The sequence below is a fragment of the Fistularia commersonii genome, chromosome 12 (assembly GCF_037954325.1).
Source record: "Fistularia commersonii isolate RoL2024-O1a breed Wild chromosome 12, RoL_Fcom_v1.0, whole genome shotgun sequence".
Taxonomy (NCBI): Eukaryota; Metazoa; Chordata; class Actinopteri; order Syngnathiformes; family Fistulariidae; genus Fistularia; species Fistularia commersonii.
Genome location: NC_141295.1, coordinates 6,116,213 through 6,248,102, shown reverse-complemented (window position 1 = coordinate 6,248,102; position 131,890 = coordinate 6,116,213). Strand labels below are relative to the sequence as shown.

General features: G+C 48.8%; 22 protein-coding genes, 1 long non-coding RNA gene and 6 other non-coding genes across 33 annotated transcripts in view; 17 read left to right on the top strand and 12 right to left on the bottom strand.

The window, feature by feature from the left end:
• acaa1 (acetyl-CoA acyltransferase 1) overlaps window positions 1-1,860 on the top strand; it is a 2,734-nt gene extending 874 nt beyond the window's left edge. The window contains exons 4-11 of the mRNA XM_086156670.1: window positions 61-140; window positions 236-278; window positions 350-448; window positions 538-618; window positions 693-883; window positions 957-1,136; window positions 1,210-1,411; window positions 1,503-1,860. Coding sequence (XP_086012796.1) covers window positions 61-140; window positions 236-278; window positions 350-448; window positions 538-618; window positions 693-883; window positions 957-1,136; window positions 1,210-1,411; window positions 1,503-1,590 — 964 coding nt within the window. The 3' untranslated portion in view covers window positions 1,591-1,860. The remainder of the gene's footprint in view (window positions 1-60; window positions 141-235; window positions 279-349; window positions 449-537; window positions 619-692; window positions 884-956; window positions 1,137-1,209; window positions 1,412-1,502) is intronic.
• Window positions 1,861-1,863: 3 nt separating this feature from the next.
• esf1 (ESF1 nucleolar pre-rRNA processing protein) lies at window positions 1,864-5,507 on the bottom strand. Of its 4 annotated transcripts, none has more exons than XM_086156663.1 (14): window positions 5,440-5,507; window positions 4,708-5,005; window positions 4,438-4,634; window positions 4,254-4,367; window positions 4,072-4,181; window positions 3,856-4,008; window positions 3,668-3,782; window positions 3,420-3,585; window positions 3,139-3,336; window positions 2,922-3,046; window positions 2,744-2,840; window positions 2,504-2,595; window positions 2,288-2,431; window positions 1,864-2,208 (listed from the first exon to the last, which is right to left on the bottom strand). In XM_086156663.1, the coding sequence occupies exons 1-14, from the start codon at window positions 5,503-5,505 to the stop codon at window positions 1,918-1,920; spliced, it is 2,166 nt and encodes a 721-aa protein (XP_086012789.1). In that variant the 5' UTR covers window positions 5,506-5,507; the 3' UTR covers window positions 1,864-1,917. The 4 variants fall into 4 exon arrangements, with proteins under 4 accessions (XP_086012789.1, XP_086012790.1, XP_086012791.1 ...); XM_086156664.1 differs by having other exon boundaries at window positions 2,744-2,837; XM_086156665.1 differs by having other exon boundaries at window positions 5,134-5,461.
• A 1,610-nt stretch (window positions 5,508-7,117) lies between these two features.
• Window positions 7,118-9,267, top strand: ndufaf5 (NADH:ubiquinone oxidoreductase complex assembly factor 5). The gene is made up of 11 exons (XM_086156671.1): window positions 7,118-7,318; window positions 7,446-7,486; window positions 7,564-7,627; window positions 7,708-7,755; window positions 7,823-7,926; window positions 8,008-8,047; window positions 8,137-8,334; window positions 8,414-8,474; window positions 8,577-8,660; window positions 8,770-8,852; window positions 8,960-9,267. The coding sequence occupies exons 1-11, from the start codon at window positions 7,118-7,120 to the stop codon at window positions 9,023-9,025; spliced, it is 990 nt and encodes a 329-aa protein (XP_086012797.1). The 3' UTR covers window positions 9,026-9,267.
• Window positions 9,268-9,326: 59 nt separating this feature from the next.
• LOC147228589 (uncharacterized) lies at window positions 9,327-10,411 on the top strand. Its single transcript, XM_086156672.1, has 2 exons — window positions 9,327-9,467; window positions 9,668-10,411. Exons 1-2 carry the CDS (start codon window positions 9,431-9,433, stop codon window positions 10,249-10,251), a joined length of 621 nt encoding a protein of 206 aa, XP_086012798.1. The 5' UTR covers window positions 9,327-9,430; the 3' UTR covers window positions 10,252-10,411.
• Window positions 10,412-10,417: 6 nt separating this feature from the next.
• On the bottom strand, window positions 10,418-13,570 carry LOC147228588 (dynein regulatory complex subunit 4-like). The gene is made up of 11 exons (XM_086156669.1): window positions 13,432-13,570; window positions 12,979-13,095; window positions 12,501-12,698; window positions 12,195-12,401; window positions 12,062-12,116; window positions 11,781-11,986; window positions 11,362-11,529; window positions 11,135-11,221; window positions 10,869-11,066; window positions 10,687-10,752; window positions 10,418-10,608 (listed from the first exon to the last, which is right to left on the bottom strand). Exons 1-11 carry the CDS (start codon window positions 13,432-13,434, stop codon window positions 10,528-10,530), a joined length of 1,386 nt encoding a protein of 461 aa, XP_086012795.1. The 5' UTR covers window positions 13,435-13,570; the 3' UTR covers window positions 10,418-10,527.
• A 1,501-nt stretch (window positions 13,571-15,071) lies between these two features.
• Window positions 15,072-16,389, top strand: LOC147228587 (histone H4). The gene has a single exon (XM_086156089.1). It carries the CDS (start codon window positions 15,174-15,176, stop codon window positions 15,483-15,485), a length of 312 nt encoding a protein of 103 aa, XP_086012215.1. The 5' UTR covers window positions 15,072-15,173; the 3' UTR covers window positions 15,486-16,389.
• A 13-nt stretch (window positions 16,390-16,402) lies between these two features.
• Window positions 16,403-17,095, top strand: LOC147228586 (histone H2B 1/2-like). The gene has a single exon (XM_086156088.1). It carries the CDS (start codon window positions 16,606-16,608, stop codon window positions 16,978-16,980), a length of 375 nt encoding a protein of 124 aa, XP_086012214.1. The 5' UTR covers window positions 16,403-16,605; the 3' UTR covers window positions 16,981-17,095.
• Window positions 17,096-20,445: 3,350 nt separating this feature from the next.
• On the top strand, window positions 20,446-21,079 carry LOC147228585 (uncharacterized). Its single transcript, XR_015106934.1, has 3 exons — window positions 20,446-20,757; window positions 20,824-20,927; window positions 21,008-21,079. It is a non-coding gene; the product is annotated as an uncharacterized LOC147228585 (long non-coding RNA).
• A 200-nt stretch (window positions 21,080-21,279) lies between these two features.
• LOC147228584 (complement C3-like) lies at window positions 21,280-36,629 on the top strand. The gene is made up of 41 exons (XM_086156146.1): window positions 21,280-21,290; window positions 21,643-21,910; window positions 22,301-22,466; window positions 22,594-22,664; window positions 23,387-23,478; window positions 23,698-23,780; window positions 23,891-23,981; window positions 24,104-24,206; window positions 24,370-24,484; window positions 24,741-24,856; window positions 25,075-25,218; window positions 25,660-25,875; window positions 25,950-26,150; window positions 26,754-26,909; window positions 27,043-27,172; window positions 27,261-27,329; window positions 27,533-27,754; window positions 28,056-28,281; window positions 28,579-28,664; window positions 28,794-28,933; window positions 29,481-29,690; window positions 29,775-29,835; window positions 31,141-31,224; window positions 31,331-31,534; window positions 31,701-31,776; window positions 31,977-32,139; window positions 32,542-32,649; window positions 32,734-32,890; window positions 33,016-33,179; window positions 33,905-34,069; window positions 34,181-34,240; window positions 34,345-34,435; window positions 34,530-34,581; window positions 34,726-34,813; window positions 34,931-35,020; window positions 35,213-35,318; window positions 35,440-35,529; window positions 35,624-35,707; window positions 35,898-35,978; window positions 36,053-36,200; window positions 36,311-36,629. The coding sequence occupies exons 1-41, from the start codon at window positions 21,280-21,282 to the stop codon at window positions 36,453-36,455; spliced, it is 5,133 nt and encodes a 1,710-aa protein (XP_086012272.1). The 3' UTR covers window positions 36,456-36,629.
• Window positions 36,630-37,460: 831 nt separating this feature from the next.
• LOC147228583 (histone H3) lies at window positions 37,461-37,871 on the top strand. Its single transcript, XM_086156201.1, has one exon. The coding sequence runs from the start codon at window positions 37,461-37,463 to the stop codon at window positions 37,869-37,871; it is 411 nt and encodes a 136-aa protein (XP_086012327.1).
• A 547-nt stretch (window positions 37,872-38,418) lies between these two features.
• LOC147228582 (histone H2A-like) lies at window positions 38,419-38,944 on the top strand. Its single transcript, XM_086156661.1, has one exon. It carries the CDS (start codon window positions 38,435-38,437, stop codon window positions 38,816-38,818), a length of 384 nt encoding a protein of 127 aa, XP_086012787.1. The 5' UTR covers window positions 38,419-38,434; the 3' UTR covers window positions 38,819-38,944.
• Window positions 38,945-39,816: 872 nt separating this feature from the next.
• Window positions 39,817-40,332, top strand: LOC147228581 (histone H2B 1/2-like). Its single transcript, XM_086156662.1, has one exon. The coding sequence runs from the start codon at window positions 39,823-39,825 to the stop codon at window positions 40,195-40,197; it is 375 nt and encodes a 124-aa protein (XP_086012788.1). The 5' UTR covers window positions 39,817-39,822; the 3' UTR covers window positions 40,198-40,332.
• A 2,769-nt stretch (window positions 40,333-43,101) lies between these two features.
• Window positions 43,102-61,048, bottom strand: c3b.1 (complement component c3b, tandem duplicate 1). Its single transcript, XM_086156658.1, has 43 exons — window positions 60,952-61,048; window positions 60,801-60,839; window positions 60,629-60,673; window positions 59,071-59,260; window positions 58,642-58,807; window positions 58,392-58,462; window positions 58,200-58,291; window positions 58,009-58,091; window positions 57,831-57,921; window positions 57,606-57,708; window positions 57,120-57,234; window positions 56,748-56,863; window positions 56,127-56,270; window positions 55,503-55,718; window positions 55,234-55,434; window positions 54,890-55,045; window positions 54,641-54,770; window positions 53,456-53,524; window positions 52,521-52,811; window positions 51,676-51,925; window positions 51,168-51,253; window positions 50,908-51,047; window positions 48,950-49,159; window positions 48,805-48,865; window positions 48,416-48,499; window positions 48,037-48,240; window positions 47,782-47,857; window positions 47,076-47,238; window positions 46,891-46,998; window positions 46,651-46,807; window positions 46,228-46,391; window positions 45,705-45,860; window positions 45,540-45,599; window positions 45,345-45,435; window positions 45,200-45,251; window positions 44,968-45,055; window positions 44,760-44,849; window positions 44,462-44,567; window positions 44,251-44,340; window positions 44,073-44,156; window positions 43,921-44,001; window positions 43,699-43,846; window positions 43,102-43,608 (listed from the first exon to the last, which is right to left on the bottom strand). Exons 1-43 carry the CDS (start codon window positions 61,029-61,031, stop codon window positions 43,464-43,466), a joined length of 5,292 nt encoding a protein of 1,763 aa, XP_086012784.1. The 5' UTR covers window positions 61,032-61,048; the 3' UTR covers window positions 43,102-43,463.
• Window positions 61,049-61,954: 906 nt separating this feature from the next.
• On the top strand, window positions 61,955-62,027 carry trnav-cac (transfer RNA valine (anticodon CAC)). Its single transcript has one exon. It is a non-coding gene; the product is annotated as a tRNA-Val (tRNA).
• A 710-nt stretch (window positions 62,028-62,737) lies between these two features.
• LOC147228578 (histone H3) lies at window positions 62,738-63,148 on the top strand. Its single transcript, XM_086156659.1, has one exon. It carries the CDS (start codon window positions 62,738-62,740, stop codon window positions 63,146-63,148), a length of 411 nt encoding a protein of 136 aa, XP_086012785.1.
• LOC147228577 (histone H2A-like) lies at window positions 63,009-65,555 on the top strand. The gene is made up of 2 exons (XM_086156660.1): window positions 63,009-63,088; window positions 63,965-65,555. The coding sequence occupies exon 2, from the start codon at window positions 63,978-63,980 to the stop codon at window positions 64,359-64,361; it is 384 nt and encodes a 127-aa protein (XP_086012786.1). The 5' UTR covers window positions 63,009-63,088; window positions 63,965-63,977; the 3' UTR covers window positions 64,362-65,555.
• Window positions 65,556-66,470: 915 nt separating this feature from the next.
• LOC147228576 (histone H2B 1/2-like) lies at window positions 66,471-67,611 on the bottom strand. The gene has a single exon (XM_086156085.1). The coding sequence runs from the start codon at window positions 67,574-67,576 to the stop codon at window positions 67,202-67,204; it is 375 nt and encodes a 124-aa protein (XP_086012211.1). The 5' UTR covers window positions 67,577-67,611; the 3' UTR covers window positions 66,471-67,201.
• Window positions 67,612-67,785: 174 nt separating this feature from the next.
• LOC147228575 (histone H4) lies at window positions 67,786-68,604 on the bottom strand. Its single transcript, XM_086156087.1, has one exon. It carries the CDS (start codon window positions 68,595-68,597, stop codon window positions 68,286-68,288), a length of 312 nt encoding a protein of 103 aa, XP_086012213.1. The 5' UTR covers window positions 68,598-68,604; the 3' UTR covers window positions 67,786-68,285.
• A 1,741-nt stretch (window positions 68,605-70,345) lies between these two features.
• On the bottom strand, window positions 70,346-70,417 carry trnad-guc (transfer RNA aspartic acid (anticodon GUC)). Its single transcript has one exon. It is a non-coding gene; the product is annotated as a tRNA-Asp (tRNA).
• Window positions 70,418-70,631: 214 nt separating this feature from the next.
• Window positions 70,632-70,704, top strand: trnav-aac (transfer RNA valine (anticodon AAC)). Its single transcript has one exon. It is a non-coding gene; the product is annotated as a tRNA-Val (tRNA).
• A 1,475-nt stretch (window positions 70,705-72,179) lies between these two features.
• On the bottom strand, window positions 72,180-74,223 carry wdr83os (WD repeat domain 83 opposite strand). Its single transcript, XM_086156153.1, has 4 exons — window positions 74,071-74,223; window positions 73,637-73,742; window positions 72,967-73,064; window positions 72,180-72,368 (listed from the first exon to the last, which is right to left on the bottom strand). Exons 1-4 carry the CDS (start codon window positions 74,118-74,120, stop codon window positions 72,302-72,304), a joined length of 321 nt encoding a protein of 106 aa, XP_086012279.1. The 5' UTR covers window positions 74,121-74,223; the 3' UTR covers window positions 72,180-72,301.
• A 128-nt stretch (window positions 74,224-74,351) lies between these two features.
• On the top strand, window positions 74,352-79,596 carry wdr83 (WD repeat domain containing 83). Of its 2 annotated transcripts, none has more exons than XM_086156121.1 (10): window positions 74,352-74,399; window positions 74,622-74,732; window positions 74,940-75,060; window positions 75,646-75,751; window positions 75,828-75,876; window positions 76,602-76,728; window positions 76,811-76,878; window positions 77,638-77,746; window positions 77,919-78,033; window positions 79,177-79,596. In XM_086156121.1, exons 2-10 carry the CDS (start codon window positions 74,630-74,632, stop codon window positions 79,321-79,323), a joined length of 945 nt encoding a protein of 314 aa, XP_086012247.1. In that variant the 5' UTR covers window positions 74,352-74,399; window positions 74,622-74,629; the 3' UTR covers window positions 79,324-79,596. The 2 variants fall into 2 exon arrangements, with proteins under 2 accessions (XP_086012247.1, XP_086012246.1); XM_086156120.1 differs by having other exon boundaries at window positions 74,352-74,496.
• Window positions 79,597-79,776: 180 nt separating this feature from the next.
• LOC147228570 (persephin) lies at window positions 79,777-80,372 on the bottom strand. The gene is made up of 2 exons (XM_086156145.1): window positions 80,309-80,372; window positions 79,777-80,189 (listed from the first exon to the last, which is right to left on the bottom strand). Exons 1-2 carry the CDS (start codon window positions 80,370-80,372, stop codon window positions 79,777-79,779), a joined length of 477 nt encoding a protein of 158 aa, XP_086012271.1.
• A 2,866-nt stretch (window positions 80,373-83,238) lies between these two features.
• On the top strand, window positions 83,239-83,741 carry LOC147228569 (histone H2B-like). Its single transcript, XM_086156138.1, has one exon. It carries the CDS (start codon window positions 83,242-83,244, stop codon window positions 83,614-83,616), a length of 375 nt encoding a protein of 124 aa, XP_086012264.1. The 5' UTR covers window positions 83,239-83,241; the 3' UTR covers window positions 83,617-83,741.
• Window positions 83,742-84,653: 912 nt separating this feature from the next.
• On the top strand, window positions 84,654-85,778 carry LOC147228568 (histone H4). The gene has a single exon (XM_086156254.1). It carries the CDS (start codon window positions 84,913-84,915, stop codon window positions 85,222-85,224), a length of 312 nt encoding a protein of 103 aa, XP_086012380.1. The 5' UTR covers window positions 84,654-84,912; the 3' UTR covers window positions 85,225-85,778.
• Window positions 85,779-90,837: 5,059 nt separating this feature from the next.
• Window positions 90,838-90,910, bottom strand: trnav-cac (transfer RNA valine (anticodon CAC)). Its single transcript has one exon. It is a non-coding gene; the product is annotated as a tRNA-Val (tRNA).
• A 5,373-nt stretch (window positions 90,911-96,283) lies between these two features.
• Window positions 96,284-96,356, bottom strand: trnav-uac (transfer RNA valine (anticodon UAC)). Its single transcript has one exon. It is a non-coding gene; the product is annotated as a tRNA-Val (tRNA).
• A 12,586-nt stretch (window positions 96,357-108,942) lies between these two features.
• On the bottom strand, window positions 108,943-109,015 carry trnav-aac (transfer RNA valine (anticodon AAC)). Its single transcript has one exon. It is a non-coding gene; the product is annotated as a tRNA-Val (tRNA).
• A 14,438-nt stretch (window positions 109,016-123,453) lies between these two features.
• On the bottom strand, window positions 123,454-126,915 carry LOC147228564 (pregnancy-specific beta-1-glycoprotein 9-like). The gene is made up of 8 exons (XM_086156144.1): window positions 126,861-126,915; window positions 125,937-126,296; window positions 125,169-125,519; window positions 124,700-124,927; window positions 124,294-124,554; window positions 123,781-124,038; window positions 123,580-123,664; window positions 123,454-123,496 (listed from the first exon to the last, which is right to left on the bottom strand). The coding sequence occupies exons 1-8, from the start codon at window positions 126,913-126,915 to the stop codon at window positions 123,454-123,456; spliced, it is 1,641 nt and encodes a 546-aa protein (XP_086012270.1).
• Window positions 126,916-131,890: the final 4,975 nt, after the last annotated feature.

Below are 131,890 nucleotides of genomic sequence, written 5' to 3'. Positions count from 1 at the left end.
TGCTCCTCCACCTTCTCACCTGAGGTTTCACCTGACCTTTGTCCCCACCTCCTTCTGCAGCGGCTTTCCAGAGACGGTCCCGGTCTACACCGTCAACCGCCAGTGTTCTTCTGGCCTGCAGGCTCTTCTCAACATCGCAGGTGAGCAGGAGACCAGGAGACCAGGAGACCATCTCCAGGAACGTGCAGGAGGAACCAAGAGTGACCAGTCATGTCTTTCCATCTCTCATCTGCAGGAGCGATTAGGAGCAACTCCATCGACCTGGGCCTCGCCTGCGGGTCAGTGAACGCACCACACACACTAACACACACACACACACACACTGAGCGCTGTGAATGTGTGTGTGCAGGGTGGAGAGCATGTCTTTGAGGGCCGTTGGAGATCCAGGAGATCTGAGCTCCAGGGTGACCGAGTGTGAGAAGGCCAGGGACTGTCTGATCCCCATGGGGTGAGGCTCCGCCCACGCCGACCTTTGACCCCCAGCTTGAAGAACACGTTCATGTCCGGTATGTGTGTGTGTGTGTGTGTGTGTTGCAGCATCACCTCGGAGAAGGTGGCTGAGAGGTTCGGCATCTCCAGGGAGAAGCAGGACGCGTTCGCCCTGAGCTCGCAGCAGAAGTCAGTCACATGACCGCCCTCGTTCGACCCCTGACCTCCACGTGACCTCCACGTGACCTCCATGTGCTCCTCAGAGCCGCTCGGGCTCAGGCCTCGGGCCTGTTCGACCAGGAGATCGTCCCCGTGGCCACCCGCCTGCTGGACGCCGACGGCGGCGAGCGTCAGCTGACGGTCGCCAGGGACGACGGGATCCGCGCGGGGACGACGCTGGAGGGCCTGTCCAAGCTGCGTCCGGCCTTCACGCCAGACGGCAGCACCACGGCCGGTGAGGAGCTCGTCCTCGCCGCCTTCGCGTCACCCGCCGGTCCGTCGCCGTGACGATGTTGTTTGTCCGCCAGGAAACTCCAGCCAGGTGAGCGACGGCGCGGCGGCGGTGCTGCTAGCTCGCCGCTCGGCGGCGGAGGCCCGGGGCCTGCCGGTGCTCGGCGTGCTGAGGGCCGGCGCCGTGGTGGGCGTCCCTCCGGACATCATGGGCGTGGGACCCGCCGCCGCCATCCCCGCCGCCCTGGAGCGAGCCGGTAGGTAACCGCGGTAACCGGCGAAGCCGACCTCGGGGTCGGGCGAGTGACCTCCGGCCGCGTCCCCCCGCAGGGCTGACGGTGTCCGACGTGGACGTGTTCGAGATCAACGAGGCCTTCGCCAGCCAGGCGGCCTTCTGCGTGGAGGAGCTGGGGATCCCCGCGGAGAAGGTCAACCCCAACGGCGGCGCCATCGCGCTGGGACACCCGCTCGGCTGCACCGGCGCGCGGCAGGTGGTCACGCTGCTGCACGAGCTGCGGCGCCGGGGGAAGAGGTGGGTCTCCGTCACCGCGCCGCCGCCGTCGCTTCCCGTCGGGGTCGAGGGAAGGTCAGGCTGACCTTCTGGCGTTGGCGGTCGTCCGCAGGGGGTACGGCGTGGTGTCCATGTGCGTCGGGACGGGGATGGGCGCCGCCGCCGTCTTCGAGTACCCCGGGCCCAAGAGTCCACTCTGACGGGCGCCAGAAGCTCCGCCTGCAGGATGACGTGAAGGTCCACCTTCTGACATGGACGCCGCCTCCTGGTCATGTGATCTCAGCTCTTAACACACACACACACCTGGTCGCTCCTGATTGGCTGTAGGTCAGAGGTGAAATGAGGCCCGCATGGGTTTAGTTTCCCCCGGTTGCTGTCTGACAGGCAGCCAATCAGTGCCTCCGCGACTTCCATCCCGGTTAGAACACGGCAGAATCTGCCGGAAGCTCGAATAAAGAAGTGGAATCCAAGCCCCTTTTTAATGACGGTGTATTTCTGTACAAAAAGTCTGTGCGCGCGCCGAAGGTCTACTGGACCTTCTGCTTCTTCCGGCTCTGGAACTGCTCCGTCTTGCTCTTGATGGACTTCACCAGCAGGGCCAGACTCGGGTCCGTGGCCTTCCGGGCCTCCGAGAAGGCCTCGGGGGGCGGGGCCTGGGCGGCGGCGCCCTCCCGCTCCTCCCGCTCCTCCCGCCGCCGCCGCTTCTCGGCCAGGATGTTGTCGGTGGCCCGGGTCTTCTTGAAGCTCGGGTGTGACGGGTCCAGGTTGAAGAGGTGGGACGTGAACATGGCCTGGAAACGAGGGTCTTTGACGTCCACCTGCGGGCGGACACACCGAGCGGGGTTGGTTACCATCGCCATGACAACGGTCGAGCGGCGTTTCCCCGGCGACGGTGACCTGGAAGTGGTCGTCCTGCGGCCGCTGGCCCGCCTTCTGCAGCTGCTTCCTCCTCCTGCGGCTCAGGTTCTGCTGCTCCACGATCTGCTCGTAGTTGAAGTGCTGCTGCTCGGAGTCGTCCTCCAGCAGGAGAGCCATCTCAGCCTACACACACATTTTTAAAGCATAAAACACACACATACAGGCGTGCTCACACACTCCTCCGTGACCTCTGACCTTCTGTCTATTCAGCTCCTCCTCCTCCTCCTCTGTTGGCTGCACCTCCTCTTTCTTCTTCTTCTTCTTCTGCTTCGGTTTCTGCTTCACGTCTGCAGGAGGTCAAACATCACGTTCACCTGATGGAGCAGCTGGTTGTCGCCATGGAGACCATCCGGGCTGGACCTTGGACCTCCATCCCCTGAGGTCCTGGTCTGTGAAGGACCTTCTGACCCCCCGGCAGACCAGGACCGGACGTACCTGCGGAGGCCGTCTCCTCGGTGAAGAAGGGGTCGCTCAGGTCCACGTCTGGAGGAAGCTCATCGTCGCTGAGCTGCTCGCCGCCGCCGCCGCTCTGCTGGGAACAAGGGTCGGATTAGCAATGCTAAGCTAACCCGGTCCAGAATGCCTTTGGCCCGTGTGCTTCTGCCACTCCCACCTTCTTCTGGGCCTTCTTGTGCTTCTTCTTCTCCTTCTTCTTCTGCAAGAACTCCTCCCAGGGCGTCAGCGCTTCCTTGGCCTGCAGCTTCTTCTTCACCAGCTGCTCCGTGGTCTCCTTCAGGCCTGCAACACCACAGGGTTCCACACTTTGAGGACCTTCTCCTCTTTGCTCTCGACGTCCGAAGGGCTGAAAGCTGGAGCCTCCTGCTCTTCACCTGGGACCCAGGTGACCTCCATCTCCATGTCCTTGTCCTCCTGCTTCTCCTTGTCCTGGAGGCCTCGCAGCAGCTCCCGGTACTTGGAGATCTTCCCCTCGCTCTTCTTCTTCTTCTTCTTCTGCCGCGTCTCCTCCTCCTCCTCCTCGTCCCCGGGCTTCGTCTCCACCTCGGCAACCGGATCTGGCTTCTGGGTTTCTTTGGTGCACATCATCACGCGGATCCAGATCAGCGCACGGTGGAGAACACGGAGAACCTTCTACGCCGACGCCGGCTCCCACCTTCTGCCGGGTCCCCGAGGCCTCCGGCCTCCTGCTCCTCGTCCTCGTCCTCGCTGGAGGAGGCCAGGTAGGCGTTGAAGTCCATGTCCAGGAGCTCGTTCTTGTCGAACCTCCTGCTGAGGGCGGTCACGCGCTCGTGGTCCGTCTCGTCCCAGGTCAGCTGCACCTGGAGGTCGGGGAGGATGCGGACGTCACGCGGCTCTGCGGGGGGTCAGGAGAACATCTCCCCACGGCCCTGGACCTCCTACCTTGGAGGTGGTGTTGGCGGAGGAGGTGAAGACCTTGGGGGCGTAGGCTTCCAGGTTGACGTCGGTCGCGGCGTCCTTGGGCTCCTCGTCGAAGGTCTCGCCGTCCGGGATGAACCTGGAGGCGGAGGTCGCGTGGAGGTCAGAGGTCGGCGTGGAGATCCGACCCCGGCGAGGACGGCGGCGCCTACCGGAGGTCCAGGACGGAGCAGCTGGTCTCGTACTCGTAGCCGTCGCACTCCTGGTAGATCTTGGCGGCGGTGGAGGCGGAGTCGCACTCCACCACCGCGTAGAAATACTTCAGACGCTTGAACTGGTAGTCGCGCATCTTCTCCCTGTAGACCCTGTGGACACCAACCGTCAGAACCTGGTCCCGGCGTCCACCTGGTCGGTTCCTCGGACCTCACCGCTCCTCCTCCGTGTCCTCGTCCGAGTCTTCGGGCAGGACCTTCAGCTCCGGAGGTCCTCGCGTCTCCTCCGCCCGCAGACGCTCCTTCCCGAACTCCGAGGGGAAGATCTGGACGGGGAGGAGGTTCTGGTGAGCTCTCCGAGGTCCAGGGACGGCGGGATCTTCTCGGAAAGCCGCTACCTTAACGGAGAGGACGGCGCCGCCGTTCTGCGTGAAGGAGTTGAGCAGAGCCAGGAGGTCGCGGGCCTTCAGGCGGTCCCAGTCCATGTTGCAGACGGCCAGACGCGAGGAGGTCTGAGGACACAGGAGGACGCCGTGAGCGGAGGACCGGCGGGCGAGACGGCGGCCGCGGACGGCGCCGCACCTCCTCGCTCCGCGGGGCGTCCTTGCAGAGCTCGCCCCAGTCGTGCTGGATCTCCTCCTCCTCCCGCCGCAGGACGGCGTCCACGTCGTCCTCGTCTTCGTCCGAGCTGGTCTCCACGTTGCCCTTCCCGCGGGCCAGGTCCGGCTCGCTGTCGCTGTCGCTGTCCTCGTCCTCGGAGCTCCTCCCGGCCTCTTCGTCTGCGGGGAAAAGGTCTCGGATCAGATCCCGGAGGTTCCTCCGGAAGGTCCTCCTGCAGGAGCATCTCCTCACCTTCATCCACGACCTTCACCCCGAAGTCTCCTCCTCCTTCCTGGTCCTCCTGGTCCTCCTCGGACTCAGAGAGCTGGTAGAAGCGCCTCAGGTCCTCGGAGGAGGTCTGGTGGACGGGTCGTCCTCGCTTGTCCACCGTGTACTTCACCTTGAAGCGCTGCTCGGTGAACATGGAGCGGAAGCGCTGGTCGATGGTGACCTTGCGCTGGTTCTCCGGCATCTCCCAGAAGCGGGGGTCCTTCTGCACCCGCAGGAAGCGCTCATCTTCGGACGACATCTCGGAGGTCCGCGGTCCACCCTGCGGGACGAGGATCCACACGATCACAAATACTCGAATACAACAAGTAACTTGAGTAACGGCGGCCGGAGGTTCGTCGGGTCCAGAGATGGAGCTCCTCCCCGGGGACTGCGAGCCCGACGTATTACCTGCTGTTTCGTCCTAAAACACCGATTCCCGCTGTCGTTACTTTTACTCTATTACTTTCAGACGCAGAACAGAGGCGCGCAGCTTCAGCGGGGCCGGTTTTAACGGGTGTTCGCGGTTCCTCGGGCGTGATTTCAGGAGTTCCGCCAGGCTCCGGCGCGCCATGTTGGGAAACAAAATGTCCGCCGGTCCAACATGGCGGCCTCTTGGCGGGAAGCCGCGCGGGCGGCTGGAGCGCACGCGTGCTCGAGTCGGACCCGCGACCCGGGATCGAACGTTCGGACGGAGCTCGCGACCACCGGACTCACCCGCAAGCTCGCGACGCCGCTCGGATCCACGTGCTTTCCCGCCATGCACCGCTCGAGTGACGTCATGTGTTTTGGTACGGAAGGCGAGAGGGACAAACTGAACGAAACGCGCTTTTCATTTCAATTTTGGTTTGATAATAGTGCACACAAAGACGATTTATGCTTGTTTTGAACAGTCATGTATGGTTGTTTGGGCCCACTTATGAAATTTAATTGAGTCACACTTTGTGTAGTCCATGTTTTTTCATTGTTTTTTTTATTGAACGTAAATAGTATAAACAGATGTACATATGCAGTGTGTGCGTGTGTGTGTACGTATGTGTACATTTTTGTCTTAAAAAAAAAAAAACTAACCCCAGCTTACTGTTCTGTATATTTCCTGTGCATCTTGTATTTGGAAGTGTTATTTGCTGTGCTTATGTCCTCTATTGTAAGTCGCTTTGGATAAAAGCATCTGCCACATGTAATGTAATGTAATGTACAAACAAACATGGCAAGGTAGAATCGAGTGTCAATGAATCAACCGGGGATGAGGAAGCAGAGGATGTATGGACATTCGTTCTGTACGTAATCATGTTTTTTCATTGTTTATGAACACCTTCACCGCTGAATAAAATCCCCTTTTATACCACCGAGGAGCTCCACTGAACGCCACAGGAGGTCTTTCCTACCTGACGCTATCAGACTTTTTAATTCCTCTCCTTTCAGCCACCGGGAATCTCAAAATCTTTGTACTTAAGACCTTAAGACACTTGACCTCTTACTTTGACACTTTATAGTTTTGTTTGTATTTCTTATTCTCACCCCTTTTTTATACTGTTTATACAATTTCCTACTATTATTCCATATTATTGTGAAGTATAATAACATTTTATTTTGGAACTCTGATAATATGGTAATAAAAAAGTAAAACAAAACAAAATGAAAAACTATTTATGCACTTCAGAAGCGGAAGGCAGTGAGAACAATTTTTATTTTGAAAAAATGTCTAATATTTTTGTGTATGTTTATTAACATAGAAAATTTTAGTTATACTCATCATACAGGACTGTCTCAGAAAATTTGGATATTGTGTCAAAGTTCTCTATCTTCTGTAATGCAATTACAAAAATTTCATACATTCTGGATTCATTACAAATAAACTGAAATATTGTATTGTGATATTATAAACTATAATATTGTCTTTTATTATTCTAATATTGCTGATTATGGCTTACATTTTATGAAAACTCAAATATCCTATCTCAAAATATTATAATATCATGAAATAGTAATTTTTGTTTTTCTTAATTGGATTACAGAAGATAAATAACTTTATCACAATATTCAAATTTTCTGAGACAGTCCTGAATGCCTGTCTGGTTTTGTATATATGTATTTGTTGTGTATGTAGATTTGTTCATAAAAACAAAAACAATTCATATGTATGGCAGCATAGAAAGTTATAGTTGTACTCATTATTATTTGTATATCGATTTGTTAAGTTAAAAAATAATAATGATAATAAATGACGGTCGGTGCGGGCGGGCGCCATCTTTGTAGTTCCACTTATGACCGCTAGGTGTATTTTGGCGCTGTTTCTTTTACAGCTTCCTGGTTCCGGGGTCAACAAAGCAGCGTGACCCGGAAGTGAATGCGCAGATCCTCCCTGAAGCTAATCCCTGTGTTTACCGGCGGGATGAGCTGCGGACTTTGCTACAGGGTCCTCCGGGCGGCCCGGACCCCTTCGTACGCCCGGCTCCGGGCCGGGCCGCGCCGGGGTTTGTCGGCGGCGGAGCGGGGCGGCATGAACGTCTTCGACCGCAGCATGAAGAGGAAGCAGAAGAACTGGGCCGCGGCCCGGGAGGACTGCCACCATTACGACTACCTGCGGCAGGAGGTGAGCTGGAAGTCACACCATAACGGCGTCCACCGAGGGCCGAAAGAAGCCACGTAGCGTTAAATAAAGGTCCGAGAGGGTGCAGATGATGGACAGTTTAGCGGGGAAACCCTGTGTTTGCCTGCAGGTCGGAGGCCGGCTGGCGGACCGGGTCTACGACATCGCCAGGTGAGCTTCTCCTCGGTTCCTTGGTGTCCTTGAGCCTGCAGATGGTTCACAGGAGATGATCTCCTTCTCCTTCTCAGGACGTTTCCTCTGGCTCTGGACGTCAGCGGGGGCAAAGGTCATATCGCCGAGCACCTGAGCAAGGTGAGTGCGCTCCCGTTATTCATTGTTCAAATGAAAAGCATCAGATGGAGAGTGGATGATGTTTTGCTGCGTCCCCTCAGGAGGTGGTGGAGCGTCTGATCCTGACGGAGACGTCCGTGGAGACCCTGGTGAGTCCTGCTCGGAGACGTGTTCCGGTTTGAAAGCCGAGGTTCCTCCTGTGATTTCGAACCGCAGAAGCGCCGCCGGACGTCGGAGATCCCCACGGACGTCCTCCTGGCCGACGAGGAGTTCCTGCCCTTCAGAGAGAACACCTTCGACCTGGTGGTGAGCAGCCTGAGGTGATCCACCACCCTCACTGACTTGTAAACGGGGTTGAACGTCCAGCGGGTGAATGTCTGACGGTTCCTGTCTCCTCTCAGCCTGCACTGGGTCAACGACCTGCCCGGGGCCTTCAGAGAGGTGAGCAGAACCCGGGGGACGTTTTCTGGAGACCTCGATCCTCAAAACGAAAGCCTCGTTTCCACGGTGACCCGTGTGTTTGACTGCAGATCCACAACGTGCTGAAGCCGGACGGCGTCTTCATCGGCGCCATGTTGGGCGGGGAGACGCTGTACGAGCTGCGCTGTTCGCTGCAGCTGGCCGAGACCGAGCGGGAGGGCGGCTTCTCGCCGCGCGTTTCTCCGTACACCGCCGTCACCGACCTGGGGAACCTTCTGGGCCGCGCCGGCTTCAACATGCTCACTGTGGTCAGTCGCCATCCCATCATAATCGGCCGGCTCCGCCCACCACCTCCTTAACCCGACGTTTGAATTTCTCCTGCGTCAGGATGTGGATGAAGTTCAGGTTCATTACCCCGGAATCATGGAACTCATGACCGACCTGCAAGGTAGGACCTACCTAGCCTAGCATGCGCACCAGCTAGCTGCTTTTCCTGATGTGTGTGTGTGTGTGTGTGTGTGTGTGTGTGTGTGTGCGTGTGCGCACGCAGGGATGGGGGAGAGTAACTGCGCTTGGAACCGCCGCTCCCTCCTTCACAGAGACTCCCTGCTGGCAGCCGGCGCCATTTATAAAGGTACAGCACGCCGCCGTTACCTCTGTGGGAAGGCGGTCGGAGGAAAGGGTGTAAGTGTGTGTGTGTGTGTGTGTGTGTGTGTGTGTGTGTGTGTGTGTGTGTGTTGCAGAAATGTATGGCAGCGAGGACGGCTCCATCCCCGCCACCTTCCAGGTCCTCCATCTGATTGGCTGGAAGCCCCACGAGTCACAGGTGAGGGGGAGATTCCTGCAGCACCTGGGACTGACCAGCAGAGGACGCTGACGTGTGTGTGTGTGTGTGTGTGTGTGTGTGTGTGTGTGTGTGTGTGTGTCTTCCAGATCAAGCCAGCGAAGCGAGGTTCGGCCACCGTGTCGTTTGGAGACTTATCGAAGATCGGCCGGTGACTTGGCGGGCGGAGCAGAGATGGTTCGGTCCAAAGCGGCGGCGGCCCGGAGCCGCACAGGAAGTCCTTTTTCAAATAACCTCGAATGTAAATAGCGCCCGAGTCTGTGGCTCCGCCCACTTCCCACCTGTCCACTGCAGCAGAGGTGACCCTGAGATGACCTTCAGATGGGTAGAAGGATCGGGTGTCTCCTCTCTGTCCTCCTCTGGAAAAGAGAAATAAAAATGGTCTCGTTGACGTAAAGACAGACGTGGTTCCTTTTTCGCTGGAAGGATCTGTCAGACTTCCGGAAGGTTCTGCTCAGCGAGTCCTGGGATAAACTCCTCCCCGCGGGGTCATGTGACCCTCTGACTTCCCGCCGGTCAGGCGCGCCTCCCGCCTCAGACGCCCCGACCTCTTGAAGAAGATGCTGCTCCTCCCAGCTCTTCTGCTCCTCGGGATCGGTGAGGAGCCGCCGCCGTCTTAGACGTTTTAACCACGGTGACTCAGCTTCCCGTTTGGGTATTTTTAAGCTCCTCTGACGCACCGTTTCCGTGGCGAATGTTGAGTTCTGAGCTTTGCAGCCACGGGATCCGGCGAGCGTCTCCAGGTCTGGAGCTTCTCGCCGCTTCCAGTGTGGTTGACCTGCTGGTCTCTCCTCCAGCAGGGGGTCTGGAGGTGGTGGAGATGGAGCCCGGCGCCGTCGCCATTCTCCCCTGCCATCACGCCGAGGGGGACGTGACCTGGAGCCGCTACCTCGGCGGGAAGATGGTGATCCTGCTCACGGTGAAGAACGGCGAGGAGCGGCGTGATGACAAGCGCTTTGGTTTCTGCCTCGCCAACAAGTCGCTGGTGATCACCAACGTCAATGACGTCGACTCCTGCGTGTACTTCTGCAACGGCCACAAGACCGTCTACCTGCGGGTGGGAAGCCGCGACGCTCCACCGGGAGGCACCACTCCGGGTTCTCATCCCTACGGAGGCCGGAAGGAGCCGCTGCCCTTGGTCGCCATGGCGCCGGCGCTGGGCGGGGGGCTCTGCGGGGCGGCGCTGCTGCTTCTGACCGGCGTCACCGCTTGGATTTTCTGCGCAAAAAGGGCGAGAAGCAGGAACCAGGAGGAGGGCGTGGTCTACGAGGAGATCAGCATCTACGAGGCCGTGGCGAGCGGCCCGGACGCCGCCGCCAGCGAGGCCCACACCGTTTACTCCCTCGTTCAGACTCCGTCCACCAATCGGCTCTCGGCGTGAGAGTCAGCCGCCATGACGGAAGGACGGGGAGGTGGCGCTCTCCACCCGGTGAGTACCTGTGGGGGCGGAGCTTGCGGAGAACCTGACGGAACATTCGGCATGCAGAGCTGTAACCAATAGCAACTGCTTCAACCCATTAAAGGGATTCAACCAATCAGAAGCCGGGTTCTCCAGAAGATCTCATTTATTAGCTGAGGGGGCGGAGTCAGACGCAGGGGGCGGAGTCCTGCAAACTAAACGCTCCAAATGAAATGTGAGCGGCGCGGCGGCGCCCGTTCAGGCGCTGGCGGGCGGGGCAGCGGGGGTCAGGGTGTCTCCTCCGAGGGGGGAGAAGCTCTGCTGCAGCTTCTGGAAGTCCTGAACACAAACATCTCTGAGATCCACCAAGTTACCCCAACATGTTTGAATGGGTTTCCGTGGAAACGGCGAACTGACCTCGCAGTCCCGGGCGAGCAGGTCCTGCAGGGCGGCGACGCGCCGTTGTTTCTCCTCCAGGATTCCCTTCACAACATCAGACAGTCGGTCAGCACGACACCAGGGGGCGGAGCTACGAGCGACGAACGTGACATCACATCCTGGAGATCGGTCCGGAACAGGAAGCGGATCTACTCCGGTACCTCCAGCCGCATCCCGGCGTCCCGCTGGAGGTCGGCGGTGGCGAGCGCGGCGCACAGCTGACTGTCCTTCCTCTCCAGGGCTTCTGTCAGGGCGGCCATCTTCCTCTCCAGCAGCATCTCCTTCATCGCGCTCCTCTGCCTCACGTCCTGGATGGCCTCCATCTGCCTCCTCAGCAGCTCGTCCCGTTCCTTCTCCACCTGACGCGCAAACGGCGGTCAGCGATCGGGCGCGCGGCGTGCAGTGGCCAGGAAGGGGCGGGGCTTACCTTCTGGAAGGCCTGCAGCAGCAACTCGCGCTCCGTCTCCTGATCCCTCAGCTGCCGCTCCAGAGCCTTCGCCCGGGCGGCGCTCGCCTGTCAGACGGCATTCGGGGAAAAACGTGTCCCGTTATTGACGTGCACCTTCTGAGGAGAGTCCCTATTGATAACCTTCAAAATAAGAGTTTCTTTTCAAAGGTGAGTCAGTGGGATTGAGGGTGAAGGGCGAGGCCGACCTCCCGCTGGGCCTTGGCCTCCCTCTGCTCCTCCTGACGTCTGAGGAGCTCCGGAAGCTTCTGCTCCGCCTCCTGCAGCGACGCCTGCAGACGCTGGTTCTCCTGACGGGCGTCTGACAAACACCTGTCGCTCAGGGAGCACTGATTCTTCACCTCCACCAGCTCCTCCTACACACACACACACACACAGAGGTTGGCATTCAAAACTTAACTTCCCAGGTGAGTTTATGATATAAAATAACTTGTAATTGTTCCACCTTATGAAGAGGTGTGTGTGTGTGTGTGTGTTCTGCCTATTATCTGACAGGTTTGGCAGTAGGTGTAGTTATATTGTTAGAATATAACAAAATAAAGGTCACATTGGCCGTTCCCCCTCTGAAACCCAGGAGAACCTGGGGCCGGGACGTCCGTCCTCTGACCTTCAGGAGCTTCTGGTCGGCCAGCAGTTTGTTCTGCGCTGCAGAATAGTATTCCTCTGCGCTCCTGAAGGCCTTCTGGTGGTCCACCGTCAGCGCGTCCATCCTCCGCCTCATGCGGGCCTCCAGCTCGCCCAGCTCCGCGTCCGTCTTCCTCTTCTCCGCCTCCCTCATCTTCATCGCCCTCCGGTGAAACTTCATCTCCATTTCTTTCGAGACAGACTTGTTTTTACCTTCCCGTCAGGACGGCTCCTCTTCCCGTCGGACTCCGGAGGAGATCTCACCTCTGACCCTCCGGTCGAAGCGGCCGCTGAGCTCCATCAGCTCCACCTGGTGTCTCTGCAGAGAGGAGCGGGCTGAAAGCAGGACCTCTTCATCACCGCCAGCAGGAGAAGAGACATGCAGAGCTTTGCTCACCAGCTTCAGCTCCTTGATGGAGTCGTGGTTGTGGAGCTGCGTCTCCCTCAGAGCCCCCTGCAGGCCGCGGGTCTCCTCGCGCAGCTCCAGCTCCGACTCGCCGTTCTGCTTCTGGATCAAGGAGGACCAGACGACGCCGTCCGTCTTCAGCTGGGAGACGGCGGCGTGCTGCTCCGCCAGGACATGCTTCAGCTTCTGCTTGTACACCTGGACGCCAGCGGTCCACAACATGGTGAGAAGGTGACAGAGGACAGCGTTAGCCCTGCAGGCTGGAGATCTGCTTCCATTGCAGACTGGACAGCTCACAGATATCTCCACGCGGTGGCGCTCCTCAGCCTCCTCCCTCTCCCTGCCTCTGTTCCTCAGCTCGGCCTCCGTCTCCTCCAGCTTCCTCTTGCTGATTTCCCAGAAGGCCTGGATCTTGTCGCGCTCCAGCTGGAAGAAGCTCCTCTCCTCGCGCTCCCGGTCCAGCTCCTCCCTCAACCGCAGGATGTGCTCCTCCAGCTGTCGGCGCAGACACAGGGAAAGTCTGAATGGTGGATCACTTTAGATCTGGACAAATGGCGTGGTGAGCAGGAAGTTCAGAAATAGGTCAAACACCACCCCAGAGCATCAAACTCATCTGCTTATGAAACCATCTGCAAAACTAATCCGTGAGAAACCCATTCACAGATACATTCATGCTGAGTTGGATTCGTGTAACGTAACGTCCTAAAGCAAACATCAGCAGCAGACAGATGATAGGACCTCAGACCCGCTCCAGACCCTGCCTGGTACCTCCTACCTGCTCCTTGGACATCTCCTCCGTGGAGAGGCCGTCCACCAGCGAGGACGACTTCCCCTTCCCGGCCTTCTTGCCCCGGGTCGAGGCCCTTCTCGTCCCCGAGCCGGACTTGGGAGGCTGGACAGAAAGAAGGGAGCGTTCAGCGGGTCCGAGCGGGGCGGCTAGCCGGAGGCTACGCTAGCAGGAGGCTAAGCTAACGGGAAGCAAAACTAGCAGGAGGCTTCAGTAGAAGGGCTGTAAGCTAATAAAAGGCTAAGCTAACGGGAAGCAAAGCTAGCAGGGGGCTACGATAGAAGGGAGACAAGCTAATCGGAGGCGAAGCTAGCAGGATGCTAAAGTAGCAGGGGGAAATGCTACTAGGCTAAGCTAGCGGGGCTCTGTGTGAACACATCCGGGAGGAAGCAGGGGAACGCGGAGGTTTCCGACCGCAGTCGAACCGAGTCTTTCACGCACCATGTCGGCGAGCCGTGGATCCGTTCAGACGCGGGGGATCATGCGGAGTCCACCGGACCCCCCTTGGACGGCGCCGGTGTTGGACACGGAACCATGGCAACGCGGTCACATGTCCGCGCAGAGGCCGACCCCCGTTCAAATAAATCTTTATTAGGTGCGGGTCAAGTTGACAAACGCGGGACGGTGGATGGAGGTTTCCTTGAACACATGCAAAAAGAAAAAAATGTCTCATTCTACCCCGACACTATGTGTGGGTAGATGCTACGTGTTCGCTGATGAAGCAATAGGAGAAGATATTTTGGCTTCAAACAGTATTCACTCAGCAGTCAAAATAAAGTACACAGAACACTGGATCTGATCTTCTATCCCCTGGCAGGCAGCAAAGAGAGCCACTTCCCCAAGGCTGACAGGCTATGATTCCCTGACACAGTGTTTTTATAATACAAAGAGTGAAATGGCAAGTTGTAGGTATCTAAAGAGCCCACAGTACCTACTTGTTTGTCTTTGTTTATCATCTATGGAGTTGTTCTTCGTTTCTCTACAAGGTCAAGTATGACAGTTTATGACATGCAATGCATGTTCTTTTATCTGTATTATCTGTATTTTATCTGCACTGTATTCTGCTGCCCGAGCACATAATGTTGTTTTGGTTGAGGACACATTGTTCTGCTGACACACTCCCGCTCTTATGACCTCTCCACGCACTTAATAAGGCTTTAGTAATTTTGGCTTCATGAATATTATTGGAATAATTTGTTGATAACTAATAGCATGTGGATAATGAACGAGCATGACTGTAAAGCTGTACAAAACAAACACGGGAATAATCGCACACATCCAGGCCCGCGTAAAGGACAAAGGCTTTTGAAAGCGAGCCTAATCTTATCATCTTACACCTTAGAGAAAAAAAATTCACCCACTTACTGTGATTGCAATAACTTAAACTGTAATAATTTATCTGTATATATGTTCATAACTGTGCAATATATCATATCCTGTCCTGTCAAAGCTCAGATGTCAGATGTCCTGTCAGAGCTCTTTCAGTCATAGACTGATACCACCAAGGATCTCCACTGAACGCCACAGGAGGTCTTTCCTACCTGAGGCTATCAGACTTTTTAATTCCCCCTACCGCAGCCGCAGGGGATCTTCTGGTTACAGTTAACAGTTAGGAAAATTCATATTTCATTGTATTTCTTATTCTTCCTCCTATACTATTATCTATTACTGTTATGTTTTTTTACTTGAAACTCTGGCACAACAATTTCCTTCGGGATAAATAAAGTTGTTCTCATCTCATCTCATATCATAACAGCTACACGTACGATATTTTTTCATACACTTGTGCACTCCTTATCTTTCACTAGTTACTTAAGACACTATAATTGATCCTTATTTCGTATTCCACATTTTCTCTTATTTTTTTACTGTATATACAATTTTCTACTCTTATTTATTATTGTTACATTTTTCATGTAACTCTGGCACTACAATTTCCTTCGGAATAAGTAAAATTATTCTTATTCTTATTCTTATTCTTATTCTTATTCTTATTCTTATTCTAACTAGGATCCCGACTTGGACTAGTTTCTTCTTTCGCCTTGTTGGTTTCCGGCCGCCGTCGAAGCTCCGCCCCGCTTAAGCCCCGCCCCTGTCTTCTTATACGTCCGCGAGTAACACATAATAAGGGTAAACCGGCGCTAGCTTTGTATACATTCTGTTTATCTACTTCATCAGCAACCATGAGCGGCAGAGGAAAGGGAGGCAAAGGACTTGGTAAAGGAGGCGCAAAGCGGCACCGGAAAGTCCTCCGCGACAACATCCAGGGCATTACCAAGCCCGCCATTCGCCGCCTGGCCCGCCGCGGAGGAGTCAAGCGTATCTCCGGCTTGATCTACGAGGAGACCCGCGGGGTTCTCAAAGTGTTCCTGGAGAACGTAATCCGCGACGCCGTCACCTACACCGAGCACGCCAAGAGGAAGACGGTGACCGCCATGGACGTGGTGTACGCGCTCAAGAGGCAAGGCCGCACTCTGTACGGCTTCGGAGGCTAAGCGCGTCCCGGGACGGATACGCTAACAACGGCTCTTTTAAGAGCCACCACTACCCGATAGAGAGCTGCATATCTCACAAATACATGTGTTTCTGGTTCCTATTATGAATAAGGGGACTTATTACGGATGAACAGAGAGAACACTTAACCGCTATTATTACTCCGGATTTCTTCGATCATAGACAATCCATCATGACTTGAACTGAATACTTACTTACCCTGTAGCATCAAGTATCTATTTGTAGATTATATTGTCTGCTGAGACTGTTCTCAAGCGAAGGAGAAACCTTTTTTGAGGCCTTACCTTTCAATATTTTACCTAAATTTCATCAGTTGAATACAAAAAAAACACTGAATAAAAGGGCTTCTTGAGCCTCCATTTTGCTCTTCAGTGGAACGTTTCTATGGAAACTCCCGCCTTTGAGGAGAGAAGTTCAGCAATCACCTGACCAGCTCAGCCAATCAGAAAGCAGCTCTTCCATACCTATTAAAATGTTTATAGTAAAGTTTGACTTCCTGTCCGACCGCATTCATTATGATCGTGGTTGGAAGTTTTAATAACCATTTTAGTTTATTGTAAATTATATTTATTTTCTTGTATTCATTTTGTTTCTTTCTACTTCTTTCTTTTGATCTTTTTTGATCTACTCTCGCTGTTGCATTGCAGTGACATGATATTGCTTCAAAGGAAATCCCCTTATGTCATCTAGATATTATACCTATATGTTTTAATACAGTCAAGTTTGTTGTGAGTTAAAGCAACCATTTCTATTGTATCGTAAATTACTCAATGTTTTTTTCTTTCTTTTTTGTTCTGCTCTTACTGTTACATTTGCGGTGACGTTATTTTTATTCAAAAAGGAAATCCCCTTATGTCAACTCAATATTTTACTTTAATACTTACATACGGTTGTTTGTTTTGTTTTATAAAAAACAAATCGTCCCGGTTGCCGCCAACCTGCTTCACCATGGAAACTCCCGCCTCTGCAGAGAACGCATCATAGTCAGCTGACCAGCTAAGCCAATCACAAAGCGGAGCCAACACAGTCTTATTTGCATGGAAACGTATAAATACGGCTGCTTCACACTGAGTCCGTCACTCGACAGAGGAAGAAGCGATCATGCCTGAACCCGCCAAGCCTGCGCCCAAGAAGGGCTCCAAGAAAGCCGTCACCAAGACCGCCGGCAAGAGCAGCAAGAAGAGGAGGAGACCCAGGAAGGAGAGCTACGCCATCTACGTGTACAAGGTGCTGAAGCAGGTCCACCCCGACACCGGCATCTCGTCCAAGGCCATGAGCATCATGAACTCGTTCGTCAACGACATCTTCGAGCGCATCGCCTCCGAGGCGTCCCGCCTGGCGCACTACAACAAGCGCTCCACCATCACCTCCAGGGAGATCCAGACCGCCGTGCGCCTCCTGCTGCCCGGAGAGCTGGCCAAGCACGCCGTGTCCGAGGGCACCAAGGCCGTCACCAAGTACACCAGCTCCAAGTAGATCTACCCTCCTGTGGACGAAACCAACACAACGGCTCTTTTCAGAGCCACCCACTTCCTCTGAGAGCACGTCCTCATGCATGCGTCCATCTGCAGAATTTCTATCTTAAAATGTAATAAACTGTTGGGAACATCTCCCTTGATGAAATTAACTGATACTATCAGAGTATCAGTTAATTAGTATAGTTAAATTGGGGCTTGATTCCTGAGAGAGAGAGGGAGGGATAAGTGTTAAACATGCAATTGGTATATTAGTATAAAATGACTTGATTAGGAATAGCTATTATTTACCACGCAAGTAGAGCCTGTAATAACAGTTCCTGCTCAATTCCAGGTATCAAAAACAAACTAATCCACTGCTCCCCTAAGCCACACCCACATCATTTCTGCACCCCCCAAAATCACTAAACAAGCATTAACATAAACCCCAACGTTCACGATCTCAGCAGCGAGCTGGTAGGATGTGATGTTTTGCAAAATGTCAAATTTGTTTAAGAAATCACTGAGAGGTCCTTTAGCTGGCAGGACTGCAGAAGTCTACTTTGAAATCCACTGGACTCCGGCTGATTCCCCTCAACATGCAAACATCATATGCAATATAATTTCTAGACTTATTGTCATTTAATTTCTGTTTTTACTGGGACATGCGATTATTAACAACCTTTTATGGGAATCCCGGCTAGCTTCATCCAGTCACGTTACATGCTAATGTGTTAGCTAGCGGTTCAGTCAGCTATAAGAACCCATGCTACATTACAAGCTAGCAAACAGTTAACGAAGAAGCTAAATGCGTACCGGGTAAGCATTCTGACACAAAGTAACAACGGTAAAAAGCTAACAAACTAAACTAGCAGATTGTTAACTTAAAAGGTGAAATTTAGTGCTAGTCAGGTACCTCTTTTGACTTAACGGCGAAGCTAAAGGGCCCCGTCGAATGCTAGCTAAGGAAGCTAACAACTCCGTTGACCTCGCATCGAAGCTAAGTGCTACTAAGCTAAGCTAACAGTCCGATGTAGCCAGGGTAACGAGCGGATCCCCAATGAGTTTGCTAATTTGCTAATTTGAAAATCAGGTTTTTATGTTTATCTCTCCAGTTCGTTGTTCTAAATGAGCGTCTTTCTGTTAACAGCGGCGGAGTCAAGACTCCGTTCCGCCTCCGGCGCCATCTTTAAAACCCACCTCCGCTCTCTGATCGGTTCCTAGCAGGACACTGCTGCGGGATTTAGAGTCAGTCTCTTCGTCTTTGCAGATTTAGAGACACATCTGCAGAAAAACGGGGCTTTTAGTCGAAATCTGGGGATTGTGGAAGTCCGGCCGACGGCTCTGCGGCTGCAGAGGGATCGCGTCTCGCAGAGCGGCCGCCAGATGGAGCCACAGGACCGGCCGACCGCAGCTTGCAGGTTCTTCCACTCAAACATGACATTCGGCGTGAATTTAAATCATTTCAGACTTTGGCATGAATTTAGATCATTCTTACAGCAATCGTGTTGCGGACAGCGCCGCCGCCCTTGCTTCCCCTTTGCAGTCGGGGCTCTGCAGGCGTCACAGAAAAGGTCATGCGTGTTGATTGACAGGTTCCTGTGAAGAAACATCTTCCTTCTGCCGGCGAGGGTGAAGCTGTGATGTCCCGCGGGGGAAGCCTCCCCTCTGTCATCAACACCGAGCCGCTTCTGTCGAGTCCATAGCTCCGCGGGTCGCCGCGGGTAAAAGGCGCTGTTTTCTTCACAACTATTCGCAAAGGACACGCGATCGCCCGACCACGACCAGTGATGACGTGGACCCGCCGGGGGTTGTGATAATCCCGATCCTAACCTGTATAAAGGCCTCCCCCCGGTGCGGCGGGTCGTCAGCCCACTTCTTCCCGCGCGCGCCGGGATCTGAACGAGCCGAAACACCGAACGAGCGGAAGATGAACTCCAAGAAGGGGAAGGAGCAGGTGCTGCAGGAGCGGGCGGTTCAAGCCGTCTACTTCCTGCAGGCGTCGGAGCAGAGGAAGCGGCGCGGCGCGGAGGTGGACAAATCCAAGAAGACGCTGATCTTCCACGACAGGAGCGCGGTGACGTCCACGGTGAAAAGCCGGGAGCTCCAGAGGGGAGGCGAGCAGCAGCAGCAGCAGCAGCAGGACGCCAAGAAGGAGAACCTCCACCTCAAGTCTCTCCTGGAGCGCGAGCGGCGACTCAGCGACCAGCTCAACCGGCACAACGCCGAGCTGAGGAGCAAACTGAAGACGGAGGCGACGGGACACGGCGCCCTGAAGAGAGAGGCCTCCAAGATGCAGAGGGAGCTGCTCCTGGCGGAGGAGGACCGCAAACACCTTCTCAAGCTGGTGACGGAGAGCGAAGAGAAGATCGCCGCTCTGCGGGAAGAAAACAAGGCCCTCAGGCGACGCGGGCGGACGGACGACGAGACGGAGACGAAGGCGGACGGAGAGTTTTTCGGCGGGTGCGATTTGCCCCGCGGGAGGAAACACAAGACGGCGGAGAGGATGGACTGCAAGGGGGAGAACGTCCATCCGCCGGAGGAGCGGGCGGCTCGGGACGCCGACGTCTGGAGAGCCGCCCAGAGGGAGACCAAGCTCCGCTACGAGCTGGACAAGCTCAAGAAGGTGCTGGTGACCTGCGAGGGCAGAAGCACGGGAGCGTCGACGGCGGAGAAGACCAGGACGCCTCTGCAGCTCCACAGGGACGTGGAGGAGACGCTCACCAAAGTCATCCTGCAGCTCAGGTCCGTCCTGGTGAAGGACAGGCACCACGGCGGCGAGCTGAAGACCAGGCTCGGCACGGAGGAGCCCCTGAAGAAGGAGAACCTCCTGCTGCGCTCTCTTCTGATGAAGGAGAAGGTTCTCACCGAGCAGCTCAGATCTGACAACACGGAGCTGAAGAAGAAGACGGAGACGGACTTTGCCGAGGAAGCCGCCAAGGAGGAGAACCTCTACCTCCAGTCCCTCCTGGTGAAGGAACGGTGTCTGAGCGAGCAGCTCAACTGCAAGGTGGGCGAGCTGAAGAAGAAGCTGGAGGCCGAGTTGAGAGGCCAGAGTTTGGCCGAGGAGGCGGCCAAGAAGGACAACCTCCACTTCGCCTCCCTTCTGGAGAAGGAGCGGCGGCTCGGCGAGCAGCTCCGGTGCGACGTGGCCGGGCTGAAGAAGAGGCTGGAGGGCGAAGTCCAGGGACGGGGCGCCGCGCAGGAGGCGCTGAAGAAGGAGAACGTTCGCCTCAAGTCTCTCCTGCAGCACATCCGCCACCTGAGTCAAATCAGCTGCAGCGCCGTCCGCAAGGTGCAGACGGAGGTGCAGCTGCGCAGCGTTCTGAAGAGGGAGCTGACGGCGCCGCCGGACGAGCGGCGCCGCCGGCAGGAGGTGCTGCAAACCAACCAGGTGATCAGCCAGAGGAAGCAGATGCAGTTCGAGGTGAAGGTGTGACGGGAGGTCACGCGGCGTCCTTTCGGCGGGTCGGCCCGTCGCCAGAGGGTTAGGAAACACCCGGAGTCCAGCGCTGCGCAAACAATTGTGAAATGCGGGTTTTGCTGTGGTTGGCAAAGACCCGTGGGCTCCGATCCAACGCCCATCTGGGGTTGTGAAACCCTGTAAAGTTCTGGTTCGGGGTCCGCAAACCGCTGCGCGAGGAGGCTCCACCGCAACCCTTTCAGTCAATAATAAAATTGATTTCGACCAGGCGTGTGTTTATATCCTGATTGGCAAAGGTTACCGCGGACGACGACGAAAACCACGGAGGTCCTCCGCCCACCTGCGCGCTCGATGGCAGGGCTTCAGCCCACGCAGGTAGGGTTTGTTTACACTCGTCCTCCTGAAGCTGTGAGATATAAAAGCAGCCGTCGGCTCCTGCAGAGACCACAGAGGTTCATACGTGACATGAACATGTGGAAGCTGCAGAGCGTGGTGCTGCTCCTGGCCTTCAGCCGGGCCGGCGGACAGCCCGGCATCCCCCCAGGGTGAGTTTCTTCATCTCCAGATTGCTCTCGTCTGAAGCCCTCAGTGGAAGCTGACGGCAGCTCTCCGTCTGTCCTCGCAGCCTCCCGTTGGATCCCAGAATCCCCGCCCTCGGGACGCCTCCCAGGTTGGTGGTCGACCGGTAGAGGAGTGTGTGAGCGTCTTACAGAGGAGCGTCCTACAGAGAGACAACCGTTCAGCTTCATTCATGAAATTCAAGTTGTCGTTCACATGTTGAGGGGACTGAAGAGAGCAGACAGGAGTCAGGGAGAAGGTGAAGGTAAAGGTGGCAAAGGCCAAACTAAGGGCATGTGATGACTTGTATGCTTGGTTGGAAAGTGAGGAGGTAGAGAAATGGGAAGGAGGTACAGCAGGCGCGGGTGATTCAGGATGGAGGGAAATGTATTGACAGATGCTTGAAGAGTGATGGGAAGATGGAAGGAGTACTTTGAAGAGCTGATGAATGTGGACAATAAAAGAGGCAAGGGTAGAAGAGGTGACTTGTAGACCACAAGGTAGCAGAGATTAGTCAAAGTGAAGTGAGGAAGGCATTGAAGAGGATGGGTCTAGAGTTTCTGACTAGATGATCCAACAGTATCTCGGAGAGTGTAAAGATGCCTGAGGAACGGAGAAGAAGATCCGTTAATCCTTCAATGTTTGCAGCAAGATGTTGTAGATCTTTGATTCATCTGTGTCTCCAGTGTCATGTTTCTGCAGCTGTGTGTTGGTGGAGCAGCATCAGAACCAGAGACTCCCACAGACTAGACAGGTGAAACTCCCATCTGACCCCAGCAGGTTCATCCTGGTGGCTCCAGACCTGCTGAGGACCGACACCCTGGAGAACATCTACCTGCATGTGGACGGTGCCTCGCACTCCATTGACGTCTCCATCTCCATCATGGACGTCACCAAAACCAGGATGCTGCTGAGGGACTCGGTCCAACTCGGCCCGCAAAACAACTTCCACTTCCTGAAGCCCATCCAGGTGACGCCCCGGCCCATGGGAGAGTGTGAACATCTGCTTGTTTTTAAGGCCAAACGGAACCCAGCTGAGAAGAAGGACCTTCATTTGTCTTCTGGGTCTTCAGACAAAGTCTTTACTTGTTACTCACGAACATATTCAGGGTTCTCTTGTGAGAGCAGAAGCTGATGATCGATGGCGTCCACGTGCCACTACAATCACATGGTGGCTTTGAGAAGATCCAAAGTGGAATCCATCGTCCGCGGTGACTCTGCGTGCGACAGACGCGACTGTAAACCCTTCAAGATCCGAAGTGACGGGACAGGAATGGACATGAACGTGGATTCATGTCTGACCTCCAGCTGCCGCCTTGGTTCCTCCTGGTTCTGAACGCTTCTGTCCGGTTCTCCACAGCTTCCCTCAGAACCCCTGAATCGTGATGAGAAAGAGGCCAAGCATGTCTACCTGATGGTGAACTTCGGAGGAGAGCACACCCTGGAGAGGAAGCTGTTGGTGACTTTCCACTCGGGCTACATCTTCATCCAGACGGACAAACCCATCTACAACCCTGGAGAAGATGGTGAGCGATAAGTGACCAGAGCGGCCTGGCTCCCGGCTGGGTTGGATGCGGTTACCCAGGCAACGCGTCACATCCCATTTTCCACCATCTTTTCTCACGTTGTGTCTTTCTCCATCTTTCTTCTCAGTTCGGCTCAGGGCCTTTCTGTCGTCTCCATCGTTTCACGCCATGGACAGCAACGTCTCCGTGGAGTTCAAGGTCAGCAAAGATCGATCTGTCTTTTTGGGCGGCTGGGTCCCATTCCTGGCTACCCCTCTTTGATTGTCCAAGTGTCCCTGGGCAAGACACTGAACCCCCCAGTCGATTCCGAAGGTCTGGTTGATCTGTTGATTAGACTGTCTGCCCCCTTGACATGTATGTTTCTGTTCCTCTTGTAGTCTATTTTGGCAGCACACATGTAAGTCACACAAGTGTCCTGTAGCTTGGCTTGTTGGCCTTCAAAGGAGTACATGGAGGAAAAGTGCATTAGCAAAAAGCAAACATTTGCACCAGTTTTAGGAGCAACAAGCTTGTCGATCTGCATTAAACAAGAAAAAGGCGACTCCTGCAGATAAATATGACGGCAACAAGAATGCCCTTGACATCACTAACAGCATTGTAGTAAACTCTCAGAAAATGCCCTGCTTCAATCAACTCACTTCATAGCTAACTTTTTAACCCACAATCCTTGAGTATCATAAGTCAAGAAAAAGTCAGTCAACCAAAGTGGGCATACGATGAGGTCGGGCTGCAAAATGAGTCTGGGCTGGAAGATGATATTTGACCCGTCTCCTGAAAACATGGTCTTCAAAAGAATATTCAAGAGACAGAAGTATAAATGGATGAAACATGGAAGGAGTGAAGAGAGAGGGAGCTTACTGGAGTGTCCAGGGTCTGATTCTGATCTGTGGCTCCTCTGCTGGTGATGGTGTTGTCAACAGAACCCAGAAGGAGTGGTGGTGAAGCAGAGCATCGGGAGCAGAGCTCCTGGTGGCGTCTTCAGAGACACCTTTTCTCTTCAGGACATCGCCAGGTAGGATCCTCTGTGGACCACACCGGGGAATCTCGAGTTTGACGAGAACTTCCAATTGGCCGATGTTATCTGACTCAGCTGGGCCGTTGGGGCTGTTTCCGTTGCGTGGGGAGTACGTTTGGCTATGACCTGGAGCTGAGAGCTTGGCTCCAAAGTAGACTCCAACACGTCCATCTGTGAGATCAGGGTTTGAAGATGTCCTGTGTTTGCACCCGACAGCGAAGGAACCTGGACTGTGGTTGCCAGGTTCGACCACTGGAAGCAGAACAAGTTCACCTCCAAGTTCCAGGTGAAGAAATACGGTGGGTCTCCTTGAAAGGCGAGCTGGTGACATCATCAGCCGTCTCCGTCCCTGTGGCTGAAGCACCACACTTCTTCAGAGCTTTTACTTTTGGGGCACGTTCCGTTTCAGTGCTTCCTGCTTTCAACGTGACCCTGACTCCCAGGAAGTCCTTCTTGGACGTTAACAATGACAACGAGCTGGTGGTGGAGATCTCGGCCAGGTTAGATCCGTCAAACGCAGAGAAGAGCTCTGGATATATTTGAAGGGCCCGACGTTGAGGAGCAACGAGGCTCAGACACTTTTGGCCGGAGGGGAAAGACGAGGTTGGAACGAATGTTTCAGGTACCTGTACGGGGAGCCGGTCCAGGGGACGGCCTACGTGATGTTTGGGCTGAAGATCAACAACGAGATGAAGAGGCTGCCTTTGGTGAAGCAGGTGTCAGAGGTGAGTCACCTTTCCAGCCCAGAATGTTCTCAGTCATGGAGCAACGCTGTCATGAAGCCTCAGGGAGACCCTTTGAATCTACATTACAATGCAACTTCAAGTCTTCTGTTTGTTCCCCTCACCTTTGTGGTGTGTTCCTGCTCTCCTTCTGGCTCTCCTGCAGCTGGATGGTGGAGTCGTCAAGCTGACCATGGACGAGATCAAGAGAACGTATCCCAACATCAAGTCTCTGGTGGGCAGCTCTATCTACGTCAAAGCGTCTGTCCTCACCAAGACAGGTGAGCCTCTTCCCGACAGGAAACAGGAAACCAGACCTTCTGTCTGCAGGGACCATCTGAAACGTTCAATAAGTCTCGTAACACAGAATGAAAACCAGAAACCACGTCTGCTCGTCCTGTGCCGATGTGCGACGAGCAACCTTCAGCCGACGCTGACTTGAGATATGACAAGAAACAAAGCGGTTGTTATGACCAGTTCAAAGTGCACGTCAGAAGGTTGCATCCATTCATCGAAGGTGTCTCTTCCCCCGTGAAGGAAGTGATCTGGTGGAAGCTGAAAGAACAGGCATACATATCGTGGATTCTCCGTACGTCCTGTCCTTCAAAGACACACCACAGTACTTCAAGCCTGGACTTCCTTTTGACTTCACCGTAAGCATCACATTTTTTTAACCAATGTTCTTTTTCAGTTGACTAAATGTGGAGTCCCTCAGGGGTCGATACTGGGAACTGTACCCCGATACTGGGGTCAGACACTGACCTTGTACTCCACCACTTCTTTTTCTCATGTTGTTTTGACACCCAGCTCATCCTCTGCTTCCTGTTAGTTGATAAAATAACCCAGAGAATTTCTCCCTGAATCTGACCAGATCCAGGTGAGTCACCATGATGGTTCCCCTGCCAGGAACGTCCAGGTGAAGGTGAGCCATCTTCAGGACCCGCTGTTGGTCTCAGATGGATCTACAAGAGGCGCCGTCAACATGCCGTCCGTTGGCTACATGCATATCCTTACTGTTAGTATGAACTAAACATCCTGTCACTCACGAGCACCCTTACACCTGAAACCAAAACCCATCTCAAGAATCGATAAGCTTTATTGTCAATGTACAGTGTCCCATACACTGAAATTATTGTTTTGCTCTGAGCCATTAGCTACAGAGGACAGTGCGAAGGTGACTTCTGAGAGAAGAAGCTAAAACCTGTTAGTGAAGTGAAACTTCTCAAGGTGGTCCAGAGTCTTCATCGTATGCATACACAAGGACCGAGCAGTACAACTCCATTCATGAAACAGGGCTTTTTGCTTCTTCTGCCCAGACAATGACTTAATCCACACAATACTACAGTATCACTGCATCACCCCTTACTTGTATGACTCCGCCCTCCATGTTGTCCTGGTACCATCCTGTAGCTACTTGACTGTGTGGAACCCTGATGTATCTGGTTTGGTTCACCAGGCGGAGACGGTCCAGCCCGGCCTCAAACCGGGGCAGCAGGCTAAAAAGACCCATCGCATTTCACCCTACACCCCGCAAGGCACAGGATTCCCCATCTTCCTTTACATCTCTGTGGGAACCAACAACGTGTCCGTCGGGGATAGGCTCTCCCTGAAAATGATCTTGTCAACAGCACAGGACTCTTACAGAGCGACCATAGGACACATCACCTACCTGGTAAGACGGACACGCCAGCAACAGGAGAAAGGCGAAGGAAAGGATGGAGGTATGACTTCCCTTTGCTCTCTCAGGTCGTCAACAAAGGGAAAATCATCCAGGCCGATCGCATCGTCCCCAGCGGTAAGCCGGTCACCAGCGTGGAGCTGACGGTCACCCCGGAGATGATGCCGTCTTTCCGTGTGGTGGCCATTTACAGCATGCCCTGGAACAGCGGCCAAGAGTTGGCGGCCGACTCCATCTGGGTGGACGTGGCCGATTCCTGTGTCGGAGATGTGAGTAGTCGACAGGAAGCGTTGAAACTGAGAATAACGGCGTGAGTGTTACTCGGTTGAGGTTCATACCACCGTGACAAATCACGTTGCTGCTCCTGGCCTTCTCTTTGACCACACTATAAACCAGAAGACGGGGGTCAAAACGATGTCCATTCAATTATGGAGAAGCCTTCATATCTTTCCAAGAACTAGCTGCTTTAGGTCTCACCAACTCGGGAATAACCTTCAGCCTTTCTTTGTTTACAATCAGCATGTTGGATCTTCAGCCTGATATTCAGGATCTTCTCTGTCATGTAGGACAGACTGTGACTTTGGGTGGTTCTGGATACCTTTTTAACTGCACACTCACTCCATCATCCACTTCTGTATCCGTACATCTCTACTTCCGTAGATGATGTCGGTCCTGCTCCTGCCGTGTGAGGGAGGAGCAGGACTCCTCAAAAATTGCCTTTGGTGGTTTCTTATCAAGTTGTCTGGAAGTGCTTTTCTGGCTGACCTGTAATCCAGACATTGGAGGGTTGATTCTTCACGTTTCTGGACGAAAACCTGAATTCCATTTTTGGTGACCTGCTGCTGAAGTCGATTTTTCACGGTCCCTTCCAGCTCAAAGTCGGGCCAGCTGACGGCAGACCACGAGATTACGCGCCCGGAGAGAGCTTCTCCTTCCAGGTCAGAGGTGAGCCGGGGGCAAAGGTCAGCCTGGTTGCCGTGGACAACGCTGTATTTCTGCTGAAGAAGAACCGACTCACGCAGAGACAGGTTTGTCTGAGAGATCCACGCATGCCAATGGGATCGTTGGGGAATATCAGCTAACTGCAAGATACTTTGTCATGGAGGAAATGTCGTGGAAGATCTTCAAAAGTCCTCCTTGTCTGCTGGACTTTGTGTTCAGATCTGGAACGTGGTGGAGAAAGGAGACATCGGCTGCACCCACGGGGGAAGCCGAGGTGATATGGACGTGTTCTTGGATGCTGGACTGCTGTACGCTTCCAATTCAGGGGTCCAGAGCCAGACAAGGGGAGGTATTTGAGACCTGGAGCTCCGATGCCATTCCACAGTTACTTTAGCTCAGTGTTTTCGGAAGTGGACCATCCTTCCTCTCCTCTCCAGACCTGGAGTGTCCAGGCAGAGCCAGGAGGAGGCGTTCTGCTGAGCTGTTGCAGAAGAAAGCTCAGCTGGGTGAGAGTTCTACCACCGGAGGACTTCTTCGTCTTTGGTCCAATCGTCCTCCAGCTCGGGTTTCTCTAATTTTCCGCCACCCCAGATCTTTTCACTGGGTTGTTCCTTCTGTGGACCAGTGACCCTCCTGTTCTTGGATGCAGGTTGACACTCTGGTATCATCATCTGACTGATGCAGACATCTCCTCCTCTGCTCCCCGCAGAGAACCAGTACAAAGAGCAGCTGTTGCAGCGTTGCTGCAGAGATGGTCTGAGGGACATCCCCATGTCCTACTCCTGCACCCGCCGCTCCCTCTACATCACTGAGGGCTTGGAGTGCATCCGGGCTTTCCGCCACTGCTGCGCCGCCTTCAGGGCCCAGGCGATTGACGACATCAGCCCCCCACAGCCCACCAAAGACCCCCACATCACACTGCACTCCCTCGGTACTTGCTAGCTCCACTATAGAGTACTGTCCCCGTTTCAGTTTGCAGTTTAGGCTTTGGAAAAGGTGCAAAGAGATGCAACGGTTCAAAGATCACGTTTCCCAGAAGGTGCAGGAACAGTTGAGGGATCCCAGGCTAAAAAAATCAAAGTTGGTAGCATAGTTGTGCTAGCCGTTAGCAGCCAAGATGTTGATCAATGGAAAATAGGATGATGACATTAAATCATGTACTCTAAGCATTTCAGGTCAAATTTACCATGAGTGCACTAAAAAGAAACCCTGCTGATGCTTTGTTAATACAGATAAGGTACTAGCTGGGCGAGTTCGACCTGGACAAGACGTAGAAATTTCAGAAGAAGAATTTCAAAGGATTCTGAAAGATGTGGAAGACACAGAAGATGAAGAAGATGAAGAAGATGAAGAGCACGAGGAGTACGCAGATGAGACCGAGTTATATCTACGCTCTCGGTTCTTTGAGTCCTGGCTGTGGACAGATTTTGATCTGCCCAATAACCCCGAGGGAGACGGGTGAGTCACACATCCTGGATTGAAAAAGCAGATACAAGTTGATTTGGACCATCGGTTTCCTCAGTTTAAGTCCGTCTGAAGCTCAGTTTGAACAGGATTTTGACCAAGTGGAACTGATGTTACTGCAGGGTTGAATGTACAGCCTCTCGTGCGAGAAGTGCAGTTGTATCGAGGATGGTGCTGAAGAAGTGTCCGACACCTCCACCCAACTTTTTCAGTTTATCTACTGTCAGTCCTTTTTGTAACCGTTTGTTGTTTCAGTGCTCCTGGGTTTGATCTCTAACTGTGATCCGTCAGGTTGGCGTCTACAGTGATGACCCATGCTCTGCCAGACAGCATCACCCAGTGGGGACTGATGGCCGTCAGTTCGTCACCTCGCACAGGTAGGAGGAGGAGGTTGTAGTTCCTTGCTACTCTTCTGGTTCTTGCTAGGTCAAAGCGTCTTCATCGCTCCGTGGTGTGACCTCAGCAGATCCTCACTGTCCTGCTGGTTTCCATGTCAACGCCTCCAGGTTTCTGTGTGGCCCAGCCTTTCAATTTCAGAGCGTGGAAGCGTTTCTTCGTGGACCTGAGGCTGCCCTACTCGGTGGCCAGGAACGAGCAGGTGGAGATAAAAGCTGTCGTCCATAACTACGGCGATGAGGATCTGCACGTAAGACAACCGCTCCCCGATCTTCTCAGGTTGGCAGCAGGGAGACTGAGACGCAGAGGGGAAAGGGCGAGTCTGGTCTGTCCAGGGCTTGGAAAGGGTTCTTGGCAAGGAGGTCAAAACTAGGTGACAGCCAAGAAGGGCTACACCTGAAGGCAGTCAGAAGAGCAAAGAAGCTAAGAGGTCAAAAGGTGTTGATGAGAAGGGCAGTGAACTGGAGATCAGCAAATCTAAACATGACACACACAAACTTCTTAAAGAGATGGTGCGGTGATTGCAAGGAAACAAGCAAAGGAGAAACAAGTGTTGTAACCAAGGAAGCGGGAAAGGGCTGACCGTCAAGATAGAGAGGTTCTTCCTGGAGATCTGTGTCACCCAGGACTGCTTTGGATGTTTGGATATGTGACAGATCCAAACGTCCACCCTGCCTCTGCAGACTCTTGTCACCCTGATAAATACTGTGTCATTTCTGCTCTGTTGATGGAAGTGGTTACCGACCCGGAGCTCAAATCCAGATCTAATAGTCTTCTCCTGCTGGGTTGGGACTCAGGTGAGGGTGATCCTGTCCAAGACCGATGGGATGTGCAGCCTGGCCTTCAAAGACAAACACATCACGGAACTGGTGCTGCCGGCGGGCTCCTCCAAGGTAGTGCCGTATACCATCGTTCCCCAGGTGGTGGGGAAGCTTCCCCTGGAGGTGGCGGTGGTTGGCCGGGACATGATGGGCGGGGACCGCATCCAGAAGATGCTCCGGGTGGTGGTGAGTGACTTTTGGTGATGAGGGAGGAGCTGGTCGGTCAGGAGCGTCGGGACACCCAGGTGACGGAGTCATTTCTCACTGCAGATGGAAGGAGTGCAGAGGACCGAGGTCAGGAGTGTGGTTCTGGACCCGGCCGCTGAGGGAGGTGAGGAGGCCCTCAGCATCTGTTCATCTCAGCTGACATGCCTTTAACTTCTCCTTCACATCATCAGACATTCTTTGGGTTTCTGAGATTCAGGAAGTATGGTTGCCCATCGACTCTGAGTGCTTGAAGTTCTTTATGTACTTGTAGCTTTATCTTGAGGTGCTAATGGGATAGGGGAGACAGATAGGAGACTGCTGGTGTTACGTCTGGACAGTAGACAAGGAGACTTCGTGGTGGAATAAAGAAGTACACAGAAAGAGGTCAGCAAAGTGGACTGAAGAGAGCAGGCAGGAGTATAAGGGGATGCAGTACATGGAAAAGGGAGAGTCAGCAAAGCCCACACAAAGGGCGTACGATGACTTGTATGCTTGGTTGGTAAGTGAGGAGGTAGAGAGATGGGAAGGTTCTGCTGCAGATCCGGGTGATTGAGGATAGACAAAAGTATTGACAGGCGCCATAAGAGGGATGGGAAGATGGAAAGAGTACTTCGAAGATGAATGAGGAAGATGAGACTGTGGATAACGAAGTAGCAGAGATTAGTAAGGGCGACGTGATGAAGGCATTGACGAGGATGAAGAGCGGAAAGGCAGTTGCCCCTGATGATGTACAGTACCTGTGGAAGATGGAAGTGTTTGAGAGAGGTGGCAGAAGAGTTTCTGGTTAGATTATTTAACAGGCTCTTAGAGAGTGAGAGGATGTGTGAGGAATGGAGTACTCAGGGTCAACAGTCCAGAGCACTGGAAAGTGTGTAGAAGATCTGGGGAAATGAGTTCAAGCAAGTTGGGAGGGATGGAGAAAAGTATCAAGGGTATGGTCTGGAGACAGTGGCATTGAGAAAAATACAGCAAACTGAACTGGAGGCAGCAGAGATGAAGATGTCAAGGTTCTCTTCGGGAGTGACGAGGATGGATAGGATCAGGAATACCACCGAGAAGATGTTTTTTTTTTTTTTTAACTTGACCCCAGAACAGACCCAAGGGCCAGCAGGAAGCTCAGTAAGAGACAGATCACAGAAAGAAGGACTCACTAAATTAGTGGACAGTGGAAGCCAAGGCTGAACTGCAGTATCTCAGTGCTTGTGACACCTGGTTTACATCACGTGACCAACTACCATGTCATTACCATGACAACATCCTTTACCGCAAGAGGCCATTACAGGATAACGCCTGCTGTTTCCCTGTTCAGGGTATCATTCATCAGCGGCTGCCATCCGTCTTGAATTCTTCTGAATGTCTTGGAAGGCTCTTCTGTCAGGTCTGAGGAGGCCTGAGCTCCACTCAGTCCGTCTGATTCCGTCCTCTGCAGGAACTCAGACAGTTCATCTGGAAAAGGTCAAGCTGGAGTCGGTGGTTCCCAACTCGGTGCCGGAGACCTACATCAACATCAGAGGTCGGTTAGATAATCGGCACTTTCAATCCCCTCTTTGTTCATTTGGGACATGGGGCTGGTTCAAAGAGCCTCAGAGGACTGATCCTGGTTCCTCCTCCTTCCTCAGGGAACCTGTTGGCCGACAGCATCGAGAACTCAATCTGCAATGATTCTTTGGCGGCTCTGATCCAGATGCCCGGCGGCTGCGTGGAGCAAAACCTGGCCAGGATGACACTGCCTCTCATCGCAACGCTCTACCTGGACCGAACCAACGACTGGGAGAGTGTTGGGGTCAACCGAAGGGAAGAGGCTCTGAGATACATCACGAGAGGTGAAGCATGGTGGAGTCACTGACAAATCATTTAATTCAGGCCAAAAAGGAGTGTCTGGTTAGAAATTGGATTTGTGGATGGATGAATGGACTGATGAGTGGGTAACAAATGTCTAGTTAGACTAGAATATTGACTGATTGGACTGGTTGCTGCTGTGTTTTCCAGGGTACAACCACCAGCTCAACTTTAGAAGGCCGGATGGATCCTACCCACCCTACAGGAGAGAAGGCCCAAGCACATGGTCTGGTTCCATATTATAATTGTATGCCTTCGATTTCTGAAATGTATCAGTTTAGTTTGGAAGCTAGCTGATCTCCCTGCAACTTCAGAGACTCTGTGAAGCCCAGCCCAGACACTCTCACCTTGTTTCATCTGAAATGTCAGTTCACTGGAACCTGTTCAGACTAAGAGTTACTTAACCGCCGTCTGCCTGAACCTCAGGATCACGGCCTACGTGGTGAAGGTGTTCTCTATGGCCAGCTCCCTCATCCAAGTCAAAAAGAAGGATGTGTGTGACCCTCTGATCTACCTGGTGAAGAACAAAATGAAGCGTCCACGGGGGAACTTTGTGGAGGACAACCCTGTCTACAGCTCTTCCTTAACTGTGAGACACTCAGACACACTCTTCTTGGCTAATTTCTGCTTGGGTTACGTAAATAACCTACTATGTCCATTTCAAACCCCATCAAATGGCACTGCCCAAATACTTCCCATGGTTGCTAAGTAATACAGCCACTAGAAGGCAGTGGGGAGTTCAGAGTTCACTTCCAGGTTTGGAGTTCTGCGTTGTGTTTCAGACAACAGATAGACACAGAATATGGTTGTATCTTGTTTGGCCATTAAATACATGGTGGAATGGAGAATTCTTATCCCCGACTTCTGATAGTACTGCTTCGTATGCCTTTGCCTAAGTATCCGCTGCCGAGAATGTATGCGAATTTAGCAGTCAGCATAAATGAGCCCTGATTCAACATGATGATAAGATCACGTCTTGTATGACTTGTAGGGTGGTCTCCGTGGTGACGAACCCGTGGTAACCTTGACGGCCTTCGTTGTCATAGCACTAGATGAGTCGCAGCAGGCCGGGATCCAGTGTTTTGGAGTTGGCCAGAAGGTGACAAACCGAACAAACATTTGAATTGTTGTGTGATGCTCTTTAAATTGGCTAAGAGTGAACATTTATTACGATCTCTCGTAGGTTGTGTTTCGTCAAACAGCTCTTTACTTGAGCAGAGCAATCGTGACGCCTGGAAGTAGACCCTACACCGTGGCCATCGCTTCCTATGCTCTGGCTCTGCTGGGAAACGCGGCGCCCATCGACCCGACCGAGTATCTTCTCGCAGCCGCAGCTCCAGGTATATGGCTTGCTGTGATCCATCTGGACCACATATCCGAATGGGCTCGGGTCCCAGGCCGGGTCTTGGACCCCGGGATTCGTGTGGACCTGCAAAGACCTCTAATCTGAACGTGTCCTTTCCAGGTCAAGGCTACTGGCCGGACGCACAAAATCATTTGTTCACCCTGGAGGCCACAGGCTACGCCCTGTTGGCCCTGATGAAGCTGGAACGCATGGAGGAGGCGGCAACTACCTTCAAGTGGCTGAGCAGCCAGCGGAGGAGAGGAGGAGGCTATGGATCTACTCAGGTACCTGGAAGCCTCCATCTGTCACTGAGTCCAAAAGGAGTTACCCCCTCAAGACTTACTCTCCTGAAGTCTACCACCATCTGGCCCTCTCTGTACCAGTCCTTGAGACCTTATCTGTCCATCACTTCTTCATCCCCTCTATTGTTTGCACCAACATGTCCATTGAAGTCTGAACCAATGACCACCCTCTCTCCTCTGGGGATGTTCTGCATCACTTCATCTAACTCGCTCCACAAGTTCTCCTTCTCCTCTAACTCACATGGATCCAATTGGGCATAGCAATTAACAACCCTGAGCGTCACACCTTCAATATCCAGTTTCAGACTCATAAGTCTATCTGACATTATTTGCACCTCCAGGACGTTCCTTACAAACTCCTCCTTCAAGAACTCCTACTCCATTTCTCTTCCTGTTGGTACTCTGGCAGTACCACTTAAGTCCTGCTCCTAAGCTTCTAGCCTTACTACCTTTCCACCTGGTCTCCTGGACACACAGTATATCCACCTTCCTTCTCTGCATCATGTCCACCAACTCTCTACCCTTTCCTGTCCTGGTCCCGATATTCAAAATCCCTTCTTTCAGCCCCAGACTCTTTGCTGTGGGTTAGCGGTACCAGTGGTGGTTGCTGATCCCGTATGACAGTCGTGTTCGGTTGGATTTGTATGTTTGGATTTGGCAAGTATTACTCTGGATGCCCTTCTGACACAACCCTCTGGTCCCCCCAGTCCACCATGGTGGTCCTCCAGGCGCTGTCAGAGTACATGGTCAAGGTACCCATCCCTCGCAAATTCAGACTGGATGTGGACATCAAAAATGTGCATGCAGGAAGGCAGAACGATATCCAGCACCATTTCAAGCGAGAGAACGCCTACGTTGCTCAGACGACCAGGGTGGGGCTGCTTGATGTCTCTAAATGATTCATGAAACAAGTTGCAAATATAAGTCTCTGTTTTTTTTACTGTGTGTGATCATGATGTTCTCCATGTGACTCATTGCTGCAGCTTCCTGCTCAACTAGACCTGGACGTTGTCGCCAAGGGCACCGGTCAGGGGGTGCTGGAGGTGAGAAGATGGAGTGTCTAGATCGGTGTTCGTGTCCATCTCGTCATACCGTCACTGACCTGGCGTCTTTCTCTTCTGTCCTGTCACATGACCTGTGGTCCAAGGCCGTGACCTACTACAACCAGATGTACGAGGTGGATGAGAAGAAGCCCTGCGAGCACTTTGAGCTCAGCGTCTCCATCCAGGAGTCCAGCGGTAACCTCCCAGCAGTCCTTCCACCCAGAACCAGATGCAGATGTGGAAGCCGTGGAGGCAGGTCTGATCTTCTTCTTCTTCTGTCTCCCAACAGAAACGCCTCCAGCTGATGTAGAAAAGTACTTCCAGCTCTCCATCAACGTCCGGTGAGCCGCTACTCCGTCCACAGCTGTTTGGCCGACACTCGTATCCGGCTGGGTTTATTTTGGAGGCCTCTTGTCCGTCTGGGCTTTAAATTTGAAAAGGCGGTCAGGAAGGTCAGTCTGATCTCCTTTGGTGTTTTTCTCCAGGGCTTTGGGACCCTCAGATGTCAGGATGGTCATCCTGGACATCAGTCTGCCCACCGGCTTCCTCCCTGAATACGCTGACCTGGAGAGGGTACCTCCAATTCTTCAGAAAATCCCTGCTGCAATTCGTCTTTGGACACTTTTGCCTTTCTCATGCCAGATATCTTGATTGTTCTGAGGGTCTGAATGTTCTCCAATGTCTCCTCAGCTCTCCAACTCTGTGGACCACTACATCAGCCACTTCGAGTTTGTGGATAACCTGAGTGACAGGGGTTCTCTGATCATCCACCTGTTCAAGGTACCAGCCCTGAAGAGCCTGAGGTCCAGACTCTCTTCAGATGGGATGTAAACTGGGAAACCAAATTAGATGAACAAGATCTACAGATGAGAAGGAGCTCCTTCTGGGAGGAAGGACTTTTAAGAAGGAGCATCTTAAACACCTGCAAGACTTTGATTGAACTGCTGCTAAATCACTATCCCTTCTGATCAGGTTTCTCACAGCGAGGCAGAGGTGGTGACCTTCAGGCTTCAGCAGGCCTTCAAGGTGGGGCTCCTCCAGCCGTCCTCCGTCACCGTGTACGAGTATTACAACCCAGGTACGACGGCGAAACCAGAAGGCTTAGCTTCTCCTCCTGGATGTAAAGCAGCTCCTTCTGGCGTCCAATGGAGCCGCCATGTTCTGGTCCTGGTTGGACTGAACTTCCATCCGTGTTTCAGACCACCGCTGCAGTAGAACCTACAGGCCCAGCGAGGACAGGGAGGCTCTGGACACCATCTGCAGGGAGAACGTCTGCCGCTGCACTCAAGGTGACACATCTGCTGCCGCCGCTTCCCAACGCAGCTTCCGCCGCCATCTTTGGTGTCTGTGGACTCCATGTTTGTTTGTCCTCCTCAACCACAGGCGACTGCGCCGTCTCCAAGACCGACCAGGAGATCTTCTCCAACAAAGAGAGAGAGACCTTCGCCTGCAAGTCCTTACATCAAGGTACCTCCTGCTTCTCACTCTGGGCTCACTCTGGGTCTGCTAGAAGACCCCAGAGCTCAGTGGTCCTTCTGAACCAAAGAAGAAATGAGGGTTTGAAGGTGCTTCCAGATCCGGGCTGGAAGTCCAGTCAATCTTGGAGCCCCGGTGGACTTTTCTCCACTTGTTGGGTTTGACTCCTCCTATGCTTCAGTTTTCCAGGTGAAGGTGCTGGGTGTTAACATGAGCTACTACGACAAGTACCAGATGGAGATCATACAAGTTATCAAGCCAGGTGAGCAAACGGGACTCGTACAACTCGGACTCGTCTTCTCTCCCGAACTCACCGACTCATCTGTGTCTGCTCAGGTGTGGAGGACCAAGTGGAACCTGGTCAGAAGAGGTTCTTCATGTCTCACGGGGTCTGCAGGGAGGGCCTCCGCCTGACGCCCGGCTCGCAGTACCTCCTCATCAGCCCCAAGGAGGACCGCTGGGAGGCGGACAAGGACACCAACCAGTAAGGAGCCACCGTGTCGACCAGCAGAGAACCAGAAGGTTCCTCTGGTCTTTATGTGGATCTACTTCCAAGCGAGTGAGATGAAACCATAGCTCTGTCTCTGGTTTCAGGCCCATGTACGTGCTGGGGAAGGACACGTGGGTGGAGCACTGGCCCACTCCTACAGAATGCTTCTTCGACAGCAGCCTGGAGGAGAAATGCAATAACCTGGATGCAGCCGCGATTGATATGACCCTCTTCGGCTGCCTGGACTAGAAGAAGCACATCCTTGGGTTCATCTGGGCGACACTCTTCGTCTGGGGACTCGAACCCAGACATTCGGACCCTCCAAACTCCATGTTTTTCTGTTTGACTTGCATGTTTCCACGTTGTGTACCGTCAGACACCAGGCGTGTCCTAATAAAAAAATGGAGCTACGTAAAAAACAAAGCAGTGTCTTCTTTAAGCGTCTTAGTTCCCATTCAAGATAAAAGTCGACCTTTCCGAGTGTTGCGGTGCCGCTCTTGCAGGGTCTCTCAGGACTGCATGTCTGAAGAAGAAGCTAAGAAGAAGGCTGGTGGAGAAGCTGGTGGAGAAGGACTTCCTGGTCCAAACCAAGGGGGCGATGCCTTCAGCTCCTTGGAGATGAACAATATAGCAGAGCGGGTGGCCAAGAAGACTGCTGACAAGAAAGCGGTGAAAGCTCAAATATTAAGAGATCAGTGGCAAAAACTAATCATTATTATCTTTTATCCATCCCTTAGTAATTATTTTGGACACAGAATGACATGAAAAACTGCAGACCAACTGCAGACAGCAAAGCATGACTGTTTGTCTCTGTGCAAAGAAATAAAACGCTGAATCAGATCAATCTTAATGATGATAAATATCAAAATAACGAATATCAATATCAAGAAAGAAATAAGAATTTATAAATTCATAAATTCTCTATTACTAAGTAAAATAAACTAAATAAGGGTGAGGGAGAAGGACGCTGAAGGGAAAAGCCAAAAGGAGAAGAATAAACTAAATACCAAATAGTATATATTAAAATAAACGCATCAATATTCACTCCCATTTGAAAAATAAAGTAGAAGCGTCTTCTAAGTCGATTCTTTACTTTTCCGCGGTTGACTTATTTAATCTAAAAAAAAACTTAAAATAACATTAAATCGTCTTCAGAGTTAAAGCCACGCCCCCTTTATACGTCACCCTGACGTCGCCCGCCCAGTATAAGACCAGCAGCGCGTCCCTCCGCTGCCTCACTCGTTTTCCAGCAAGATGGCCAGAACCAAGCAGACCGCCAGGAAGTCCACCGGAGGCAAAGCCCCCAGGAAGCAGCTGGCCACCAAGGCCGCCCGCAAGAGCGCCCCGGCCACCGGCGGCGTGAAGAAGCCCCACCGCTACAGGCCCGGCACCGTGGCCCTGCGAGAGATCCGCCGCTACCAGAAGTCCACCGAGCTGCTGATCCGCAAGCTGCCCTTCCAGCGCCTGGTGAGGGAGATCGCCCAGGACTTCAAGACCGACCTGCGCTTCCAGAGCTCCGCCGTCATGGCTCTGCAGGAGGCCAGCGAGGCCTACCTGGTGGGCCTGTTCGAGGACACCAACCTGTGCGCCATCCACGCCAAGAGGGTGACCATCATGCCCAAAGACATCCAGCTGGCGAGGAGGATCCGCGGGGAGAGAGCTTAGACCTCCTGCCGCCGCTCCTCACATGCACAACGGCTCTTTTCAGAGCCACGCACACTCCCTCGATGAGCTGCATCCTCCGCAAACACATTGTTTTTGAAATTAAACAAAACGACTAAATCTATATAGCATAGTTTAACTATATAGCACTAGGACACGATGTAGTCTTACGTGACTTGTGGAACTATCTTAAACAACAGCTGTTGGTTATTTATATATATTATTATTTATTGCTACTACTCCTTGTGCCAGGATTTATAGTCTATTTGAAGTAGCACAACAATACAGTAATAGAACCAAGTCACAACAGCAGGGGTAAAGGTAACCGAGGGATGAACATTTTTCACATTTCACAAAAGCAATAAGATCTTTCCAACTCGAACACAGCTGGAAACCGTTATCCATTTGAACACGAGTAGAACACAGTATCCTGGATCTCGTCTCTGATTGGAGGACTCGATCCCCGCTCCAACAGACCAATGACAGCGCAGCTGCTGGGCTATATAACCCCACTTCTCCACTGACAATGTCATTCTGTTGTGATAGTCAAACAGGAAAACCTCAAGATGAGCGGAAGAGGCAAAACCGGAGGCAAAGCCCGCGCCAAGGCCAAGACCCGCTCTTCCCGCGCCGGTCTCCAGTTTCCCGTGGGCCGCGTCCACAGGCTGCTGAGGAAGGGCAACTACGCCGAGCGAGTGGGAGCCGGCGCCCCGGTGTACCTGGCGGCCGTGCTGGAGTACCTGACCGCCGAGATCCTGGAGCTGGCCGGGAACGCCGCCCGCGACAACAAGAAGACCCGCATCATCCCGCGCCACCTGCAGCTGGCCGTCCGCAACGACGAGGAGCTCAACAAGCTGCTGGGCGGAGTCACCATCGCCCAGGGCGGCGTGCTGCCCAACATCCAGGCGGTGCTGCTGCCCAAGAAGACCGAGAAGCCCGCCAAGAAGTAGACGGAGCCCCCGGAACAACCATCAACACAACGGCTCTTTTCAGAGCCACACAATCCGCATCTAGAGCTCATTTATTCATTGTTATAGTTTGATAACAGATCCTACAAACCCCGACTTGTATGTTCCCACGTATAAGGGTTCGACTACGGCCAGTTACACGTCGATCATATTGTAGTTTTAGGGAAAACACCCGTCAGACGGTTGGATAGTGTAGCCACACAAACCTGCAACACAACCAACTTCCTGCTCCAATTCGGAAAAAAAAGAATAGTATAGTCCATTTGACCGCTCGATGTATATTTTGCACATACGATATCTCATTTGTTACATTTGTGTTGCCGTTGTGTCCAACAATGTATGTCTTTGTCCATTCTATTGCCTTTTCTGACATCATAGCCCGGAGATGACAGATGAAAATTCTAATTCTGGCCTTTTTACACGTTTATGAAATTAAAGCCCCTTTTTGATATGAACCAATTTAATTCTTTGCACCCCAAATCACACACACAAAATGACCAATCCCATCGACTACAATATTTTGCACAATACACGTTTGCCCAACGGGTTAATCACTCGGGAGTTAAATTCGGGTTCAATAAGAGCACTATGCACACAATACTCGTGAATAAATTGAATATAAACTACCATGACCAAAGAGATAGAGACTGTAGTTGTAGTATGTATTTGCTGTCTCATGAATAACGCGACACTCGTCATAAAGGAGTCTATAAAAGTGTCATTTGTTGAGCTGAAACGACTTTTTAATTGAGTACGACCTGACGCGGATAATGAAAGTCTGTTGCAACTAGAACCGAGTCAGACAAACGTCCCGCCAACCTGCGTCACCATGGAAACTCCCGCTTCTGCAGAGAACGTTTCATAGTCAGCTGACCAGCTCAGCCAATCAGAATGAAGTGCTGGCACAGTCTTATTTGAATGCAAGCTGTATAAATACGGCTGCTTCACACCGAGTGTCACACTTGTCAGAGATACAAGCAGCAAGCATGCCTGAACCCGCCAAGCCCGCGCCCAAGAAGGGCTCCAAGAAAGCTGTCACCAAGACCGCCGGCAAGAGCAGCAAGAAGAGGAGGAGACCCAGGAAGGAGAGCTACGCCATCTACGTGTACAAGGTGCTGAAGCAGGTCCACCCCGACACCGGCATCTCGTCCAAGGCCATGAGCATCATGAACTCGTTCGTCAACGACATCTTCGAGCGCATCGCCTCCGAGGCGTCCCGCCTGGCGCACTACAACAAGCGCTCCACCATCACCTCCAGGGAGATCCAGACCGCCGTGCGCCTCCTGCTGCCCGGAGAGCTGGCCAAGCACGCCGTGTCCGAGGGCACCAAGGCCGTCACCAAGTACACCAGCTCCAAGTAGATCTACACTCCAAGTAGATCCACCAACACAACGGCTCTTTTAAGAGCCACCCACCTCCTCTGAGAGCACGTCCTCATTCCAGCTTAAACATTTCCAGTTACTCACGAGAGGAATATTTTATAATAGTGGGGTGGAACCAAAATATTGCTTATCCAATAGTGCCAGTACCTTCTTGTTTTGATATACTAGAAAAGCTTGTGTAGAGTGTTTGCTCTGGTATAGTTCTGTTTCATTTCTTTCAGCATGTATGCAGCAGTGATGTGCATTCAACAAAAGCTCAACCACAAACACAAGGATAAATCAAATCGTTCAACCACAAAATGTATAGTTCAAATACAGATCGTCCGAGTTTATTGAAAAACAATTTATAATTTCTTCAATAATTTATAAAAAAATAAATATTAAAATCTTTGTACTAGAGACGCCTGAAGTACCTGACGTAATCAGCTCTTTTATACTGTTTTACTATTATGTAAATAATGTATACTTATTTACTATTATGTTTTACTTGAAACTGGCACAACAATAAAGTTGTTATTCTTCAATGCACTCTAAATTCTTTGACTAACAACAATCATTAGCTTTAAGGTGATCTATTTCTCTTTGTTTTATCTTTAAAAAATTAGGATACGACATTATGCAGAGGTGTACGGACAACAATCTTATAGACATTTATAGTAGATGGGGAGGTGTATCAGAAAACACCTGCATCAATCAAGTCTAGTTTCTGCTGCCGTAAGTTATTGAAGAGAGAAGTTGATTCTGAAATAAATAGCCTTTATAACTGATGGGGGCAGAGTTTATGTTTACTGACATTGCCAGTAAACCTGTGTGTCTCATTTGTGGAGCAGAAGAGTTAAAGAAGAATCTGACATTTCAGCAAATGTTATTTACTTGTACAAGATCACAAAGTGAAGCTGCTACATAAGCGAGTTTTATTGTAGCAGAAGATAATTTCCGGAGTATGTCAAAGTGCTCATAATTCTAACTTGTATAATTTTGACATGAGAGCAGCGCCGCCCGATAATTGGCTGGATCTGGTCACATGATGTGGGTCACGCGGAAGATCGGGGTTCGATTCCCCGACGGGGAGGAAATATCCTAAAGATGAGATTCAGGTTTTTATTTCACTACTTAACTACCATTTGAATAATTCGCCCTCATCACTGTTGGAAAGCGACAAAAACGAAATTATAACAGACGCTACAAAGGGAGACATGTTGGAATTTTCACTCCGAGCCATCCAGCTTATTCCGGCTCACGATGAGGCTACATGCTAATGTGCTAAGCTAGCGGGCACAACTAAGTTGACTTGAAAGCTACATGCTAATGAGCTAAGCTAGGAGGCTAAGCTCGCACGACCGTCGTAGTTACCGGTTGCTCGGTTTCAGTTAAGAAGTTAAGTGAAGATGTCATGGGTGTTTTTTGATTTAATTCACCGTTTTATTTATCATCTCCCCTCCAGGCGTCTGATGACAGATGCACCCGGACCCAAACCCGGCGTCAGCGCGAAGCCGCGCCGCCAGATGGCGCCAGAAGCCGGAGTTCGGTGCTCCTCGGCGGATCCCCTTCCAAACACAAGCTGCAGCGGATAAACTGCACACACACACACACACACACACACACACACACACACACACACTGAGGTGAGTTTCAGGGAATCTTCATGTCATGCTGTCTCAAAAACATGTTTTTGTAAGCAAGTTAGTCGGTGCTTGGATGCTGTTGACACTTAGTTGGTGTGACTGGTTGCAACTAACTCATTGCAAAATGATGAAACCTGCAGAATAAGCTTTAAAATAAGTGTTGTGACCGCGGAATAGAAGCTAGAAGCTTTTCATTGAATGGAGAAACGTTTCCAACACGAGTATTAGTCGTAGTGTTTCCTCTCTGTCTGTGGAGATACTGTCCATCATACTAACCAGGAGAGCAGTGAGCAGATCTTCTCGGCCTTCATGTTTAGTTTGGATACATTCTAGATCCCTTTCTAGTCAGAACTTGTCTGGAAGCGCAGAAACTCCATGGGAAGTGACTGGCAGGTTCTGCTTATCATGCTTTTGGTTTTGATCGGTGGACGTCACTTCAGTTCTGCTCTGCAGTTCTGAACAGTTGAACCTTCAGAGCTCCACGAAGGAGAATCCAAAGGTTTCTGCTGTGTCTGAACTCAGGGTGAAAAGAGTGTGTCCTCTGCCGGGACGTCGAGTACAGCTTCACTTCGAGGAACAAGTTGGAGCGCACGGAGCCGGGCACGTGGTCGGTGTCTGATCTTCCAGACTGTTTTCCTTCTTCTTCATTGAACTGACTTGGGTTCAGGACTGTCTCTGGACCAGATTGCAACCCGGAATATTCAAAATAGTACTTGTGTGTTGTTCGTAATTACGGAGTGACTTGAGCTGCCACCTTGTGTCGGCGGAGGGGTTTGGACGGCTCAGCGGTCCGAGGAGGTAACTTGTCAAGGGCTCTGTGCGCCTGGAAGGGTCTTAAAGGTCTCGCTTCTCTTGGGCTCACCACCCGTAGGAGGGTCGGGTGCTTTGAGAGCCAGGGTTGGTCCTCGGGGGTCTCGACCCTCGGCCGCAGAAGCTGGCTCTAGACTTGTCGCCTTATTTACCGGTCGTCTACGTCTACGTTTGTGAGCAAAGGGACGAGGTCCCGGATCGGAGAGGCCCAGTGAGCTCACCGCAGGAGATGCGTCAGGATGCCTCCCTGACGCCTCCCTGCTGAGGAGTCCTGGGAATGTCCAACCTGTGGAAGACCCAGGACACACTGGAGAGACTCTCAGCTCTTCCGGGACGCCTTGGGATCGTCCCGGAAGAGCTGGACCAAGTGTCCGGGGAGAGGGAACCTGACCCTGGGGAAAGCATAAGTAGATGGCCAAATGGTAAAATCAGTGAATTATGCAGTATAATGGGTATTATGCTATATTTTATTACAACATGTCCTCTGTCAGACGGTGCATCAATCAAACAGTCGATTTCTTTCGGACGGCAGAAAATATTAATAACTGGAATACAGTGACCAACTGCAGAACATGAAGCAGTGGTATTGGTGTGGTCCTATGGAGCTACTCTTTGGTGTGTGGGATGGTTGGAAGAACAAGAGCACGGATGAGTGTAGCTTTCTGAAGAGAAGTGGATGGGATGGTGTCAGAGCGGCCCAGCGGTCTCAGGACCGTGGGAGTGATCTGACCGGTATGGTCCCTCCTGTCCGTGGTCCGGTGCAGGTCATCTTCACACGGAGCTCGGTGGACGGGCTGAAGATGGCGTCTTCTACAGCCTGCAGCCTTTGGTGGACAGCTCACGTGCCGCCTCGGTGAGGCGCTGGCATTTGTCCCGTAGGCCGGAACCGCCGGAACATTCTGCAGGGGACGGCCAGCGCTCCACCCACGTGTCCTTCCCAAGCATGTAGATGAACCTGATGGCAGAGAGAGAGTTAGACCTGGTCCTTCGAGGCTCCACAAGACCTCCTCCAGGCTGGAGAACCTTCGCAACGGCGGCTCCTTACTGGTTGGTGTCCTTGTCCGCCTCCCAGCGGTCCTCCTTGGGGCCGATGAGGAGGTACTGCGAGCCGGGCGTCAGGCGGAGGCCCTCCCTGCAGACCCCGTGAGACATGAAGAACCTCCTCTGACCTGCTACCACTCCGTCCTCCACACCTGAGCAGACACAGATGAGTCAGCGCGTTTGGGAGAGAAGACGAGTCCGAGTTGTGCGAGTCCCGTTTGCTCACCTAGCTTGATAACTTGTGTGATCTCCATCTGGTACTTGTCGTAGTAGCTCTGGTCTACACTCAGCACCTTCACCTGGAAAACTGAAGCACAGTTTGAGTCAAACCCAGCAAGTGAAGAAAAGTCTTCTAGCAGAGTGAGAAGCAGGAGGTACCGTGATGTAAGGACTTGCAGGCGAAGGTCTCTCTCTCTTTGTTGGAGAAGATCTCCTGGTCGGTCTTGGAGACGGCGCAGTCGCCTGTGGTTGAGGAGGACAAACAAACATGGAGTCCACAGACACCAAAGATGGCGGCGGAAGCTGCGGTGGGAAGCGGCGGCAGCAGATGTGTCACCTTGAGTGCAGCGGCAGACGTTCTCCCTGCAGATGGTGTCCAGAGCCTCCCTGTCCTCGCTGGGCCTGTAGGTTCTACTGCAGCGGTGGTCTGAAACACGGATGGAAGTTCAGTCCAACCAGGACCAGAACATGGCGGCTCCATTGGACGCCAGAAGGAGCTGCTTTACATCCAGGAGGAGAAGCTTAGCCTTCTGGTTTCGCCGTCCTACCTGGGTTGTAATACTCGTACACGGTGACGGAGGACGGCTGGAGGAGCCCCACCTTGAAGGCCTGCTGAAGCCTGAAGGTCACCACCTCTACCTCCTTGTGAGAAACCTGATCAGAAGGGATAGTGATTTAGCAGCAGTTCAATCAAAGTCTTGCAGGTGTTTAAGATGCCCCTTCTTAAAAGTCCTTCCTCCCAGAAGGAGCTCCTTCTCATCTGTAGATCTTGTTCATCTAAGTTGGTTTCCCAGTTTACATCCCATCTGAAGAGAGTCTGGACCTCAGGCTCTTCTGGACTGGTACCTTGAAGAGGTGGATGATCAGAGAACCCCTGTCACTCAGGTTATCCACAATCTGGAAGTGGCTGATGTAGCGGTCCACAGAGTTGGAGAGCTGAGGAGACATTGAGAGAACATTCAGACCCTCATGACAATCAAGATATCTGGCATGAGAAAGGCAAAAGTGTCCAAAGAAGAATTGCAGCAGAGATTTTCTGAAGGACTGGAGGTACCCTCTCCAGGTCAGAGTTGTCGGGGGTGAAGCCGGTGGGCAGACTGACGTCCAGGATGACCATCCTGACATCTGAGGGTCCCAAAGCCCTGGAGAAAAACACCAGAGGAGATCAGACTGACCTTCCTGACCGCCTTTTCAAATCAAAAGCTGCAATTGACAAGAGGCCTCCAAAATAAACCCAGCCGGATACGACTGTCGGTCCAACAGCTGTGGACGGAGCGGCGGCTCACCGGACGTTGATGGTGATCTGGAAGGACTTTTCTACGTTGGCGGGAGGCTTTTCTGTTGGGAGACAGAAGAAGAAGAAGATCAGACCTGCCTCCACGGCTCCCACATCTGCATCTGGTTCTGGGTGGAAGGACTGCTGGGAGTTACCGCTGGACTCCTGGATGGAGACGCTGAGCTCAAAGTGCTCGCAGGGCTTCTTCTCATCCACCTCGTACATCTGGTTGTAGTAGGTCACGGCCTTGGACCACAGGTCATGTGACAGGACAGAAGAGAAAGACGCCAGGTCAGTGACGGTATGACGAGATGGACACGAACACCGATCTAGACACTCCATCTTCTCACCTCCAGCACCCCCTGACCGGTGCCCTTGGCGACCACTTCCAGGTCCAGATGAGTAGGAAGCTGCGCATCACATGGAGAACATCATGATCACACAGAGTCAAAACCAGAGACTCATATTTGTGATGCGTGAATCACAAATCATTCGTAGATGTTGAGCAGCCTTACTCTAGATGTGCGAGCAAGGTAGGCACTCTCTCGGTTGAAATGGTGATGGACCTCCTTGCGTCCTGACATCTTGATGTCCACGTTCAGAATGAAGTCCTTGGGGTCAGGTACCTTGACCATGTACTCTGACAGTGCCTGTAGGACCACCATGGTGGACTGGGGAACAGAACAACAAGCTGAGATCATGATGTTCGCTTCATGTATCGGGTCATTCCATGGGTCAGGATCCAAACTGGATCCCTCAACTGACTCAAACTCAAACTGGAAGTTGAATGTGTGATGCTCAATAGTGTTAGTGGCCTTGCTGCACGGCTGGGATGAGAGTTAGAAGAGAACTTCCGGAGTGAGTTAGATGAAGTGATGCGGAATATCCCAAGAGGAGAGAGAGTGGTAATTTGCTCAGACTTCAATGGACATGTTGATGCAGACAATAGAGGGGATGAAGAAGTGATGGGACTTTGGGAGAGTAGTCTTAGGGGGTAACTCTGTTTGGACTCAGTGACAGATGGAGGCTTCCAGGTACCTGAGTAGATCCATAGCCTCCTCCTCTCCTCCGCTGGCTGCTCAGCCACTTGAAGGGAGCTACTGCTTCTTCCATTCTTCCCATCTTCACCAGGGCCAGCAGGGCGTAGCCTGTGGCCTCCAGGGTGAACAAATGATTTTGTGTGTCCGGCCAGTAGCTGTGACCTGGAAAGTACATGTCCAGATTAGAGGTCTTTACAGGTCCACATGAATCCCAGGATCCAAGACCTGGCCTGGTACCTGTGCCCAATCGGATATGTGGTTTATAAGGTCTGGGTGGTGTGTTCTACAACATGTGTAGTTCTGGAGTGGATTGAAGGAAACCTTTAATGATAAAAGCTGTCTCTTCTTCTGACTTAGTTGTGTGTGTGTGTGTGTGTGTGAGTGTGTATAAATTCCATATCGATCACTGTAAACCAAATACTTGGATCTGCAGCTCTGAGTAGAAGGAGGTTCAGGTTGATTGGCGTTGCTTTTCCCCGCAGAGCCAGAGCGTAGGTGGCGATGGCCACGGTGTAGGGTCTCCTTTGTGGGTACTTGATCGTTCTGATGAGATACTTATCTGCATGGTGTAAGATGGCCTTCAACAGATGACACATTGTCATTGTAGATCAAATCAAACTTCATCACGTAAAAAGCTACAAATGCTCGTTCGGCTTGTCACCTGCAGATCACCACCAGGGCACTGGATACCGGCTTGCTGCGCTTCTGCAAGCGCAATCACAGCGAAGGCTGTCAGGGTTACCTGATGGTCGTCGCCGCGGAGACCACCCTATAAGGCATACATGAAGCGACTCCATCATCAGAGGGCCGCCATGTTGTCTAAAGGTGTGTGTCTGAGTGTCTCACAGTTAAGGTAGTGCTGTAAACAGGGTTGTTCTCCACAAAGTTGCCCCTTGGTTGTCTCATCTTGTTCTTCACTAGGTAGTTCAGAGGCTCACAAATATGTTTATTGGCGACGCTGATGAGAGAGCTGGCCATGGAGAACACCTTCACCACGTAGGCCGTGATCCTGAGTTTCGAGCAGACAGCGGTTAGTCTCAGTAATCCTTATTCTTAACTGTCACTTCATTTGAAACAAGGGGAGGGAAAAGTTATCAAGGAAGATACAAGTAAACTTCGCAGGGATTTGGGGGAGTAGTAGAAGCAGAATGCACAGTGTCCTGGTGATGGATGCAAACAGATGCTTCTTCTCAGTAAACAACCAAGTCAGCTTCTTGAAACAAAGTGTCCAGGTACTGAATTGCCCCGCAGAGCATAGTGCAAGGAGTTGCTGACAAGGCAGAGGGAGACCAGGGGACAAGAGTTTCTTTGGTGGACCAGCTTCCATTCATGTTGGGGAATGACTCAGGCATTGGATGGCATTGGATGACTTGGATTTTTTCCCAAGATCAAGTGTATTTGCCACCTTCACCACTGGACAACACTTACCCTCTACCCTGTTGTTGCTCTTAAACCACGGACCTCTTTTTGGAGCCTGTGTATGTTTGCTTTGAGTTTTAGGTTACCATTAACGAGTTAAACCTGTTTTGGTTGGTATGGAGCCTGACCTTACCATGTACTTGCACCTTTTCCTCTGTAGGGGGGGTAAGAACCATCACTCCCTCTGTACACCAGCTGTTTCCCATAGCCTGAAAATACACAACTCTTTACTTTTCTTCATTCAGTCGCTGGGAAGAAGGTTTACTGTTCGATGTCTGGGTCTCATCTGACGGTACAGCGAGCAGGAGCTGCGTCATCTTGCACCACTTGCTCCTGCATGTTAGTCCCCTTCACTACAATGGACAGAAGGGAAGGGCAAGAGCCTCACCTCTTGTGATGTATTTCAGAGCCTCTTCCCTACGTTTGCCCCCCATACTCTCCCAGTTGTTGGTTCGGTCCAAGTAGAGTGCTGCGATGAGAGGCAGTGTGATGGTGGCCAGGTTTTGCTCCACGCAGCCACCAGGCATCCGGATCAGAGCCGCCAAAGAATCTTCACTGATAGAGTTGTCAATGCTGTCGGCCAACAGATTCCCTGAGGAAGGAGGAAGAGAAACCAGGATCAAGGCTACCTCTGAGGTTGTTTGAACCAGCCCCATGTCCCAAATGAACAAAGAGGAGGGAGATTCGACTTGTGTCTGATTTTCTGTTGCCCAAACAAAGAGTCATTTGTGTTCCCAGGTATTTCCTCCTTGTTGTCAGAGACTGACCTCTGATATTGATGTAGGTCTCCGGCACTGAGTTGGGAACCACCGACTCCAACTTGACCTTTTCCAGGCGAACTGTCTGAGTTCCTGCAGAGGACGGAAGTAGAAAGGTTCAGTGATTTTCTTGGTATTCTGCGCTTGTGGCTCCTAAACATCCCTGTCATGCTTGAACTGGGACTGGGGAAAGAACCCAGGGAGACAGTGGTTTTGGTCCTGAAAACCTTCTGCAATGTCAAGCATAAAACTCCCGGGTACATAAAGAACGTCAAGCACTCAGAGTCGTTATGCAACCGTACTTCCTGAATCTCAGAAACCCAAAGAATGTCTGATGATGTGAAGGAGAAGTTTAAGGCATGTCAGCTGAGATGAACAGATGCTGAGGGCCTCCTCACCTCCCTCAGCGGCCGGGTTCAGAACCACACTCCTGACCTCGGTCTTCTGCACTCCTTCCATCTGCAGTGAGAAATGACTCCGTCACCTGGGTGTCCCGATGCTCCTGACCGACCAGCTCTTCCCTCATCACCAAAAGTCACTCACCACCACCCGGAGCATCTTCTGGATGCGGTCCCCGCCCATCAAGTCCCTGCCAACCACCGCCACCTCCAGGGGAAGCTTCCCCACCTCCAGGGGAACGATGGTATACGGCACCGCCTTGGAAGAGCCCGCCGGCAGCACCAGTTCCGTGATGTGTTTGTCTTTGAAGGCCACGCTGCACATCCCATCGGTCTTGGACAGGATCACCCTCACCTGAGTCCCAACCCGGCAGGAGAAGACTATTAGATATGGATTTAGATCAGTCCATCCATCCATCCGACTGACCCCTCCATCCCTCTGCTCTGATTTGGTTATTTTCATCAGAACATCTAAGCAGTTCTAGGTGACAGAGACCTCCAGCAGCAATCCTGCTGTTCCTGCTGGAGATCAGTCTCAAACACATTTCTTTGGGGACTCTTCGGGTGTTGAGTGATTGCTGAGACTCTGTCTTGGGGCTTTTTCTTGATGTTCAGCCTGTTCCTGCTGCCTTGGTCACCACACTTGTTTCCCCTTTGCTTGTCTCCCTCCAACGACAACATCTGTTGCTGCATCTCTTGAAGATGGTCTCACACCTGTTGGGTGTGTCATGCTTAAATTTGCTGATCTCCAGATAGCTGTCTGGTGACTTCTGAGGTTATGCGCTCTTTTGACTTTTGTCATTTGTAGCTCTTTTAACTGTCACCTCCTAGTGAAGAGCCCATTCTAGCAGCGGTATGGTTTCATGCCTGGAACAAGAACTACAATATTTGCTTTAAGAATGCAGGTAGAGAAGTAATGAGAGAGTGGCTGCTGCATTGTGCTTTTGTGGAACTAGAAAAAGCATATGACAGGGTGACAGGAGGTGAACTATCGTACTGTATGAGGAAGTCTGGAGAGGCAGAAAGATATAGACTGGTGCAGGACATGTATGCAAGAAGTGAGGCTGTAAGTTTGACAGAGAAGTTCAAGGTGGAGGTGGGACTCCATCAGGGATCAGTTCTGAGCCCCTTCTTGAGTGCAGTGGTGATGGACAGGCTGGCACATGAGGCTAGACAGGGATCTACATGAACCATGGCGTTGGCAGATGACATTGTGATCTGTAGTGCAGGAAAAACGTGGGGGAAAATCTAGAGAGGTGGAGGTATGCTCTGGACAGGAGAGGAATTGAGGTTAGTCGCAGCAAGACAGAATATATGTTTGTGAATGAGAGGAACCCGGGTGGAACAGTGAGGCTACAGGGAGTGGAGATCAAGAAGGTGAAGGATTTCAAGGACATGGGGTCAACAGTCCAGAGCAACGGAGTGTGGAAAAGAGTTGAAGAACAATGTTCAAGCAGGTTGGAATGACTGGAGAAAAGTGTCTGGGGTTATAAAAGAGTATCAGCCAGAGTCAAAGGAAAGGTGTACAAGACGCTGGTGACCAGTGATGCTGTATGGTTTGGAGACAGTGGTGTTGAAGAGAAGACAGGAAGCAGAGCTGGAGGTCGCAGAGATTAAGGTGTTGGGGTTCTCTTTGGGAGTGACCAGGATGGATATGATCAGGAGCGAGTCAATCAGAGGACGACACGTTAGATGTTTCAGAGATTAGGTCACCGGCCAGACTGAGATGGTCTGGACCTGTACGGAGGAGGGATAATGAATACAGGTTGGACGATGCTGAGGTTAGAAATGTCAGGCAGGAGGTCTTGAGGAAGACCAAAGAGAAGATTTATGGATGTAGTGACGGAGGACATGAAGTTAGTTGACATGAGAAAGGAGAATGTAGAAAACAGGGTTAGATGGAGGAGGTTGTTTTGCTGTGGAGACCCCTGACGGAAGCAGCTAAAGGGAAAAGAAGAAAGTGAAGAGCCCTTTCTGAACCCTGGACAGATCAAATTAGCAGCGTCTTCCCCTCTGTGCCTTGGTCTCCCTGCTTCCTCAACAACCCGCCATTCCTGACAGTCTAAAAGCCGAGAGCCAAAGTTCAGAGAGCGGTAGCCTCACGTGCATGTCCTCGTCGCCGTAGTTATGGACCACAGCTTTGATCTCGAGCTGCTCGTTCCTGGCCACCGAGTAGGGCAGCCTCAGGTCCACGAAGAAACGCTTCCACGCTCTGATATTGAAAGGCTGGGCCACACAGAAACCTGGAGGCGTCGACATGGAAACCGGCAAGGGACTGAGGAACTGCCGAGGTTACACCACGGGATGATGGAGAGTCCGGTCTTACCAGACCAGGCAAGAACCAGGACATGATCTCCTCCTACCTGTGCCAGGTGACGAACTGATAGCCATCACTCCCCACTGGGTGATGCTGTCTGGCAGAGCATGGGTCATCACTGTAGACGCCAACCTGACGGATCACGGTTTGGGATCAAAACCAGGAACGTCAAGCTCCTTCTCTTCTGGAAAGCTACCAGGTGGCCGTGCCTTCCGAAGCCCGGTCCTTCCATCTTTACATGTATGTTTTGATTTATCTCTATTTGTTCTTTGTGCGTAGCAGGAGGTTTTATCTCCACCAGCACCAGTCAATAATTCACTCGATGAAAAACAACAACAAGAATGTTTCTGCTTGAACTTACTGACGCTCAGTGCAAACAACAACGTGGCACACACACCCTGGTAACACTGTCCTGTTTGTTTAGATGACTCCGAGCACTTTTTATCTGGGAAAATCCAGCCTGACGCAACTTGGGAGTCAGAGTGTTGTGGAAGAGATTCAAAGTGTGTGTCTGTGTGTGTGTGTGTGTGTGTGTGTGTGTGTGTGTGACTCACCCGTCTCCCTCTCTGTTGTTGGGCAGATCAACATCTGTCCACAGCCACGACTCGTAGAACTTGAAACGTAGGTATAATTCGGATTCGTCCTCGTACTCCTCGTAGTCTTCGTAGTCAGTGTTTTCCACAGTCGTTCCTTGTCTTGATGATGAGCCCATTGATTCTTCCATTTCCTTCCTGACCATGGGTGGTCCAGGTAGACCAGGTAGACCAGGTAGACCAGGTAGACCAGGCATTTCCATCCTCCTATCTGTGTCCAGAAATCATTAGCAAGGTTAATCACAGTCCGCTCATGTTACACTTGAAGTGTCCCAACTGACTCTCTCTATCCCAGAGATACATTCAGAAATGACCCACAAAAAGCCGATTTCAGTCTGAGACGTGTCCATTTGACAAAATGGAAACCTTAAAGGTGGAGTTCCTGACATGGTTGACAGCCGCAGTAGGTGTCTTGAGGGGTTACATTGCGTTAGAGTCACTTTGCAGATGCTTTTATCCAAAGTGACTGACAGTGGAGATGCCTGGGATTGAACCCAGAACTTGTACTCTCGTGACTAGTGTCCATGCACTCCACCACTGAGCTACATACGACACAGGTTACTTTTAAACTGCTCAACGACACTTCGACAGGCTAGGAGGAGGCTTAGAATTCTGCTGGGAACGTTTGCTTATCTCCACTCCAAGCAATCTGTGCCCTTTCGGTTGTAACTTCAGTTCCCTGCGAAAGCTTTTACAGCAGCGCCCTCGACTCGGGATCTCAACCCTGACATTTCAGAGGCTTCACTCCTCTTTGCCAGAAAGTGATGACTGTAAACAACACCGGTGAAGATGCATGCATTATTTACCGTCTTGTCTCAAAAGGGGCTCGATGTGGGGATGTAAATGTATTCTCCCACCCATGGGGTCTCTCAGAAGGCGGGTGGTGGTGGGTTCAGGTGTGGGGAGGGGAGCTGTGGTGGGCCTGCTCTGGTCAATCTCCTGGCCCCTGTAGGTGGCGCAGCAGTAGCGAAAAGCCTGGATGCACTCCCAGCCTTCAGTGATGTAGAGGGAGCGGCGGGTGCAGGAGTAGGACATGGGGATGTTCTTCAGGCCGTCTCTGCAGCAACGCTGCAACAGCTTCTCTTTGTAGTGGTTCTCTGCAGGGAGCAGAGGAGGAAGAGGAGATGTCTGCATCGGTCAGGTGATGATACCGACGTCGATGTGTTAGCCTGCCTCCAAGAACAAGGAGGGTGGGGTTGGAGCTGTCAGATGTAGACCAAAGAGAGGATTTTTGGATGTAGTGAAGTTAGTTGGGTGAGAGAAGAAGATACAGATAATAGGTTTGGATGGAGGAGGTTGATTCGCTGTGGCAACGCCTGAAGGGGTCATGCTGAAAAATCTGATTTCCCCAGCCAGATACTGCTGGTAACAAGTCCGGCTCTGCCAAAGACCAAGACGAGTTGATCGTCCGCTCTGTGATGAAATGCTCGACTTTGCCCTGAGGGACACACAATTGTAAACAAGGCGATGTGCTACTACCACATGTTATCAGAGGTCTGGCAAACATTCCCTCACAGCAGAAGATGCAGTATATATAAAGGTAGTGGCTCTTGTCCACTTTTGAAGAAAATAAAGTGCCCGGGTCCATCAGTAGACTCCTGCCTTGGCAGAGATTTGCTGCTGTCCTGGTATCAAACCCACCCCTGATCAGAATATGGATGGGAAGGTTGGATACCACTAAAAGACAAAGATCTAACACCCCTGTCAGGTCGGAGGAGTCCTCCAGTGGTAGAACACTCACCCAGCTGAGCTTTCCTCTCTAATAACTCAGCAGAGCGCCTCCTCCTGGCTCTGCCTGGACAATCCAGTTCTGGAGGGGAGAAGAGACATGCATCAGTAGAGATTCCCTGACCTCTAACAAGGTCCAGCTAGTCCAGCATCTTCAGAGCTTTTGATTCGTTTGACGGAGTTAGTCATCAGCATGTGAAGGAGATAGTCAGGTGCAGTGACAGGTTCAAGATGAGTCTGAGATTTGTTTGAGCTCGGATTACATTTCTCAGTGGACGTTTCTACACACCGCCTGTTGGAAAATCACAGATCCAGTATTTCGTAATGTTCAGCAAACACACGGGGCAGGAGTACAAGTCTTGAGTCAATCCCTCCCTGCTTCTCCTCCAGAGAGTCAATGTAATCAAACCTTCTTTCTTAACTTAATTTCTTCTTGTCACTGTTTGCTGATCTTTGAAGATCTTCACAAATTGAAGATATGAATCCAAGATGGGAGGTTCTTCAAATGTCATCATCTTGCCTTCCTTCTACCTGATGAGGGCTGAGAATTGTGTCTTTGCTGGTTGGAGTTGGTTGTTGGATGATTCCAGCACCGATCAGCAGATCATAACCCTTAATAATCTTGTTGACAGACATATGGAGAACAACTGGACTCTGAGTTTTTCCTCCCATTTATAAACCACATGGGACTTATCTGATCCATGTATGGACTAGAAACTGTTCCAATGACCAAAAGACAGCAGGCAGAACTAGAGGTTGCAGAGATGAAGATGTTGAGGTTCTCTTTGGGAGTGACCAGGATGAAGAGGATCAGGAATGAGTCTATCAGAGGGACGGCACATGTTAGATGTTTTGGAGAGAAGGTCAGAGAAGCCAGACTGAGATGGTTGGGTCATGTACAGAGAAGAGATAGTGAATATATTGGTAGACGGATGCTGGAATTGGAGCTGCCAGGCAGGAGGTCTGGAGGAAGACCAAAGAGAAGATTTATGGACGTAGTGAGAGAAGATATGAAGGTAGTTGGTGTGAGAGAGGAGGATCCAGAGAATAGGGTTAGATGGAGAAAGTTGACTCGCTGTGGCGACACCTGACAGGAAAAGCCCAAAGAAGAAGAAGAAGATGGGACTTATCTGATCCAAACGGTTTCACCCTAACGCATGATTCTAGAAGGATTAGAACAGCTCTGGGTCTCAGGTACCTCCCCTGATCCGGCTCTGGCTCCCTGAGTTGGAGGCATACAGCAGTCCTGCATGCTCGAACACATTCATACCACTTCGGCCTCCCCCACGGGTGCAGCCAATGTCTGCCTGCTCCACCACGTTCCAGATCTGAACACAAAGTCGGTGTTGTCTTTGAGAATGAGGAGTTTGGTAGTGTGAAGTACCCTGCAGTAGCTGATATTCCCCAATGACCCAACTACAATGAGCACTGTCTCTCAAAGACATACCTGTCCCTGCGTGAGTCGGTTCTTGTTGAGCAGATATACAGCGTTGTCCACGGCAACCAGGCTGACCTTTGCCCCTGGGTCACCTCTGATCTTGAAAATTAAGCTCTTCCCAGGTGTGTAATCTCGAGGAATGCCGTCAGCTGGCCCGAGTTTGAGCTGGAAGAGAGTGTGAATAAATCAGCTTCAACTCAGTGACTCTAGTCTGTGTCACCTCAGAGCCTGAGGCTTCAGGAAAAGGCCTTGTCTTTAACAAAGTGGCGCTCAGTATTTGCGGTCTTGAGTTTACCGACACCTTCGGAGCAGCTGTGGTTGAACTCTTTCTGCACTTCCTGTCGACTACTCACATCTCTGACACAGGAATCGGCCACGTCCACCCAGATGGAGTCGGCCACCACCTCTTGACCGCTGTTCCAGGGGATGCTGTAAAACGCCACCACACGGAAAGACGGCATCATCTCCGGGGTGACCGTCAGCCCAACGCTGGTGACCAGCTGTCCGCTGGCAACGATGCGCTCGGCCTGGATGATTTTCCCTTTGTTGACGATCTGAGAGAGCAAAGGGAAGTCGTACCTTCATCCTTTCTCCTGTTGCTGACGTGGCGTGTCTGTCTTACCAGGTAGGTGATGTGTCTTATGGCCGCTCTGTAAGAGTCCTGTGCTGTTGACATGGTCATTTTCAGGGAGAGCCTATCCCCGACGGACACACTGGTGGCTCCTGTAGAGATGTAAAGGAAGTTGGGGAATCTTCTGTTTCGTGGGATGTAGGCTGAAATGCGATGGGTCTTTTTAGCCTGCTGCTCTGGTTTGAGGCCGGGCTGGACCGTCTCCGCCTGGAGAACCAAACCAGATACATCAGGGTTACATCAGTCAAGTAGCTACAGGATGGTACCAGGACAACATGGAGGGAGGAGTCATACAAGTAAGGGGTGATGCAGTGATACTGTAGTATTGTGTAGATTAAGTCACAGTCTGGTCAGCAAAAAGAAGCAAAAAGACATGTTTCATGATGGAGTTGCACTACTACTTGTTTTCTCAGAGTGGAAGCTCATTCCTTGTGTATGCATACGATGAAGACTCTGGACAACCATGAGAAGTTCCACTTCACTAATAGGTTTTAACCTTTGCACTGTCCTCTGTAGCTAATGGTTCTGAGATGTTCAAGTACGCTAGGATATCAGTGTTTTTTTGTTCAGGTGTATGGGTGTCAGTGAGGGACAGGGTAATTAGTTCATACTAACAGTAAGGATATGCATGTAGCCAACGGACGGCATGTTGACGGCGCCTCTTGTAGATCCATCTGAGACCAACAGCGGGTCCTGAAGATGGCTCACCTTCACCTGGACATTCTTGGCAGGGGAACCATCATGGTGACTCACCTGGATCTGGTCAGATTCAGGGAGAAATTCTCTGGGTTATTTTATCAACTAACAGGAAGTGGAGGATGAGCTGGGTGTCAAAACAACATGAGAAAAAGAACATAGATCATAGGTTGTTCAGCAGTGGTGGAGTACAAAGCCAGTGTCTGATTGAGAACCATGTTGGTAGAAGAGCAGAAGAAACCTGTGGGTTTCATCTTTTTCAGTCCTCTGGTGCGTCTTTCTGGTTATCTTAGTTCAAACAGCACTGGGAGTCAGTCCACTTCTTTCCTGATTGAGGCTCTTGTTTTGACCCACAAAGCTGCAGTTCTGTAAATGAAGCTGCAGCAGAAGGAGTTCCACCACCTCAAGATGCACCTGCTATGATTGGTCACAGTAGGAACTAAATTCTAATAAAACCTAATAGTTCCCAGTATCGACCCCTGAGGGACTCCACATTTAGTCAACTGAAACAGAACATTGGTTAAAAAATGTGATGCTTACGGTGAAGTCAAAAGGAAGTCCAGGCTTGAAGTACTCTGGTGTGTCTTTGAAGGACAGGACGTACGGAGACTCCACGATATGTATGCCTGTTCTTTCAGCTTCCACCAGATCACTTCCTTCACGGGGGAAGAGACACCTTCGATGAATGGATGCAACCTTCTGACGTGCACTTTGAACTGGTCATAACAACCGCTTTGTTTCTTGTCATATCTCAAGTCAGCGTTTGCTGAAGGTTGCTCGTCGCACATCGGCACAGGACGAGCAGACGTGGTTTCTGGTTTTCATTCTGTGTTACGAGACTTATTGAACGTTTCAGATGGTCCCTGCAGACAGAAGGTCTGGTTTCCTGTTTCCTGTCGGGAAGAGGCTCACCTGTCTTGGTGAGGACAGACGCTTTGACGTAGATAGAGCTGCCCACCAGAAACCTGATGTTGGGATACGTTCTCTTGATCTCGTCCATGGTCAGCTTGACGACTCCACCATCCAGCTGCAGGAGAGCCAGAAGGAGAGCAGGAACACACCACAAAGGTGCGGGGAACAAACAGAAGACTTGAAGTTGAATTGTCCTGGGATGTCAGTAAAACGGACCAACGCTCCTCCCCTGACCTTCTGAAAACGGCTACGACAAAAGAGCTTCTAAGCATAGTACTCTTCATGATCTGTTGTAGTAGAGGGATGCAGTTGTCTGGGCTGTTTGCAGTATTCGTAGTATTACATGTAGTACTTCCTGGGTGGTGGCAGGTTCCTACACCCTAGAACCCCAGTTGCTTTCTCATGTAGATTCAAAGGGTCTCCTTGTGGCCTTCTGACAGCGTTGGTCCATCACTGAGAACATTCTGGGATGGAAAGGCACCTCACCTCTGACACCTGCTTCACCAAAGGCAGCCTCCTCATCTCCTTGTTGATCTTCAGCCCAAACATCACGTAGGCCGTCCCCTGGACCGGCTCCCCGTACAGGTACCTGAAACATTCGTTCCAACCTCGTCTTTCCCCTCCAGTCAAAAGTGTCTGAGCCTCGTTGCTCCTCAACGTCGGGCCCTTCAAATATATCCAGAACTCTTCTCTGCGTTTGACGGATCTAACCTGGCCGAGATCTCCACCACCAGCTCGCCTTCATCGTTAACGTCCAAGAAGGACTTCCTGGGAGTCAGGGTAACGTTGAAAGCAGGAAGCACTGAAATGGAACGTGCCCCAAAAGTAAAAACTCTGAAGATGAGTGGTGATTCTGATGATGTCCCCAGCACCTTTCAAGGAGACCCACCGTATTTCTTCACCTGGAACTTGGAGGTGAACGTGTTCTGCTTCCAGTGGTCGAACCTGGCAACCACAGTCCAGGTTCCTTCACTGTCGGGCGCAAACACACAACATCTTCAAACCCCGTTCGGACGTTCACGTCAAACTCCCGATTCCCCGCTGTGTCCGGGGGGTTCAGGTGTCCACAGAAGATCTCACCTGGCAATTTCCATAAGAGGATAGGTGTCTCTGAAGACGCCGGCAGCAGCTCTGATCCTTTCGATCTGCTTGACCACCACTCCTTCTGGGTTCTGTTCACAGCACCGTCACCAGCAGAGGAGCCACAGATCAGAGTCAGACTTGAGCAGTTTCTACAAACAGTGTCTACACATAGAAGCTCCAGGTCTTGACCTGGATGTCCATGGCGATGGTGCTGTCCATGGCATTGAAGGTCGGAGACGACACAAAGGCCCTGAAATTGACTGAGGAGGAGGAGCAAAGAAACCAGGAAGGCACGAGATGAGAAGAGCATCAAAAATACTCACACCACCACCACCACCACTGTTCTGACCCTCTGAGCGATGACATCACTTCCTGTGTGACCAGAAAGACGGAGGGGAGCGTTGTTTTGGCCCCGGGTGGTGGTCTAGGTGGTTCCCACCTTTGTCTCCAGGGTTGTAGATGGGTTTGTCCGTCTGGATGAAGATGTAGCCCGAGTGGAAAGTCACCAACAGCTTCCTCTCCAGGGTGTGCTCTCCTCCAAAGTCCACCTTCAGGTAGACATGCTTGGTCTTTTTCTCATCACGATCCAGATATTCTGAGGGAAGCTGTGGAGAACCGGACAGAAACACAGGAGCGTTCAGAACCAGGAAGAACCAAGGCAGCAGCTGGAGGTCAGACATGAATCCACGTTCATGTCCATTTCTGTCCCGTCACTTCGGATCGTGAAGGGTTTACAGTCGCGTCTGTCGCAAGTGGACACTTTGTCTGAAGACCCAGAGGACAAATGAAACTCCTTCTTCTCAGCTGGCTTCCGTTTGGCCCTATAATCAAGCAGATGTTCACACACTCCCAAGGGCCGAGGCGTCACCTGGATGGGCTTCAGGAATTGGAAGTTGTTATGCTGGCCGAGTTGGATTGAGTCCTCCAGCAGCATCCTGCTTTTGGTGACGTCCATGATGGAGATGGAGACGTCAATGAGCTGCAAGATGCCGTCCGCATGCAGGTAGATGTTCTCCGGGCTGTCAGTCCTCAGCAGGTCTGGAGCCACCAGGGTGAACCTGCAGGGGTCAGGTGGGAGTTTCACCTCCTCCCGTATTGCAGACGCACAGATCGAAAACAGCTGGGATTCCTGAAGGATGGGTGAGGAACAGTCCGCCACCGCGCTCCTCCATGAGTTTAACTACAACAACAACAATCCTTGCTTGGATTCTCACAGGGGACAGAAGACTAACCTTCATTCTTCTCCTTTCCAGAGCATACTTCATCGCTCTAGACGTTCCTCCTCCAATTTTGCTCCCTGCTCGTACTACAGATCACAGTGTCATCTGCAAACATCATGGTCCATGGGGATTCCTGTCTAACCTCATCTGTCGGCCTGTCCATCACCACTGTAAACAAGAAGGGGCTCAGAACTGATCCCTGATGTTGCCCCAACTCCACCTTGAACTTCTCTGTTACCCCTACAGCACACCACACCACTGTCCCACAGCAAGCATACATGTCCTGCACCAGTCTAACTTACTTCTCTGCCACTCCAGACTTCCTCATACAATACCAGAGCTCCTCTCTCACAATGCAGCTCCCTCGGGCCTTCTCTGTACTTCTCTATTCTCAAAGCAAATACTGCATCTGTCGCACTCTTTTTAGGCATGAAGCCATACTGCTGCTCACAAATGCTAACTTCTGCTCTCAGTCTAGTTTCCTCTACTCTTTCCCATAACCTGATTGTATGACTCATCAGCTTTAGTCCTCGAGAGTTGCAGCAGTTTTGCACATCTCCATCATTCTTAATTCAATGGGCACTGGCACACTCTGGCATCACTTCACCTTGACTAATCTCTGCTACTTTGAGGTCCACAATTGTCACCTCGTCTATTCTTCATCGTCCCTCGTCTTCCTCATTCATCAGCACTTCAAAATTCTTTTTCCATCTTCCCACCCTGGGACAACTCATTTTCGTGATGGCGTGGCGCAGAAAGTAGAGCAATTGCCTTTGGAACTGAGCATTCCCAGTCTGATTCCTGGCTCCTCCCGGTGTGTCGAAGTGTTGTTGACTAAGACACTGAACCTCGAACTGCTCATGATTCATCCAAGGTGGGTTGAATGCAGACAACAAATTGATCAATGAAGTATAAATTAAAATGATCTTTCCATCAGTCAACCAAGCATACAAGTCCTCACTTGACTGTCCCTGACTCCAGGATAAGCAGTGTAGATAATGAATGAATGATAATCCACATCAACAAAGATCTTTCCAGACTGACCTTTGAACCCAAACGTTGGTGGAGATCACGCGCTCCTCCACACACACACACACACACACACACGCCGCAGTTCACACACTCTTCAACCAAGACCCTGCAGAGCTCCGTGGAGATGTTTGGACTCCCGCTGTGAGGGGAGGCTTCTGTCGGGCGACCACCAACCTGGGAGCGGAGCTCATGTCGGGGAGTAGGGGTTCCAACGGCGGGCTGCGGGAACACACAGATAGCTTTGGTTAGCGTCCACTGAGGTGTGTGAGGTGTGTGAGGCTGCGAAACCTCCACGCTCTGCCTGGGAGTTTGGTGGAATGAAAAAGAGACGGCGAGTTGGACTTACTGGTGGCGGAGGAGCTCCAAGTGTCTCTCTGGAAGGGATCTGGGGAGCCGAACGAAGAGGAGGCGGGAGACCGCCAGAGAAGATTATCAGTGTTGAATGAAATAAATAGAATTGAATAAAAAAGGAAAACACAAACAGTGAAGAAACTCACTGGATGCGGATCTTAGTCCGTGCGCCGGTTCGGCAGAAGATCAGGAGGAACACCAGGGTCTGCAGCTTCAGCCCAGCCATGGAGACGGAGCAGGAGCTTCAGTGGACTGTGGCCTCCAGAGGGGCCAGAGGCTGCTTTTATCTCACACACACACACACACACACACACACACACACACACACACACACACACACACACACACACACACACACACACACACACACACACACACAGAGGAGGGGTGAGCCAGTTGCGTCTGAACCTTTTAAAGTGATGAGGCACCAAAACAAACACCGTGAACTTTCAGCTGAAATGAATGAAGTTGGTTAATCCTGATTTTTTATCGATGGCTGGAATGCAAAACCTCTCTGCAATTTTTTTGATTTTTTGATTTTTTTTGATTTTAGCATTGAATGGAGAGAAATGGGACGGCTCCACATTTTCAGTCTGTCTGCTAGATAATCCCACTCTTTCTTTTGACCTACATGACACATGATAAAACTCCTATGTCCATTGACAATTTATATTTTATTGTATTTCTTATTCTCCCTTCTTCCACTATGATCTATTATTGTTATGTTTTTGCTTGAAACCCTGGCACAACAATTTCCTTGGGGATAAATAAAGTTGTTCTTATCTTATGTGCACAATGAAACAGAAAAAAACACTTCTCTGCATTGCCAGTGGTAAAAATAAATGCTATGTATTTTTAGATTATTACATAGAAATATAGTCTGTGAACAATAGAATATTGTTGAATATCTTTAACAAAGACCAGACTATAATCAAATGAAAAAAAATGTTTTTTGCATTCAGCCATCGTTATGTATCTATAGATATATTTGAAATGAATCTCTGCAAAGAGCTCAGCACAGCATTCCAGGAGCGCACATCATACTGCAGATCTGGAGAAGACCAGGCTGCTTTCATCAATGTGGGACAGAACTTGGAGCAGATATTGTCAGTTGCACTATTTAAACTCTTCCAGAAGTGCCCCCTGCAGGTTTCCGTAGTGTAGTGGTTATCACGTTCGCCTCACACGCGAAAGGTCCCCGGTTCGAAACCGGGCGGAAACACACATTATTTTCTCTCCCGGTGTGTTGTGTTTACTGCCCGTCTGAGAAGTCTCTCTCCAAAGAAGCTCCAAACTGTGGAAACAGTGATGTTTCCCGTGGAAGAGGCGCCGCTGCGTGGGGTCCGGGCTCCGTTTGAACAGCCGTCTGGCCTCAAAGCATATCCAGAAATGAAAGGACGTTTATTTCCTGGCGGAAATGAAGTTGTAGTTTATTTATAAACCGGTCCTCAGGATTGCAGATCGTAGGCTCAAAGCCACGCCCCTTTAAACGTCACCATGACGTCACGTCAGCAGTATAAAAAGAGCAGCGCGTCAATAAATATCAATGTCACTAATATTAATATCAAGAAATAAATGATAATTTCATAAATATAATATCACAAAGTGAAATAAACTAAATTAGGGTTAAATGGAGAACGTTGAGTCGCTGTGGCGATCCCTGAAGGAAAAAGCCTAAGGAGAAGAAGAATAAACTAAATACCAAATAGTGTATATTAAAAAAAGCATCAATATCCACTCCAATTTTAAAAAGAAAATATACGCGGTTTTTGAGGCATTTTTTACGTTGATCCTTTCCTTTTCCGTGGTTCATAAATTAAATTAACATGAAATCGTCCTCCAGAGTGAAAGCCACGCCCCTTTACACGTCATCGCGACGCCATCCGCCCAGTATAAGAGCAGCAGCGCGTCCTCTACTCGTCTTCCAGCAAGATGGCCAGAACCAAGCAGACCGCCAGGAAGTCCACCGGAGGCAAAGCCCCCAGGAAGCAGCTGGCCACCAAGGCCGCCCGCAAGAGCGCCCCAGCCACCGGCGGCGTGAAGAAGCCCCACCGCTACAGGCCCGGCACCGTGGCCCTGCGAGAGATCCGCCGCTACCAGAAGTCCACCGAGCTGCTGATCCGCAAGCTGCCCTTCCAGCGCCTGGTGAGGGAGATCGCCCAGGACTTCAAGACCGACCTGCGCTTCCAGAGCTCCGCCGTCATGGCTCTGCAGGAGGCCAGCGAGGCCTACCTGGTGGGCCTGTTCGAGGACACCAATCTGTGCGCCATCCACGCCAAGAGGGTGACCATCATGCCCAAAGACATCCAGCTGGCGAGGAGGATCCGCGGGGAGAGAGCTTAGACCTCCTGCCGCCGCTCCTCACACGCACAACGGCTCTTTTCAGAGCCACGCACTCCCTCGAAGAGCTGCATCCTCTGCTAACACACTGTATTTTAAAATGATGAACAAAACAACTATACCGGTAGGATAAGGGTTAGGATAGTTGTAGGACATAATATAGTCTTACGTGACTTGTGGAAACATAATTGTTTTGTCATTATATAGCACCAGTTGTTGAATATTTACACTTCTTATTCAATGCTACTACTCCTTGTGTGAATTAGCATAACTACAGTAAGTCACAACTTCTGGTAGAATGAAAGTGAAGTAAAGATCAAGGTCACAACTGAGTTTATGTGGTTTGTAGAAACTACTAATCCGATTTTTATTTAAAATCAAACCCTTATTTATACTTGACCACTGAGGTCTCCCTCATTTTCAGGGTCGACAAGTTTACAAGCAAAGCAGAGCACAGCACAACAATAAAATGAGATCACAATGAGATCAAATTAAAAAACGGTAGATAAACTGAAAGCAGGTGAAAATAAGGTTAAATTAAAGACAGTACGGAAGAGAACTGTTATATTTTTCACATTGAAAAGCAACAAAATTCTCTTTCCAACAGGAACAGTGCTGGAAACCAACCGAGCCGAAACCGTTATTCATTTGAACACGAATAGAAAACCGTACAGTAACGTTTCAGTTGAACTCGCCTGGATCTCGTCTCTGATTGGAGGACTCAATCCCCGTTCCAACAGACCAATGACAGCGCAGCTGCGGAGCTATAAAGTCACATGTCTCCTCTCACCGTGTCATTCTGTTGTGATCGTCAAACAGGAAAAAACTCAAGATGAGCGGAAGAGGCAAAACCGGAGGCAAAGCCCGCGCCAAGGCCAAGACCCGCTCGTCCCGCGCCGGGCTCCAGTTCCCCGTGGGCCGCGTCCACAGGCTGCTGAGGAAGGGCAACTACGCCGAGCGAGTGGGAGCCGGCGCCCCGGTGTACCTGGCGGCCGTGCTGGAGTACCTGACCGCCGAGATCCTGGAGCTGGCCGGGAACGCCGCCCGCGACAACAAGAAGACCCGCATCATCCCGCGTCACCTGCAGCTGGCCGTCCGCAACGACGAGGAGCTCAACAAGCTGCTGGGCGGAGTCACCATCGCCCAGGGCGGCGTGCTGCCCAACATCCAGGCGGTGCTGCTGCCCAAGAAGACCGAGAAGCCCGCCAAGAAGTAGACGGAGCCCCCGGAACAACCGACAACACAACGGCTCTTTTCAGAGCCACGCACTGCAATTCGAGAGCCGTTTCTTCCTTATCAAACTATAGGTTTTGAATATTTAATAACTCAGTCAATGGTAAAATTTTGATTTAATTGTTCGATGACAAACAATGTCATTGTTTGTCCAAAAATGTAAATATGTTAATGCAGTTTTCATGCATTATAACACTTATATATTTACATTTGCAGTTTTAAAGCAATTTGCTCAACAGACATGATACTTAGTTGGCCTTTTGCTCAAAAACTAAATCAGAAATGTGACTCGCCAGCCAAAATACCTGCCCACCCCTGATCTACAGTATGATTTGTTTTAGATTGTGGCTAATTTCCTGTTGCAGATAGTCTATACAGTAACGTACACTAATTACCAGGTATTTGACTTATCAGATCATGAATGGATCAAATGAATGTTTCCGTTTATGCCCTGCACAGATCTGGACTTCCGTACTTATTATAACCCTATAATAATTCCTATTAAGAGCAAATCCACTAGGGTTGGTCAACAGCAGAGTTGGGAATTTATAGTCAACAGGCCACTTCTGATCTGTTGTCCTTTTTTTATCAAGCCCACCAAACTTTTCTCATGATAATTCAACGTCTGCGTCCAGTAATTTGATCATTATAGTCTTTAATATCAAGAGTGCATTTAGAAATTCAATGTTTTTCATTTTACATACAAAATGAAAGTAGATTCCAAAACCTGTAAAAATTCAATACATGATAAATACATGATACATGATGGACTGGTGGTTCGGTACTTTTTAAAACGTTATAAATCTTATCCGGCCCAATCATTTGGCTACTACCCTGTTGCAGACCGTCTGCACAGTGAACTAAAATACCTAGTATTTGACTTAACTGATCATAAATGGACCAAATAATGTCTCTTTTCAGAGACACTGCAACTCTAGAACCATTTAATCGCTGTAGAACTGAACAGATGTTCCTTATGCTGGTCCTCCGTCATCCAGCTCACGCTGAATTCTTGTCCAAACGTAATCATGTGTTCATATCTGACATTTTCTCATCCCATTTGACATTCTGATTGCCCTGCTGTGACAATGAGACAAAACATTTCCCCTATGAAGGTCAATAAATTAATCTAATCTTAACAGTAGATACCGTTGGTATATCATTCAGGTCAGCATCCAGATACTTAAAAATAATTATAAGTGTAATAGTTAGTATATTATTAGTGTGAGTATAATGGGCACAAGAAATAAATGTGTAAATAGGGTGATGTGTTACTTATAAATATCTGATAAATTAAATGTAACTGTAAAAATAGCTTGGCTTCAAGTACTTTTTAACTTCCTGGTCTGAGTAATCAGATGTCTGATCATGTGACCAAAACCCTCCAATTAGCCGGCGGCCGGAGGGTTTTGGCCTCCTGCTGATCACCTGAGCAGGTGGATCTTGTTTCATTGATCAGTCCAGGCGCTACTTCACAACAGGCAAGTACACTTTTCCAGACCTTACTTATTATCTTGCACGGTTCAGATGGCAATTTTTCATTTAGCATGTTTGCTCTTGGTACTGGAGGAGCTCAGTCCAATCATTGTGTCAGTGCAGAATCATTTTTATCAAAAATTGTGGCATAATATCAGTTGATAAATAGATGCTTTGTCACAGGGTCTCAGGCTTTTCACCTGCACTTTTAACTGATGAGGTTGTGCACTGGGCTCGATATGGATGACGTGTGCATATTCACTGCTGCACCATCTTTAGGTTTCCCCATTATAGGGCAACCACTGTCAGCTATTGGTGCTGCAGCTGAGGCGTCGCATTATTTGCAGTATTTTGTTATCAGCGCTTCATATTCATAATGTAAAATGATCTTGTATAATTACACTGCAGGCTGGGGCTGACATGTGCTTTTGACCAATGTTTCTCAATAGTTTCCTGTTTTATCCAGTCTTAGCCGCTACTATAAATATAAATTATTGTCTATAAAATTGTTGCCTGTACACCTCTGCATAACATCGTATCCCAACTTGTAAAATAAAACAAAGAAATACAGATTAGCTTACAACAAATGATTTTACTAAGATTGTCGTTAGTCTTAACAAATGATGTTGAATGAGGGCATTGATTTCCCTGAAATAGAAAAGTACAATCCTTATTTAAATGATAAAGATTTTTTGACAGAACCATTTGACACTTATCCTTTTTAAATATCTTTGCTATAGTGCTTTTGTTCAATGCACTTCATATCTATCTAGTACATCAAAAAAAAATGACCATGTTAAAAATCAATATTGTAGACCCATCCTTCCGATACTTTAACCTCTCTAGAAACTGGTATTGGATGTTTCAAGATATTAATTTAACTGGTCGTGTTGGGCATCAATCTCCCTGACACAAAAGGATAATCCTTATTTAAATTATTATCCTTTATTGACACTTATCCTGGTTGGATATCTTTCATGTTGGGGTTTTGTTCAATGCACTTCATATCTCTGCTGGGTGTACATGTTCATTGCAAAAAAAAAAACAACTTAAAAACTATACCCGGGCTGGGTCTCTGCACACAAGAATTGCCTTCCACTGACGACCAGCTATTCTTCTTTATTCAAACATGTCAGTTCTACTAGACAAACAATGCTCAATACCCATCCTCCCCATAGTGAAACTAACATTGCTTAGTTCCAGACCATGTTTAAGTGTTGTAGTGTTAGCAGGTGATTCCATTTAGTCATAACTGCAGCCTGAGCCATGCCTGAGGACGTGCTCTCAGAGGAGGTGGGTGGCTCTGAAAAGAGCCGTTGTGTTGGTGGATCTACTTGGAGTGTAGATCTACTTGGAGCTGGTGTACTTGGTGACGGCCTTGGTGCCCTCGGACACGGCGTGCTTGGCCAGCTCTCCGGGCAGCAGGAGGCGCACGGCGGTCTGGATCTCCCTGGAGGTGATGGTGGAGCGCTTGTTGTAGTGCGCCAGGCGGGACGCCTCGGAGGCGATGCGCTCGAAGATGTCGTTGACGAACGAGTTCATGATGCTCATGGCCTTGGACGAGATGCCGGTGTCGGGGTGGACCTGCTTCAGCACCTTGTACACGTAGATGGCGTAGCTCTCCTTCCTGGGTCTCCTCCTCTTCTTGCTGCTCTTGCCGGCGGTCTTGGTGACGGCTTTCTTGGAGCCCTTCTTGGGCGCAGGCTTTGCGGGTTCAGGCATGGTTGCTGCTTGTTCCTCTGACAAGTGTGACACTCCGTGTGAAGCAGCCGTGTTTATACAGCTTGCATTCAAATAAGACTGTGCCAGCACTTCATTCTGATTGGCTGAGCTGGTCAGCTGACTATGTAACGTTCCCTGCAGAAGCGGGAGTTTCCATGGTGAAGCAGGTTGGCTCCGATCAGCCCGGTTTCTCCTTCCACTTCCAGGCAAGCGTCAAAAATAGTCTCAAACGCGTTTTAATGAATTACACTTAATGCATAGTAGTTATAAATAAAATGGCTTGGATGATATTGTGGCGAATCACAATTGTTGGGGTTTATGTTGATGCTTGTTTTCTGTGCAGTTTTGGGGCGACTAGGAACTTTGTGGGTATCGATCGGGATGCGAATACTGATTTTTTACTTGGTATCGCACTTCCCCCCCCCCAAAAAAAATTAACGAACAAATGCATGTATGTATTGAAATTGCTATTTGGAGACTTCTGAATGACGACTGTTGGCTCTTTGGTTACTGTATTGTTAAGTTAGTAAGTTGCTTTTGACGAAAACCTCTGCTAATTAAATGTTATATGATGTATTAACTTATGAAGCGGTTATTGCAATAAAACGGCTTCGGTATAGTTTAAAGTATTGCATCGAGAATAAGCTCTCTATCAGCTTGTGGTGGCTCTTAAAAGAGCCGTTGTTAGCGTGTCCGCCCGGGGACGCGCTCAGCCTCCGAAGCCGTACAGGGTGCGGCCCTGCCTCTTGAGCGCGTACACCACGTCCATGGCGGTCACCGTCTTCCTCTTGGCGTGCTCGGTGTAGGTGACGGCGTCGCGGATCACGTTCTCAAGGAACACCTTGAGAACCCCACGGGTCTCCTCGTAGATCAAGCCGGAGATACGCTTGACTCCTCCGCGGCGGGCCAGGCGGCGGATGGCAGGCTTGGTGATGCCCTGGATGTTATCGCGGAGGACCTTACGGTGCCGCTTGGCGCCTCCTTTACCGAGTCCTTTGCCTCCCTTTCCTCTGCCGCTCATTGTTGCTGATCGGATGAACCAACTGTGATCTCCAGACGGTGGACAGGCTTATTTATACTTTGTTTGCGGACGTAATAGGAGACAGGAGGTGGGCGCTCGGTGATTGGTGGACTGCCCCCTGCTGGACACCGGATTTGTTTTGAGACTGGAACAAATGGTAATAATGATAATAGCCATGTTAAGAGCGATAATAAAACTATTAATGGTAATAATAATAATTATTATTATGCTGATAATAATGCTAAAAATAATAATGATAATAATTATAATAACGCTGTTAATAATAATAATAATAACAATTATAATTATAATAATAATAACAATGTTAATGCTGATAATAATAATAATTATAATAATAATAATAATAATAATAATCTTCTTCCTCTTTCGGCTTTTCCCTTCAGGCGTCTCCACAGTGAATCAACTTTCTCCATCTAACCCTATTCTTTGTATCTTCCTCTCTCACACCAACTACCTTCATATCCACTCTCACTACGTCCATAAATCTTCTCTTTGGTGTAATAATAATAATGCTGATAATAATAGTAATAATCATAATCATGATGTTAATGCTGATAATAATAATAATAATAATAATATTAATAATAACTACAATCTTAATGCTGCTGATAATAATAATAATAATAGCTATGTGAATGCTGATAATAATAGTAATAATCATAATAATGATGCCTATGCTGATAATAATAATAATGATAATAATAATAATAATGATAATAATATATTATTATGGGAACAGTCAGTTATTTCACTGTCATCCTTTAAACAAAACCTCAAGACTCACCTCTTCCAAACCACTTACAACAACTACAGCCTTTTCCCAATAATTGTGTGTATGTTCTGTGTCTTCTGTGTTTCAGTTGTAAAGCATCTTTGATTACCATGAAAAGCGCTATACGAATCCTATGTATTATTAGTTATATTGCAGACTCGTTAAACTCGAAGTCCTGGAAATTTCTGCTGCTCCTGCAGACCCCCCTCCCCTTCCAAGAAGTGATAATGTTCGTTGCAGGTTGCTGGTCGTTGCAGTTGCAAATTCAATCAGTACCTTCCCCCCCTCCCAGGTCGAAAGAGAAAAACAGGTAAAAGCAGTGAGAGAGCGAACAAAGGACTTGAGTGAATAAGAAAAACATTTATTTCGTAATGAAAACTATTCCAAATGAATTGCCTTGAAAATAAATTGTGAGCATATTCCACAACTTTTTTTGTTTTTAGCATTTTTAGCAATTTTTACTCACAAATGGAGATCTTTTTCTACAGGTTTCCTATTTCCTACAAGTGTACTTGTGGCAAATGGCACATTTCTCTGTACTAAAATTTCTGTTGCAACTCAGACGCACTTGGCATGTTGTCGTTTTCCCTTCAGAAACCCTTTTCATTTCACGTAGCGACTTGAGGATGTGTTTTTAAAACAGGGACTGCATGCAGGATTAACATGTTTGGGAGGTGCAAGTTAGTGGTTCATCAATTCAGCATCCCCTCCAACTCCAAACCTGCCTGTGCAAAAAAGTGCAGTCGCAAGACTTTAAAAGTCTATTCTATTCTTATTTACGTTCAGAAATGTCTTGTTTTTGTGCCGTGCATTGGTGTCCTGTCATGGTGAGCTTGGGTAAAGGTCTAAGAAGAGTTTACAAGAGAAAAATGCTTAGTCTTCTACGTTGCACCAGAGAATTTTCACATTTTTCAAGTTTCAAATGTGTACTTTAATTGTGAGGAAAATGTATTTCCTCCCCGTCGGGGAATCGAACCCCGGTCTTCCGCGTGACAGGCGGAGATACTGTCCACTATACTAACGAGGATTTGCATGTTCGAAAGAAAAGACAAAGAAAATAAGACCATGCAAGTTAGCCCAGTACTGAAGCGTTGCTGTAATTGTGTATCGGCCAGTTACTTGTACATAATTTCCAATGTATGACGCCTTTCAATGGTCAGCCGAAACAATCTCGATGGATTAGATCGTGTTGATTCATCCATTCACATGTAAAATCAGATTATCACCGTATACTCGTATCTGTTTCCGTAGTGTAGTGGTTATCACGTTCGCCTAACACGCGAAAGGTCCCCGGTTCGAGACCGGGCGGAAACACGTTTTCACCTTTTTGTAATTTTTTTTCTTCCTTAGCATTAGTTTACTTTGGTTCAGGTCTGTCTGTGCATCAGAATGCAAACAAGACTTTTCAAATTAATATTTATTTTTAACCATGATAGAATGCTTTAACCGTGGACAGTTGGCGCTGGCCTCATCTATCAGTGCATCACTTGCACCCCTGCTTTTTTGGAATTTGCAATAACGTTGCTACCTCGTCATAACTTACTGTTGTCTCTGATACTATTTAATATTTTGGACTTCTGCACAGGTCTTTTGAGAAAGGATGAGTTATCTTTGACTTTATATCCTGCACAGGGAGACAGCTGGGATTGCACGCTATATTGATTTATTCATCTCTTGTGCGACTGGAGTTTATCCTGCAGGGTGAATAATTGAGGATGGAGATGACATTATTTTCCCATGTTTTGTAATGTAGGACACTCAATTTTTTTAAGGGCATTATGCAAGCATAACATTAAACAACTCAGTGAGAGGAGAAGAAAATTGTTAGCAGTGGATTAAATCTACAGAATAGGTTATGGAGCAGGTATGTTGTGAATAAAGTACAGTGTTAGTAGCCACAATCTAACACAAGTCAGACTGTACACCAGGGTGGGCAGTTTTTTCGGCTCGTGAGTCACATTTCAGATTGCAAAGACAATTAGGTATAATGTACATTGGGCAAAGGGAAAGTTGCATTGTTATAATATTTTCACTATTTTGCATGTACTGACATTTTGTATGTCATCATCCAAACATATTGAAACAAAAGGATTTATTTCTACATTCAATAATTATCGACAATACTAAAATTTTCAAAGGAACTAGTTTGGCAGGCTAGTTTTCTTCCAGATCAGAATGGCAGTGTCAGTGGAGATGTGTGTATTTATAGCCTTGCAGCTGCTCTGTAATTGGTCCGTTGGCGCGGGAATCAAGTCCTCCAATCAGAGATGAGATCTCGTCACCAGGCTGTTTTCCATGCGCCACATGGAACCGCAACGTCGGGAAGCAAAGATGATCTCTCAAATGAGAACACTGACATGAAGGGTTAATACAGTTACTTTCTCATTTCCTTTCCTTTGAGCAGCTCCCTCTGGGTGGTCCATCCCTCCTCTGTCCATGTCCAAACCATCTCCGTGTGGTTTTACCTCCTGAATAACTAACAATATGCCGTACCTCTTGACGGATGAACTCATTCTCGGCATCTTGTCTTCTCCAAGACACCATGGCTGCTCTCACCCGTCTTCTCCAACATTCCCAGGGGTTTAAATGTTACCGAAAATAAATGGTTCAAATGAAAGTCAAAATTTAGATATCGGGCCCTTTGTTCTTCTATCTGGTCCTCATGTTCTGTATTTAAAAACCATAGAGAAGTAGTGACCTGAAATAATATGTTAAGCTTCGAAGAGTGACATTTGGCAAGTTGGTTCTCCAGAAGACCTCAGGAGGGGATAAAATATCCAGAGAGCTCATTTAAAATAGTAGAATTTAATGGAACCGCTTTGAAAAAAAAAAAAAATGAATTCTACAGCAACAGAAGACCCGGAAAAGAGAAGCAAACAAACAGGGCTGTCTGGTCTTCTTCCCTGCTCCGTCACCATGGCGGTGACATCGGCTGTGGATTCTGGAGGTAAGACATCACCACCGCAGAGATGGAGAGCCTGTGGACAGAGGAGAAACCAGGAAGCATTTTATTTTGAAAATCCAAAACAGCAGGTCAAAGGAATAGTCTTTCAGCCTGACCGTCCTCATTGGACCACATTATAATGTTCTGCTGTAATAAAGACGCTGCGATAAAATATAACTAAAACAAATACAAAATGAATAATAACAAAAATACTAAAATAAAATATTACTCATCTCTATTACTTATCTCATTTTTAGTTTAGTTTGCTTATTTTGTTCCCTCCTTAAAATCAATTCTTGCTGATTAATCCGTATCTTCCACTACTTTTTTACTCAAATTCTTCCTTACTCATACCTGACCATTTCTCATGGTATTTGAGATCAAATACAGGAATTAGCCAGAAAAAAGAGAAATGTATTGTTTATGTAACATTTGTATGGTATGTAGGAAGTGCTTTGCATGAAAGCCAGAAGAAAAACGACGACAACCCGGTTTCACTGTCCGAGGTCAGACCAGAGCAGGAGAGACATTCAGGTGAAGCTGTTTGTCCAAACTGACTTCTGATTCCCGCTTCCTGTCAGTGTCTCCTCTGTGCAGCCGGGTCGCTGCTAAACTGAGCATCGAAGACTCACATGAAGCTGCTCATCATCTGTTTTGTGTCCTCGGAGCTTCTGGAGTTTGCGAAGCTGATGAAAGAGCAGTAGACGGCGATCCAGGCGCACCATTTGAGCTGAAACACATGCAAGGGAAATCAAACGTCACACCATCGCGGGTTTTGTTGGTGAGCAAACTTTTTCTTTTTTCTACTGATGCAAATTTTACCTGAGTCTGATTTATGAATTTGGAGGTTGTAACTCAGAATTTGAGTTGACTGTCCATGTTTATCATGCGGACACAACACTGAAAACACAATCTTCTTCTTCTCCTCTGGGCTTTTCCCTTCAGGGTTCGTCACCTTCTCCATCTCACCCTATTCTCTGGATCCTCCTCAATCACACCAACTACCTTCATATCCTCTCTCACGACGTCCACAAATCTTCTCTGGTCTTCCTCTAAACCAGGGGTGCTCACACCTTTTCAGCATGCCAGCTATTTATAAAATGACCAGGTCAAAATGACCTGGTCACTCCCAAAGAGAACCTCAGCACCCTCATCTCTGCAGCCTCAAACTCCACCTTCAGTCTTTCGGTCATTGTCACTGTTTCGTGTCCATTTGCAAAAGGGAAAATGTATCCACTTCATAGTAACAACATGCATAGATGAGCTGCAACTTAAAGATAAGCAGATGAAAGTGTGTGTCACCTTGAGCATCAGCCCACACATGCTGAAGATCATGCCCAGCAGGTTCATATAGTCGGGGGTGGGGTCCTCCAGTGTGGGGTTGGTTTCTGTGCTCGGGGGTTTGTATCTATAACAACAATAACAGACGGGTTGAACTGATCGCATCGTGACCTTTGACCTGAGCCACAGTGCTCCTGGTCTACGGCCAAACCCAATGAACGCAGCAAAATACGCGACTTGTGATAAAAACTCAAAATCACAAAATAAGTGAATGACATGTCGCTGTGGATAAAGTGCTGACTTGAGGATTTGAGAAGAAAATAACAGCACGTCGTGTTTCATTAGCTAATCGCCTTGACACTGAGGTTATGATTAGTCGGCTAGCGTCCATTAGCTTAGCATTCGAACTGGCCAGTTCCGCTTAGAAGCTCGAGATGATGTACTTATGGCCTCACCTTAAGATCTTATTCTGTCTCCTGGGGTCCGCCATGCTGTTGGATGACATTATAATTTACAATTTAAAACGAGACTGGTTGAATCGTTATCGATTCCGATGATCAGGGGACGCAGCCGAACGGTCGTTTCATGAACGGAGCGGACTGTCGTCACTTCCGGTAAATTTCAAAATAAAAGCCCGCGATATTTTTCCCGCATCATTTGAATGGGGATTTGCAGCGCGAGCTTTTACTTTGGAAGAGTCATGTGATCCCAGCACGCACTGCGCGTGGCAGGAACCGGAAGTGGCTGAAACGCGAAGGGGACCCATTAGCTAAGCGACGAGAAAGTGATTACATTTAATTCAACTTTAATAAACATTTTTTTTTTTTTTTTATAAAGAATGACCTTTTAGAATGAACATTTTCCAACATCCGTAATCTTGGGTAAGAGAAAGTAAATAGAATGACTTGGACGCCCAAAAGCTGCTTTTCTGATAAATGCTCCCGCAAATGATGCTAACAACAATGCGGCTAAAGTTTTTATACTGTGTGTCTCCACGTCCACCCAGGTCCTGCCATGGCTTTCCCTCTCCCGAAACCTCAGGCTCCTCAGCTTCCACAGCATCTGCTCAGGACCATCGACTGTCTGCAGGGCGCCATCAGGGCTGTTCGCTTCAACGGTAACAAAGAGTTACAGAGTCCAAGAGCTTGTAATACAGTTTCCAACCCTTTCTAATGTGTGGACACTTATAATTCACTCAGCTGTTTCTCAGTAGCGCTTCTCCTGTCAGTGGATTCACCGCTGATGTTTCACCTGGACATCAACAGACCACCTCATGCAAATCATCCAAACGAGTCGGTGACCTAATGTCTCTTGTCTCGGTCAGCCGATGGAAACTACTTGCTGTCCTGCGGCAGTGACAAGTCCCTGAAGCTGTGGAGCACCAACCGGGGGACCCTGCTGAAGACCTACAGCGGACACGGGTACGAGGTTTTGGATGCCGACAGGTGAGACGTTTGCATGCGGGACTCTTCTTTTATTTGATGTATTTATCGTCACAAGCATCTAAAGAAGTTGTGGAAACGTAAAAAAAAAAGTCCAACAAAACAACACAAATCTTAAATCATTTGTGGCCTTGATGGAAATAAACTTTTGTTTCATAAAAGAAGATAAACTTTATTGGTCCCCTTTATTGGGGAATTTCCTGTCACAGCGGCAAACAAAGGAAATAAAGATGAATATAAATAGAAAGACAGAAGACAATAAAACAACATGGAGGGCAACATGGAGGAACAGTGAGGGTGAAAAATACACAACTGAAACTAAACAACAATATAAATAGAGCGACAAAAATAAATAGCACTGAGTAAAATAAAAATAGGCAGGATGTTAGGAGATAGTGGAAGCAGCACAGGTGCACTCAGGCCGCTCAGGGTTGTGTGTTGTGGTTTCATTTTTCCACTCCTTAAAACCTTCCTGATCCCAAACAACCAGGAGACATCAGGAGAAGATAGACCTCAGGAGGAACCCCTTTCAGGCCAGTTATCATCTCTCTGTGAACCAACCTTGTTTCTCACTGGCTTCTCCCACAGTTCCTACGACAACAGCCAGATCTGCTCCTGCAGCTCAGACAAAACGGTCATCCTGTGGGATGTAGCCACGGGCCAGGTGTCCCGGAAACTCAGAGGTCACGCTGGGGTCAGCGCTCGTCTCGTGGCGTCCTTTCACATCTGCGCGGTGGCGTTCTGAGTCTCACCTGAGTTTGCTTCCACAGAAAGTCAACTGTGTCCAGTTCAACGAGGAAGCCACCGTCATCCTGTCGGGTCAGTCCGCCCACCGCCTTCATTTCACTCCTTCTGTGACCGAGCTTGTGACTCTAAAGTGCACGTGCATCGAGTTGAATTTACCCATTTAACTGATCTGAAACGCTGTTGATACATTCCAGCTTCCCACTGGAAAATAACAAATATTATATGAAAAATAATAATATTCAACAGAGAAATACCCTGTATTTACCCTGCAGAGGGAACAGAGATGGCTGGGGCAGTTTTTATAAGATAAGTTAAAGTTTATTAATCCCCTAAGGGGAAATTCCTTTGTCACAGCAGCGTAACAGTTATAATGTCAAAAAAAAAAAGGATAATAAATATGAATATTAATGGAAAGGTAGAAGATAGCAAGACATCCAGGAATAAATAGGCAGCAGACAACAGCATCAAGGAACAGTGAGGGTGAAAAATATGCAACCATTTCTTTGTTTCTCTATCCTTAACTTACCCTTAATGCTACAATGCTATCCTAAATATAGCGCTGCAACTCGTCTTAACTTTATTTATGGATGAAGCGAAGCCGCTCCTCTTTCTAACACCATCAAATCGTTCCCGACTAGCTTTGTACGACTCTTCCGACGCCTTGTCCGTCACAGACGACGCTCGCCGTCACCGTATCTCACAACAACTTCTTCATCTCTTCACGTTAATGTTTTCTTACCAAGCGTCTTCGTTGGCACATTCACAAATCTAAACTTGGATCTCCTCTGACCATCCAGGCTCCATCGATGGCACGGTGCGCTGCTGGGACACCCGGTCCCGAAGGTTCGATCCCATCCAGATTCTGGACGAGGCCCGGGACGGAATCAGCAGCCTGAAAGTGTTGCAACACGAGCTGCTCTCGGGGTCAGACGGGGATCTCCGGCCGAGGGAAGCGTCAGAGCTTTCCTGAGGAGGGCCACCCTCACCTGAACGGTCCTGTGTGCAGGTCGGTGGACGGGAGAGTCAGACGCTACGACCTCAGGATGGGACAGCTGCACGTGGACGCCATCAACAGTGAGGACATTTGAACTTACAGGAGAAGCGTAAAGACGGACACATTTGAAATTTAGTGGCGATAGAATGAAATAGTGATTTATTTTTCATTGGAAAATCTCTGCCATCTTTTTTTTTTCTGCCAACGTACCGTATTTCCGCACCATAAGGCGCACCGGATTATAAGGCGCAGCTTCAATGAATGGCCTATTTAAATATAAGGTGCATAGAACAGAAGGTACAGTAGTGCTGGGGTTGCGTTATGCATCCACTAAATTGAGCCGCTAAAGGGAATGTCAACAAAAGTCAGATAAGTCAGTCAAACTTTATTGAAAGAATACAAACCAACGTTCTGACATCTCTTCTCACTCCCAAAACAAGTTAGTGCATTCACAATATGGTACCGTACGTACCGGTAACTCTTACTGGTGTTTGTGCTGCCTTCGTTCAAACAATGTATTTCCAACTCCATTTTTTTTCCACACAAGTTTTTACTGCTGCTACTTCGGCGACGCGCGCGCGCGCACACACACACACACACACACACACACACACACACACAGAAACGAAAATGCGCGCTTCATGCAGTCATATATCCTTGCATGCACTGTGCGCTGGAAAAACGGTTTGAGCTGCAAACAGGATTTGACCCGGAGAGCGGAAACCACCTCCTCAGGCTTTACTTTTGTGTGTGTGTGTGTGTGTGTGTGTGTGTGTGTGTGTGTGTGTGTGTGTGTGTGTGTGTGTGTGTGTGTGTGTGTGTGTGTGTGTGTGTTCCAGGCCCCATCACCTGTGTGTGCTTCAGTCGGGACGGTCAGTGCACGCTGAGCTCCAGCCTGGACTCGGCAGTCCGACTGCTGGACAAGAGCACCGGGGAAATGCTGGGAGAGTGAGTGCAGAGTCCTGTTGACGTGTCCCAGTGCGCCCCCTAGTGGCCGGAGCAGGAACACCAAACACATACAAGCAACGGTGTGTGTGTGTGTGTGTGTGTGTGTGTGTGTGTGTGTGTGTGTGTGTGTGTGTGTGTGTGTGTGTGTGTGTGTTCTCCTGTCTCTTCCCAGGTATACCGGGCACAAGATGAAGGGCTACAAGCTGGACTGCTGCCTCTCCAGCAGAGACACCCACGTTCTGAGCTGCTCTGAGGACGGACATGTTTACTGCTGGGACCTGGTGGAGGTACAGCCACACACCCGTCTCACACCGGGGTTCCAACGCTAATATGATGGCCATTTTTTTCTCTAAAAGTCAATTTTTAGTGGATTTAGGGACTCATATTGTCAATAACAACAACTGGACCAGGGGATGGTAGACACAGCACTGTAATACAACACGCAGAAGTTGTGAAAGAATACTCCAAATGTGTATTATCACCTGCATGGATGTGTGTCAGTATGCAGGTGCAATTACACACTGTATATACACACACACATACATACAGTGTGTACAGTGAGTATATAGTGTGTGTGTGTGTATGTATGCAGGTTGCAGTGCAACTATGCAATGTGTAGGGAGAATATATATATATACACTGTTTGCAGCGTGTATCAACGGTGTGTACTTTGTATATACAGTGTGTATTGCGATTATATATACAGTGTGCACAGTATGTACCATGTATATACAATGTATATATATATATATATATTTGTGTTACTTGTGTGTGTGTGTGTTTGTATGTATGTATATATGTAGTGTGTACTGTGTATATATACAGTATGTACTGTTTGTATATATATATATATATAAATATACAGTGTGTATACGATGTATATATACACACACAATATATATATGTATATTTGTGTTACTTGTGTGTATGTATGTGTGTGTGTGTTTGTATATATGTATATATGTAGTGTGTACTGTGTATATGTACAGTGTGTGCGGTCTATATATTCGGTTTTTACAGTGTGTGCCTTGTATATATAATCATTGTGTACACTGTGTACTATGTATATGTACAGTGTGTACCGTGAGTATGTACAGTGTGTACCGTGTATATATAGTGTGTGCTGTGTATACAGTATATTCAGTATGAGTTGTGTATATTCAGTGTGTACAGCGTAAATATGCAATGTGTACTGTGTATATGTACTGTGTGTATGTACACAGTACGTACCACATACATTTACAGCCTGTATATTAATATGCACCTCCTGATAATTTAAAATAACAGCAAATGAAAGAAAGTCTAACAGTTAGAATACACTTAGCACACATAGTTTACATAGTTCTCTAGTTAATAGTAAAATAAAGCGACGTTTCCAGCCGAGTGCTTCACGACGTCGCCTCAGATTCCACTTGGTTGCCGTCCTGCAGGGATCTCTGTCTCTGAAGCTGCCGGTGGGCAGAGCCGTGGTCCAGTCGCTGTCCTTCCACCCCAGCGAGGCCCGCCTGGCCACCGCCATGGAGGGGCGCGTCCAGGTGTGGGGGGCCGAGCCGGAGGAGGACCCGCCGCCGGCGTGAAGGAGTGCGGAGGAAGTTTGCAGTCAACAATTCCACTCGGAGTGGGAGGACGGGCCGAACCTCCGGGTCCGGAAACCCCTCCAGAACCCCGTCCTCAGCTGCGCTCCAAACACACTGAGCTTTAGCGCTTTGCTAGCGCTAGCAGAAGCAAGCGTGAGTCACTAAGTGGACCAGAGCCAAAATTACCAAACGAAACAGACGTTTTTTCCTTTTTCAGATTTTTGTTACTGCTTTTTTTTATAGTAAGTTGTAGTAAAGACCTTTTGAATGCGAGCACCGACACGAGTCGTGTCTTTTTGAGCAAAGTCAACATCCCGAGGCCACGGAGCTCCGCTTGAATCTTTTATTAGAATGTGAAATAAATTAATCAGGGAGAAAACAATAAATTAAATAATTTATCTTACAAAAATACATGCAGTCCTAACGTCCTAAGGGCGAAGTTGCGGGCGTCCTTCAGCCCACGCAGCCGCAGCCCGCCGCCGACAGCTTCTCCACCTTGTGCCAGCGGTGCAGGTCGTCCAGGAAGGCCATGTCCTCGTGGTGGGTGGGTCTGCAGCAGGGGGCGCCGAGCCACAGCTCCCGGGCGGCGGGCGGCGGCAGCACGCCGCTCAGCTGCAGGTTGGCCAGCGTGAGGTCGTGGTTGGACGGGACCCGCGGGCAGGTCCCGCCGCAGTACTTGAAGAGGACGGTCTCGCGGGAGTCGTAGCCCAGGCCCAGATCCCGGACCTGCAGCGGGATGGACCGCAGGCCGCAGGCGGAGGCCGGGGCGGAGCGTCGCGGTCGGGCCGGGGCCGCGGCGCGCTCGCCGCCGCTTTTGCCCCTCCTCTCGGCGACGGGCGCGTTTGCACGAGCGGCTCGTCTCCGATCTGGAAGAAAAGCGCGTCGAACACCTCAGCGGCTTTTTCCGGCTAGAAATGTCACGGACAGGAATGTAGTTTCAAGGTCGGATCGATTTCAGGGTCAAAGGTCAGGATCGTCCACTTACCGCTGTGCGACTTCAACCGGTGGACGCAGAGCAGGAGGACCAGCAGCTTCAGCGAGGCCTTCATGTCCGCCTCCCGTCCTTGCGCTCGAGGAGAACCAGAACCTCTCGGGTTTGATCCTCCGCCGCTCGAGACGCACCTTCCGTTTTATAGCCCTCGGAGTCCCGGGGGGCGGGGGGGCCGAGGCCGACCGGGAACCCGTCCCTCGCCGGCAGACGATCCGGCTCACCTGTTGGGATTTTCTAATTGATGTAAATCCCCGCTTCTCTTTGCTGAGTCACCACCTCCACCTCCCCAGATGTTTTTCCAGAAGATGTCAGGCCCCGTGAGCGCCGAGGTCTATCTGGGGAATGTCATGGGAAAGGCCGCGGCCTCCTGCCCGTCCGTGAACGTCTGGCAATCGCAGGAATGCCGGAGGAAATATTTTCCGAACGGGTTTCGCGAGAAGCGGCGCGGCAGACATTCCTCTCTGAGCGGCTCCAGGAAGGAGGCCGAGCCGGCGCATAAATCCCGGCTTCTTATCTGCTGAGTGTCGCTGACGCGTGGGACGTGGAGAAGGTGCCTGATGTGAAAGTCCTGGTGGAATCTGAAATGTGCTGGAAACTTCATCCAGATGGAACTTTGGAGCTACGGTTGAAATGTGGCGGCCGTGATGGATCTCCTGCAGGAACATCTGATGCCTGGGACGCATCAGAAGTGCTTTTGAGACGTGTTTGGAAGGTGCTTGTGTGTGAACTTCAGCTGTTCTGAAGATCTCCTCTGGAGCTGCGGTGACGGTGTGTCCTCAGGGACCTTCTCCGGTCCCTGGATGAAGACGGGCCCTCCTGGCTAAACTCGTAGAGGCGGAGGAGCCGTCTGGAATTCGGGCTCGTCAGAGGAGAGGAATGGAAGGAACTTGGCAAGAGGTTCTCCAGAAGCTTCTTCATCCGGCGGCCCGGGAGCATGAAGGTTCTCCATGGGATCCTGGCTGTTCCCGGGACCGCACCCTTCAGGAGAAAGATCTCCGAGGTTCTCCCAGCTCCAGGGGTTTACTGCTCCAAGCGACCCGTCACTACCTTGAGGCCCCACATCTTCTCCAGCTCCTCCTGGTCTCGTTTCTTCCTGATGTTTCCGTCTTGGGATCACTTTGTTCATCCGCTGCTTGTCCTCCACCTGGTCTACGTCTCCAGATGGTTTTGTCGTCTCCAGTTAGTCTGGAACCGAAGGTCCAACGAGACCTTGGCATCCTGCTCGATCCTGGAACCTTCAGCTCATACCCGAGACGGATGTTCCTGCAATGCTATGCTATGCTATGCTAACCACGTTCCCTTCCAGCGTCTTCCACCCTCCTGCTTGAGGCCTCCACCCAGCAGGTCATCCCTAGAGGACCACCTGACGTTCTCCTGAGCACCAACGTGCATCGTCGTTTTCCTGTTTTTGTATCATTTCTCCTCAGAACGTCTAAGTTCTTGTTGTGTGTAAACGCAGAGCCAGACTGCAAACACCTTGCTTCATCAACCCAAGCACCCATGTGACCCGACGTATGCTCTCTGATTGGACAGGAGCCTGACGCTCCTTGTAGGGCTCGTCTGATCCCGAGCGGCGGGAATGCAGGGGAATCACCTTTTCCAGGACGTGGAAATATTCCGAGCAGCTTTGGCCTCGGAATCCCAAGCTTGCAAGGAGCTGCAGCACGGTGACTCATCTCACACACACACACACACACAAACACACACACACACTCCCCTTGTCTCAGGGCCGGCACGACCCATTTTTAGTTTGACTCTGCCAATAACTCCTCTTTATTCAAAGTGAACCCCCCCCCTAAAAATAAATGTATTATTTAACTAAAATATAAATGATGAACCCTTGTGTTGCTAGAGGTGGATTTGACCCAGAAATAATATAAGATAATAAAGGACGGTGAGACAGAGAATTGTTTGGAGGATATTTTGTGGGTGATTTAAGATATGTAATAGGTGGTAATGGAAAGCTAACACAGGGTAAGTGTGTGTGTGTGTGTGTGTGTGTGTGTGTGTGTGTGTGTGTGTGTGTGTGTGTGTGTGTGTTTGCGAAAAACAAATGCAAAAAAAACAAATAGTATTGTTGAGCAAGACCTTTGATGCTATGTGACGCAGATGATATGAGCAGATATTTTCTTTTCACAAAGCCCACCTGAAAAATGTGTTCTGGTTTCTGAGCGGCTGCTAATAACCGCTCCATTTGCCTTAATCAGATCAATAATATTAACATTAAGCACTCAAAGAGCCATTTGGAGCCGTTTCCCCGTGGAAAGAAAACACCGGAAGCCGCACTATGCTTTTGTAATTTAAAACGACTAAACGTGGCAACTAATGTTAATTTTTTTGCCTCTATAAACAAAATAGGTATTGCATTTTTTTTAAATCAATGAACGACTGCAGAGAAAATGACATTTCTGCACGCAACAAAACATTTTGAACTATCAAAAAAAAGACAGTGAGCTGAAGAATACTTTTAATCAAAATATTTAATGTATATTTGAGTCTTGTTTGAGATGTATTTATGAAAAAAAGGCCAAAGTTAAGTAATCCACCGGCAGCAAACCTCTCTGCACTGTCGTGCAGTCGCTTTTTAAGAGCGACAAAAATATTTAGACACTTTTATTTAGATGTTACAACAATTAGTTTGGATTTCATTTTAGATTAAATAAATTTAATTATATACTCAAAAGCCGAAAGAGGGATCAGACCCCTGGGGCCCGGACCGGAAGTACGACACGGTGAAACCGGAAGAAGGAGCGGCTCCACATTTGTGAGAGCGGGTCTCCATGGAAACTCTGTGGAGAGAACACGTCATAGTCAGCTGACCCGCTCAGCCAATCAGAAAGCGGTGCTGGCACAGTCAATTTGCATGTAAGTGGAATAAATAGCGCGTGGAATGAACAGAGTTGCACACTTCGGTAGAAGCTGCTGCGATGCCGGAACCAGCGAAATCCGCGCCCAAGAAGGGCTCCAAGAAAGCCGTGACTAAAACCGCCGGCAAGAGCAGCAAGAAGAGGAGGAGACCCAGGAAGGAGAGCTACGCCATCTACGTGTACAAGGTGCTGAAGCAGGTCCACCCCGACACCGGCATCTCGTCCAAGGCCATGAGCATCATGAACTCGTTCGTCAACGACATCTTCGAGCGCATCGCCTCCGAGGCGTCCCGCCTGGCGCACTACAACAAGCGCTCCACCATCACCTCCAGGGAGATCCAGACCGCCGTGCGCCTCCTGCTGCCCGGAGAGCTGGCCAAGCACGCCGTGTCCGAGGGCACCAAGGCCGTCACCAAGTACACCAGCTCCAAGTAGATCTACACTCCAAGTAGATCCACCAACACAACGGCTCTTTTCAGAGCCACCCACCTCCTCTGAGAGCACGTCCTCAGGCATGGCTCAGGCTGCAGTTAGGATTAAATGAAACCACTTCTAACATTTCCAGTTGATCTTGAAACATTCATTATTAGGTTCAAGAGAGGTTAAACTATAGAAAGGCTGAGCCTGAAACTACAGGACTTCAAACAGTCCTAGTTCATGCTTCTTTCCTTTTTATTTGGTGGAGATGAAGTTGGTTGAACAAGACCACAACAGCAAAGATGTTTAGCAAGGATAGGTCAAAAAATCTAGTATAAATAGTCTGTCTTCCATATTTTTGTATTTCACACTGCTGCATGGACATCTCCAGCTGCACTGTCAACCGTCCTAACGTTGCAATAATCGAGTCATAGTAGCGCCTCAAGTATCTTGTCAAGATTAGTTTTGAGCAAAACAAGATTCCTTTTACCAAAATAAGCCCAGGAAAGATTTTTTTGATGATGACTCCATACATTGACTTGAATTGCGGAATGGCTCAGGTGTCTGGTGCATGAATTAAAATGTGAATAAGGATTTGAAGAGATTTTCGGGCGTAGTTTACAAAAACTGATATTAGGATGTTTTAAGTTACAATTCGTTACAGCTGAAGACACGTCTTTTTTCATTGACCAAAATTTGATTAGATTTAGCAAAATTGGAAAAATATATGATGAAATTCAGAATGCACTGCCATCACAGGTAAGAATGTTTCTCTTTCAGGACTTTTTACTGCGCTGATGCCCCAAATCAGGTTGGCAGCAAGTTAGGCTATGCAGTGTGTGTGTGTGTGTGTGTGTGTGTGTGTGTGTGTGTGTGTGTGTGTGTGTGTGTGCGTTTGTGTGTGTGTGTGTGCGTGCGTTTGTGTGTCTCTGTCCAAAAAAAAAAAACCTCACTAACCCAAGCTTACTGTTCTGTATATTTCCTGTGCATCTTGTATTTGCAAATGTATTTGCAGTCCCTATGTCCTCTATTGTAAATCGCTTTAGATAAAAGCGTCTGCCAAATGTAATGTAATGTTATCACAAACAAACTGGGTGGGCTTATTTTAAGGAGGATGTGTAATTCCTTTGTCATCCAGCAGAGGGCGCTAAAACACCAGCGGCCTCCTCACGAGGCTGTCATCCTGTCTTCTATTACGTCCGCGGCAGCTGTCTTCTATTACGTCCGCAGCAGATGTCTTCTATTACGTCCGCATATGACATATAAAACTGGGCGATGTTGGTGAATTGCCCATAGTTGACATATCTAGCAACCATGAGCGGCAGAGGAAAAGGAGGCAAAGGACTCGGTAAAGGAGGCGCCAAGCGTCACCGTAAAGTTCTCCGCGACAACATCCAGGGCATCACCAAGCCCGCCATCCGCCGCCTGGCCCGCCGCGGAGGAGTCAAGCGTATCTCCGGCTTGATCTACGAGGAGACCCGCGGGGTTCTCAAGGTGTTCCTGGAGAACGTGATCCGCGACGCCGTCACCTACACCGAGCACGCCAAGAGGAAGACGGTGACCGCCATGGACGTGGTGTACGCGCTCAAGAGGCAAGGCCGCACTCTGTACGGCTTCGGAGGCTGAGCGCGTCCCCGGGTGGACACGCTAACAACGGCTCTTTTAAGAGCCACCACTATCCGATAGAGAGCTCCTTATTCGTTTAATCTTCTATAGACTTGGCACGTTAACGGGTATGAAAGTTGATTTTTTTTTTTTTTTTTTCCTTTTAATTATTGATACAATTGCCTCTTATGTTTTACTGGAAACTTGCACATCAATGTCCTTCGGGATAAATAAAGATGTTCTTATTTCGAGCCCTTTTCTGTGTGGCAGCATGAGTGAAACACAAAATTGCAGCTAAATGTCCCAGAGATTTCATCCTTGGTTACTTTCCATCTGAGAACCCACTTCCAATCGGCCACATCTTGCTCTTACTAAGCTACTAAGCAGAGGTGAAGTTACATAGCATTACAAAATATGCTGTGATTAATCTAAACCTCAGCCATAATGTTCGCAAACATGATGATCCACAAAATGTGTAACCACAATGACTTGTTGGGTGGAAGGCAGGAAATTAAATGAAGTACATATTTCCGCTGACTCACTTTGTTTCCACAGCAACAATGAAATTAATGCATTATTAATCATTAAGTCAAACATTTGTTCCAGACTGATGACTATCTGATCATCCTGTCCATGAATTATTTAGTGTCTAAAAGCAGGCCTGGCCAACCTGTGGCTCCTGAGCCACATGCGGCTCTTACGTTCATATCGATCCTTGCATTTGTGTGTTTTCTTTTTTTTTGCTGTGCGCGGAAAACACTGGAGCGGAACGTGATTGCACGAGTAAAAAATACACAAAACCAAAAGTCGACATGAACGTAAGAGCCCGATGCGGCTCAGGAGCCACAGGTTGGCCAGGCCTGGGCTAAAGGGAAACTCCAGCAGACAGCAAGACGGAACCTGTGATCTTCAGTCTGACAGGAGAAGGAGCCGATCCAGTGTCTTTACAAAGCCCTGCCAGGAGATGAACCAGAAGATTGGCTGAAACGCCTGGTTCTCCTTCCTGCTGCAAACTCGACTCACCTGCTCCTGGAATGTGGAGACGAGCAGCTGCTCGCTGATTGGCCGGATGCGGTCACATGATCGCACACCTGCGCCCAGCGGACTGGGAGGCCTGAGAGGAAAAGTCTTAATATCCACAGGTGAGTGCTCCTCTTCTTCTGACTTGTGGAGGAAACTCAGTCAGATGATCCAAAGTGGTACCAAAAAAATGCCAACTTCTCCTGGTTGCGGTTTAAAATGATTCCGCCCGGTTTCGAACCAAGGACCTTTCGCGTGTGAGGCGAACGTGATAACCACTACGCTACGGAAACCTGCCGGATGCCTGTCATGATTTCTCAATTTACAACTAAAAGGAGAATCCTGGTCAGCTGGATCTTCTCAGATCATCTTCATCTCACGTTCGTATCGTGGACAGTATCTCCACCTGTCTGCAAAACACTCCTCGACGGGGAGGAAACACTCTTTGTTTACTTCTTTAATGACCAAACAACCTCGATTCCATCTTATTAATATCAGACACAAATATTCCGACGTTCATCTAAAACACTTCAAACCCTGTCGATAACATTTGCATCCAGTATAATGTTGTTTTTCCCGCCGTCATGAAGCTAAAGCCGACTCCATCCTTGCCGTGGTCTCGTTGCGGACGCTCACAACCCTTGTTGCATCCTTGTTAAAACTTATCGCCGCTGTCGTCCTCGTTATTTTATGTAACAAACCGAAGATTCATTTATTCGGTAACGACGCCCTCCAGCCGCATACCTGCTACCTTCATTCAGCATGTCCACAAGTTTCTCTTTTTCTGGGATAGTTAACAACTTCCTCTTAAATTTGGGCGCGTCGTCGGGTGCCTTTGCCGGCGCGGAACGTTTGTCCTCATCATGGAGAAAATTTGCAAACTTAAATTTGGCAAGTTGTACAGAGACAAGGACCGGAGATTGTTGGTCTACCGTAAAAAATAAGCATTAAAAAGATCCGCGAAACAGCGAGGCTGCAAAAGGTGATCATTGTTTCTCATTAATTCATATCCAGATGCACTGCGGACAGCAAAGTAGGAATTTCACCTTGCAGGAAAACCCGTTTCTACACTACGACAATCAATGCTTTGAATCTCTTGAATCTTTTCTCCTAACATGCCAAAGGTTACAGGCTGGCCTTTAAATTCCTAATTCTGCAATGTTTGTCATGGAGATGAAGAGGGAAGCATTTCCCAGATATATTGATAAGTTGCATCCAAGGATTTGGTCTTTTTAGCTTTGCAAGATTCATTTCAGAGGCAGATTGGCTCAGGTGTGTCGAATCCACTGAATGAAGATGGATATTTTAAGGTTTAATTAAATTCATTAAACCGCTAATATTCATAGAGACTGAAGAAGTGGATGCACGTTTTATTTACAGGTTGCAGGCAGTTGGAAGGGACAAGGGTCAGTGAGGAACAAACCGTTAAAAGTTATCTTTTGAGATTTTTACAGTCTGTCAATGTGTCTCTATGTTAGTTTACTGGACAGTATCTTCACCTGTCATGAGGAAAAAAACGGCGTTCGATTCCCCGACGGGGAGGAAACACTCTTTTATTGATTTATTACCTTTTGTGTATTTCATTTTAACTCTTGTAACAGAAGGTTTCATGCTAACGCACTAAGCTAAGGGACACAACAGGGTTGCTAGAAAGCTGCAAGCTAAAGAGTGAAGCTCGACTGTGGTAGAAATAAAGCCATATATCTGGAGCACCTCGGAGCCAATCAGCTGTCGTTGCCAAGTCTCGCCACTAGATGGCGCCAGATGATTGGCTAGACTCACCTGCGTCTCGAATGAGGAGATGAGCAGCTGTTCGCTGATTGGCTGGATCTGGTCACTTGATCGCACATGTATATGTCCATCTCCTGAGTCCAGTGGACAGTAAACATCTAGTAAACATCTTAATATCCACAGGTGAGTGATTTCCTGCACTGTTTATTTACATTTTAGTTAGTTTAGTTTAGTTAGTGTCTGTGAGATCTCTATTTGTATGAACACTGTTCAAAACTGTGCGGTCCAGTTTTACACACTAGGTTTTTAATTCCTCCTTCTGCATTGCTTGTCATGAAAGTATTTTATGAATAAATGTGATGTTTTGGTATTTAAACACTGACTTTGAGTCTTTGCACTTCTGCTGATAATGATGATTTGGAAAGACTTGCGCGAGAGCAAGCAGAGCTGGCAAGTAAACACAAATGGACAGACATGAAAAAACTTCAGCCTGCAGACCAGCTGATTGTCAAAACCTGGAACGCGCTTCCCGTCACGTCAAAATACCTTTTAAATACCTTTTAATTTATTTTGAACAACATGTTTTAACAGAGTCTTATTATAATACATAAATTGTTGGTTTTCTTCCATTTAGATCAGAAGTTGCTGACCTGAAGTTTTCGGACGTGTTGGTAAATAAGCAGAGCTGGCAAGTAAACACAAATGGACAGAAAAAAACTTCAGCCTGCAGACCAGCTGCTTGTTATAATATTGACAATGGACGGTCGTTCTCGCACCTAGAAAACATGAAGACGAACCTGCGGTCACGTTTAGTAGCGTTATAATTAAGAAGCACTTTTCTTGTTAAGTTACTTTGTTATAGCAAAGTATGTTGTTCAAAATAAATTCAGTCTTATTGTACTCTAAAATTGTTGGTCTTTCTCTTCCATTTAGCTGTTTTCGGTAGAAAAATATACATACGGCTCTCTTAGGATCAGATTTTAAAATATGTGTTTTTTTTGTCTCTCAGTCAAAAAGGTTCCCGACCCTGTCCGAGATGATTGGAAAACAACAGCTAGTGTCATCAGCTCCGCCCTACCCTTCACCGAGTGTCCAGGATGTGCAGCCTCAAGTCCGACAACACGACCACAAGGTCGATCGAAGAACCGTGGCCTCAGGTGTCTTGGTTCCAAGTGCACATATGGACACCTTTCTGCCTGACCATGGTGTTAGTTGTGGACAATCTGTGACCAGCACAGAAGTCAGGATGAGCTTGGAGCTGTAATTCCACTGGTGTCCAGCAGAGGGGGAGGAAACACCCCAGAGCTGGAGATGAATCAAAGGATTGGCTGAAAGGCCTGGTTCTCCTTCCTGCTGCAAACTCGACTCACCTGCTCCTGGAATGTGGAGACGAGCAGCTGCTCGATTGGCTGAATGTGGTCACATGATCGCACACCTGTGCCCAGTGGACTGGGAAGCCTGAGAGGAAAAGTCTTAATATCTTCAGGTGAGTGCTCCTCTTCTTCTGACTTGTGGAGGAAACTCAGTCAGATGATCCAAAAAGGGACCAAAATAAATGCCAAATTCTCCAGGCTAAAAACTAAAGTGTTTCCGCCCGGTTTCGCGTGTAAGGCGAATGTGATAACCACTACACTACGGAAACCTGCAATGAAAATGTCCACATCTCATTTTTTAATTCAGTAGGGAATGGAGAATCATGGTCAGCTGGACTTGTCGAGCACAAATATGGACACCTTCATGCCTGACCATGGTGTTGGTTGTGGACAATCTGTCACGAGCAAAGAAGTCCAATAGCACAACACCACTCGGGGGGGCTATTCCTCCAAATCACGCCCTTCCCAGTCGCACAGTCGTTGCCCAAGTGACCATTGAAGTCTCCCAGTATAAGAAGGGAGTCCCCGATAAGAGCACCTTCTAACAGCCCCTCTAGGGACCCCAAGAAGGGTGGGTAAACGCAACTGTTTTTGGGTGCATTTCTAAAAACGACAGTCAAAACCAATCTCCCCACCTGAAGGCAGAGGCAGGCTACCCCCTCTTCCACCGGGTTGAACCCCTGTCTCCCTTCCTGTTCACGCTCTACACCTCAGACTTCAGGTTCTCCTCGCAGTCCTGCCACCTGCAGAAATTCTCAGATGACTCTGCCATCGTGGGCTGCATCAACGGAGGCCAGGAGGAAGAGTACAGGAGCGTGGTGGACAGGTTTGTGGAGTGGTGTGGACTGAACCACCTGCAGCTCAACGTGTCTAAGACAAAGGAGCTGGTGGTGGATTACAGGAAACAGAGGACCCATCCGACCCCTGTCACCATCAGGGGTACAGAGGTGGACATTGTGGACAGTTATAAGTACCTGGGTGTCCACTTGGACAATAAACTGGACTGGACTGACAAGAGTCAGGTTCTGCAGCCGAGGATCAGATCCCTGAGGTCCCCTGCTCCGGTTACCATCCGGTTCAAACCGAACCCAGCCTCCTTGGCCCTTCCTGATGTCCAGGCAAAGGAAAGTTGGGTCCAGTGATTTTGTTCTTCATGGGGGTCTGCATACAAAGCTGGATACTTGTTGGTCATTCAGGATGAGCTTGGAGCTGTAATTCCACTGGTGTCCAGCAGAGGGTGAGAAAACACCCCAGAGCTGGAGATGAAGCCAGAAGATCGGCTGAAACGCCTGGTTCTTCCTCCTGCTGCAAACTCGACTCACCTGCTCCTGGAATGAGGAGACGAGCAGCTGCTCGCTGATTGGCCGGACGTGGTCACATGATTGCACACCTGTGCCCAGCGGACTGGGAAGCCTGAGAGGAAAAGTCTCAATATCCACAGGTGAGTGCTCCTCTTCTTCTGACTTGTGGAGGAAACAGGGTCGGATGATCCAAAGTGGTACCAAAAAAATGTTTCCGCTCGGTTTCGAACCGAGGACCTTTCGCGTGTGAGGCGAACGTGATAACCACTACACTACGGAAACCTGCCAGATGCCTGTCATGGTTTCTCAATTTACAACTAAAAGGAGAATCCTGGTCAGCTGGATCTTCTCAGATCATCTTCATCTCACGTTCGTATCGTGGACAGTATCTCCACCTGTCTGCGAAACACTCCTCGACGGGGAGGAAACACTCTTTGTTTACTTCTTTAATGACCAAACAACGTCGATTCCATCTTATTAATATCAGACACATATATTCCGACGTTCATCTAAAACACTTCAAACCCTGTCGATAACATTTGCATCCAGTATAATGTTGTTTTTCCCGCCGTCATGAAGCTAAAGCCGACTCCATCCTTGCCGTGGTCTCGTTGCGGACGCTCACAACCCTTGTTGCATCCTTGTTAAAACTTATCGCCGCTGTCGTCCTCGTTATTTTATGTAACAAACCGAAGATTCATTTATTCGGTAACGACGCCCTCCAGCCGCATACCTGCTACCTTCATTCAGCATGTCCACAAGTTTCTCTTTTTCTGGGATAGTTAACAACTTCCTCTTAAATTTGGGCGCGTCGTCGGGTGCCTTTGCCGGCGCGGAACGTTTCGTCCTCATCGTGGAGAAAATTTGCAAACTTAAATTTGGCAAGTTGTACAGAGACAAGGCCCGGAGATTGTTGGTCTACCGTAAAAAATAAGCATTAAAAAGATCCGCGAAACAGCGAGGCTGCAAAAGGTGATCATTGTTTCTCATTAATTCATATCCAGATGCACTGCAGACAGCAAAGTAGGAATTTCACCTTGCAGGAAAACCGTTTCTACACTACGTGTCACAATCAATGCTTTGAATCTCTTGAATCTTTTCTCCCAACATGCCAAAGGTTACAGGCTGGTCTTTAAATTCCTAATTCTGCAATGTTTGTCATGGAGATGAAGAGGGAAGCATTTCCCAGATATATTGATAAGTTGCATCCAAGGATTTGGTCTTTTTAGCTTTGCAAGATTCATTTCAGGAGGCAGATTGGCTCAGGTGTGTTGAATCAACTGAATGAAGATGGATATTTTAAGGTTTTAGTGAATTCATTAAACCGCTCATATTCATAGAGACTGAAGAAGTAGATGCACGTTTTATTTACAGGTTGCAGGCAGTTGGAAGGGACAAGGGTCAGTGAGGAACAAACCGTTAAAAGTTATCTTTTGAGATTTTTACAGTCTGTCAATGTGTCTCTATGTTAGTTTACTGGACAGTATCTTCACCTGTCATGCGGAAAAAACTGGCGTTCGATTCCCCGACGGGGAGGAAACACTCTTTTTTTGATTTATTACCTTTTGTGTATTTCATTTTAACTCTTGTAACAGAAGGTTTCATGCTAACGCACTAAGCTAAGGGACACAACAGGGTTGCTAGAAAGCTGCAAGCTAAAGAGTGAAGCTAGACTGTGGTAGAAATAAAGCCATATATCTGGAGCACCTCGGAGCCAATCAGCTGTCGTAGCAAAGTCTCGCCACTAGATGGCGCCAGATGATTGGCTAGACTCACCTGCGTCTGGAATCAGGAGATGAGCGGCTGCTCGCTGATTGGCTGGATCTGGTCACCTGATCGCACATCTATATGTCCATCTCCTGAGTCCAGTGGACAGTAAACATCTAGTAAACATCTTAATATCCACAGGTGAGTGATTTCCTGCACTGTTTATTTACATTTTAGTTAGTTTAGTTTAGTTAGTGTCTGTGAGATCTCTATTTGTATGAACACTGTTCAAAACTGTGCGGTCCAGTTTTACACACTAGGTTTTTAATTCCTCCTTCTGCATTGCTTGTCATGAAAGTATTGTCCGTTTTTGTGGCTCCTGCCACGGGACCGGACTTTGTTGTCCCGGTGTGTTCAGATTATCATTCAGGGAAAAACGTCACAACGGCCAGGAACTAATCAAGCAAGAATGGTTTATTCAAAGTCAGGAAAATACACTTAGGAGATATCCCGGGCCAGAATGAATGTCACCCCGCGAGGATCGTTGTCTGCCGTTGTCTGCCGTCTGGAGCACCTCGGAGCCAATCAGGTGTCATCTCAAAGTCTCGCCACTAGATGGCGCCAGGCGATTGGTTGGACTCACCCGCATCTGGAACGAGGAGACGAGCAGCTGCTCGCTGATTGGCTGGGCCGGGTCACACGATCGCACACCTGTGTCCATCTTGTCATTAGTCCAGTGAACAGTATCGACACTTTCGCAGAAAACCGGGGGTCGATTCATAAACGGGGAGGAAACATCTTAATATACACAGGTGAGGGATTTACTGCCATTTTTATTTACATTTAAGTTTGTTTAATTGTGTGTGTGACCCCTGTTTCCTCTTTTCTGTGTGAACTCTACTTGTACGAACACACATCCAGTTGAATGAAGCTGCTTCTTCCTTTTCTTGCTGTTTTTCTCTGAGGAGTTCATAGGTCGATGATGAACGTTGACTCGAGATAAGACGAATTCTCCTCTCAGTTTGTGGGGACACTTTACTATCACTTGTGTGATGGACTGGTAACCAGTTAGTTATTTAGTTAGTTGTCAGTAAGGCACGGGAGAGGCGGGAGGAGGTTCTAAACACTGTGACAGGAAATGTACCCCCCAAAAAAACAAAAACAAAAGGAAAATAAAATAACACAGGTTGATATTTTGTCCGTTTTTGTGGCTCCTGCCACGGGACCGGACTTTGTTGTCCCGTTGTGTTCAGATTATCATTTAGGGAAAAACGTCACAACGGCCAGGAACCAATCAAGCAAGAATGGTTTATCAAAAGTCAGGAAAATACACTTAGGAGATATCCCGGGCCAGAATGAATGTCACCCCGCGAGGATCGTTCGGCTCCTCCAGACACCCGCTGAGACGCGTCCGGTCGAATGTGTAGATGAAGAAGTTCTGGCCCCGATCCAAAGGATCAGGCTCATTTTATACCTTTTGGCCAAAAGGGTCGGAAGAAGTCCCGATAATGACTTCCTCCGACCCCTGGCTCTAGTCGATTATCCCCGGGATGTCATTGGAACAGCAGGGAAGCGCATTCCTTCACCTTACATGATGGGGTCTCGCAGTTACATTTTACAGTCTTTTAAATTGATAGTGAAATAATGATGTGAGGTTGGAGATTCTATCATTTGACGTAGGGGATTTTGCAAGTCCCTCTCTTGACGTGAGCGTCCTCATGTCACACAAGGACTACAATCAAAATAAGTAAATACAATGAATGTGTGTAAACACAATGTATTATAACAGAATATTCTAACAGAAGGGACAAGGGTCAGTGAGGAACAAACCGTTCAAAGTTATCTTTTTACAGTCTGTCAATGTGTCTCTATGTTAGTTTACTGGACAGTATCTTCACCTGTCATGCGGAAAACCAGCGTTCGATTCCCCGATGGGGAGGAAACACTCTTTTTTTTGATTTATTACCTTTTGTGTATTTCATTTTAACTCTTGTAACAGAAGGTTTCATGCTAACGCACTAAGCTAAGGGACACAACAGGGTTGCTAGAAAGCTGCAAGCTAAAGAGTGAAGCTCGACTGTGGTAGAAATAAAGCCATATATCTGGAGCACCTCGGAGCCAATCAGCTGTCGTTGCAAAGTCTCGCCACTAGATGGCGCCAGATGATTGGCTAGACTCACCTGCGTCTAGAATGAGGAGATGAGCAGCTGCTCGCTGATTGGCTGGATCTGGTCACCTGATCGCACATCTATATGTCCATCTCCTGAGTCCAGTGGACAGTAAACATCTAGTAAACATCTTAATATCCACAGGTGAGTGATTTCCTGCACTGTTTATTTACATTTTAGTTAGTTTAGTTTAGTTAGTGTCTGTGAGATCTCTATTTGTATGAACACTGTTCAAAACTGTGCGGTCCAGTTTTACACACTAGGTTTTTAATTCCTCCTTCTGCATTGCTTGTCATGAAAGTATTTTGTGAATAAATGTGATGTTTTGGTATTTAAACACTGACTTTGAGTCTTTGAACTTCTGCTGATCATGATGATTTGGAAAGACTTGCACGAGAGCAAGCAGAGCTGGCAAGTAAACACAAATGGACAGACATGAAAAAACCTCAGCCTGCAGACCAGCTGATTGTCAAAACCTGGAACGCGCTTCGCGTCACGTACAAAACACCGCAGCGTGTGAGTCTTGCCGTATTGACCGTGTTTGGATCTACATATGCATGCGAGCGGTCGTTCTCACACCTAAAACACATCAAAACCAACTTGCGGTCACGCTTAACAGACGGAAGCCTAAACGCCTGCATGAAGCTGAACCTCACCACCATCAACCAGACTGCAAAGACATTAGCAAAACCCTGCACCACCAGAAGTCGCTTTAATAGTAAGAACTACTTTTCTTATTAATAAATACCTTTTCATTTATTTCGAACAACATGTTTTGACAGAGTCTTATTATAAAACATACATTGTTGGTCTTCTTCCATTTAGATCAGAAGTTGCTGACCTGAAGTTTTCGGACGTGTGGGTAAATAAGCAGAGCTGGCAAGTAAACACAAATGGACAGAAAAAAACTTCAGCCTGCAGACCAGCTGCTTGTTATAATATTGACAATGGACGGTCGTTCTCGCACCTAGAAAACATGAAGACGAACCTGCGGTCACGTTTAGTCGCATTATAATTAAGAAGCACTTTTCTTGTTATTAAGTTACTTTGTTATAGCAAAGTATGTTGTTCAAAATAAATTCAGTCTTATTGTACTCTAAAATTGTTGGTCTTTCTCTTCCATTTAGCTGTTTTCGGTATTAAAATATACATATGACTCTCTTAGGATCAGATTTTAAAATATGTGTTTTTTTTGGCTCTCAGTCAAAAAGGTTCCCGACCCTGTCCGAGATGATTGGACAACAACAGCTAGTGTCATCAGCTCCGCCCTACCCTTCACCGAGTGTCCAGGATGTGCAGCCTCAAGTCCGACAACACGACCACAAGGTCGATCGAAGAACCGTGGCCTCAGGTGTCTTGGTTCCAAGCGCACATATGGACACCTTTCTGCCTGACCATGGTGTTAGTTGTGGAAGATCCTTGATGAGCACAGAAGTCAGGATGAGCTTGGAGCTGTAATTCCACTGGTGTCCAGCAGAGGTGAGAAAACACCCCAGAGCTGGAGATGAAGCCAGAAGATTGGCTGAAACGCCTGGTTCTCCTTCCTGCTGCAAACTCGACTCACCTGCTCCTGGAATGTGGAGACGAGCAGCTGCTTGCTGATTGGCTGGATGTGGTCACATGATCGCACACCTGTGCCCAGTGGACTGGGAAGCCTGAGAGGAAAAGTCCTAATATCTACAGGTGAGTGCTCCTCTTCTTCTGACTTGTGGAGGAAACAGGGTCGGATGATCCAAAGTGGTACCAAAAAATGCCAACTTCTCCGCGCTACAGCTTAAAATGTTTCCGCCCGGTTTTGAACCGAGGACCTTTCGCGTGTAAGGCGAACGTGATAACCACTACACTACGGAAACCTGCAGGTGCTTTGTCCACATCTGATTTCTTAATTCAGAAGGGAATGGAGAATCAGGGTCAGCTGGACTTGTCAGACAGCAGAGTGGACAGTATCTCTGCTTGTCACGTGGAAGAACGGAGTTCACAAGAGCTGTAGTGATCCCTTTTTTTCCAGAAAAGACAGGAACTTAGGGTAACTTATAAGAGCAGAGGTAGGAGCACTTAAGTAGACTACATCTTGTACAGACGAGGTGACCTGAAAGAGATCAGTGACTGCAGAGTAGTTGTAGGTGAGAGTGTAAGCAGGCAGCATAGGATGGTGGTTTGTAGGATGACTCCGGTGACAAGGAAGATGAAGAGGACAAAGGCAGAGCAGAGGACAAAGTGGTGGAAGCTGAAAAGGGAGGAGTTGAGAAAGGCTCTGGGTGGTCAGGGAGAGCTTCTAGATGATTGGACAACAACAGCTAGTGTTATCACATATGGACACCTTTCTGTAACAATGCGGACTCTGTACCGGTCTGTCGTGGTGAAGAGGGAGCTGAGCCAAAAGGCGAAGCTCTCAATTTACTGGTCCATCTACATTCCCACCCTCACCTATGGTCACGAGCTGTGGGTGGTGACCTAAAGAACGAGATGAAAGAAGCGGACGAAGGGACTTTCCTCCGCAGGGTGGCCAGACTCTCCCTTAGAGACGGGGTGAGAAGTTGGGTCATCTGGGAGGAGCTCGAAGTAGAGGAGAGGAGTCAGATGCGGGGACTCCTGGACACCTCGCAGGGGAGGTTTTCCAGGCATGTCCATCTTGGGGAAGAGCCAGGACACACTGGAGAGACCATGTCTCCAGGCTGGCCTGGGAACGTCTTGGGGTCCCCAAAAGGAGCTGGACCATATGGCGGGGGAGAGGGAGGTCTTGGCCTCACTGCTCCGGCTGCTGCCCCTGCCACCCGATTCCGGCTAAACGAGGGAAGATGGATGGATGTTAATAATAATTCATTGATGGGCTGAAGTAGGAAGTAAGTGACACATTAGTCACTTGTTCAGTGAGTTTGAAATGCTCTTTATTTTAAAATAGTGAGGGCAGGATAAGCGGTAGATGATGGATGGGTTGTAGGAAGGAGCAACAAAGAAAGCAGTTGAATGGGTGGATTCCCGTTCTTCTTCTGGCCTGCCGGAGAGTCGGTGAGCAAGGCAGCGAATCCACGGCTGCTCCCCGGACGCTGCTCGGAGGACCCGCCTACTGCTCGCAGGTTTCATGCAGGGGATTAACAATGTCCTGCAAGAGCTTCATGGAAGTGTCAAAAGTAAAAGATCTTACAGTTTTAGACAAAGTCCCTGGTTGTGACAAACCCTCCATGGCCCGACAGACTTTGGCCTTTATCGCACAGCAGCGGCGCACTTACGACATGAGGGGGAAGGTCTGCGTTCTAAAAGCTGTCGGCGTTACCGTAGCAACCACCATAGAAAGCAGGCTCTCGGCAACAGAGGGGGTCCTGGGAGAATCTCCAGGACTCACCCTGGAGATTTGATAACACTGTACTCCATGTAATCCTCATCCCTTTCCTTCTCTTCATCCTCACCGCTCAGGCCGAGGTCTTTGGTTCGAAGGACGTTGGAGTAGACGGGTTCTTCATGGCTTTCCTTGAAGGTCACAGTGGAGTATGCAAGGTTACCGTCCGGCCCTGCTGCCGTTGCTCCTGCTCCGGCCGAGGGGTTCTGGTACAGGTGTTCCTGAGGAGACGGAGGGGCTTCAGTCTGCTGGTCAAGGAGGTTTGAGGAAGATCTGGTTCCTCACCTCTGCTTCCCCGTCCGGTTCCACTCGATGCCCAGACGGTTGTTTGGAGAACATCTTTTTTCTGGGAGGCAGGAAAGACCAGATCTTGAGTACTCATGTTAAACTGAAGGGAAAGTCTTTGGGTGTCAACCTTGAGGCACTTACCTGAGAAACAGGGTGACCAGGAGCAAAACCAGGACCAGAAAGAAAAGTGCTGCGACTGATCCGCCTGCCACCGCTTTTATTGAACCTGGGAAATGGAGAGACACCGAAAGGACATTTCGGATCACTGATAACTCTTCTGCCTCTTCTCGTTCTTTCTTAGAATGTACATCATCCCCAGCTCCTCCACCAGCACCATGTTAGTCATTGTCTGAAACGGACCTCTGAACTGCCCTCAGGGGGACGAATTGCTGACCAACGTAAAGCAGACATGGGAAGTATGTGGGCGGTGATGTTTGAAGACGTGCCTGTTTACCCACATGACCTGAGCGGCAACAAGCCCAGCAACAAGTTTACGAGGGACAGACTTTAATGGATGTAGTTTTGTCAAATGACCTCTCTGACTCACATTTCACATCGATGTGGACGGCCTCAGACGACTTCGACCCCAGCACATTTTCAACGGTGCAGTAATACTTCCCGGAGTCTGAGCTCCGAACTGGACTGAGGAGGAGTTGTCTTTCTGTGCCCACCGTGGTGTTTTCCCTTCCAATCTTGTACCAGAGGTACTTCACTGTCTCCCCCAGAGCGCTAAGGCAGGTCAGAGTCACTGAGCTGCCCTCCAGGATGTCAGCAGCACTGAACGACACCCGGGGGACATCCAGAGCATCTGGGGGTGAAGATGTGGAAACAAAAGACATGCAGTTACAAGTCAGCATGTTTAACTTTCCCCTGCAAGTGGACGGCAGGATGACGGCTTCAGGCTGGACTCTTCAGGTTGTTTGGTTTTCCAATAAGAATGAAGGAACACTCACACAGCGGCGGAGATGGGTGCTGAAGATGTCCTTCCAAAGCACAGGAGACAAAATCTCCGGGACTCAAATGGACCTTCAGGTGATCCTTCTTCTGGGAGGGGATCTCACTTCCGTTCAGCATCCAGATGTAGGAAAAACGACCCACTGAGCTGCAGCTGCTGTGACACAACAGCTCCACTTCCACCATGTTCTTATGGTTGTTTGTCCTCCTGACCTGAACCTGCAGAGCTGGATACCAAAGAGAGAGCGGGAATAATGTCATCGTAAAGAAGCAGCCGATGCCTTTTAAAGCGATGGGCTTCGGCCGGATGTTTGCCTCCACGCAGACGACAGTGTGGTATGTTGAAGATGGTGAAGAGAAGGAGAAGAGTTATGAGGGAGAGGATGTTCCTCTCAGAATACAGTTGAAATCTGAGTTCGACCTTTGCTGTGAACCAAAGTCTGGAAGCGGTGAAAGTTCTTCAGCACCTGTAACGGTCAGCGTTGTCGCAGGTAACTCGTTCTTCCACTGAACGCCTGTCCCCTCAAGTCTGAAGTGATACTCTGCTGAATCGCTCTCGCTCAGGTCGCTGATTCTCAGTGTGGAGCGTCCGTTCCCTGAACCGTCCACCTCAACACGTCCGATGTAGTTTGCCTTTTTCCTGATGTCTTCAGGCTGTGAGGGAGGCCTCCGATCCTTCCCTTCAGTGCGGAACCAGAACGTGGACGAAACTGTCCCTGGACTGGTGTAGCTGCAGGAGATGTCCACGACCGAGCCCTTGGGGGCGCAGATGTCTCTGTGGGTGTAGGTCACCATGTTGCACACAGAACCCTTCACACCTGAGAGAGAACATTTCCAAGCAGAGTCACAAAGAGATCAGAATAATAGAAGAGAGATGCTAACAAAGAGGGGACTCACACACTGCAGGGGAGGGATGGCGCTCGTATCCTGGTATGGCACAAGACACACTGTCTGCAGAAGTTTCTTTGGAATAATCATCATCATAATAATAATAACTTTCTCCAATTTTCCCTCCATTTTTAAACCAGCTATATGTACGTTCAATCATCTCACAGTCGTTGACACATGTCATGTAATAACTGTCTTTTTCGATCCTGAGGCCTGGAGGGACGAAAGACAGGAAAGATATTTCATTCAAATCTAACTTCACACAAAAGGAATATTTTTTTCTTTTTTTGTTTGAAATTTGTGTGTGATGGAAACGTCCAGTCGGAGAAACGTTGCTGCTGGGGTCTTACTGTTGACTTCCAGAGTGACCCCGGGGGATCCGGTGTAATTATCCAGGTCAGTGATGATTCTGAATGTGTAGGTGGCAGCGTCGCTCTCTCTCAGGTTGGAGATTGTCAGAGTGCACCACTTGTATCCGCACTGATTCTTCACCCGGCCTGCGTACTCAGGCTCTGTTGTCAGGTCCACTGGTGGGCCGTCTCTCTGCTCAGTGAACCACAGTGTCCTGTGTAACTCATTCCTGCTATTTGGCAATCTGTCTGAATATGACGGGTAGTTGAAGGTGCAGCTTATCCATGCACTGAATCCTGTCAGTGTGCAGAGTCTCATGGATCTGTACTTCACCTCCCACTCAGTGTAGGAAGGAGACACTGCAACATCAAGGGGGGAAACAGGAAGGAAAAACTTTTAACAATTTAACAATGAATACCTTTGCATTTTTATCGCAGGAAGATCATTTTGATCCAGCGTGAGGCTGCGTGACGCTCGTCTGCCGCCTGACTGAGTCCCTTCGGTTCAAACGTGCCGACACGAGACGGGGAAATTGAGCTTTGGGTCGGACCGAGCCGAGATGGTTCGCTATGTTCAAGCCGAAAAACTCTCAAAGGTCTGTTAGAACTGGACCGAACGGAAGATCTTCAAGACGCGAGAAGTGTCTTCAGGAGCATGGGCGAGGAGCACGCTCGGTCAGAAATGACGGCGGCAGAACCTCAGGCTCCAACTGGGACGGGAACGCCGAGTTATCTGAAGAGAGAGGACTCTCGGCGGTTCTCTGGCGACTTTCTACACTTTGGCGATCCTTGAAATCTCCTCAAAAAACAAACGGCGAATGTAGAAATAACAGGACGGTATCCAGATACAAAGGTGCATCTCTGTCGCGATTTCCGTCAGTCGCCGTGTGATGCTTCACGAAATAGAAAGGAGAAGTTCGGTACCTTGGAGGGACAGGAGCAGGACCACGAGTCCACTCAGCGCTTCGGTCGGACTCATCGCCGCTCCGGCAGATGACCCAGAGACACCAGTCTCATATTAGCCTGGAAGAACCTGTGAGAAAGAAGTGTCTTCAGTGTGTGTTTGAGGGTGGGGTGGTGGCAACGCTGCATTTAATTCAACTTCCTTCCTCTTTCCAATGTAAACTCCTTTGAGGAGAATTGAACAAGATAAAAATGTGCGATCTCACACCGGCTGAGAAACAGTCTCAAGAAAACCCTCTGAAAAAGATGAGCGAGGCCTGTCATTTTCATCATCGGTACAATTCAACTATGAGAGACAGAATGCAGAGACAAATTTATTGTTACACATTAAAAAAAAGAGGATCACCAGTAAACATGATTCCACCTTTTTTTTTTTTTTTACCAGAAACCAACTGTCATAACAGTTTTTTTTACATCGTTAAGGTTTATTATTGCTATTATATAAATTTGAAGTCATTATCTCTGAATTAATTATATAGAAAGGGAATTAAAAAAAAACAGTAGACAATCTGGAACATTTTTGTCAACAGTTTATTCTTTTATATTTTTTAGGAAGTGAATTATAAAAAAACTCACTTCTCTCATAACACAAGAAAACAACAAAATGTTGCTTGACTTTGTGAACTATTTTCAACATCAACTCTATTTAGCACATGTAGGACAGAATGTGTGAAGGTGAGAATGTTTTTTGCAGATGTATTTCTCACATGTGCAGCACACAGCTTTTGTCTTGCAGTCTTTCTTCCAGGGGCAGAAGTGGCACCTTTTTCTTTTGACCGACCCGGCCGTAGCCTCGGGTGGATCGGGGCAGGTTTCGGCCGCCTGAACGGCTTCCACAATGGCCGCGGAGGCTTCTGTGCGGGGCAGGCGCTCCCTTCTCTCAATGCACGGGGTGACAAGAGCCTTCCCCAACTGCTCAAGGAACATCCTTCTCTTATTTCTCTTCCCTGACATCCAGGTCGGGTTGATCTCCTGCCATATCACAAAGGCGTGACCAGGGGCCAGCGTGCAGTCATCCTTCTGCAACCGTAGGTTCCGGTAACCTCGTCGAGGTCGTCCACGCCTCCTTTATTGCAGTTCTAGTCCAGAATGATGGCTGGCTTCCCGTCCTCGCCGTCACTGATTTCAGCTGTCTTGTGCGGTGCGCTAAGCAGGACCACCTTCTTGTTCCTTTTTGGAGGATAAGAAACAAGAGCGGTGGCGGGCGTGAAGGCAAACCTCGATGAGAAGACCGCTCTCCCTCTTGTTGCGAGGAGTGCGGGGGGGAGTTCGGGCCGATTCTTCCGAACAGCGCCAACCGTGGTCGTCTTCCTTTTCTTTCCTTTTCAAAACTGCCCTTCCACTCTCTGCATCCCAGAGACTATTTGTTGCCTCGCCACGAGACCTATATACACCTGCTAATATCAAAAGCCCTTTGTAGCCACGCAGGTCAATCTCATCCGTATTTTTCCAGTTTTCTCCATATTTCCGAAAGCCCTCCAAATTTGTATTCTCCGGGATGATTTTTTCGATGGCCGGTGTGATGAACAGGAGAAAGGTGGATAAGATGTCCTGGACATGGGCGGCTGAATACCTTGTCGGCCCTGGAGTCATCCTGATGATGTTTGGTGCTGCTGTTCTTCCCTGGTTGATGAGGACCATGCAATGTTGCTGTTCTTTGGCAAAAATGTCTCTCTGTCAGCTTGAAGGATTTCTTCTTCTTCATCTGAAGATGCATCATCATCCTCTGGGTTGTATTCCTCCCCATCTTCCTCTTCAAATACATCTTCATCCTCTTGTTCCTCCTGAGCTCCTGAAATGATCTCATCCAGGACGTGTTGGACGGTGAAACGTCTACTCATGGCTTCAGTAAGGAGCCAACTAGGGCTCCGTTGATTCAGGGTACCTTTATATCCTCTATAATGAATTAGTTTTCATCATGTCTGAGATTGTTTTGGTGTTGTCTGGGAGCTTGTGTGATGTGAGAGGTGAGCTGCAGATCAAGAGTGCAGTGCAGGTCAAATGCAAGTTCAATTCATACATCAATCCAATAAGTTTCTTTGATGCGTGTGTGTGTGTGTCTATAGGTGTGTGTGTGTATATGTGTATTAGAGAGTGTTTGTGTGTGGCCTTTGAACTTTTTCTGGTGTTTAAATGCTTTTATAATTCACGGGTCAAAAATGACCCATAAGACAATCTTTGTACCCTAGTGGTGTACAGCCCACATGGAAACATAAACAAAAAAAAAGTATCACTTTTTCTAATGATGGGGTCCCTTTAGGAAAAGTCATCAAATTTCAAGTTGGAAAAAGATAGGTTAAGGTCCTCTTCTTTCAACAGAGAAAGTGGATTTTCGGCGTTTTGTTCCTCAATTGATCCCTGTCCTTTCCAGCTGGCTGTGTGTCAACGGCACTCAAAGATTCACATCTGCTTCAGTCTCTTAAAGGGTTTATTCATTAATGTAAGTAGGCCACTGTTGCCTGTCACACGGAAGGCTGGGAGAAGGCATCTCTTTTACCCAGAGATGTCCCAGAGTTGTCATTTTCCACACATTTTAACTCATGTATATTTGCTTCTTTGTACCAGAGAACAAAATATCCACACACTGACGCACAACCAGCTGCGGATGTGACGTCAGGACCTCATCAGAAATACATCATATCTCGATCACTAACAAAAATAAAATACAGTAACAAAATTTAATGTGTTTATCCAATCTTTAATCAAACAAACAAGGCTCTTAGGCGAGATGTTCATGTCTGAGGCTAAATTGATTGAAGTGAATTCACGGTGAAGTGACACGCTAATGAGCTAAGCTTGTGGACACAGATGCTACACTTGAACGCCCTAACCTAGCTGATAATAGCGGGCTAAACAGAAGGCTGCATGCTAACGAACTACATCCTAACAAAGGTAGGGGACACAACAGGGTTGATGGGAACCTGCATGCTAATGAGTAAAGCTAGCAGGCACAACAGTATTAAAAATAAAGCCATATACCAGCCACCTAAGCGAGCGGATACTGCGGGCTTCAATAGGAAGAGTCATGCTAACAATTGTGTGTGTGTGACTCAGTTTCTTCTTTGCTGTGTGACCGCTGTTGGTACGAACACACATCCATTTGAATGAAGCTGCTTCTTCCTGTCTTGCTGTTCCCTACTTACTTTCTGTAGTCTAGCGGCCATCATATTTGTCCAACTTTACATGCCAGGCTTTGAATTCCTACTTTTGCACTGCCTGACTTGTTCATACCAGAGATATGATATTAAGTTGTGAGAGGATGGTCAGCCTTTGTGAGCAGAACTGTGGTTTCATGCCTAGAAAGAGTTCTACAAATGCAGTATTTAATTTCAAAATGTTGGTCGAGAAGGTCAGAGGAAGCTGCACTGTGCCTTTGTGGACCTAGAAAAAGCATCTGACCGGGTGCTGAGAGAGGAACTATGGTACTGTATGAGGAAGTCCAGAGTGACAGAAGTATTTTAAAGTATTTTAGACTGGTGCAGGACATGTATGCTTGCTGTGAGACAGCGGTGAGATGTGTTGTATGGGTAACAGAGAGGATCGAGGTGGAGGTGGGGCGACATCAGAAATCCGCTCTGAGCCCCTTCCTGTTTGCAGTGATGGACAGGCGTAGAGATGAGGTTACACAGGAATGATGCTTGCAGATGACATGGTGATCTGTGGAGACAGCAGGGAACCGGTGGAGGACAATCGACAGGGGGAGGTATGCTCTGAAGTCGTAAATCCACTTTTTCCATTGCTGTCAAACATTCTATTTACAGATATCTCACACACAGTTGGATCTAGTGACTTGTTTACAACTTCCAATCGAAACTCCTCGTTAGTATAGTGGACAGTATCTCCGCCTGCCACGCGGAAGACCGGGTTTCGATTCCCCGACGGGGAGGAAACTCTCTTTATTTCAAGAATGTCTCTTCTTTATCCACGAATTTTAACTCAAGTATTTTGTATCAGAGAACAAACAACCAACAAAAGAAGATAAAGCGGCACAAAGGTGGACGCCACACACTCTCGGACTCCTGGCTGCGGATGTGACGTCGAGGGCTCACCGGAAATACGTCATATCTCGCTCACGAACAAAATCAAATACATTTTAAAATGTTAATGTGTTTATCAAAAATGTAACCAAACATGTGTGAGGCTAAATGACAATAGTGAGTTGACGGTGGAACTACAAACGACAATAATGACAGTTTACGGATTTAATGATGTTTCTTCTTTACAATCTATTTTTCTTGTTCTTGCCTGTTCCGACGGGCAAAGCCGTTGTCTGCCGTCTGGAGCACCTCGGAGCCAATCAGGTGTCATCTCAAAGTCTCGCCACTAGATGGCGCCAGGCGATTGGCTGGACTCACCCGCATCTGGAACGAGGAGACGAGCAGCTGCTCGCTGATTGGCTGGGCCGGGTCACACGATCGCACACCTGTGTCCATCTTGTCATTAGTCCAGTGAACAGTATCTACACTTTCGCAGAAAACCGGGGTTCGATTCATAAACGGGGAGGAAACATCTTAATATACACAGGTGAGGGATTTACTGCCATTTTTATTTACATTTAAGTTTGTTTAATTGAGTGTGTGACCCCTGTTTCCTCTTTTCTGTGTGAACTCTACTTGTACGAACACACATCCAGTTGAATGAAGCTGCTTCTTCCTTTTCTTGCTGTTTTTCTCTGAGGAGTTCATAGGTCAATGATGAACGTTGACTCGAGATAAGACGAATTCTCCTCTCAGTTTGTGGGGACACTTTACTATCACTTGTGTGATGGACTGGTAACCAGTTAGTTATTTAGTTAGTTGTCAGTAAGGAACGGGAGAGGCGGGAGGAGGTTCTAACCACTGACAGGAAATGTACCGCCCAAAAAAAACAAAAGGAAAGTAAAATAACACAGGTTGATATTTTGTCTGTTTTTGTGGCTCCTGCCACGGGACCGGACTTTGTTGTCCCGGTGTGTTCAGATTGTCATTCAGGGAAAAACGTCACAACGGCCAGGAACTAATCAAGCAAGAATGGTTTATTCAAAGTCAGGAAAATACACTTAGGCGATATCCCGGGCCAGAATGAATGTCACCCTGCGAGGATCGTTCGGCTCCTCCAGACACCCGCTGAGACGCGTCCAGTCGAATGTGTAGATGAAGAAGTTCTGGCCCCGATCCAAAGGATCAGGCTCATTTTATACCTTTTGGCCAAAAGGGTTGGAGGAAGTCCTGACAATGGCTTCCCCGACCCCTGGCTCTAGTCGATTATCCCCGGGGTGTCATTGGAACAGCAGGGAAGCGCATTCCTTCACCTTACATGATGGGGTCTCGCAGTTACATTTTACAGTCTTTGCAATTGATAGTGAAATAATGATGTGAGGTTGGAGATTCTATCATTTGACGTAGGGGATTTTGCAAGTCCCTCTCTTGACGTGAGCGTCCTCACGTCACACAAGGACGACAATCAAAATAAGTAAATACAATGAATGTATGTAAACACAATGTATTATAACGGAATATTCTAACAGAAGGGACAAGGGTCAGTGAGGAACAAACCGTTAAAAGTTATCTTTTGAGATTTTTACAGTCTGTCAATGTGTCTCTATGTTAGTTTACTGGACAGTATCTTCACCTGTCATGCGGAAAACCAGCGTTCGATTCCCCGACGGGGAGGAAACACTCTTTTTTTGATTTATTACCTTTTGTGTATTTCATTTTAACTCTTGTAACAGAAGGTTTCATGCTAACGCACTAAGCTAAGGGACACAACAGGGTTGCTAGAAAGCTGCAAGCTAAAGAGTGAAGCTCGACTGTGGTAGAAATAAAGCCATATATCTGGAGCACCTCGGAGCCAATCAGCTGTCGTAGCAAAGTCTCGCCACTAGATGGCGCCAGATGATTGGCTAGACTCACCTGCGTCTGGAATCAGGCGATGAGCAGCTGCTCGCTGATTGGCTGGATCTGGTCACCTGATCGCACATCTATATGTCCATCTCCTGAGTCCAGTGGACAGTAAACATCTAGTAAACATCTTAATATCCACAGGTGAGTGATTTCCTGCACTGTTTATTTACATTTTAGTTTGTTTTGTTTAGTTAGTGTCTGTGAGATCTCTATTTGTATGAACACTGTTCAAAACTGTGCGGTCCAGTTTTACACACTAGGTTTTTAATTCCTCCTCCTGCATTGCTTGTCATGAAAGTATTTTGTGAATAAATGTGATGTTTTGGTATTTAAACACTGACTTTGAGTCTTTGAACTTCTGCTGATCATGATGATTTGGAAAGACTTGCACGAGAGCAAGCAGAGCTGGCAAGTAAACACAAATGGACAGACATGAAAAAACCTCAGCCTGCAGACCAGCTGATTGTCAAAACCTGGAACGCGCTTCCCGTCACGTACAAAACACCGCAGCGTGTGAGTCTTGCCGTATTGACCGTGTTTGGATCTACATATGCATGCGAGCGGTCGTTCTCACACCTAAAACACATCAAAACCAACCTGCGGTCACGCTTAACAGACGGAAGCCTAAACGTCTGCATGAAGCTGAACCTCACCACCATCAACCAGACTGCAAAGACATTAGCAAAACCCTGCACCCACCAGAAGTCGCTTTAATAGTAAGAACTACTTTTCTTATTAATAAATGCCTTTTCATTTATTTTGAACAACATGTTTTGACAGTCTTATTATAAAACATACATTGTTGGTCTTCTTCCATTTAGATCAGAAGTTGCTGACCTGAAGTTTTTGGACGTGTGGGTAAATAAGCAGAGCTGGCAAGTAAACACAAATGGACAGAAAAAAACTTCAGCCTGCAGACCAGCTGCTTGTTATAATATTGACAATGGACGGTCGTTCTCGCACCTAGAAAACATGAAGGCGAACCTGCGGTCACGTTTAGTAGCGTTATAATTAAGAAGCACTTTTCTTGTTATTAAGTTACTTTGTTATAGCAAAGTATGTTGTTCAAAATAAATTCAGTCTTATTGTACTCTAAAATTGTTGGTCTTTCTCTTCCATTTAGCTGTTTTCGGTAGAAAAATATACATACGGCTCTCTTAGGATCAGATTTTAAAATATGTGGTTTTTTTGTCTCTCAGTCAAAAAGATTCCCGACCCTGTCCGAGATGATTGGACAACAACAGCTAGTGTCATCAGCTCCGCCCTACCCTTCACCGAGTGTCCAGGATGTGCAGCCTCAAGTCCGACAACACGACCACAAGGTCGATCGAAGAACCGTGGCCTCAGGTGTCTTGGTTCCAAGTGCACATATGGACACCTTTCTGCCTGACCATGGTGTTAGTTGTGGAAGATCCTTGATGAGCACAGAAGTCAGGATGAGCTTGGAGCTGTAATTCCACTGGTGTCCAGCAGAGGTGAGAAAACACCCCAGAGCTGGAGATGAAGCTAGAAGATTGTCTGAAACGCCTGGTTCTCCTTCCTGCTGCAAACTCGACTCACCTGCTCCTGGAATGAGGAGACGAGCAGCTGCTTGGTGATTGGCTGGATGTGGTCACATGATCGCACACCTGTGCCCAGTGGACTGGGAAGCCTGAGAGGAAAAGTCTTAATATCTTCAGGTGAGTGCTCCTCTTCTTCTGACTTGTGGAGGAAACAGGGTCGGATGATCCAAAGTGGTACCAAAAAAATGCCAACTTCTCCTGGTTACAGTTTAAAATGTTTCTGCCCGGTTTCGAACCGGGGACCTTTCGCGTGTTAGGCGAACGTGATAACCACTACACTACAGAAACCTGCAGAGGTCTTGTCCACATCTGATTTCTTAATTCAGAAGCAAATGGAGAATCATGGTCAGCTGGACTTGTCAGACAGCAGAGTGGACAGAATCTCTGCCTGTTACGTGAAAGAGCAGAGCTACAAGGGCTGCATTGAGCCCTTTTTGTCCAGAAAAGACAGGAACTTAGGGTTACTTATAAGAGCAGAGGTAGGAGAATGTTGTGTCCGTTTTTGCGGCCTCCACCACGGGACCGGACTTTGTTGTCCCGCTGTGTTCAGATGTGATCCAAGAAAAACATCAGCGCTGTCAGGAACTGTTTAAGCGATGAGTGGTTTATTAGAGGTCAAGAAATACTCTTACGAGAATTCCCGGGCCGAAATGAATGTCACCCCGAGGGGATCGTTCACCCTCTCTAGACGTCCGCTGAGGTGCGTCCAGTCGGATGTGCAGATGAGGAGATTTCAGCCCCAACCTCAGGGAGTGGCCGTGATTTATACCACTATCTGGATGGTCAAGGTTTCTTCCTAATATGGAGTTGTTTTTCACAGCCTTTAGAAGAGGTCAACTAGGCACCAGGCTGTGTCATGAACTGGGCCTCCAGGCCTTCTGGGATTCGTCATTGGTAGTGCATTGGGGGTGTTAGTGGAAAAATACAAAGTTGGGTGCACTTTTGCCATCACGTGATGCGTTCCCGCGCGAACTTTAACAGTTGGTAGACTACATCTTGTGTAGACGAGGTGACCTGAAAGGGATCAGTGACTCCAACATAGTTGTTGGTCGGAGCGTAAGCAGGCAGCATAGGATGGTGGTTTGTAGGATGACTCTGGTGACAAGGAAGATGAAGAGGACAAAGGCAGAGCAGAGGACAAAGTGGTGGAAGCTGAAAAGGGAGGAGTTGAGAAAGGCTCTGGGTGGTCAGGGAGAGCTTCTAGATGATTGGACAACAACAGCTAGTGTTATCACATATGGACACCTTTCTGTCACAATGCGGACTCTGTACCAGTCTGTCGTGGTGAAGAGGGAGCTGAGCCAAAAGGCGAAGCTCTCAATTTACTGGTCCATCTACATTCCCACCCTCACCTGTGGTCACGAGCTGTGGGTGGTGACCTAAAGAACGAGATGAAAGAAGCGGACGAAGGGACTTTCCTCCGCAGGGTGGCCAGACTCTCCCTTAGAGACGGGGTGAGAAGTTGGGTCATCTGGGAGGAGCTCGAAGTAGAGGAGAGGAGTCAGATGCGGGGACTCCTGGACACCTCGCAGGGGAGGTTTTCCAGGCATGTCCATCTTGGGGAAGAGCCAGGACACACTGGAGAGACCATGTCTCCAGGCTGGCCTGGGAACGTCTTGGGGTCCCCAAAAGGAGCTGGACCATATGGCGGGGGAGAGGGAGGTCTTGGCCTCACTGCTCCGGCTGCTGCCCCGCCACCTGATTCCGGCTACACGAGGGAAGATGGATGGATGTTAATAATAATCCATTGATGGGCTGAAGTAGGAAGTAAGTGACACATTAGTCACTTGTTCAGTGAGTTTGAAATGCTCTTTATTTTAAAATAGTGAGGGCAGGATAAGCGTAGATGATGGATGGGTTGTAGGAAGGAGCAACAAAGAAAGCAGTTGAATGGGTGGATTCCCGTTCTTCTTCTGGCCTGCCGGAGAGTCGGTGAGCAAGGCAGCGAATCCACGGCTGCTCCCCGGACGCTGCTCGGAGGACCCGCCTACTGCTCGCAGGTTTCATGCAGGGGATTAACAATGTCCTGCAAGAGCTTCATGGAAGTGTCAAAAGTAAAAGATCTTACAGTTTTAGACAAAGTCCCTGGTTGTGACAAACCCTCCATGGCCCGACAGACTTTGGCCTTTATCGCACAGCAGCGGCGCACTTATGACACGAGGGGGAAGGTCTGCGTTCTAAAAGCTGTTGGCGTTACCATAGCAACCACCATAGAAAGCAGGCTCTCGGCAACAGAGGGGGTCCTGGGAGAATCTCCAGGACTCACCCTGGAGAATTGATAACACTGTACTCCACCTAATCCTCATCCCTTTCCTTCTCTTCATCCTCACCGCTCAGGCCGAGGCCTTTGGTTCGAAGGACGATGGAGTAGACGGGTTCTTCATGGCTTTCCTTGAAGGTCACAGTGGAGTATGCAAGGTTACCGTCCGGCCCTGCTGCCGTTGCTCCTGCTCCGGCCGAGGAGTTCTGGTACAGGTGTTCCTGAGGAGACGGAGGGGCTTCAGTCTGCTGGTCAAGGAGGTTTGAGGAAGATCTGGTTCCTCACCTCTGCGTCCCCGTCCGGTTCCACTCGATGCCCAGACGGTTGTTTGGAGAACATCTTTTTTCTGGGAGGCAGGAAAGACCAGATCTTGAGTACTCATGTTAAATTCAAGGGAAAGTCTTTGGGTGTCAACCTTGAGGCACTTACCTGAGAAACAGGGTGACCAGGAGCAAAACCAGGACCAGAAAGAAAAGAGCAGCGATTGATCCGCCTGCCACCGCGTCCATTGAATCTGGGAAATGGAGAGACACCGAAAGGACATTTCGGATCACTGACAACTGGACTGTTCCTCCCGAACTCTTCACAGACAAAGATGAAGAGAGACGACGTCAAACAGCCACGACTTACTGGCCTTGACAAGGAGATGTACGGTAGCCTGGTGGCGCCCTCTTGTGTTCTCCACCTGACAGCTGTAGTTCCCACTGTTTTCAACTCGAACCTCAGTGATGGTGAGGAGCCGTCCGTCGGCTTGAAGAGAAACGTTGTTCTCCTTCTGCCAGACGTACGTGGCTTCTGGGTTTGCATCACTGTTGCAGCTCAGGTTGACTGAGCTGCCCTCCATCACGGTGTTCGCCGGGCTTATCGACACCACGGGGAGCCTTGGAGCGTCTGGGAGAGAACGTTTGTCAAAGAAGGTTATTCCATATTGCCGAGCAGGAACGAGTTCTGCACGAGGAGCGTCCCATCTGCCGAACCCTCCGGATTGCTGACCAACGTAAAGCAGGCATGTGAAGTATGTGGGCGGTGATGTTTGAAGACGTGCCTGTTTACCCACATGACCTGAGCGGCAACAAGCCCAGCAACAAGTTTACGAGGGACAGACTTTAATGGATGTAGTTTTGTCAAATAACCTCTGTGACTCACATTTCACATCGATGTGGACGGCCTCAGACGACTTCGACCCCGGCACATTTTCAACGGTGCAGTAATACTTCCCGGAGTCTGAGCTCCGAACTGGACTGAGGAGGAGTTGTCTTTCTGTGCCCACCGTGGTGTTTTCCCTTCCAATCTTGTACCAGAGGTACTTCACTGTCTCCCCCAGAGCGCTAAGGCAGGTCAGAGACACTGAGCTGCCCTCCAGGATGTCAGCAGCACTGAACGACACCCGGGGGACATCCAGAGCATCTGGGGGTGAAGATGTGGAAACAAAAGACATGCAGTTACAAGTCAGCATGTTTAACTTTCCCCTGCAAGTGGACGGCAGGATGACGGCTTCAGGCTGGACTCTTCAGGTTGTTTGGTTTTCCAATAAGAATGAAGGAAAACTCACACAGCGGCGGAGATGGGTGCTGAAGATGTCCTTCCAAAGCACAGGAGACAAACTCTGCGGGACTCAGCAAGAGCTTGAGGTGATCCTTCTTCTGGGAGGGGATCTCACTTCCGTTCAGCATCCAGATGTAGGAAAAACGACCCACTGAGCTGCAGCTGCTGTGACACAACAGCTCCACTTCCACCATGTTCTTATAGTTGTTTGTCCTCCTGACCTGAACCTGCAGAGCTGGATACCAAAGAGAGAGCGGGAATAATGTCATCGTAAAGAAGCAGCCGATGAAGTCTGGAAGCGGTGAAAGTTCTTCAGCACCTGTAACGGTCAGCGTTGTCGCAGGTAACTCGTTCTTCCATCGAACACCTGTCCCCTCAAGTCTGAAGTGATACTCTGCTGAATCGCTCTCGCTCAGGTTGCTGATTCTCAGTGTGGAGCGTCCGTTCCCTGAACCGTCCACCTCAACACGTCCCGTGTAGTTTGCCTTTTTCCTGATGTCTTCAGGCTGTGAGGGAGGCCTCCGATCCTTCCCTTCAGTGCGGAACCAGAACGTGGACGAAACTGTCCCTGGACTGGTGTAGCTGCAGGAGATGTCCACGGCCGAGCCCTTGGGGGCGCAGATGTCTCTGTGGGTGTAGGTCACCATGTTGCACACAGAACCCTTCACACCTGAGAGAGAACATTTCCAAGCAGAGTCACAAAGAGATCAGAATAATAGAAGAGAGATGCTAACAAAGAGGGGACTCACACACTGCAGGGGAGGGATGGCGCTCGTATCCTTGTATGGCACAAGACACACTGTTTGCAGAAGTTTCTTTGGAATAATGATAATAAGATTTTTTTCTTTCTCCTTCAATTTTCCCTGTATTTCTAAACCAGCTATATGCAAGCCTCGTCGTTCCACAGTCGTCGACACATCTCATGTAATAACTGTCTTTTTCGATCCTGAGGCCTGGAGGGACGAAAGACAGGAAAGATATTTCATTCAAATCTAACTTCACACAAAAGGAATATTTTTTTCTTTTTTTGTTTGAAATTTGTGTGTGATGGAAACGTCCAGTCGGAGAAACGTTGCTGCTGGGGTCTTACTCTTGACTTCCAGAGTGACCCCGGGGGATCCGGTGTAATTTTCCAGGTCAGTGATGATTCTGAATGTGTAGGTGGCAGCGTCGCTCTCTCTCAGGTTGGAGATTGTCAGAGTGCACCACTTGTATCCACACTGATTCTTCACCCGGCCTGCGTACTCAGGCTCTGTTGTCAGGTCCACTGGTGGGCCGTCTCTCTGCTCAGTGAACCACAGTGTCCTGTGTAACTTATTCCTGCTATTTGGCAATCTGTCTGAATATGACGGGTAGTTGAAGATGCATCTTATCTCTGCACTGAATCCTGTCAGTGTGCAGAGTCTCATGGATCTGTACTTCACCTCCCACTCAGTGTAGGAAGGAGACACTGCAACATCAAGGGGGGAAACAGGAAGGAAAAACTTTGAACAATTTAACAATGAATACCTTTGCATTTTTATCGCAGGAAGATCATTTTGATCCAGCGTGAGGCTGCGTGACGCTCGTCTGCCGCCTGACTGAGTCCCTTCGGTTCAAACGTGCCGACACGAGACGGGGAAATCGAGCTTTGGGTCGGACCGAGCCGAGATGGTTCGCTATGTTCAAGCCGAAAAACTCTCAAAGGTCTGTTAGAACTGGACCGAACGGAAGATCTTCAAGACGCGAGAAGTGTCTTCAGGAGCATGGGCGAGGAGCACGCTCGGTCAGAAATGACGGCGGCAGAACCTCAGGCTCCAACTGGGACGGGAACGCCGAGTTATCTGAAGAGAGAGGACTCTCGGCGGTTCTCTGGCGACTTTCTACACTTTGGCGATCCTTGAAATCTCCTCAAAAAACAAACGGCGAATGTAGAAATAACAGGACGGTATCCAGATACAAAGGTGCATCTCTGTCGCGATTTCCGTCAGTCGCCGTGTGATGCTTCACGAAATAGAAAGGAGAAGTTCGGTACCTTGGAGGGACAGGAGCAGGACCACGAGTCCACTCAGCGCTTCGGTCGGACTCATCGCCGCTCCGGCAGATGACCCAGAGACACCAGTCTCATATTAGCCTGGAAGAACCTGAGAGAAAGAAGTGTCTTCAGTGTGTGTTTGAGGGTGGGGTGGTGGCAACGCTGCATTTAATTCAACTTCCTTCCTCTTTCCAATGTAAACTCCTTTGAGGAGAATTGAACAAGATAAAAATGTGCGATCTCACACCGGCTGAGAAACAGTCTCAAGAAAACCCTCTGAAAAAGATGAGCGAGGCCTGTCATTTTCATCATCGGTACAATTCAACTATGAGAGACAGAATGCAGAGACATATTTATTGTTACACATTAAAAAAAAGAGGATCACCAGTAAACATGATTCCACCTTTTTTTTTTTTTTTTAACCAAAAACCAACTGTCATAACAGGTTTTTTTTACACCGTTAAGGTTTATTATTGCTATTACATAAATTTGAAGTCATTATCTCTGAATTAATTATATAGAAAGGGAATTAAAAAAAAACAGTCAACAATCTGGAACATTTTTGTCAACAGTTTATTCTTTTATATTTTTTAGGAAGTGAATTATAAAAAAACCCACTTCTCTCATAACACAAGAAAACAACAAAATGTTGCTTGACTTTGTGAACTATTTTCAACATCAACTCTATTTAGCACATGTAGGACAGAATGTGTGAAGGTGAGAATGTTTTTTGCAGATGTATTTCTCACATGTGCAGCACACAGCTTTTGTCTTGCAGTCTTTCTTCCAGGGGCAGAAGTGGCACCTTTTTCTTTTGACCGACCCGGCCGTAGCCTCGGGTGGATCGGGGCAGGTTTCGGCCGCCTGAACGGCTTCCACAATGGCCGCGGAGGCTTCTGTGCGGGGCAGGCGCTCCCTTCTCTCAATGCACGGGGTGACAAGAGCCTTCCCCAACTGCTCAAGGAACATCCTTCTCTTATTTCTCTTCCCTGACATCCAGGTCGGGTTGATCTCCTGCCATATCACAAAGGCGTGACCAGGGGCCAGCGTGCAGTCATCCTTCTGCAACTGTAGGTTCCGGTAACCTCGTCGAGGTCGTCCACGCCTCCTTTATTGCAGTTATAGTCCAGAATGATGGCTGGCTTCCCGTCCTCACCGTCACTGATCTCAGCTGTCTTGTGCGGTGCGCTAAGCAGGACCACCTTCTTGTTCCTTTTTGGAGGATAAGAAACAAGAGCGGTGGCGGGCGTGAAGGCAAACCTCGATGAGAAGACCGCTCTCCCTCTTGTTGCGAGGAGTGCGGGGGGGAGTTCGGGCCGATTCTTCCGAACGGCGCCAACCGTGGTCGTCTTCCTTTTCTTTCCTTTTCAAAACTGCCCTTCCACTCTCTGCATCCCAGAGACTATTTGTTGCCTCGCCACGAGACCTATATACACCTGCTAATATCAAAAGCCCTTTGTAGCCACGCAGGTCAATCTCGTCCGTATTTTTCCAGTTTTCTCCATATTTCCGAAAGCCCTCCAAATTTGTATTCTCCGGGATGATTTTTTCGATGGCTGGTGTGATGAACAGGAGAAAGGTGGATAAGATGTCCTGGACATGGGCGGCTGAATACCTTGTCGGCCCTGGAGTCATCCTGATGATGTTTGGTGCTGCTGTTCTTCCCTGGTTGATGAGGACCATGCAATGTTGCTGTTCTTTGGCAAAAATGTCTCTCTGTCAGCTTGAAGGATTTCTTCTTCTTCATCTGAAGATGCATCATCATCCTCTGGGTTGTATTCCTCCCCATCTTCCTCTTCAAATACATCTTCATCCTCTTGTTCCTCCTGAGCTCCTGAAATGATCTCATCCAGGACGTGTTGGACGGTGAAACGTCTACTCATGGCTTCAGTAAGGAGCCAACTAGGGCTCCGTTGATTCAGGGTACCTTTATATCCTCTATAATGAATTAGTTTTCATCATGTCTGAGATTGTTTTGGTGTTGTCTGGGAGCTTGTGTGATGTGAGAGGTGAGCTGCAGATCAAGAGTGCAGTGCAGGTCAAATGCAAGTTCAATTCATCCATCAATCCAATAAGTTTCTTTGATGCGTGTGTGTGTGTGTGTGTCTATAGGTGTATGTGTGTATATGTGTATTAGAGAGCGTTTGTGTGTGGCCTTTGAACTTTTTCTGGTGTTTAAATGCTTTTATAATTCACGGGTCAAAAATGACCCATAAGACAATCTTTGTACCCTAGTGGTGTACAGCCCACATGGAAACATAAACAAAAAAAAAGTATCACTTTTTCTAATGATGGGGTCCCTTTAGGAAAAGTCATCAAATTTCAAGTTGGAAAAAGATAGGTTAAGGTCCTCTTCTTTCAACAGAGAAAGCGGATTTTCGGCGTTTTGTTCCTCAATTGATCCCTGTCCTTTCCAGCTGGCTGTGTGTCAACGGCACTCAAAGATTCACATCTACTTCAGTCTCTTAAAGGGTTTATTCATTAATGTAAGTAGGCCACTGTTGCCTGTCACACGGAAGGCTGGGAGAAGGCATCTCTTTTACCCAGAGATGTCCCAGAGTTGTCATTTTCCACACATTTTAACTCATGTATAGTTGCTTCTTTGTACCAGAGAACAAAATATTCACACACTGACGCACAACCAGCTGCGGATGTGACGTCAGGACCTCATCAGAAATACATCATATCTCGATCACTAACAAAAATAAAACACAGTAACAAAATTTAATGTGTTTATCCAATCTTTAATCAAACAAACAAGGCTCTTAGGCGAGATGTTCATGTCTGAGGCTAAATTGATTGAAGTGAATTCACGGTGAAGTGACACGCTAATGAGCTAAGCTTGTGGACACAGATGCTACACTTGAACGCCCTAACCTAGCTGATAATAGCGGGCTAAACAGAAGGCTGCATGCTAACGAACTACATCCTAACAAAGGTAGGGGACACAACAGGGTTGACGGGAACCTGCATGCTAATGAGTAAAGCTAGCAGGCACAACAGTATTAAAAATAAAGCCATATACCAGCCACCTAAGCGAGCGGATACTGCGGGCTTCAATAGGAAGAGTCATGCTAACAATTGTGTGTGTGTGACCCAGTTTCTTCTTTGCTGTGTGACCGCTGTTGGTACGAACACACATCCATTTGAATGAAGCTGCTTCTTCCTGTCTTGCTGTTCCCTACTTACTTTCTGTAGTCTAGCGACCATCATATTTGTCCAACTTTACATGCCAGGCTTTGAATTCCTACTTTTGCACTGCCTGACTTGTTCATACCAGAGATATGATATTAAGTTGTGAGAGGATGGTCAGCCTTTGTGAGCAGAACTATGGTTTCATGCCTAGAAAGAGTTCTACAAATGCAGTATTTAATTTCAAAATGTTGGTCTAGAAGGTCAGAGGAAGCTGCACTGTGCCTTTGTGGACCTAGAAAAAGCATCTGACCGGGTGCCGAGAGAGGAACTATGGTACTGTATGAGGAAGTCCAGAGTGACAGAAGTATTTTAAAGTATTTTAGACTGGTGCAGGACATGTATGCTTGCTGTGAGACAGCGGTGAGGTGTGTTGTAGGGGTAACAGAGAAGATCGAGGTGGAGGTGGGGCGACATCAGAAATCCGCTCTGAGCCCCTTCCTGTTTGCAGTGATGGACAGGCGTAGAGATGAGGTTACACAGGAATGATGCTTGCAGATGACATGGTGATCTGTTGAGACAGCAGGGAACCGGTGGAGGACAATCGACAGGGGGAGGTATGCTCTGGAAAGGACAGGAATGAAGGTTAGCTGTTGCAAGACAGAATACATTTTACACTACTGGCACCTGAAAAAGGTATGGCAGATATCATAGAAGGTACTTTGAATGAAAAGACTTCTAGGAGGCAACACAAAAACCCTTCTCGGGTATGTATTATGATCGCGCTGGAGAAAACACGGTAAGGTACTCCAGACCGGGATTTAAACACTACATGTTTCCGCTCGGTTTCAAACCGGGATTTCGCATGTGAGGCGAACGTGATAACCACTACACTACGGAAACTTGTATACATCACCCAAAATAAAAATAAAAATCATAATAAAGCAATGTGGATATGCCGATTGCCGTACACAATAGCAGTTAAAGTAACGCACACCACTTTGAAACGCAATGCAAACATGGATTTTTCTTTTGGGGGCTTTAAAAGGCAAAGTTTCAATTAGATCACCCACCGTTCATGAAACCATCAATATATGAAGAGAGACTGAAGTCGTAAATCCACTTTTTCCATTGCTGTCAAACATTCTATTTACAGATATCTCACACACAGTTGGATCTATTCACTTGTTTACAAATTCCAATTGCAATTCCTCGTTAATATAATGGACAGTATCTCCGCCTGTCGCGCGGAAGACTGGAGTTCGATTCCCCGACGGGGAGGTAACGCTCTTTATTTCAAGAATGTCTCTTCTTTATTCATGAATTTTAACTCAAGTATTTTGTATCAGAGAACAAACATCCAACAAAAGCAGATAAAGCGGCACAAAGGTGGACGCCACACACTCTCGGACTCCTGGCTGCGGATGTGACGTCGAGGGCTCACCGGAAATACGTCATATCTCGCTCACGAACAAAAATAAAATACATTTTAAAATGTTAATGTGTTTATCAAAAAAATAACCAAACATGTGTGAGGCTAAATGACAATAGTGAGTTGACGGTGGAACCACAAACGACAATAATGACAGTTTACGGATTTAATGATGTTTCTTCTTTACAATCTATTTTTCTTGTTCTTGCCTGTTCCGACGGGCAAAGCCGTTGTCTGCCGTCTGGAGCACCTCGGAGCCAATCAGGTGTCATCTCAAAGTCTCGCCACTAGATGGCGCCAGGCGATTGGCTGGACTCACCCGCATCTGGAACGAGGAGACGAGCAGCTGCTCGCTGATTGGCTGGGCCGGGTCACACGATCGCACACCTGTGTCCATCTTGTCATTAGTCCAGTGAACAGTATCGACACTTTCGCAGAAAACCGGGGGTCGATTCATAAACAGGGAGGAAACATCTTAATATACACAGGTGAGGGATTTACTGCCATTTTTATTTACATTTAAGTTTGTTTAATTGTGTGTGTGACCCCTGTTTCCTCTTTTCTGTGTGAACTCTACTTGTACGAACACACATCCAGTTGAATGAAGCTGCTTCTTCCTTTTCTTGCTGTTTTTCTCTGAGGAGTTCATAGGTCGATGATGAACGTTGACTCGAGATAAGACGAATTCTCCTCTCAGTTTGTGGGGACACTTTACTATCACTTGTGTGATGGACTGGTAACCAGTTAGTTATTTAGTTAGTTGTCAGTAAGGAACGGGAGAGGCGGGAGGAGGTTCTAACCACTGACAGGAAATGTACCCCCCAAAAAAAACAAAAACAAAAGGAAAATAAAATAACACAGGTTGATATTTTGTCCGTTTTTGTGGCTCCTGCCACGGGACCGGACTTTGTTGTCCCGGTGTGTTCAGATTATCATTCAGGGAAAAACGTCACAACGGCCAGGAACTAATCAAGCAAGAATGGTTTATTCAAAGTCAGGAAAATACACTTAGGAGATATCCCGGGCCAGAATGAATGTCACCCCGCGAGGATCGTTCGGCTCCTCCAGACACCCGCTGAGACCCGTCCAGTCGAATGTGTAGATGAAGAAGTTCTGGCCCCGATCCAAAGGATCAGGCTCATTTTATACCTTTTGGCCAAAAGGCTCGGAGGAAGTCCTGACAATGGCTTCCCCGACCCCCCCGGTTTTACGCTCTCTAGGAGTGCGGCCATCTGGGCTGCGGGGCCTCGTAAACTGCGCTTCGATCAAAGCCGCTGATCGGAGGAAGTCCTGGCAAACTTCTCCTGACCCCTGGTTTACGCTCTCTAGGAATATGAGCACCTGGGTTGTGTAAAACCGTGCTTTGATCGAAGTCGCGGCTCGGAAGAAGTCCTGATAATGACTTCCTCCGACCCCTGGCTCTAGTCGATTATCCCCGGGGTGTCATTGGAACAGCAGGGAAACGCATTCCTTCACCTTACATGATGGGGTCTCGCAGTTACATTTTACAGTCTTTGCAATTGATAGTGAAATAATGATGTGAGGTTGGAGATTCTATCATTTGACGTAGGAGATTTTGCAAGTCCCTCTCTTGACGTGAGCGTCCTCACGTCACACAAGGACTACAATCAAAATAAGTAAATACAATGAATGTGTGTAAACACAATGTATTATAACAGAATATTCTAACAGAAGAGACAAGGGTCAGTGAGGAACAAACCGTTAAAAGTTATCTTTTGAGATTTTTACAGTCTGTCAATGTGTCTCTATGTTAGTTTACTGGACAGTATATTCACCTGTCATGCGGAAAAATACGGCGTTCGATTTCCCGACGGGGAGGAAACACTCTTTTATTGATTTATTGCCTTTTGTGTATTTCATTTTAACTCTTGTAACAGAAGGTTTCATGCTAACGCACTAAGCTAAGGGACACAACAGGGTTGCTAGAAAGCTGCAAGCGAAAGAGTGAAGCTCGACTGTGGTAGAAATAAAGCCATGTATCTGGAGCACCTCGGAGCCAATCAGCTGTCATTGCAAAGTCTCGCCACTAGATGGCGCCAGATGATTGGCTAGACTCACCTGCGTCTGGAATCAGGCGATGAGCAGCTGCTCGCTGATTGGCTGGATCTGGTCACCTGATCGCACATCGTATGTCCATCTCCTGAGTCCAGTGGACAGTAAACATCTAGTAAACATCTTAATATCCACAGGTGAGTGATTTCCTGCACTGTTTATTTACATTTTAGTTAGTTTAGTTTAGTTAGTGTCTGTGAGATCTCTATTTGTATGAACACTGTTCAAAACTGTGCGGTCCAGTTTTACACACTAGGTTTTTAATTCCTCCTTCTGCATTGCTTCTCATGAAAGTATTTTGTGAATAAATGTGATGTTTTGGTATTTAAACACTGACTTTGAGTCTTTGAACTTCTGCTGATAATGATGATTTGGAAAGACTTGCACGAGAGCAAGCAGAGCTGGCAAGTAAACACAAATGGACAGACATGAAAAAACTTCAGCCTGCAGACCAGCTGATTGTCAAAACCTGGAACGCGCTTCCCGTCACGTCAAAATACCTTTTAAATACCTTTTAATTTATTTCGAACAACATGTTTTAACAGAGTCTTATTATAAAACATACATTGTTGGTCTTCTTCCATTTAGATCAGAAGTTGCTGACCTGAAGTTTTCGGACGTGTGGGTAAATAAGCAGAGCTGGCAAGTAAACACAAATGGACAGAAAAAAACTTCAGCCTGCAGACCAGCTGCTTGTTATAATATTGACAATGGACGGTCGTTCTCGCACCTAGAAAACATGAAGACGAACCTGCGGTCACGTTTAGTAGCATTATAATTAAGAAGCACTTTTCTTGTTAAGTTACTTTGTTATAGCAAAGTATGTTGTTCAAAATAAATTCAGTCTTATTGTACTCTAAAATTGTTGGTCTTTCTCTTCCATTTAGCTGTTTTCGGTATTAAAATATACATACGACTCTCTTAGGATCAGATTTTAAAATATGTGTTTTTTTTGGCTCTCAGTCAAAAAGGTTCCCGACCCTGTCCGAGATGATTGGACAACAACAGCTAGTGTCATCAGCTCCGCCCTACCCTTCACCGAGTGTCCAGGATGTGCAGCCTCAAGTCCGACAACACGACCACAAGGTCGATCGAAGAACCGTGGCCTCAGGTGTCTTGGTTCCAAGTGCACATATGGACACCTTTCTGCCTGACCATGGTGTTAGTTGTGGAAGATCCTTGATGAGCACAGAAGTCAGGATGAGCTCGGAGCTGTAATTCCACTGGTATCCAGCAGAGGTGAGAAAACACCCCAGAGCTGGAGATGAAGCCAGAAGATTGGCTGAAACGCCTGGTTCTCCTTCCTGCTGTAACTCGACTCACCTGCTCCTGGAATGAGGAGACGAGCAGCTGCTTGCTGATTGGCTGGATGTGGTCACATGATCGCACACCTGTGCCCAGTGGACTGGGAAGCCTGAGAGGAAAAGTCCTAATATCTACAGGTGAGTGCTCCTCTTCTTCTGACTTCTGGAGGAAACAGGGTCGGATGATCCAAACAAGTGACACATTAGTCACTTGTTCAGTGAGTTTGAAATGCTCTTTATTTTAAAATAGTGAGGGCAGGATAAGCGTAGATGATGGATGGGTTGTAGGAAGGAGCAACAAAGAAAGCAGTTGAATGGGTGGATTCCCGTTCTTCTTCTGGCCTGCCGGAGAGTCGGTGAGCAAGGCAGCGAATCCACGGCTGCTCCCCGGACGCTGCTCGGAGGACCCGCCTACTGCTCGCAGGTTTCATGCAGGGGATTAACAATGTCCTGCAAGAGCTTCATGGAAGTGTCAAAAGTAAAAGATCTTACAGTTTTAGACAAAGTCCCTGGTTGTGACAAACCCTCCATGGCCCGACAGACTTTGGCCTTTATCGCACAGCAGCGGCGCACTTACGACATGAGGGGGAAGGTCTGCGTTCTAAAAGCTGTCGGCGTTACCATAGCAACCACCAATGAAAAGCAGGCTCTCGGCAACAGAGGGGGTCCTGGGAGAATCTCCAGGACTCGCCCTGGATATTTGATAACACTGTACTCCACCTAATCCTCATCCCTTTCCTTCTCTTCATCCTCACCGCTCAGGCCGAGGCCTTTGGTTTGAAGGACGTTGGAGTAGACGGGTTCTTCATGGCTTTTCTTGAAGGTCACAGTGGAGTGTGCAAGGTTACCGTCCGGCCCTGCTGCCGTTGCTCCTGCTCTGGCCGAGGAGTTCTGGTACTGGTGTTCCTGAGGAGACGGAGGGGCTTCAGTCTGCTGGTCAAGGAGGTTTGAGGAAGATCTGGTTCCTCACCTCTGCTTCCCCGTCCGGTTCCACTCGAACATCTTTTTACTGGGAGGCAGGAAAGACCAGATCTTGAGTACTCATGTTAAACTGAAGGGAAAGTCTTTGGGTGTCAACCTTGAGGCACTTACCTGAGAAACAGGGTGACCAGGAGCAAAACCAGGACCCGAAAGAAAAGTGCAGCGATTGATCCGCCTGCCACCGCTTTCATTGAATCTGGGAAATGGAGAGACACCGAAAGGACATTTCGGATCACTGATAACTGGACTGTTCCTCCCGAACTCTTCACAGACAAAGATGAAGAGAGACGACATCAAACAGCCACGACTTACTGGCCTTGACAAGGAGATGTACGGTAGCCTGGTGGCGCCCTCTTGTGTTCTCCACCTGACAGCTGTAGTTCCCACTGTCTTCAACTAGAACCTCAGTGATGGTGAGGAGCCGTCCGGCGACTGGAAGAGAAACGTTCTCCTTCTGCCAAACGTACGTGGCTTCTGGGTTTGCATCACTGTTGCAGCTCAGGTCGACTGAGCTGCCCTCCATCACGGTGTTCGCCGGGCTTATCGACACCACGGGGAGCCTTGGAGCGTCTGGGAGAGAACGTTTGTCAAAGAAGGTTATTCCATATTGCCGAGCAGGAACGAGTTCTGCACGAGGAGCGTCCCATCTGCCGAACCCTCCGGATTGCTGACCAACGTAAAGCAGGCATGTGAAGTATGTGGGCGGTGATGTTTGAAGACGTGCCTGTTTACCCACATGACCTGAGCAGCAACAAGCCCAGCAACAAGTTTACGAGGGACAGACTTTAATGGATGTAGTTTTGTCAAATAACCTCTCTGACTCACATTTCACATCGATGTGGACGGCCTCAGACGACTTCGACCCCAGCACATTTTCAACGGTGCAGTAATACTTCCCGGAGTCTGAGCTCCGAACTGGACTGAGGAGGAGTTGTCTTTCTGCGCCCACCGCGGTGTTTTCCCTTCCAATCTTGTACCAGAGGTACTTCACTGTCTCCCCCAGAGCGCTAAGGCAGGTCAGAGGCACTGAGCTGCCCTCCAGGATGTCAGCAGCACTGAACGACACCCGGGGGACATCCAGAGCATCTGGGGGTGAAGATGTGGAAACAAAAGACATGCAGTTACAAGTCAGCATGTTTAACTTTCCCCTGCAAGTGGACGGCAGGATGACGGCTTCAGGCTGGACTCTTCAGGTTGTTTGGTTTTCCAATAAGAATGAAGGAAAACTCACACAGCGGCGGAGATGGGTGCTGAAGATGTCCTTCCAAAGCACAGGAGACAAACTCTGCGGGACTCAAATGGACCTTCAGGTGATCCTTCTTCTGGGAGGGGATCTCACTTCCGTTCAGCATCCAGATGTAGGAAAAAGGACCCACTGAGCTGCAGCTGCTGTGACACAACAGCTCCACTTCCACCATGTTCTTATAGTTGTTTATCCTCCTGACCTGAACCTGCAGAGCTGGATACCAAAGAGAGAGCGGGGAATAATGTCATCGTAAAGAAGCAGCCGATGCTTTCTAAAGCGATGGGCTTCGGCCGGATGTTTGCCTCCACGCAGACGACAGTGTGGTATGTTGAAGATGGTGAAGAGAAGGAGAAGAGTTATGAGGGAGAGGATGTTCCTCTCAGAATACAGTTGAAATCTGAGTTCGACCTTTGCTGTGAACCAAAGTCTGGAAGCGGTGAAAGTTCTTCAGCACCTGTAACGGTCAGCGTTGTCGCAGGTAACTCGTTCTTCCATCGAAAGCCTGTCCCCTCAAGTCTGAAGTGATACTCTGCTGAATCGCTCTCGCTCAGGTCGCTGATTCTCAGTGTGGAGCATCCGTTCCCTGAACCGTCCACCTCAACACGTCCCGTGTAGTTTGCCTTTTTCCTGATGTCTTCAGGCTGTGAGGGAGGCCTCCGATCCTTCCCTTCAGTGCGGAACCAGAACGTGGACGAAACTGTCCCTGGACTGGTGTAGCTGCAGGAGATGTCCACGGCCGAGCCCTTGGGGGCGCAGATGTCTCTGTGGGTGTAGGTCACCATGTTGCACACAGAACCCTTCACACCTGAGAGAGAACATTTCCAAGCAGAGTCACAAAGAGATCAGAATAATAGAAGAGAGATGCTAACAAAGAGGGGACTCACACACTGCAGGGGAGGGATGGCGCTCGTATCCTTGTATGGCACAAGACACACTTACTGCAGAAGTTTCTTTGGAATAATGATAAGATTTTTTTCTTTCTCCTTCAATTTTCCGTCCATTTCTAAACCAGCTATATGCAAGCCTCGTCGTTCCACAGCCGTCGACACATCTCATGTAATCACTGTCTTTTTCGATCCTGAGGCCTGGAGGGACGAAAGACAGGAAAGATATTTCATTCAAATCTAACTTCACACAAAAGGAATATTTTTTTCTTTTTTTGTTTGAAATTTGTGTGTGATGGAAACGTCCAGTCGGAGAAACGTTGCTGCTGGGGTCTTACTCTTGACTTCCAGAGTGACCCCGGGGGATCCGGTGTAATTATCCAGGTCAGTGATGATTCTGAATGTGTAGGTGGCAGCGTCGCTCTCTCTCAGGTTGGAGATTGTCAGAGTGCACCACTTGTATCCACACTGATTCTTCACCCGGCCTGCGTACTCAGGCTCTGTTGTCAGGTCCACTGGTGGGCCGTCTCTCTGCTCAGTGAACCACAGTGTCCTGCGTAACTCATTCCTGCTATTTGGCAATCTGTCTGAATATGACGGGTAGCTGAAGGTGCATCTTATCTCTGCACTGAATCCTGTCAGTGTGCAGAGTCTCATGGATCTGTACTTCACCTCCCACTCAGTGTAGGAAGGAGACACTGCAACATCAAGGGGGGAAACAGGAAGGAAAAACTTTTAACAATTTAACAATGAATACCTTTGCATTTTAATCGCAGGAAGATCATTTTGATCCAGCGTGAGGCTGCGTGACGCTCGTCTGCCGCCTGACTGAGTCCCTTCGGTTCAAACGTGCCGACACGAGACGGGGAAATTGAGCTTTGGGTCGGACCGAGCCGAGATGGTTCGCTATGTTCAAGCCGAAAAACTCTCAAAGGTCTGTTAGAACTGGACCGAACGGAAGATCTTCAAGACGCGAGAAGTGTCTTCAGGAGCATGGGCGAGGAGCACGCTCGGTCAGAAATGACGGCGGCAGAACCTCAGGCTCCAACTGGGACGGGAACACCGAGTTATCTGAAGAGAGAGGACTCTCGGCGGTTCTCTGGCGACTTTCTACACTTTGGCGATCCTTGAAATCTCCTCAAAAAACAAACGGCGAATGTAGAAATAACAGGACGGTATCCAGATACAAAGGTGCATCTCTGTCGCGATTTCCGTCAGTCGCCGTGTGATGCTTCACGAAATAGAAAGGAGAAGTTCGGTACCTTGGAGGGACAGGAGCAGGACCACGAGTCCACTCAGCGCTTCGGTCGGACTCATCGCCGCTCCGGCAGATGACCCAGAGACACCAGTCTCATATTAGCCTGGAAGAACCTGTGAGAAAGAAGTGTCTTCAGTGTGTGTTTGAGGGTGGGGTGGTGGCAACGCTGCATTTAATTCAACTTCCTTCCTCCTTCTGGCTGAGAAACAGTCTCAAGAAAACCCTCTGAAAAAGATGAGCGAGGCCTGTCATTTTCATCATCGGTACAATTCAACTATGAGAGACAGAATGCAGAGACATATTTATTGTTACACATTAAAAAAGAGGATCACCAGTAAACATGATTCCACCTTTTTTTTTTTTAACCAAAAACCAACTGTCATAACAGGTTTTTTTTACACCGTTAAGGTTTATTATTGCTATTATATGAATTTGAAGTCATTATCTCTGAATTAATTATATAGAAAGGGAATAAAAAAACAGTCAACAATATGGAACATTTTTGTCAACAGTTTATTCTTTTATATTTTTTAGTAAGTGAATTAAAAAAAAAACCACTTCTCTCATAACACAAGAAAACAACAAAATGTTGCTTGACTTTGTGAACTATTTTCAACATCAACTCTATTTAGCACATGTAGGACAGAATGTGTGAAGGTGAGAATGTTTTTTGCAGATGTATTTCTCACATGTGCAGCACACAGCTTTTGTCTTGCAGTCTTTCTTCCAGGGGCAGAAGTGGCACCTTTTTCTTTTGACCGACCCGGCCGTAGCCTCGGGTGGATCGGGGCAGGTTTCGGCCGCCTGAACAGCTTCCACAATGGCCGCGGAGGCTTCTGTGCGGGGCAGGCGCTCCCTTCTCTCAATGCACGGGGTGACAAGAGCCTTCGCCTGAATCTCGCGCGAATTTTAACAGTTGGTAGACTACATCTTGTGTAGAAGAGGTGACCTGAAAGGGATCAGTGACTCCAACATAGTTGTTGGTGAGAGCGTAAGCAGGCAGCATAGGATGGTGGTTTGTAGGATGACTCTGGTGACAAGGAAGATGAAGAGGACAAAGTGGTGGAAGCTGAAAAGGGAGGAGTGTTGCATGGTTTTCAGGGAGGAGTTGAGAAAGGCTCCAGGTGGTCAGGGTGAGCTTCTAGATGATTGGACAACAACAGCTAGTGTCATCAGCTCCGCCCTACCCTTCACCGAGTGTCCAGGATGTGCAGCCTCAAGTCCGACAACACGACCACAAGGTCGATCGAAGAACCGTGGCCTCAGGTGTCTTGGTTCCAAGTGCAAATATGGACACCTTCATTCCTGACCATGGTGTTAGTTGTGGACAATCGGTGACCAGCACAGAAGTCAGGATGACCTTGGAGCTGTAATTCCACTGCACATACTGTCCACAGCAGAGTGGACAGTATCTCTGCCTGTTACGTGGAGGAGCGGAGTTTGCTTCCCTGATGGAGAGGAAACTCGTCATCTCCAGTTCATATCTTTCTCCACGTAAACAACTCGAAATACATCCTGATGAACTAATGGAGCCATTTGGTTTGACTTTGACATGAGCATCAGAAGCAGAGAGAGAAGAGGAAAGGCAAGAGTCTGGGACTGAGAGGAGGGACTATGAATATCTGGACTATGACAGGAAAAGGTAGAGAGTTGGTGGACATGGTTTGTGGAATGATGTGGACTGAACCACCTCCAGCTCAGTGTCACAAAGACAAAGGAGCTGGTGGTGGATTTCAGGAAACAGAGGACCCATCCGACCCCGGTCACCATCAGGGGTACAGAGGTGGACATTGTGGACAGTTATAAGTACCTGGGTGTCCACTTGGACAGTAAACTGGACTGGACTGTTAAAACCAACGCCATCTTCAAGAAGGGTCAGAGCCGCCTGTTCTTCCTCAGGAGGCTCAGATCTTTCAACGTCTGCAGGACCATGCTACAGATGTTCTACCACTCGGTGGTGTCCGGCATCATCTTCTACGCTGTTGTGTGCTGGGGCAGCAGGATCAGGACAGCTGACGCTAACAGACTCAACAAGCTCATCAGGAGAGCTGGATCTGTCCTGGGAGTGGAGCTGGAGTCTGTGGTGCAGGTGTCAGAGAGGAGGATGCTGAAGAAGCTCCTCAGCATCATGGACAACATCCATCACCCCCTGCATGGACACTGACGTCCTGTCAGAGCTCTTTCAGCCGTAGACTGATACCACAGAGGAGCTCCACTGAACGCCACAGGAGTACTTTCCTCCCTGAGGCGATCAGACTATTCAATTCCTCTCCATTCTGCCGCCGGCAACCATAAAAACCTATCTTTAACCTAAAAAAAAAAAACTGCAATATTTCATTTCACTGTGCAATATTCAGAACTGTACAATATTTCATCTCATAGCAGCTACACAACATTTTTTCCTTTTATCATACTATTGTGCACTCCTTACCTCACTTGTTTACTAAGACACTTTATAGTTTCACTGAGACACTTTATAGTTTATAGTTTATTTTTATTTCCAATTCTGCCTTTTCTTTTTATTATTTATTACTGTTATATTTTCTGTAACTCTGGCACAACAATTTCCTTCGGGATTAATGAAGTTGTTCTTATCTTATCTTATTGAAGTCCCCCAGTATAACAAGGGAGTCCTCGGTAGGAGCACCTTCTAACAGCCCCTCTAGGGACCCCAAGAAGGGTGGGTAAACCGAACTGTTTTTGGGTGCATTTCTAAAAATGACGGTCAAAACCAATCTCCCCACCTGAAGGCGGACAGGCTACCCCCTCGTCCACCAGGTTGAACCCCAACGTGCAGGCGCCAGGAGGGGGGCGATCAATATGCCCACATCAGCCGGCACCTCCCACCAGGGGCAACTCCAGAGTAAAAAAAGAGTCGAGCCCCTCACGAGAAGCCTGGTTCCAGACCCCACGCTGTGCGTCAAGGTGAGTCCGACGACTTCTAGTAGGAATCTCTCAGCCATGCGCACCAGCTCGGGCTCCTTCCCCGCCAGACAGGTGACACTCCATGTACCAAGAGTCAGCTTCTGCAGCCGAGGATCAGATCCCTGAGGTCCCCTGCTCCGGTTACCATCCGGTTCAAACCGAACCCGGCCTCCTTGGCCCTTCCTGAGGGGTCCTGGTAACCTGTTTCTGGGCAAAGGAAAGTTGGGTCCAGTGATTTTCTTCTTCATGGGGGTCTGCATACAAAGCTGGATACTTGTTGGTCATTCAGGATGAGCTTGGAGCTGTAATTCCACTGGTGTCCAGCAGAGGGGGAGGAAACACCCCAGAGCTGGTGATGAAGCAAAGGATTGGCTGAAATGCCTGGTTCTTCTTGCTGCTGCAAACTCGACTCACCTGCTCCTGGAATGTGGAGATGAGCAGCTGCTCGCCGATTGGCCAGATATGGTCACATGATCGCACACCTGTGCCCAGCGGACTGGGAAGCCTGAGAGGAAAAGTCTTAATATCCACAGGTGAGTGCTCCTCTTCTTCTGACTTGTGGAGGAAACTCAGTCAGATGATCCAAAAAGGGACCAAAATAAATGGCAAATTCTCCAGGCTAAAAACAAATGTGTTTCCGCCCGGTTTCGAACCGAGAACCTTTCGCATGTGAGGCGAACGTGATAACCACTACACTACGGAAACCTGCAAGTACCTTGTCAACATCTGATTTCTTAATTCACAAGGGAATGGAGAATCAGGGTCAGCTGGACTTGTCAGACAGCAGAGTGGACAGTATCTCTGCCTGTTACGTGAAAGAGCAGAGTCACAAGGGCTGCGGTGAGCCCTTTTTGTCCAGAAAAGACAGAAACTCAGGGTAACTTATAAGAGCAGAGGTAGGAGAATGTGGGTAGACTACATCCTGTATAGACAAGGTGACCTGAAAGAGATCAGTGACTGCAAAGTAGTTGTTGGTGGGACTGTAAGCAGACAGCATAGGATGGTGGTTTGTAGGATGACTCTGGTGACAAGGAAGATGAAGAGGACAAAGGCAGAGCAGAGGACAAAGTGGTGGAAGCTGAAAAGGGAGCAGTTGAGAAAGGGTCTGGGTGGTTAGGGTGAGCTTCTAGATGATTAGACAACAACAGCTAGTGTTATCAGCTCCGCCCTACCCTTCACCGAGTGTCCAGGATATGCAGCCTCAAGTCCGACAACACGACCACAAGGTCGATCAAAGAGCCGTGGCCTCAGGTGTCTTGGTTCCAAGTCCACATCTTCTTCTTCTTCTTTCGGCTTTTCCCGTCAGGGGTCTCCACAGCGAGTCAACCTTCTCCATCTAACCCTATTCTCCGTATCTTCCTCTCTCACACCAGCTACCTTCATATCCTCTCTCACTACGTCCATAAATCTTCTCTTTGGTCTTCCTCGAGACCTATTGCCTGACAGCTCCAATTCCAGCATCCGTCTACCAATATATTCACTATCTCTTCTCTGTACATGACCGAACCATCTCAGTCTGGCTTCTCTGACCTTCTCTCCAAAACATCGAACATGTGCCGTCCCTCTGATAGACTCATTCCTGATCCTATCCATCCTGGTCACTCCCAAAGAGAACCTCAACATCTTCATCTCCGCAACCTCTAGTTCTGCCTGCTGTCTTTTGGTCATTGGAACAGTTTCTAGTCCATACATCATCGCTGGTCTCACCACTGTCTTGTACACCTTTCCTTTTATTCTGGCCGATAGTCTTCTATCACATAGTACCCCTGACACTTTTCTCCACCCATTCCAACCTGCTTGGACCCGTCTCTTCACCTCTTTTCCGCACTCTCCGTTGCTCTGGACTGTTGACCCTAAGTACCTGAAATCCTCCAGCTTCTTGATCTCCACTCCCTGTAGCCTCACCGCTCCACCCGAGTTCCTCTCGTTCACACACATATATTCTGTCTTGCTGCGACGAACTTTCATTCCTCTCCTTTCCAGAGCATACCTCCACCTCTCTAGATTTTCCTCTACCTGTTGTCTGCTCTCACTACAGATCACAATGTCATCCGCAAACATCATGGTCCATGGGGATTCCTGTCTAACCTCATCTGTCAGCCTATCCAT

Excerpts from the sequence above, each read along its gene's own strand:
- esf1 (XM_086156663.1), bottom strand. The coding sequence starts at position 5,505 with ATGACGTCACTCGAGCGGTGCATGGCGGGAAAGCACGTGGATCCGAGC. Across the intron at positions 5,006-5,439 it reads GCGGCGTCGCGAGCTTGCGG|GGTGGACCGCGGACCTCCGA; the intron begins GTGAGTCCGGTG and ends CTCGTCCCGCAG. Across the intron at positions 2,841-2,921 it reads ACAAGAAGGCCCAGAAGAAG|CAGAGCGGCGGCGGCGGCGA; the intron begins GTGGGAGTGGCA and ends CCTTGTTCCCAG.
- ndufaf5 (XM_086156671.1), top strand. The coding sequence starts at position 7,118 with ATGAGCTGCGGACTTTGCTACAGGGTCCTCCGGGCGGCCCGGACCCCT. Across the intron at positions 8,048-8,136 it reads TGCCCGGGGCCTTCAGAGAG|ATCCACAACGTGCTGAAGCC; the intron begins GTGAGCAGAACC and ends GTTTGACTGCAG. Across the intron at positions 8,475-8,576 it reads ACTCATGACCGACCTGCAAG|GGATGGGGGAGAGTAACTGC; the intron begins GTAGGACCTACC and ends GTGCGCACGCAG.
- LOC147228589 (XM_086156672.1), top strand. The coding sequence starts at position 9,431 with ATGCTGCTCCTCCCAGCTCTTCTGCTCCTCGGGATCG. Across the intron at positions 9,468-9,667 it reads TCTTCTGCTCCTCGGGATCG|CAGGGGGTCTGGAGGTGGTG; the intron begins GTGAGGAGCCGC and ends TCTCTCCTCCAG.
- LOC147228588 (XM_086156669.1), bottom strand. Across the intron at positions 12,402-12,500 it reads GCCACCGCGTGGAGATATCT|GTGTACAAGCAGAAGCTGAA; the intron begins GTGAGCTGTCCA and ends GCTGGCGTCCAG. Across the intron at positions 12,117-12,194 it reads CCATCAAGGAGCTGAAGCTG|AGACACCAGGTGGAGCTGAT; the intron begins GTGAGCAAAGCT and ends TCCTCTCTGCAG.
- LOC147228587 (XM_086156089.1), top strand. The coding sequence starts at position 15,174 with ATGAGCGGCAGAGGAAAGGGAGGCAAAGGACTTGGTAAAGGAGGCGCA.
- LOC147228586 (XM_086156088.1), top strand. The coding sequence starts at position 16,606 with ATGCCTGAACCCGCCAAGCCTGCGCCCAAGAAGGGCTCCAAGAAAGCC.
- LOC147228584 (XM_086156146.1), top strand. Across the intron at positions 24,485-24,740 it reads GTCTGTCCTCACCAAGACAG|GAAGTGATCTGGTGGAAGCT; the intron begins GTGAGCCTCTTC and ends TCCCCCGTGAAG. Across the intron at positions 28,282-28,578 it reads AATAACCCCGAGGGAGACGG|GTTGGCGTCTACAGTGATGA; the intron begins GTGAGTCACACA and ends GTGATCCGTCAG.
- LOC147228583 (XM_086156201.1), top strand. The coding sequence starts at position 37,461 with ATGGCCAGAACCAAGCAGACCGCCAGGAAGTCCACCGGAGGCAAAGCC.
- LOC147228582 (XM_086156661.1), top strand. The coding sequence starts at position 38,435 with ATGAGCGGAAGAGGCAAAACCGGAGGCAAAGCCCGCGCCAAGGCCAAG.
- LOC147228581 (XM_086156662.1), top strand. The coding sequence starts at position 39,823 with ATGCCTGAACCCGCCAAGCCCGCGCCCAAGAAGGGCTCCAAGAAAGCT.
- c3b.1 (XM_086156658.1), bottom strand. The coding sequence starts at position 61,031 with ATGGCTGGGCTGAAGCTGCAGACCCTGGTGTTCCTCCTGATCTTCTGC. Across the intron at positions 47,239-47,781 it reads GGAAAAGGTGCAAGTACATG|GATCACGGCCTACGTGGTGA; the intron begins GTAAGGTCAGGC and ends CTCGAAACTCAG. Across the intron at positions 45,600-45,704 it reads ACCTTGCTCGCACATCTAGA|CTTCCTACTCATCTGGACCT; the intron begins GTAAGGCTGCTC and ends TGTGATGCGCAG.
- LOC147228578 (XM_086156659.1), top strand. The coding sequence starts at position 62,738 with ATGGCCAGAACCAAGCAGACCGCCAGGAAGTCCACCGGAGGCAAAGCC.
- LOC147228577 (XM_086156660.1), top strand. The coding sequence starts at position 63,978 with ATGAGCGGAAGAGGCAAAACCGGAGGCAAAGCCCGCGCCAAGGCCAAG.
- LOC147228576 (XM_086156085.1), bottom strand. The coding sequence starts at position 67,576 with ATGCCTGAACCCGCAAAGCCTGCGCCCAAGAAGGGCTCCAAGAAAGCC.
- LOC147228575 (XM_086156087.1), bottom strand. The coding sequence starts at position 68,597 with ATGAGCGGCAGAGGAAAGGGAGGCAAAGGACTCGGTAAAGGAGGCGCC.
- wdr83os (XM_086156153.1), bottom strand. The coding sequence starts at position 74,120 with ATGTCATCCAACAGCATGGCGGACCCCAGGAGACAGAATAAGATCTTA. Across the intron at positions 73,743-74,070 it reads AGACAGAATAAGATCTTAAG|ATACAAACCCCCGAGCACAG; the intron begins GTGAGGCCATAA and ends TTGTTGTTATAG. Across the intron at positions 73,065-73,636 it reads TGTGTGGGCTGATGCTCAAG|CTCAAATGGTGCGCCTGGAT; the intron begins GTGACACACACT and ends CATGTGTTTCAG.
- wdr83 (XM_086156121.1), top strand. The coding sequence starts at position 74,630 with ATGGCTTTCCCTCTCCCGAAACCTCAGGCTCCTCAGCTTCCACAGCAT. Across the intron at positions 75,877-76,601 it reads AGCCACCGTCATCCTGTCGG|GCTCCATCGATGGCACGGTG; the intron begins GTCAGTCCGCCC and ends CTGACCATCCAG. Across the intron at positions 76,729-76,810 it reads CAACACGAGCTGCTCTCGGG|GTCGGTGGACGGGAGAGTCA; the intron begins GTCAGACGGGGA and ends TCCTGTGTGCAG.
- LOC147228570 (XM_086156145.1), bottom strand. The coding sequence starts at position 80,372 with ATGAAGGCCTCGCTGAAGCTGCTGGTCCTCCTGCTCTGCGTCCACCGG. Across the intron at positions 80,190-80,308 it reads CCGGTTGAAGTCGCACAGCG|ATCGGAGACGAGCCGCTCGT; the intron begins GTAAGTGGACGA and ends CTTTTCTTCCAG.
- LOC147228569 (XM_086156138.1), top strand. The coding sequence starts at position 83,242 with ATGCCGGAACCAGCGAAATCCGCGCCCAAGAAGGGCTCCAAGAAAGCC.
- LOC147228568 (XM_086156254.1), top strand. The coding sequence starts at position 84,913 with ATGAGCGGCAGAGGAAAAGGAGGCAAAGGACTCGGTAAAGGAGGCGCC.
- LOC147228564 (XM_086156144.1), bottom strand. The coding sequence starts at position 126,915 with ATGAGTCCGACCGAAGCGCTGAGTGGACTCGTGGTCCTGCTCCTGTCC. Across the intron at positions 125,520-125,936 it reads GGTCACTCTGGAAGTCAAGA|GTGTGAAGGGTTCTGTGTGC; the intron begins GTAAGACCCCAG and ends GTTCTCTCTCAG. Across the intron at positions 124,555-124,699 it reads GCACCCATCTCCGCCGCTGT|ATGCTCTGGATGTCCCCCGG; the intron begins GTGAGTTTTCCT and ends CTTCACCCCCAG.